The sequence below is a fragment of the Dipodomys merriami genome, unplaced genomic scaffold (assembly GCF_024711535.1).
Source record: "Dipodomys merriami isolate MVZ:Mamm:240054 unplaced genomic scaffold, mDipMer1.0.p SCAF_448, whole genome shotgun sequence".
NCBI lineage: Eukaryota > Metazoa > Chordata > Mammalia > Rodentia > Heteromyidae > Dipodomys > Dipodomys merriami.
Window position 1 is genome coordinate 589,828 of NW_027206011.1, and position 144,179 is coordinate 734,006.

The 144,179-nt window shown below is 39.9% G+C and overlaps 2 long non-coding RNA genes across 2 annotated transcripts; one reads left to right on the forward strand and one right to left on the reverse strand.

The window, feature by feature from the left end:
• The first annotated feature begins 4,481 nt into the window (after positions 1-4,481).
• LOC138808231 (uncharacterized) lies at positions 4,482-17,823 on the forward strand. The gene is made up of 4 exons (XR_011366447.1): positions 4,482-4,577; positions 16,442-16,568; positions 16,908-16,974; positions 17,181-17,823. It is a non-coding gene; the product is annotated as an uncharacterized lncRNA (long non-coding RNA).
• Positions 16,417-99,180, reverse strand: LOC138808232 (uncharacterized). Its single transcript, XR_011366448.1, has 3 exons — positions 99,085-99,180; positions 17,423-17,464; positions 16,417-16,552 (listed from the first exon to the last, which is right to left on the reverse strand). It is a non-coding gene; the product is annotated as an uncharacterized lncRNA (long non-coding RNA).
• Positions 99,181-144,179: the final 44,999 nt, after the last annotated feature.

Sequence of the window (144,179 nt, forward strand, 5' to 3'; positions counted from 1 at the left end):
AAATAATCAGTCTCTTTGTGACCTGTGTTGATATTATTTACAATGTGAGCAAAATCTTTAAAAAGTAGTATATAGTTTAGCTTAATTTCTCTGAAGAGACAATAAATGATATAATCAAAGGCTGAAAATGATAAGATTTAATTTTCAGAATTCAGGAAATGTTTTGACCACACTGGTTATTGGAGCCTTTGCAACAACCTCATGAGATAATTTATATTGATGAAGCAAAAATCCCAGTGGTTAGACATTTATGAATACAAAAATTCTGTCATTCTGAATATGTGGAGCTACATATCAAACATAGAATTTTTAACTTTTAAATACTTGAATATGCTAATACATTTAATTGCAGGGTAAATACTTGTTTTGAAAGGAGATAAAATTGCATTTACATTGAAAAGTAAACCTAAGTATTCATTTGAATGAAAGACAATGTTTAAACATCACACATTAAAGAAACAAGATATACAGTTAGTTGTTTGTCATGCCAATATGTTCTCTAAAATAACTAGATTAGTAAACCTAAATTATTGCTTCATAGAAAAATAGAAATTTAGTTTCCTAAAATTCATGACTATAACTTTTTCTCAATTACTAAAAAACTGTTTTATGATTTTTTCATGGAATCTTATTTGATATATTTTTCTTACTAAGTTAATAATTGACCAATAACAATATAAAATATGCATGAACAAAGTTTATCTAACACAAGTATTTTATTCACAAGACATATCATGGCTCTCTTAAAAAATACTAGACAACAGTGTGTTCTTTATTAATTTTTAGTTATTTTGTTAATGGTTATTAATGTCAGAAGTGGCAATTCCATAATATGTTTAAAGCATTTGATTATACTCCCACCTTCTATTTTCTTTTCATTACTTCTTCTTCCAAAGATCTTCTGTATTTCACATAAAGTTACATCTTTATATATGCACATATAATCTAATTTGGAAAAATAATTAAGGTAAACTGCAATTTAATTCAACTTGTATAGTGGATTAACAAGATGAATAAAAACTTGAATATTTTTATTAACTTCTGAATTTAGCTATCATTATTATTATGGTTAGATTTAGGATCCCAGACAAAATTAGAATTAAGGTTAGTGAAATAGGTTCAATACAGGATGACTCATTGCAACAATGACACTCAGAAGACCCTATGTTGTAAAGGGACTTTACACCAAGAGGAGGGAGGATTAAGGGAGGGGGGCTAGTAGGAGAACAACAAAGAAGGGTGTAACAATGCTCAACAAGAAATATACCCATTACCTTACTCGTATAACTAATCTGTCTTTAAAGCATCTTTACAATAAAATAAAATTTAAAAATATAATAAAGATGGGTGTCAGTGGCTAACACTTTTAATCCTAGGTACTCAGGATGCTGATGTCTGAGGATCAGAGTTCCAAGCAGCCCAGGCAGGAAAGTCTGTGAGTCTCATATCTCCAATAAACTACTAGAAAACCATAAGTGGCGCTTTGGCTTAAGTGGTAGAGCACTCGCCTTGATCTGAAGAGTGGAGGGACAGTGCCCAATGCCAAAATTTAGGCCCCATGACCGACAAAAAAAAAAAAAAAGAAAAAGAAAACCTGACAGGAAATAGAAAAACACTTAAAAAATGTAGGCTCAAAATGCAAGTAAAATTTAGACCTACATCCTGAGCAAGAGAATTAAAGTGCAATAGAGGCTTGCTATTAACATTATGATTCGGTTATATGTAGGTTTAGGATTAGGCAAGGTGTTCCAATTAGAGCTGGGGTTAGCATGAGAAAAAGATGTAAGATTTAAAAAGGTGCAAAATTGCAACATATTTTAAGAAGAATGAATGGCATCAAGGTTAGAATTAATGAAAACCAGTGTCTGTGTAACTTTAAACATTTAGACATAATTTGGCTTAAAGGTGAATTACATTTTGTTCTCCTTAGGTTTAGGGAAGGATAAGCTTTAGTGTAAAATTTAGTTTTCCAATAAGAAGTAGAAACAAAAAAATGTGTGATTGAATAATCTAGACAATTTTCCTTACAGTAACTATTTGGTGTTAAATCAGATTTTGATTAGGATTAGGTTTCTGGTTAAGGGGGATTGAGAATAGGATAAATAAATTGGTTAAACTAGTTTCTCGTGCCTATTATCTTAGCTAGTCAGGAAGCTGATTTCTGAGGATCGCAGTTCAAAGCCTGCCAGGGCAGAAAGTCCATGAGACATTTATCTCCAATTAACCACCAGAAAACCCAAAAGTGGTGCTGTGGCTCAAGTGGTAAAGTTTCACACCTACAGCTAATGAACTGAGGGATCATGACCTAGAGTTCAGGGATCATGCCCAGGCCCAGAGTTCAAGCCCCACGTTGGACAAAAAGAAAAAGAAAAGAAATGTGTTAAATGTTAAGTAAATCTGAACTTATTTTAGGTTCTAGGAATTCAGGAAAAGCTTGGATATTGGAAGTATAATGTATTTCATAATATCAGGATTTGAGATCAATGGATATAATGATTCCTGTTAAGGAACAAGATAGATTCAGAGTTAAAAGTGAGAAAATCCATAGGGTTTAGGAAAACCTGCAATTTATTTCAAGAATTACAGGTGAAATTTCAATAATGATGACACAAAACAGGCATTTTTCATAAATTTTAGAAGTGAGATACTGTTAGTGTCAAGGATATGGTTACGATTCTAGCCATGATTGGATTTAGAGTGAAGGAGAAAAAAATGAGAGTCAAATTGAAGGTAAATTTTAGAATAAGCCTGGCAGGAATTAGAATGAATGTGAACTAGAGTATTGCTATTAGTATTAGAATCAACTTGCAATTAGGGTTATGGTTATTCTTAATGTTCCAGTTAAGATTAAGTTTAGGGTTAGAAAATGACTAAGATATTGGAAAAAAATTGAAACATATTTTTGGAAAGCTTATTTGAATCAAGTTAGGATGAGTGAAAACAAGTTTACTTGTGTTAGTGTTAGTATTGACATATAATTTGGATTATCATTAGGGTCAGTATTTTGTTCTGAGTATGAATAGTGTTATGAATAGTAAAGTTTTTAGTATAATATTAAGTTTTCACTAACAAGTGGAAGCAAAAATATGAGATTAAACAGTAACTAGACCATTATCATTATATTTATTTCTCAGTGATCATTCTTGTAATGATTAATGAGAGTTTTCCAGCCAGGTTTAGGTTGAGAGTTAGAGTTAATTAATGGACTAGATGGTAAGGAAATCTGATATTGTTTTAGGGCACAGGGGTTCAGGAAAAGGTAGTATCATTGGAAACTACAGTATTTTTCCTGATTAGAGAATGTGAGGACAACTAAAATAATGGTTCATGTTAGGGAACAAGATAACTTCAGAGGAAGAGTCAGAAAATTTGTGGGAATTAGGGCAAACAAACTCATTTCCAGAGTGCAAACTGGAGTATTCATTAGAATGAATAAAAACTAGAGTATTTTTCTTAAACATTAGAATTGGACTATCATTAGTGTGAAAGTTAGGTTTTAGTTCCAGCTGGAGTTAGTGTTAGCATTAGGGAAATGGAAAGTTTAGGGTCCAACTCAAAGTAAATCTTCGAATAACAAGTCTAGTTAGAATTAGGATGAATGTGAAATAAGAAACTGCTAATAATATTAAGATTAGGGTATGGTTATTGTGAGGGTTAGCTTCAATATTCCAGTTAGGGTTATGGTTACAAAAATGGCAAGATAATGAGTAAAACTACAAAGTATTTTTAGAAGGATGAGTTAAATCAAAGTTAGGATGAATAAAAACTAATGTATTTTTATGACCTTTAGAATCCAAAGGCTATTAGTTCTAGGGCTTGGGTTGCTTTTCTAGTTCAGGTTAGACTTAGGCTTAGGGAAGGGTAAGCTTTCAGGTAAAACTGAGTTTTCTGCTAACACTTTCAAGTAAAATAAGTGTGAAATTTAAAGAAAACTACAGAGTTTTCTTAAGTTTATTATTAAGGGTTCAATAGGGTTAAATTTAGAGTTAGGTTTCTAGTAATGTTTAGATATATAGTTAGGGTTAAGAACTAGAGTAGATTTTAAGTAAACCTGAAACTTCTTTTTGGAGATAGAGGAGTTCATTAAAAGTTAAGATTAGTGGAAACTACAGAAGTTTTCATGATATGAAGATTTGAGGTTAATGATTAATAATAGGGAACGATTTCAGAGTCCAAGTCAGGGAATCTGTAGTATTTGGAGCAAAGTCCAAATCATTTCAAAGACAATGAGTATCTGTTAGGATATATTTTCCATTAATTTTAAGATTGGGTTACTATTATCATCAAGGTTACTCTTAGGGTTCTGTCCAAGATTTGAGTTAGGATTAGGGAAATGGAAGATTGAGAACTTGAGTGACTTACTTCCCCTGTGTTTGTATATGCACTATTCTAAGGCGTGAACTTTAGGATTGGGTTCTGCCTCTGAGCTTTTTGCTGTAGGCCAGCATTCTACCACTTGAACCATGAGTCCACTTCCAGCTTTCTTTGGCAGTGTGTTGGAGATGAGAAACTCACAGACGTTCCTATCTAAGCTGACATTCAACTGAGATCCCCAGATCTCTGCCTTTTGATTAAAGGTAAGATTAAAGGCATGAGTTACCAGTGCCCAGGAAAGTGCCTGAATTTTACTGATTGTTTGTACTTTTGTTCGAGATTGAGACTTGAAGTCATTATCTGACAGCTTTGCTCACTAAGTAGCATTTTGCCACTTGAGCCATATCTCCAAAATGATTACTATAAATAACTGAAAATCATTAAATTTTCTTCAGGTGATATGTATCATTAGTGTTGTTCTAAAACTTATCCTAACAAAAAAAACTTATAGACCCTGGAGTTGATCAGAGCAAATTTTCATTCTTTGCTTCTAATTGCATAACAGTTTAGGGACATGATTTTTTAATTATTATTTTAAGTAGAAAGAAATTTTAAGCAGTAAGAAATTATCATTAAACAAAGCATTTTATGCGTACAATATACCTTGATTAGTGCCAACCCTTTCAATGTTCTCATCCATCCTTCCTCTATGCACTTCTTCCTTCACTCTTCTTAATATTGTAGGATGTTTATTGGATTCCTTTCTGCATTTTCCCCCTTTTCTCCTGGTCATTCATCTACCTTTTAACCCTTCACCCCTCATTTGACTACCCACTTCCATATGATCCAGCAACTCTACTCCAGGCATTTACCTGAAAGATTACAAACCAGGATATAGTAAAGGTTTCATCCAGACCATTCTTATTGAATATGCCCAGATAACCTTCAACAGAAAAAAAATCAAGAAAATGTAATACACACACACACACACACACACACACACACACACACACACACACACAGAGGAAATTCTACTTACCCATAAGAAAGAATATTTTAACATTTGTATCTCTCATTTCTAATTTCATCTGCCTAGTATCCCACTGTTGTCCTACTGTCCCTGTACTGCAGTAACTGAAACATGCAAACTGGTGTAAAAGATTTTCAGGGTTATGGGCTAGCCATAATTTCCTGAATATGAGTTCTTTGCTCATTCTCTTTGTCTATTCATGCATTTGAATAGTGATTATACAGATTCATTTGTACCATTTGCTACACAGAATAGAGATGAACCACTTGTATGTATGTATGTATATATACATACATATAAATACATATACATATATGTATGTATATATACATATATATACATACATACTTGGATATACATATATACATGGACATATACACACATATGGATATATATTAAATACTTGAGTACATTTCATGTTTTCAAGAATTACAGAGCTAACAAAAATCACATGTATTTTCCTTTTCAATTTTTTCAAAATCTAAATAACTTTGTCTCTTTTGAATACCTAATTTTAAAGAGAATGTCATCATCTCTGATCTGTCAGGCTCCTTGAAATTAGATGTTCAAATAGGCTAAAATTATTTAGGCTTTTTGGTGGAAGGGTTCTATTCAGGGGTTCCCTGTTTGCTAGATAGGACTCTGGTTGAATAGCATCAAGAAGCTCAACTACTTTTACCATACTTCTAGTCCATTTAATTACTTGAGGTCTTGAACTTTTTGCCCGGGTCTGATCTTAGATTGACTGAGACTTTGCTACCTATGCCTCCCACATAATTAGCTAGGAATACAGATGTGAACCACTATGGAAAGCTCATTCGTTAGGATGGCCGTCTTGGCAGTTTTTTCTCTGGCCTGGCCTCAGACCATGATCCTTGTCATCTCTGCTTCCCAATCAGCGGGAATTACATATATGGGCTGCTATACTTGGTGTACATGACACCTTCTGTTTTATAAAAGAGGTTTTTACTGTAAAAATATGGTATAGAGGGGTTATAGTTACATGAGCAAGGTAATGAGTACATTTTCTATGAGGTATTGTACCTCCTCCTTTGTTTTTCCCCTACCCTTTCTTCCTCCCACCTCCACAACTACACACCCCCCTCTCCTCCCTTCCCTGCTTCCCCACCCATATTGTAAAGATTCTTTTTCAACATAGTGTCTTGTGCATCTCATTGTTACAACGGGTCAGCCTGCCCTATTTAAACATTTTGTTTTTTCCCTTGCCCTACCCAAGTTAGAGAAATGGTGTATACAAGATGCAGGGCACATACATTAAATACAGTGAAAAAAGGAGTTATACCTTGGTGGGGGAAAATACGAAAACAAAAACAAAAAGAAATCACATGGTAAATTATAAAGCCTATCTTGGGATTCACTTCGCTTAACATCATCTTATCTGTTGGTATGTACATAGCTTTTGAACTCTTATGCGTGTCCCAGATATACACTAGTTATTCCAAATAAGGGAAACCATGGGACCTATGTTTCTTTTGTCTGACTTACTTTACTTAATATAATTTTTTCCAAGACTCCACTTAGAGCTCCCCTATACCCCAGCAATCCCACTTTTGGGCATTTACCAAATGATAACACACAAGTCCATACTAAGCTACCGGCACAACTATGTTTATTGCAGCATTATTTACCATAGCTAAGATATGGAACCAACCCAGATGCCTCTCAGTAGATGAATGGATCAAGAAAATGTGATACACACACAAACACTGGAATTCTATGCCTCCATCAGAGAGAATGAAATCGCCCCATTTGCTAGGAAATGGAAAGATGGGGAAACAATTTTATTAAGTGAAATAAGCGAGGCTCCAATAACCATAGGTCCCATGGTTAACCTCACTTTCAGAAAGTAGTACATGGTACCATATAACCTTATAAGAGAATGTTATGTGAAATAAGATAGGGACACAAATGATTGTTTTTATTCCATGAGATTCTTATCTCTATGTTATCCCCCAAATAAAATTCGAAGGAGAGCTGTGGTTGAAATACAGAGCACCACCCTTGAGGGAAAAAGCTTAAGTGAGAAGGTAAGGTCCTGAGTTTAAACCATAATATCAGCACTAAAAAAAGTGATTTCTTTTCCTGGAGGTTTTTATTAAATTGCTCAGAATATAATCAACGTTGTATTTATGTTTAGCATTATTATTAAAATCATGTTACAATTATTGATGTTATTTTCTTAAATTTAACTTACACATTAATATCCAATACTGATAAGAGATGATTACTGTTTCACAAGTTTTTATGTCAGCTGAATATATGGATGAGAGGTGTATACAAGGAATTTGGGCTGAAAATAGATGTTTGAAAGCTCTTCACATAAGTAAATGATTGCTGAAGAAGATGTGGACAATTATGAAATAAACCAAAGAAATTAGCAAGGAAAGATAAGGTATGATTCTGGAAAGCACACAATTTTGGAAGAAAAAAACACAAGGAAAATAAGTAACTTTTGGTAATAACGTTGTAACCCACCTACTCATTTGATTCCTTATTTCTAGTGGAAGGCATTTCAGTTAACTTCATTTTACAAAATTAAACATGATTGACATTTAATATTAACTGGCCTCTGTCTCAGGTAAGCAAAAAGCCAGGTGCCAGGGGCTCAGGCCTATAAACCTAGCTACTCAGAGGGCTGAGATCTCTAGATCCTAGTTCAAAGCCAGGTTGGAGAGGAAAGTTGGTGAGACTTTTCTGTGCAACTAATCACGAGAAAACTGGAAGTGGCACTGTGGCTCAAACTGGCAACCCAATCTTGAGTAGTAAATCTCAGAGACAGAACCCAGGCCCTGAGTTCAAGCTCTCTGAAATTATTCTTAAAATACTTGTTATCAGGATTTCTTTAACTTGTTTAGAAGAATGTTTTAAACTTAGGGATTTTTAATTTCATGTTGTCAGCATTGATTTTTAAGATGTGCAGGGAAAAAATTATTTATAGTCAGAAAGGGTTTGTATTGTTTTGTATTACACATTGCCTCTACATCGAGAGATCAGCTGGAAAGCAGATGGCCAAATCCTGGCTGTTGGCAATGAAGATGGATACGTATTTCTTTTAGCAAAGAAAAAAACTTATGAATTGGTAGCCTTTATATATAACACCTTAATAGTAACAATAAAATTAATATTATTACTATTACTATTTTTTGTCAGTTGTGGAGCTTGAACTCTAGGCCTGGGCATCATATCTCAACTCTTCAGCTCAAGACTAGCACTCTACCACTTAAGCAACAGTGCCACTTCACATTTTCTGAACCTTTAGTTGGATATAAAGGTCTCACAGACTTTGCTGCCCTGGCTGGATTCGAACAGTTCTCAGTCTCCTTAGTAGCTAGGCCTGGCAGTAAAATTATTTTGAAAAAGAACAAACCCACGATTGTATACTTAAAAAAATCACAGTTTGGCAAGTGTATCTATAACATTGTTGTATCAATTAACTATAGGCACCAATCATTTTTACATCTCACTATGTTCTTTCCAATGCCAGATAATATTTCATTAATTTATTTTAATTTTTCCTAACAAAGTTCATTATGAATTCCCAACAGCACTATTTTCTAGTGAGTATAAAAATTCTTCAACATATTTATTTCAACAAACAGCATTTTGCACTTGTTTTTTTTTTAAATTTTGCCAGAGCTGGGGCTTGAAATCAGGGCCTGTGCACTCTTCCTAAATTTCTTTTGCTCAAGGCTAGCACACTACCAATTGAGCCACAGCACCACTTCCAGTTTTTCTGCTTACGACATACTGAGGAATCAAATCAAGTGCTTCTTGCATGTAAGGCCAGCACTCTACCACTAAAAATACTCCCAGTCACTGGGTCTTTTGTTGTTGTTGTTTTAAGATAGCATTTTACTATATGTCCTTCTGATTGCCTAAAACTTAGGCTGGCCTCAAGCTAACTTCTAAATCAGCCTCCCAAGTTCGGAGATTACAAACATTGACCACTATATTCAGCTCATGATTCTTTGTGAGAGAATACTCTTTTCAGATATAGAAAGTTATTCGGTCTTCCTTTGGATGGTTTTTGCATTCAGCAATTTTAATCACATTTCTTGTCCTGGTATGTTTCCTCTTCTAGATGAATAGAAATATTTCAGGTTCTTAACTTGAAGCTGATCCCTACTATCCAACAACATCACATTCTGGTGAATAGCACCAGCTAGCCTCATGAGCATAGCAGCCAGCTGGAGCTCAGCTATCTGATGGCTTTGGGCTCCAATAATGTAATTATTTCTGTGCACAGACTGAAAACTGTCATAGGTAATTTTGATTTATTCCATTCTGTTCTCAGCTACTTGCCATTCTCAGCTTTGTATGTTTTAAATTCTGTTAAACGTTAATGACTATTTCCAGTCACTCTCAAATGTAACATATATGTATTACTTTAAAATTCATTCAAACAGGCAAAAATATTAACGTAGTTGATTTCCACCAGTGGCTCATATTTTAAAACCTATCTACTTTAGAGGTCAAAAACTGAGGATTCAGGTTTAAAGCAGCCCATGCAGAAAATCTGAGATATTTCTCCAATTAAGAAAACAAAATCCAGAAGTGGAGATGTGGATCAAGTGGTAGAGTGTCATCTTTGAGCAAAAAGACCAAGCAAGAATAATACATTTAATTCTAACTCCAATATTACTCATGGAAAACACACAGACACAGAAAGACAGACAGACAGACAGACAGACAGACAGACAGACACACACACACACACACACACACACACACACACACACACACACACACACATATACAATCTACATTTTCCTAGATTCCCCTTCCTGAGCAGTATACAATGCCATTAACTTAATGTATGTTTTCTCCAAATTATTTTGGTAGGGATTAGACTACATTTGTATTTATGATAATATTTGTTTTGTACTTTTTGTTTTACAATTTTGTGTACTTATGTGAGAGAACAGTGTTTTGTGAAGACTAAACAGAAATCAATGTGTCAGTAAATAAGTAGGTGACAGGTAGACTGAAAGATGCAGATAAAAGCACTTGAAATTTTATTTCTACAAGTTTAAATATATATGCATATGTATGTATTTAAAATTTCTGCCAAGATTTTATTTTTATTAATAATGATCTATTCGTTACATTATATAAATTTAACATATTGTATGTTTCATAGTAGATTAATATTTATAGAATTTCTTTCCTTTGGAGACCAGGTTTTGCAGCATAGACCAGGCTTTCCTCACCTGCTTATTCTCCTGTGTCAGGTTCCTGAGTATTGGCTGGTATTACCATGTGGTAGGATAGTACCATATCCAGTTATATTATTTACATTTTGTACAGTAGAATATTACTGTGAACAGCTTTAAGCCAAATATCTTCATGAGTATGAATGAATTTCTTGCTAATATGTTATAAATAGAGTTACTGAGTGAAGGCAATTATAGTACTCCCAGTACCCAGGAGGATTGTAAGTTTAGGAGCAGCCTGTGCTACACAGAAGTCCCTTTTAAAACAGAAAAAATCAGGTGAGCTTGGAAAAGGAAATATATTGTTAAGCAGGGTGATAGGAACACAAACAATTTAGTGTGTGTGTGTGTGCTTGTGCATGTGTGTGTGCTTGTGCTGGTCCTAGGGCTTGAACTCATTCCCTTGGCACTGTTCCTGAGGCTTATGCTCCAGTATAGCACTCTACCACTTGAACCAAACTCCACCTCAATCTTTTTTAGAGATCATTGGAGATGAATCTGATCCAGTTTCCTCCAGACTTAAAACCTTGATCCTCTTTCCTCAGCCTCTTTTGTAAGTAGGATTACAGGCATGTTGTATTACTCTTAAGTAATATAGTAAACATCATGCCAGTTTTTACTCCTTCCAGCAATGTTTGAGTGTTGCACACACACCAAAGATAAAACCGCTCCATGTTTGATGACAACCAGATCTCATAATGCTGTGAGGTACGTATTGTTATGCTCATTTTACCTGTAAAGAATTTGAGATCCAGAGAGTTTCAATAATTTTGAGCCCCCATCTAGTATACAGTGGAGCATGTATTCAATTCCAACTAGTTCTGTTTATTTCAGAAAACGTGGAGTCATCAAGTGGTCTAGTAAACATGTGTTCTAGTGAGTACTGCTCTTTGCAAGTACAGTTCTGTGCCTGACAGATTACCTTTCTCTTTCTTTAACTGCACCCCTTTTCATAAGCAAAGGAAAGCACAAGTGATAAGAAGAACCATTTTTGAAGGAGAAATTGATAAGGGGGTTGACCTTGGTATCACATACATATTAGTCTGACCTCCCATTTGAGTTATGGCTCCAGCACTACATTTCTGTTTTTTCTTTTGTATTGTTATTATAAATGTGAATTACACTGAGGTTACAGGCATATAAGTCAGGTATGGATATATTTCTTTTTGAAAGGTCAGTCCTTCCCTTGCTCTCTCAATTTTTCTCACAGGTTTGGTTTTTTTTAACTTCCTTCTTCTTCTTCTTCATCATCATCTACTTCTATCATTATTATTATTATTATTATTATTATTATTATTATTATTATTATTATTATTATTATTATTATTATTATTGTGCTGTAGAGGTTTTAGTTACAATCGTGTGGTAAGGATTACATTTCTTTTTTCTTGTTTTTGTTTTAGTCAGTAATGAGGCTTGAATCCAGGGCCTGGACACTTTCTCTGAGCTCTTTTGCTGAATAATGGCACTCATATTGCGCCACAGCTCTAATTCCCTGAGTGCATTTTTTTGGACAATTTTACCCTTTCACTTTATCTCTTTTTCTGTTTTCCCATTCTTCCCCCAAAACAAATTTCATAGGTAATTTTCAACATAGTACCAATTGAATACCAGTGTTGCACGTGTTCATTCTTTGTCCCTCCTTTTCTATGACCCCTTTAACTTCTGAAAAAAATGACAAAAAGGAAAGAAAATATATATCATCTTGTTTCTGTTTCCTGGTCACTGGTTATTTTTGAGAATGTGTGTGTGTGTGTGTGTGTGTGTGTGTGTGTGTGTGTGTGTGTGTGTGTGTGTGTGTGTGTGTGTGTGTGTGTGTGTGTGAATACTGGGGCTTGAATTCAGGGAGCTGACATTTAGCTTTTTTAATCAAGGTTGACAGTTTAAGACTTGAACCAAACTTCCATGTCTTGATTTTGAATGTTTAATTAAAGATCAAAGTTTCACTGGATTTCCTAACTAGTCTAACTTCAATTCACTTTCCTCAGATCTCAGGTTTCTAACTAGCTAGAATTACAGGTGTGAGCCACCAGTGGTACTTGGCCTACCTTCTTTTTGTTAAGTAGTTGAAATGTAAAAGACAGTTGCAACCATAGTAAAAAAGAAATCAATTTAACTTTCCCAGCTTCATTAATTTTTAATATTTTGTCACATTTGATACATACAGAAAAACATTTTTTGTAAATGCTCCTGCAATTTGGTTTTCATATCAGATTTTTCGTCATGATGAACTTGATTTTTATAGCTTTTCACTTACTAAATATTGATGAGAATATGTTCAGAGGGCATTGATGACCTTTTGTTGGCTTTCATGCAGAAATGTTGCAAGCTAACACTTGATAAATTTGTGTGCAAGACCCCGATGATATATCCACATTCTTAGCCAGAATACAGTAGTGCCTGTTACAAATCATCTATATCTGACAAACCCTCACTCAGGCCTTGTTACCACCTTCATGAATGTCCTCTTAGTGTGCAATACTGACTCTCCAATGACCATGACAGAGCCCTGCTGCACGTTCTCATGACACAGCCAAGGTCACCAGTCAGGCGTGGCACCTACAGTATGATGGGAGACTGGTGACTGTTCCTATGGTTGAACGACACAGGAAATGTTAGGTCCTTAAGCTGTCATCAGTCCCCAGGGTTCTTCATGAGTATTCGATCCTAAGATTTAAGGAGACATCAAACTCTCCCTTCCTTGTGCAAGTTGTGGACAAGTTTTTCTTCTGGGGCTGTCATCTTCTGTGGAAAGATATGATCTGAGCTCTATAAGCCATTTTGTTTATTCTAGGCCCTTAGGGTAAGTCTGGCATGTATACTTAGACAAAAAGAAATGTAGTGATAAAAAATAGGAGACAACATTTTTCCTAGTCTATTTATTACTCAAATAGGTTTTCAGATTCTACCAATAATTCTTATTAGTAAGAAGCACTATCTCAAAAATAATCAGTGACCAGGAAACAGAAACAAGATGATATTTATTTTCTTTCATTTTTTTCATTTTTTTTACATTTATCTCTCTTTCAGAAGTTTAAGGGGGGCTGGGAAGGTGGCTCAGTGGTAGAGCGCTTACCTTGCATGCTCGAGGCCCTGGGTTCGATTCTTCAGCACCACATAAGAAAAAAGAAAAAAGCCGGAAGTGGCGCTGTGGCTCAAGCAGTAGAGCGATAACCTTGAGCTGAAGAGCTGAGGGACAGCGCCCAGGCCCAGAGTTCAGGCCCCATGATCGGACCCAAAAAAAAAAAGAAGTTAAAGGTGTCATTGAAAAGGAGGGACAAAGAATGAACATGTGCAACATTGAAACTTTGATCTCTAATTAACCATTCAAAATCAAGACATGGAAATTTGGTTCAAGTCGTAGACTGTTACCCTTGATTAAAAAAAGCTAAAGGTCATCTCCCTGAGTTCAAGCCCCAGTATTCACACACACACACACACACACACACACACACACACACACACACACACACAGACACACACAGAGAGAGAGACACACACACACACACACACACACACACACACACACACACACACAAACACACACACACACACTAGTCCTTAGTGCTCAGGATCCTGACATGGAGATCAGCCTTTTCCAGCTCAATTTATCCTAGTTCTGGTAAGGACAGCTATTTAAGCTGAAGTTTGGTGGATAATAGTCATTCCTTCTCATTCTTTTTGCCTGTTGGTGTTGTTGAGTCCACTTCAGGGCAAAATCAGTGCCTGACACCTACTTGCTGCCATGGCAAAGTTGGCTGTGACATCCTAGATGTTATGGCCATTTTATTGTGAAGCCGTGTGAGGACACCCAACCCCACACAATTTTCCCCAAGGTATGTGTCTCCTTTGCCCAGAAGTGCATTCAACAATTCAGCAACCAAAATATCACCCAGTTCCTGATAAACTCAGAGTATGTTTCTATTTCCTTTAAAAAAATTCGACATGCCTTTGATAATTTGTCATTGAATTACTGAAACAGAGTATATAATTTTATGTATTTGTAAGTCTTTGACCATCTTTCTTTAGCTCTTGTCATATTTCTATGTGTTTGCAGCTTGCGAAGGGAAAAAGATTTAATTCAATATAGTCAGACTATCGTTCAGAAAGATATTTTTAGAACCTTGTGGAGGGAATGCCAACTTTCCATCTGGTGTTCTAAAGATGGCCTTCTTGGTACAGGAACTGAGTACACAGTCAAGATAAGAAGCTTGTCCTGATTTCTACTGACTTTCCTCTGTGGTCAGGGAGTTTGATCCCATGGCATATGTTTGTTTGCTACACTGGAGGGCCCATGCCTCCTCTGAAAAATCTAGGGCTTGGGGATAAGAGATACTAAAATTCAAAACCGAGCTTCCTACATCAGTAGGATTACAGGTTTGAGTCTCATGTACTCAACTTTTTTATACATACTAAACTCAGTTTCATTATATTCACTTTCATTATATTCACTTCATAGACAGATATATACAAATATATGTATATAATATTTATTTATACTCAGTGTTATATCTAGAAACACACAAATATATATTCATATAATTATAATCAAATTATATCACTACTTTCTCCAATAACATTTACACTAATGTTTTGTGCAAAAAACACGCAATTCTAAAATTTTAAATGCCTTTTTACTTTGAAAAATCATATTGAATCTTATATATTACATAATATACTATGTAGAACATAAAGAATATAACATGTATTTACATATAACTGATTTAATTGTGGAAATTTTTCCTGATTTTGTGTTTGTTCATCTATGTAAGCCTTCTTTCTTCTATTGATGATGGCTTTTACTTTCCAGTATACATATCTCCTATATATTGTGTCAAATATTTTCAGCCCAAAGTAGACTTTTTATATTATTGGAGCCAAATTTTCCTTCCATATTTGCTCAAGGCAAATGAATGCAATGAAAATGTATACAGATTTGAACTCATTGTTGGAAGAGAGTCCCACTTAACGCTATAAGTATTGTGGTATTTGTCCCAATTGACAGAATAGCTTTCTAGGACATCTGATCTGCTATGTCCTAGACCTTTTGTAGCCACCTTATCACCCCATACAGGCATGGCCTGGCTTCCTTCTCACTCTTGTTGCATTTAACAGCTCCCATTATATCCAGTAGGCTCTCTTCTACAGCCCCCTGTCACTCTGCTTCCCCGCCTCCAGAACAGGTATGCACGATTCTTCAGTTTGTAGGTTTAAAAAGAAATATATTTAGGATTCATGAATTCTAGAATATGTCAAAAATATTTACATATTAATAAAGTTAGAAAAATAAATAGAATGAACCTTTTACAAAAATCAGAAAAAAAAGAAAAATAAGGATTTTCTTAGGAAGGGGAGAAGGAATCTCAAAATCTAGATTGGCCTCTAAGTTGCCTTCAGACAGAAATTCTGCCTCAGAGTCTTCAAAGGGATCTACTTCCTCAATAAAGACAGGATTTTCTTCCTGAGTCCAGGGAGGGCCAGATTCTAATTTATCAACTGGAAATTGGATCCCTTGCAAGAAGAGAGATTGGTCTGGGTATTCTGTGAGGAAAGATTCCCTTTCCTCAACTGAATCTAGATTTTGGACCTCACTTATTGGTTTTCCTAAACATAGACTGGAGTCATTTTCCATTAGCACATATTTAACCATCACACCAAGAAGTGTTTTTTTGTTGACTGATTTAGAGCTGATCTAGCTGGATTGTGAACATCAATGGAAGACATTCTGTATCGTCTTCTTCCTTGGTGGTATGTGTAGATACACCTGCATCACATGTGGGGTTCAGAATCAGTGGGATGTCCACAGGACTCAAAACCTACTTTGGCCTTTCTACAAATTGAAAAACACACTCTACCTTCACAGGATTTCTGGAGATCAGCGATGGCTTCCAATCTCCATCAGTCACCATAGACGACATCACTGATGGGTTCTTTACCTGGAGTTCTGCAGAAGCTTTTCTACGGTGATGCAAACCTGAGAATGAAAATAGGTACAGGAGTCTTTGAGTAGACCCTCGTAGTTAAGGTGTCACTAAACTTCCAAGATGATCTAATAGGAGAAGCAGTAGGATTTGAGTTGGGACTGAACACTGATGAGGAGGTAGGCTTTTTCTAATGAGTGGCTACTTCCAAGTTCTTTCAAAAGGAGAACAGACATTACCTGGCAAAGAATATCCATAAAAGGAAATTTTGCCAAGCTGGGGAGTACTAAGGGCTCTTGGCCAATCAGAAACATCCCTAGAGACTCAGGTTCCATCCCTACTCACAAGCTCTGGGGCATCTAAACAAGGACTTCTTCCTCTTTTTCTTGGTCTCATGGGTTCCTCCAGCTGGTCCAGAAAAATATGTAAGCGGAAGAGCAGGTCTGAAGAGGCCATGATGAGGTTGACATTCTGTGTAAGTTCTTTCAGGGTGTCATTGTTCTTGGGCTCATAGAAATCATCAGGGTAGAAGTCCATCCACATGGGGAGGATCAAACAAACAACGCTGTGGGCAGATTGATTGTTGGGAAGTGGAAAGAGACTCCTGCAAGCAGGATGCTCCTCACAACCCACTTCTAGTAATTTCTCAAATATAATCCTCTAAAATTCTCCCTGTAATAGGAAGAGAAATTTTTTCCCAACTGGATCTGACTTGCTACACACAGCCCTCCCTGTCATCCATGAGAGTCCAAAAGCACAACCACAACCACAACTGTGTAATCTGCTATCCACTGATGTGCCAAGCCTCAACCCCCTGTTGAAAATCACAACTGGTGTTCAAAGAAGAAAGTTGAGTTTGATTCAGAAACCTCAAAGATACCAAGTTTTCAAGGATAGAATTCTTTGTTCCAGCGTCCACTTACTTCTTCACTTGTTCATCTTCTTCTCAGTTATGGTAGAAGTATCTGTACCAATGGGAGGAGAGAAGGAAGTTAACTCTATGCTTCTCCTTTTCTGAACTAACAGGACACACATAGGACTCGCTAAGTCCCACATGGTAATGTAAACATGACACACAAAATTGCAGATATGTATATACAACTTCATGGTAATTCTGTGAAGATGCTTATGTGCATCTGTCCAAATAAATGCACAATGGCTCATGCCTCTAATCCTACTAATCCGTAGGGTGAGATCTGAGAATCACAGTTTGAAGCCAGTCTAGTTTGTAAAAATCTAAATATACTTATCTTCAATTAACCAGTCAAAGGCCAGAATTGGACCTGGGGCTCAATTGGTAGTGTGTTAGAAATGGGACAGCACTCAAGCCCCCAATTAAAGTAAAAGTTGCCTCCTTTCTTCTGTTTATATTCCTTCAAAGGCCTCAAAGATAGTGATTTCCTAGGTGAGCGTTGACGTTGGGTGCCACTTGCTCCTTCCTTAAATCCTAGTCTCTCAGCAAGCAAATTACTAAGGCTCCACTAGCTTATGAAGCACATGAAATATTCTGGCAGCCCAGTCCTAAGGAATTAGCCAAAGACTGCACTTCTTTGTCTCAAGCCAAGCTCCTTTGACTAGACCCCAGTGAAACTGTCTCAGAGATGTACCTAGTATTCCAATATTCTGCCAGGGGGTATCATCAGCCCTGGGTTTGAAGGAGGAACACTAACTTCTTTTGTTTGTCATGGGGCTTGAACTCTGGGCTTGGGTGCTATCCCTCAGCCTTTCAGCTCAAGGGGAGCACTCTACCACTTGAGCCACAGCACCACTTCTGGTTTTCTAGTGTCTTATTGGAGAGGAGTATCATGGACTTTCCTGCCAGGGCTGGCTTTGAACCGTGAACCTCAGATCTCTGTCTCCTGAGTATCTAGGATTACAGGTGTGAGTTACTGGTGCCTGGCTTAGGAACACTAACTTTTTTGTTTGTCAGGGCTTGAACTCTGGGCCTGGGCCCTGTCCCTCAGCTCTTCAGCTCAATGCCAGCACTCTACCACTTGAGCCACAGCACCACTTCTGGCTTGTTTTCTGCTTATGTCGTGGTCAGGATTCGAACCCAGGGCCTCATGCATACAAGGCAAGCTCTCTACCACTAAGCCACCTTCCCAGCCCAGGAACACTCACTTTCAGAATATCCAGCAACTGCTCCATTGTCCTACACTCTGTGAAGTGGTGGAGGAAGTTTCCCACATAGAAGGGATCAGCTTTCTGGTAGGCAGGGACAAGGTCCATTACCAGAATTTCCAGAAAGCCTGAGTCCAGGCTCCATACATAATAAGGCACATTCAGGGTTTGGATGGACTCATTGTCACACTGAGGTGGTAAAAAAGAATGGATCTATGAAACATGGAAATGAGAGTACACTTCAAACTGAGTAATTGTAGTAGAGTGGATTGAAAAGTGCACAGCAAATATTTTCTGTCTACACATATAAAAGCACATAAGAAGAAGTTTCTAGTGTGGGCTAGGATGAGATTAAATAGGTTTACTGTCATAGTTATACCTGGCCTGAATTTCCTTGTGATTTCCTTGGTTTCTTCTTATAAAAAGTCCTGAGACATTGGATTCGTGGTTGGGCACTGATCGAATGTCTGCAGCATCGAGTGAGGCACTCACACCTCTCATGCTTGAGACCTGAGTCTCTTGACTTTGAAAACAGTACAGGAACATCTTTCTTGTTCCTGAGCCACAGGCCAAGTGAGCTGGCTTGAGCTAACTGTAGGTTACAGTTGCGTGGCTCTCAGAGATCTATATTCTATTCCATTGTGAGTGAGGTAGTGTCATCTCTCAGAGCCCAATGATCTAAGCTGCTTGCTCACATAAGACCATCCCCAAGACAAACTGGAGGCTGAAATCTCCCCTCCCACATCAATTTATACACATGTGGACATTGTCAAATCCCAATAGCCTCAGCTAGGCCTAGATACAGGCATGTCTCAACCTCAAATAGCCCTTCCTAGGTCAGATCCAGGCCTTATTTGTCACTATTCCTCTCATCCTGCACAAATCATTTTGCCTCTCAGGGCCCCCTCGGCCTGCCATGTGCTTCTTGCATCAATTTTTGACATCTACTTCCTAAGACATTATTAGGTTTTTGTTTCCTAATCTTACTTGCCTTTGAAACCCCAGTGTGCTTTCATCTGGAAAAAAGGCAAGTTCTTAGCGGTGGGAAAATCAAACAAGTATTGGAAAACACATGTATTGTTACACATATAGACAGACATTTTTACAGGTGTACATTCTTGTAAGATAAAAGAGTATTTTTGAATCTTTTGTCATATTTTATGACAGAGGGGAAGGGGAGAAGGGAAGAGGTGCATTGTTTTCTCATAATTCAATGATTTTTTTTAAATAGTATAGTTGAAGGAATGTAAGATTTAAAGATAAAAACCCTGCTCCTGTTCTTTTTATAAGCTAGTCGTTTATAAAGTATTCCTCACTAAAGTCTTGTCGTCTGTGTCCCATGAACTATCCTCCTCCATCAAAATAATCAAGGAAAATCCTTCACAAGTAAGTAGACAGTTGTCTGATCTCTGGATAAGTATTTAAGGTACAACTTTGCCTGGTAATTTGTGCGTGTACAAGTGTGTGGGAGTATGTGTGTATGAATGTGTGTCTGTGCATATTTGTGTCTTAGGGCTTGAACTCGGGGGCTATATGACAATCCCACGCTTCTTTCCCTTGACCTTATTGCTCTACCAATTATACTACAGTTCAGCTGCAAGCTTTTTTTTAGTGAACTAGAGAGGAGAGACTCATAATATTTCCTGCTCAGGCTGTCTGAACTAAATATCAGTTATCAACCTCCTGATTAGCTAGAGTTATAATTATCAGCCTCCAGTACCTGGTGATAAAGCATTGTTAATGGAGGCAGTGGAGTTGCAAGTTTCAGTCCGGCTTCAAGACACTATATCATAAAACAGCAACAGCAAAATCCTATATCAAAATACAATAATAAGATGTAATTACAATACAATATAGTGACATAGTCTGCTAGCATACCTTTCAGGAAACCTTGGTTTTAATGATTTAGCAACACAAAACCAAACAAAATGTGCTAATTTTAGGAGACTCTACGATTTTTTAAATTCCATCTTAATAATTTCAAAACATAAGAAACAAGAAAAAATTCATACTTATGAGAATGTAAAAAGATTAAAAGATGGCAGATAATGAAATGGAAAATTCTACACTGCAGGAAAATTATTGTCATGGTGAATATATGGTGGTATTTTTATGGTGAATATATGATAATGTTCTTCAAAGCAGCAATAGATAAATATATATTTACTACACATAGTCTAACTTGTCTATATCTATCAACATTTAATCTTCTAGTGCACATTATTAATGTATTCATGTTTATGGTATATTTGAAAAAGTGACTAGCAGAGTGAGGATGTTACCAAAATATATTAGCTGCAATGTTTTAGGAGATCAACTTGCTAATTATATTGACTATTCTATATATTAAACATGTAATGTGTTACCATTTTATCTCTAAGTATGTACAAACACTACTTCAAAGTGAAACGGAATACAACAAGGTTTTGAAGGCATATGCCTGTAAAGCTAGCCTTTTGGGACATCATTTCAAGACCAGTGAAATTTTACCTGCAATGATCCCCACCCCTGGCTGTGCATGATGGAATACTTCTATCACCCTGGTCCATGGGGAGGTGAAAGCAGGAGGATTTCAATTACATGCCATACAAGGCAAGAACTACCACATGGCTCCCTCTCAACCAAAGAAGGCTAAACACTGGCTAGAACCTATATCCCCCACCTAGGTAAAAATAAAAATAAGAGCATTGTAGTATAAGAAACAAACGATATTAAATAATGCCAATGCAAAGCATCATGAACAACGCACACTAGGTGTTTGTTTCTCATACCTTTATTCTTAACTATAGCTTGGATTATATATGTGAGCCAGAGACACTAAGCAGTTCATCATTATAAAATGACTATTTGAGTGTCTGCTTTGACTCCAAGGTCTTTGATCCATTTGGAGTTGATTGTGGTGCAGGGTAATATATAAGGATCTAGCTTTATTTTTCTACAAGTAGTAACCCAATTTTGCCAGCACCATTTACTGATGAGGCTGTCTTTCTTCCATTCTTTTTAAAGCTACCTTATCGAAGTTTAAATGGCTATATGTCTGTAGGTTCATTTCGGGGATTTCAGTTCTATTCCATTGGTCCTGAGGTCTGTTCTTTTGCCACTACCAAGCTGTTTGGATTACTGTGGCTTTGTAGTAGAGTTTGAAATTTGGTATTGATATTCCTCCAGCACTGTTCTTTCTGTTAAGGATAATTTTTGCTATTTGAGGTCTTTTATGATCCATATGAATTTTTGGATTACTTCATCTATTTCCTTGAAGAATGACGTTGGAATATTGATTGGTACCACATTGAAGTTATAGTGTTGGGAAGTATTGCCATTTTCATGATGTTGATCCTTCCAATTCAGGAGAATGGGAGGTTTTCCATTTTTACATTGTTTTGATTTCCATTAACAGGTTTTTAAAGTTTTCACCATAGAGGTCCTTTACTTCTTTGGTTAAGTTAGTTCCCAGGTATTTTTTGTGGTGCGATGACGAACGGAGTTGCTATCCTAATTTCAGCCACGCTTTTCTCATTGTTGGAATACAGAAAAGCCATTGACTTTTGAGGGTTAATTTTATACCTTGCTGCTTTGCCAAAGGTTTGAATCACCGTGAGTAGTTTAGGAGTGGAGTCCGTGAATAAGAGACTACCTAGGTCTCCTTGGCACACGCCGAAACTTTCTTAAGACACCCAGAAACACAACGAATCAAAGAAAGGTTAGAGAAATAGGACTGCATGAAATTGCAGAGCTTCTGCATGGCAAAGGACATAGCTAGCAAGATCAATAGATCAACCACATATTAGGAGAAGATCTTCACTAACCACACAACGGACAAGGGCCTCATATCTAAAATATGCCTGGAACTCAAAAAATTAAATCCCCCAACAACAAACCCTCAAGGAAACAACTGCCCAATAAATAAGTGGGCTAAAGACTTAAAGACATACTTCTCTGAAGAGGAAAGGAGGATGGCCAATAAACACATGAAGAAATGCTCAACCTCCCTGGCCATGAAAGAAATGCAAATCAAAACAACATTGAGGTACCACCTCACCCCAGATAGAATGGCTATAATCAAGAACTCTAATAACAACAGATAACAACAGGGGATATGGACAGAAGGGAATCCTACTGAATTGTTGGTGGGTCTGTAAACTTGTTCAACCACTTTGGAAAATATTATGGAGGTTCATCAAAAGACACCACATAGAGCTCCCCTATGACCCAGCAATCCCAGTTTTGGGAATTTACCCAAATGATCACAAGACCATACCAAAGCTACCAGAACAACTATGTTTATTACAACATTATTTACCATAGCTAAGATGTGGAACCAACCCAGATGCCCCTTAGTAGATGAATGAATCAAGAAAATGTGGTCTATATACACAATGGAATTCTATGCCTCTATCATAAAGAATGACATTGCACCATTTGTTAGGAAATGGAAAGACTTGGAAAAAATTATATTAAGTGAAGTAATCCAGGCCCAAAAAACATAAGTGAAAGAAACATAAGTCCCTTGTTTTCCCTTATTTGCAATAACTAGTATATTTTTGAGACATGCAGAAAAGGTCAGATAAGTTGATGTTGGATGAGATATACCCCTAGAGAAAGATTCAAATACTTTTTTTCTTTCTTGCGATTATTTCAAAGATATTCATAAGATGATTTCTTTGTTGTTTTGTATGTCCTTTCCCCACAGTATATCCACTGCTTTCACTGTATTTGATGTTGGTATAATTTGTGGAGGGGAAGGAAAAAACACATTTTTAAAAAAGGATACAGGTGGACCCATTGCAGCAATGAAATATACAAGCCAATATTTTGAAAATCGAACTTTACAACTTTGGCCAAGAGGGGTGAGAAGTGGGGGTGGGGTGGGGAGGTGTGTGGTGGAGATAAAAAGATATGGGATGGAGAAACAAAGGACAGGGCAACAATGCTTGATAAGAAATTTATTCAATAACTTGTCCATTTAATTGTATCTTCTCTGTATGTTATTTTCACAATAAAAAAAAGTCTATGTGAAGCCAGGTGCCAGTGGCTCATGCATGTAATCCCGGCTACTCATGAGGCTGAGACCTGAGGATAGCGTTCAAAGCCAGCCCAGGAAGAAAAGTTCCCATAACACACTTATCTACAATTAACAACTCAAAAGCTTGAAGTGGCTCCATGGCTCAATTGACCCAGTGTTAACTAACTTTGGCACAGAGTCTCAGAGTCAGTGCCCAGGCTCGGAATTCAAGCGCCACAACTGACAAAAAAATAAACATATAAATGTCTGAATTTCTTGTGAATTAAAATGACAGCTCTGGTATACAATTCTACAGTCTACTACAGATTTCATTATATTTACGTTTAGAAAAATTAGCAACACTTGAATAAAGGACACTTTTTCATAAACTAGGGAAGATTGGTCTCTAATTAGAGGAAATTGCTGGGCTCATACATAATACTTTTGGTTGGTTTTTGTTTTGTTTTTAGGACAGGATGAGAAATCTTATTTCTACCAATGGCTATTTGGATATGTATGACATCATTCACAGGCCATGCAGAATTAATAGTAAAGACAGGACACAGTAAACTTGCAGTAAACTTATTTGTCTTTATGTGATATTCCGAATGATTTGTTTAGCTTATATTTCCCTATGGCCTATAGTTTCCTATTCGTGCCTTCCTCAAATACAAGCATTTTCCACCAATTCAGATTTGAGTCAGGCAATATGTAGTATTAGTGCCAAGAGGTGAGGAAAATTGTAACACAACCAGGAAAGCATGAAACCAACTCTATATTAGCTGGACACTGGGGACTCAGGCCTAATCCTAGCTACTCAGGAGGCTGATGATCACTGTTCAAATCCAACTGGAGTGAGAAAATCTGTGAGACTCTTCTCTCCAATTAACAACCAACAACCATAAATGGAGCTGGGGCTCCAGAGGCAGAGTAGCCTTGCTTACAAAAAGTCAGAGGCGAGGGCTGGGAAGATGGCTCAGTGGTAGAGTGCTTGCCATGCATGCATGATGCCCTGGGTTCGAGTCCTCAGCATGTCATAAGCAAAAAGAAAAAAAAAAACATAAGTGGTGCTGTGGCTCAAGTGTTAGAGCACTAGCTTTGAGCTGAAGAGAGAGGGACAGTGCCCAGGCCCAGAGTTCAGGCCCCATTAACGGACCCCCCCAAAAAAAATCAGAGGCAGCACCCAATCTTGAGTTCAAGCAGAAGGTCAGGCACAAAAACAAAAACATTCAACACACACAAAAAAACAGAAACTGGAGAAAGCTCAGGAAAGGATGGCCTTGTCTACAAGACAAATGTACACATTACATGAATTGTGAAATCGTAACCTCACTGTACAATTAGTAACAATTACATTTTTAAAAAATCTGAGAAATCCTGTAGCCATTAGCCCTTATGATGTGCATCTACTTTCTAGGATTTCAAAGTACCATCATCTGAGCTGGCAACACACAGGTTGTAGCCCGGGGTGATTAGAAAATATGAAACCAGAGATCCTTTCATATTGTCACGACAACTCTTATTATTTTAAGCAAAAAAAAAAAAACAGAGGAAAGTAAACAAAATAGATGTTATGGTGAATTAAGCTGTTATTAAGGATTCCTGGCAGAATTATAATCTTAAATGATGAGTTAATGCATGTGTTTTCTAGATACTGAACTCACATGTGTCACTAAAATATCCATGGATTCATAACTAGAAATTCTGAAGTGTAAAGCATACTAATTAGTTGAATTTCATTAGGTAACCAATGCCGAGAACACAACATGGTATTAAGCCAGGTAAAGTTGTTTATTTACTGAACTGCTGCCCATGCCATACATGGTGGAAAGGGATGTACAAAAAATAGGGCGACCCAACCTCGGGCCTGGATGTATCTAGGCAAAGGATCGGATGAGGTGTGGCAAGGTAGGGGGAAAGACTAGCAATACTGCATCTGGATGTGACTTCAGGGCCTGGGATTCACCTCCAGTCAGATGGAAAGTGTGATCAGAGGCTGACCAGGTCGTGACTTAGTGGGAGGAGGAGGTGGCTGCCTCCAGGTGTGCCAGATACCTAGATAACACATAAAGGGTGGAAACTTAGCGAAGAAGTGAAAAGGCATCTGCGTAGGGTCTGCATGGCCTGGGGCAGACCTAATATTAAATACACGTAGTACTGCCATGTGACTCCAGACTCTAAAAAATTCATTCTCAAACATTTTCTTTCTCTCTTTCTTTTTCTTTCTTTTTTCTTTTTTCTTCCTTCCTTCCTTCCTTCCCTCCTTCCTTCTCTCTCTCTCTCTCTCTCTCTCTCTCTCTCTCTCTCTCTCTCTCTCTCTCTCTCTCTCTCTCTCTCTCTCTCTCTCTCCTTTCTTTCACTCACCCTCTCTCTCTCTCCTACTTCAGTATTCTCAACTCTCAAATATTGAACACTTGCTGAGTTGAACTCACAGGCTGAGAAGAGCAGCTCAATTAGTGAATGTGAACTTTAATTTAATGTTCCTTTATACCTCTACCACAGATCACTGGAATCAAATCATGAACACTCAGCAGCATGGAATATTAAGGCATTTAGGGGAGTAAGTAAAGCAATCAAGCTTACTGCATTCTGTGAAGTCCAACCTAGGAAAGTGTGGCATACTCCTCCCTCCTCTTGAGCAATCTCAGCCCAGTTTCTGCATCAGGAGAGTTGACTGGCTCCATGTGAGCCAGTTACCTAAGTGGCACAGGTACTTGACAGAGACTTAGTCTCTGGTTGTGCTGAAATTAATGGCATGCTTCAAAATGATCCACTAATTTGTTGAGATTGGGACTTCCTAATTTTTTGGTTAGCCTATGATCAAATGGTGATCTATTTATTTCTTATTTCTAACCACGATCAGACCACTCAAAGTCTTTATCACACATGGAAGACATGAAGTTGATTTTCCCAAATGACATACAAGTTGACAGACAGCAAAAGTAAGTCCTTAATTTTGGTCGAGATGTGTTTTTAATGTGAAACAAAATTACTTAGCAAAATATCTGACTACTGTGATTATACTTGCAAACTCACCCTACATTTTTATATCAAATCACCTATATTAATCAATGATTAACTCAAATTACCTGTAATCATTTATTTCTGTCATATCTTTTAGAAGTAGGCAGAACTCACACCATAAAATAAAGTGGTAGAATTTGAGAGGATCACAGTTCTGAATCAGTCAAGGAAGGAAAAGAAACACTCATATCAACATACTAGGTAGGGATATTGGAATGCAATCATAATCCCTGCTTTCTGGGATGGGTGCAAAAATTGCTACTATAGGAGTAAAGTAACTTAAATGAGAAAGGATTGATGGAGTGGCTCCAGTGGTGGAGTACCTGTCTGGCAAACAGAACATCAAAACTCAAATCAACTTCCTAAAGATAAAATAAGAAAAGGAAAGAAAAAACAACAATACTGACCATGTGTTCAATGTAAAGATTTACACTAAATTATCATAGTAATAAATGCCATCATTTATTTCTAGGGCTAAACATATTTTCTGTTAAGCCTAAATGAAAAAATAGCACACTATATATAAATCTTTGGTAAAACACAGGTCTAGCTTACAATGATGAACACTTAAGTTTGCATGTCCAGTGGTGTTGCAGGGTTGTTAAGGTTTATGGAAGTCCATCCTTTTGATGAACTTGACATGATGAAATTACCTAACCATACATAACCAGACAGTTTACTGGACAGATACTGCTGATACACACACACACACACACACACACACACACACACACACACACACACACACACACACACACACACACTTGTATGTATTTATATATTAACATGTAAATAAAAATAAAAAATTTGTAATGAATAAATTAATTGAACAGATACCTTTCTTAAAGAATTATTTTATCTGAACCAATTCATGTCTTCAAGTCTCTAATGCTATATCACATTTACATAGTTGCTGATCGCTTTCAGCTTTTTTAGGATATTGTTTTTTCTTTGTTTTTCAGATGAAAAAAGCCTGCCAATAAACATACTTGTATGACATTCCGTTCTTTAGAAAATGAAAAGCACGTTGTGTTATGTGGCTCTATATGAATCATCAAAATATATTTTTTATAATTTCAAGTACATATTGTCTTAGACTTAAATCTCATTCATTCTCTTCCAATAGTATCTATGGGAAGGAGAAAATGAAGGATCATACTGTTACTTTGGGAGCTTTGGTTATTAATCACTGAAATAAATATTATGAAAATGAAAAAATTATTAAAAGAGATGACTTGAAAGTTATCTTTCTACACACTCATGCTACTCCCTCAACTATATCATAGAACTTAAAATAAGTACCATTTTAGCTGTGTGCCATTGGCTCATTCTTGTAATCCTAGCTACTCAGGAGCTGCGGTTTGAGGATGGTAGTTCAAAGCTATCCCTGGCAGGAAATCTGTGACACTCTTACTTCCAATTAACCACCAGAAAACTGGAAGTGGCACTGAGCCCAGGGACAATGCCCAGACCCAGACTTCAAGCCCTATGACCAAGAAAAATAAAAAAAAGGAAAAAAGAAGGAAAAAGTAACATTTTTACAATTAATGTGCACATATAACATATACACAAAAATTTTCTAGAAATAAAACTATAACAGTCTCTGGACTGGCAAAGAAAAAGAGATTAAAGTGAAATTGCCTTTAATCATTCATTTAGACAATCTATACTGAGGGCAGGCTACTGGAACTCACATCACTAATTGAAGAGCTATAACTTGAGAGCATCACAGTTCAGAACCAGTGTGCAAGGAAAGTAATAAGAGTCACATATCATCCCAAATCCTGGCATGTTGGAATGGATTTGTAATCCCAGCTACTTGACAGACAGAAATGAGGAACTTAGCCTCTGTTTGGCCCTAGCAAAATTGATAACCTATGAGCAAAGTAACTAAATCAAAAAAGAATGTTCTAATGGTAGAATACTTGTTCAGCAAACAAAATATCAAAATTCATACTCATTTCCTAAAAGAGGAAAGAAAAATGAAGAAAGAAAGAAAGGAATAAATAAAAGAAAGAAGGAGGAAGAAAGAAAGGGAAAAAGAAGTATAAACAAAAACCTCAACATGCGTTAGATGTTAATAATGACTTTAAGTAATTTTAGCTATAAATGTCATCATTTAATCCTGGGCAGAGACATTTTGAATCAAGCCTGAATAAGCCATAGCATGCCCCATACAAAGCTTTGGTAAAATACTGGTCTGGCTTACACTGTTGGACCAATAGGAATGTAAGTCTAGTGGGTGGGTTCTTCATAATAAATGTGTTATGATCTCAAAATGCGTCTTTATTTCTGGCATTTTACCTGAGTAATCTCACTTAAGTCTTTTCCAAAGGGCACTTTAGTGGAAGGAGGAAAATCATTGATTCTGGTAGACAATTTCTGTTACTAAAAACTCCAGTATATAGTAAGGGAAGCAACTTCAAAATTATTCATTAGAGAGATGAGTTGAAAGTCATCTTTATACACACTAACTGTTTCCTCAACAAAGCCAGAGGATTTAAAATAACTAATATTTTTTAAGTTAATGGGCACAAATGTGCATGATTTTTCCAGAAATAAAATGATCACTCATGAAACCTTACTAATACTTCAACGGATGTTTTCCAATTAGAGGAATCATCTTGATACATTTTCACACAATGTGTATCTGCTTGGTAACAGAACCTACAACTAGTCTAAGGCATCTAATAAAATTTATGAGGTGGTGTGTGGTTTCTGTCTGGTTCAAAGGAAGAGTTGGTATTGGTACAGTCCCTGCGGTGGAGCAGGACGGGGTTTTGAGGATGAAGGCCAGTCTGTGTAGGACTTTGAGAGAGTAGGGAGGGACAGGAAGGACTAGACTTGTGGAATAGGTGGGACTTTAGGATGGAGGCTGGCAGGTAGATGGGTTTTCAGTGTAAGAAGACTGGGTCACTGGGGAAGAGGCTGTTTGGGGAAGAGCTTTGAGAAGGAAGAACAAGGCTACAAAGGGGGAGGTTACTTAGAGGAGGGGTTCTGGTGGAGCACTGTGAGCTCTAGTAGGATATGTAGGGTGGGGTTTCCCATAAGGCAAGGAATGGAATGGAGGCAAGAGGCTGACAGAAGGTGGGGTTTCTGGTGCAGGAATATGGATCTATGAGGGAGAGGCGTTTCAGTGTCTGGCTTTAAGAGGACAGGGCAGTGCTAGGAAGAAGTGGGCTAGTAAGAGGCATGGTTTCTGGTGGAGAATGGCAGGTCTTTGGGAAGTGTGTTAGGGAGGAGGTGGGGTTTCTGGCGGAGCAGAATGTATTCACAATGTATAGAGAAGCTTTTCAGGACCAGGGCTTTGTTAAAGCAGGGATAGGATCCAATGGACTAGATTAGTTAAGACGGTTTTCTGGTGTAGCCAGACACCACTTCGAAAAGAGGAGTAAGGTTGGGTGGGGATTTCAGTGTTACAAGGCAGGACAAGGACTTTGGACAGGGTTTCCAGTAGTGCAAGGCAACTTTCAAAAAGAGACTACGGAGGGACAGGGATTTACAGTTGAGCATGGTGAGGCTTCCAGAAGGGGGCCAACTGGTGCAGTGGTTTCCAGTTAAGCAATGTGGGGGTCGAGAGATGGGATAGTGTGGTGGGAGATATTTAATGGGGGTTTTGTAGAGCAGGTCAGGGCTTACAGCCATGGGGCTAATTGGAGGAGGGGCTTTGAGAAGGAGTGGAAAGTCTACAAAGGTGTAGGATAATTATGGGCAGGGTATCTGTTGGAGTAGGGTGTGGATCTGAGGGAGCATCCAATAGGGTTGGATTTATCTGGGGAGCAATCCAAGGCATTGAGAGAGTAGGAATGGGAGGTGGAGAGACTTGTTGTGAAGCAGAGCTGGCTTTCCAAGCAGGAGATGGGCTATGTGAGAAGCTTCTGGCCAACCAAGGCTGGGCTTCAAGGGCAGTTATACGGAGGTGGAGGGTTTTTGTGTAGCATGATTGGCATTGTGGAAAGAGGTAGGGTTGGGGCTGTGTTTGACAAGTTAGGCCACTTAGAAGCAGACAGAGAGGGGCAGAGTTTCTGATGAAACCAGAAGGGACTGGAGGGAGAAGTCTGGTTGTGGGGTGGGGTATGAAAGAGAAGGGAGGAGCTTGGAGGTACTATGATATGGGATCAATGGGTTGATGAGGAAATAGTGTAGTTAGGGGCTGGGAATCTGGTGGATGAAGTGAGGATTCAAGGGAGAAGCCCGATGTAGGCTGGGTTCTTGTTGGAGCAAGGAGAGATTCCCCATTTGTTAGGAAATGGAAAGGCTTGGAAAAATTTATATTAAGTGAAGTAAGCCAGGCCCAAAGAAACATAGCTCCCATGGTTTCCCTTATTTGCAATATCTAGTATAGGTGTCAGTCAAGCCGAAAAGGTCAGATAATGTGATGTTAGGAAAACAAACCCTTAAATATGTATTTTAATGTTTTTGTTTCTTTCATGCATGTGTTTCTAAAGCATTTATAAGATTATTTCTTTGCTGCTTTGTATGTCCCTCCCCCACAGTGTAACCCCCGCTTTCACTATATTTGATGTCAGTATAACATGTGGAGGAGATGGGGACAAACAAGTCGTTTAAGGATTCAGGTGGACCTGTTGCAACATTGAGAAGTACAAAATGTCATGTCAAAACCAGCTTTACAATGTCGTTGTGTGGGGGGAGGGGGGTATGATTGGTTGGGGGGGAGGGAGGAGGCTGGGAAGGGAGGTGAAGGGCAAACAAAGGAGGAGGCTGCAATGCTTGGTAAGAAATGTATGCATTATCCTGCCCATGTAATTGTAACCCCTCTGTACAGTATGTTCTCAAATAAAATAAAATAAAATAACAAAAAAAAAGTTGTTGAAGTAAAAAAAAATTTTTTTAAATGTCTCACAGTAATAATGGACACTCTATTGTCTTAAAATTGTGAATGAATGAAACTTTTACTCTGACCATTTTAGAAATACTAAAACTATGTAAGTAGTAATAATGTTTTAACTTTTTATAATATTGGAAGGTATACAAAAATTAATTAGGAAAATATAAACTGTACACAGATTGTTCATTCTGCAGCATCAACTTTAATCTAAAAGAATTTGAAACAATAAAATTGCCATATAGTGAGATTGTAGCATGGTTTTTTTTCCAGTCATCAAAATGGTGACTTAAACGATGTGTATTTATCTTTGGATGCATCGCTATTAAAACATATCTAAGAAGGAAAACACTTCTATAGAGACCCTGAAGAGACTCAGAAGGATCTGTGAAATGATGTTGGAATAAAATTAATGACTAATTACAGTAGGAATTGATTTTCTGTAGGCCCAAAAATAATTTCCAGAAGAAAAGGCTGCATTGAAAAATAAACAAAACAACGAAAAGGAAGCAGGCAGGCAGACCTTGAAGTAAACATTATCCAATAAGCAATACCTATTGAGGCATGATTGCAATCTTCTTTTATTTAAGTTACAATTACTGACCTATGTTCTTCCCTAATGCCAAATAATAAAGCCATGAAAACGCAATAATCCTTTTGAAGGCCTTATACTTTACAAAAAATTCGATGAATGTATTGCTAGAAAGTATAGATAAATGTCTGAGATGAAGAGTGAAGAACATATCCCCAATTTCTGGCTTCTCAAGATGAGAGGGGTACAAGCCAAAGCACAAGGGGAATGGACAGAAGTACATTAGTGCATACCTGTAGTTCCCAAGATGAAATAATTAATATAACAGGGGAGAAAATCAACATGATCATCACAGGATTTAACACTGGAGAGTAGAGAGAAGAACAGTGAAAAGGAATGGAAAATTACAAAGGATGCCCTTGCATATTTGGCAGAAGAGTGCGTGGCATTGAGGTCTAAACTATGTGGAGGTGTTATAGGAAACTACCTGTGCTCATATGGTGCCACAAGCAGTGAAGAACTTACGATTTACAAGACATTGAATAATCATAAAAGTCTTGCTTCAGTAGTACAGAGTTAAACCTTGATAAATTCTGTTTGGAAACACCTAACAGACTATAAAACCAAGACCAGAAGATTCAAATTGTATATAAGTAACTTGACTGTTCACAAAAATAGAGTTCAAAAAATCAAATCATATAGTGTGGATGCAAAAGCATAACATTATTAAGGTAACCGTTAAACCACACACATTTTATGGGAGTAGTCCTTATTATAAAAGATTTATTTTCCTTACACATTTTGGATGTACAAAACCAACAAAAAACAAAAGCAAAACAAAGAAAAGAAAATTGGCAATAGAGCTGGATGCCAGTGCTTCCTTCCTATTCCTAGATAGTCACGAGCCTGAGATTGGAATATCATGGTTCACAGATGTCTGGGGTAGCAATCCATGAGACATTTCTGTTCAATTATTCAATCAACGACAGAGTTAAACCTTGGTTCAATACTACAGACTCAGTCAATCATGAGTGAAAAAAAACAAGCAAGTGTTTGAGGCTCTGAGTCAAGTTTCATTAGTGTACATGTGTGTGCGTGTGTGTGTGTGTGCACACACACAAATGGAATGAGAGAGGAAGAGGGAGAGAAAACAGGGAATATTAAGAGTTTAAGGACTATCCTAACCATATATTAATAAAAATGAGGGAAACCATGGAACCTTTGTTTCTTTGAGTCTGGCTTCCTTCACATAATATGATTGGCTTCTAAGTCTTTCCATTTTATTATGAAAGGGTCTGTGTCATTATTTCTGATAGATGCATAAAATTACATTGTTTCTATATACCACATTTTCCTGATCCATTCATCTCTTGAGGGGCATCTTGATTGGTTCCAATAATGCTCCCAAAAACATGGTTGTAGATTTAATGGGTTTTAGCTTGAGATCATTTCGACAAATGCCCAGGAGTTGGATTACTGGCTCCAGAGCTAAGTATATTTGACCTTACAAAATGAAGCTAATTAAAATGAACTCCAAAACATGGTAAAAACTGTCTTTTTTCAGATGTCAACCTTGATGTCGGTAGAGTATCTAGATCTTATTTTATTTCATTTGTCTTTTACCATTGGTTTATCCCTGGCAATCTCTGTCTTGATTCTGGTTCCTTCCATCTTGTATATACATTTATCTGATTTGGAGAAGGGAAGGGAAAAAATATAATGATGAAAGAAGTAAAAAGAGTAACTCATTACAACAATGATATTCACAAGATACTATATAATGGAAATGCACTTTACAACTTTGGAGTGGGTGGGAGGTATAGGTGGTGGGAAGTGATAGGAGAACAACAATGGAGTGGGTAACAATATTCAATAAGGAATGCAACTTGCTCATGTAACTGTAACTACCCTGTATAGTATTTTTGAAATAAAATAAAATTTTAATATTGAGCCTATCCTAGACAAAATATCGTTTTCAAAATAGTACATCTGTCACAGACCTTGTGAGTGATTCTAAAGTCAAGCTATTAGACTTGGAAAAGGATAGATTGGGAAGCCATCTCAAACAGCAATCGAAAGGCTGAGAGCTGTGCTCTGTAAAGGCCAAGCAGTCAAGGGAAGACAGGGGTATGATTTATTACCTCAAGAGTATTTAAGTTCGAGCTGTTGGACACTAAAAGATTAAGACTTCGGAGACACAATGGATGTCTGTGTTATGGTTAGAATGACTATTGTTCCCTTCTGCTCCCTAACAATGAGGGATTCAATTGTCACTATGTCTACAAACAATACTTCATGTTAATAGTTGTAACCACAAGCTATATTGATGTCTTTGCGGACATACCTGCAGCCACTGACCACCACCCCCGGTAGTAGAATGAATATAAAGTATGTCAAGCAGGATTTAAGGATCCAGAAGTTGGCAATGACGCTTTGGGTCCTCTAGTGTCTTCTTTCCTATCACTTCCTGTGATTTCTTAGTTCTTTGTTCAGGTATCCCATCATCTTGGTTGTCCCATAGTTGCAGTTAGTGACAGTACTGATATTCTGAACACCTCAAAACAAACTATGACAAACACTTCCTCAAAGAACATTGACAAATGTATAGGAGCACATGGAAAGATACCAAACATCAGCAGTCACCCTATGATCCTCTAGCAAGAAAGTACAATTCAGGAGTATCTTTACTTCTGATAATATGAGATAGATAATTGTCCCTAGGTATTTGGTATTGCATACATTTTCAGAAACACATATACATTGTGAAATAATGTCATTCATTTCATAGATCACAGACCATGTGACTGGAGTGATTACCCTAACATCTTATCTCAGTTTCCTGATTCAGAATTAGATGAGTGTGAATTGCCTAATTATGAGCATTTCTCCAAGAAACTCAAGAACACAAAATGAAGTGTCAGGGTCAGGCAGTTACATACCTGTAAGGATTTTACATATATTAGAGTAATATACGCCTACACTGATCAGCATTCATGGCACATTGGTGTGTTAAAATGGTATTCAGATCAGAAATATGCTAAAGCTTAAAGTAGGATGATGGGCTATACATTTTCAACGCAAGAGTGATGATCACCCTCTGCAATTATTCTCAGTGGAGAATCCTTCCTGTACATTTTACTGACTTAGCATCTATTCTGGGCTTTACCATTATCAGGCAGGGTCACACTGTACTGAGCTACAATACTGCAGCAACCTTAGCTGCCTTTGAATTTTATCTCCAATATTGATACCAAGGTCAACTCTGCAACTCTAATCACATAGTTAGTGAACACCTGGACTTTTCATGTGTGGCTAAATATTCAGCTATCACTGCTCATTGCCAGTGTTAAAGATCTCACTCCTTTAGATTTATTGTGTATCTTCTTGTATTTCCAACACTGCTTTAGATGTTGGAGTTTGAAATAGAGCTTTTAGTTTGCATTTGATTTATGGAGGTGCTAGTGGTGCCAGTTGAACTGCATATATTATAATGTAAGTAATTTGATGTTTTGACATATAAATTTAATTTTGGCAATTGAGGAGGGGAATATACATGACTCACGCAAGTTTTTTATGTGTATTCGTATTGCTATATTGTGAACTTCCTAAAAGCCATCCATGGGAGCACATGTCCCTAATCCCATCACTTCTCTCACTGAGATAAGGCTTGAAAGGTCCAGACCACTTGGCGCTTCATAGTGAGAACCTTTCTACAAAGAAGAGGGAGAGAACAGCGAAAAGAGAAAATGAATCTTCCAACTGTTTCCTTACATTTTCTTTACACTTACCCATTGAGACCACCATAATAGTATTGTTTATGACTTCTTTCCTACACTTTTACTGTTCTTTGCTTTTTTATTTATGGATCTCTAAAAATCATATAAGAAACACATAAAAATGTATATAAATCATATAAGAAATCATAAAAAATAGTTTGTTAGGGATATATAATCCAAAAAGAATAATTTTAGGAAAGTAGTAAGCACATAAAATGTAATGCATTGTCATTGTTGAAAACTTCAGCAGTTGTATTTTTTACTCTCATAACAAAGTTTATAAACTAAGTTACAATAGTATTCCAAATGGAAAACAGAACTAGAAACATGAAGGGTAGCACTAAAGAATGCTACTGCTACCACTAATAGAGTAAGAATGAAATTTAGGCAAATTTCCTTCAGAGTAAAAGCCACAGGACAGCCCCAACATTACTTTCATTGTTCATATGAAGAAAAGAACTTTTTTGGTAGAAAAGACAAATTTTCACAGATATTAATATCAATTGGGTATATATTTCTTAAGGCCTTCAGGAAGGATGCTGTGACCATGTTGGTGGAAACTGACTTCTTTGAGACCTACTTCACAATGTGCAGACACCATTCCAAGCACTGCACTTGCATTAGGGTAATTTTAGTGCTCATGTCTGTTGTTCAAGTTAGGAAATGAATTAAGTATTTTATTAAAAACAGAAGTAGGCAAGAAGGCCAAACAAATTTCCCAAGTACCTAAGACTGATCAGTTGTCGACCTATAATTCAAATCCAGGTTTCCACCAGGCATATCTGAGGCTATTTTCTGTAACATTCATTACCTTTAAAGAGTTATGGAGTGGATGAACTCACATTATCTTCCTAATTATGGTTATAAGGGCAATAACAATGCTACAGAACATAAGCATTTTTAAATAAAAAGGGTGTGGATAATGAGAGTGTAAGTGATCTTAATACCAAATAAAGATCGGTTTAATTTCTACAAAAATACCTGAATAAACATCACTCACCGTTCACTGTTTATTATTCCTGGAGTAATTCCTTAAGGAGAACAAATCCCCTTTTTCTGATGAACACAGGCTTTTATCATTAAGTACCTTGAATACACAGGGAATAGTTTTTATGGATATATAATACAAAAGAAATAATTTTTGACTAGTTACTTTCTTGTTGTACTAAAGAATATCTATTCCCTATTCTAAAACTTATATCAATTTAATGGATATTAGTTTTATCAGTATAAATTAGGTGTGCATAATATATGTAATGTATTCTATTACATAACATACAAATGATATATTTATAATACATGTATCATTATTGATATTCTATAAATAATATTCTATAAACATTATAAATAATATATGTATAAAACTGGTTTTAGTATTATACTGTGAAGGATACAAGGAATGACAACTTTATTTAACTAAATATATTTGTATGTTTTAGTCACATAATTTATTTTTGTGCCAGTACTGATACTTGAAATATGGTCTGGGTCTTGTCCCTGAGCCATTTCACTTAGACTGGCTTCATATAGCTATCTTCAGATCTCAGCCCCTAAGTAGCTGGGATTACAGATATGAATCATGTTATATATATTTTTTATTGTTAAAATACTGTACAGAGGGGTTACAATTGCATGGGCAAGATAGTGAGTAGATTTGTTATCAAGCATTGTAGCCTCCTCCTTTGTTTACCCTTCCCATCCCTTCCCATCCTCCCTCCCCTCACACCCAATCCTCCCCCCCCCAAGTTGTAAAGTTCGTTTTTGACATGACAACTTGTACTTCTCATTGTTGCAACAGGTCCTCATGTTATATTTTTTGAATTCCATCCTTGGCATGTTCCTACATAATTATTTCTGAATGTTCAATTATGTTATGATATTCCATTTCTAAACCAATTCTGAATAAATAACTATTTATTGGGTAAAACGCTATGTTGCAATCGAACTTGTAAGGACCATACTTTACTATCAATTTTCAAAGACATTTCTAATTTAATTCCTGGACAGATGAGCAGAGAAATTAAATTATGTATGCATAATATACATAAACTACTATATTACATAAAATATAAATGATATATTTATAATATATGCATAATTAGGGATATTCTATAATTACTATAAATATTATATTATAAAACTGGTTTTAATATTATACTGTTAAGGATACAAGGAATGTCAACAACCCTATCTTAACTGTCTCATTTTCAACAGTATATAAACTATGCTATGAACATATAACTCAAGAAAGCACACACCTCTGTAATCACGTATTCACCTTCAAATATTCTCCTCAACATTATGAGGACAAGAAGTGGCACTGTGGTTCAAGTGGTAGAAGGCTCCCCTTGAACTGAAGAACTCAGTGATATGTTAACACCCAGGTCCTGAAATTAAACCCCAGGACCGACAAAAATACAATTTGAAGAATTAAAGCATTAGGGCTGGGTAGGAGACTCAGTGGTAGAGTGCTTGTCTTGCATTCATGAAATCCTGGGTTCAATTCCTCAGCACCACATAAGAAGAAAAAGTGGAAATGGCTTTGTGGCTCAAGCGGTAGAGCACTAGCCTTGAGATGAAAAGCTCATCAAGGACAGTGCCCAGACCCAGAGTTCAGGCCCTCCTACCACCACCACCACCAACTACAAATTAAAGCATCAAACAACCTGAAGTTGTTATCCAGAATAATGAGGGCAGCATTATCCGTTTACATGACTTAGTGACTTTAAGCCTAGTTTACCAGGGGAGGTAGTGGACAATTGTGTGTTTACCAAAACCTGCAAAATTCTTTTGTACTTTCCCAAGGAGGGAGAAAGGAGGGAATGTGAGGAGGAGGGGAGGTGTTTGGTGACCTTGCCTTTTGGTGCAGTGATTGTTTTCTAGAATAAATTCAGAGAAATTCTGCTTGCAATCCTAGTTGCATGGGGAATGAAGAAGCCATGCCCTGGAAGTGTTTTTATCCTGTCCTTGGCCTGGTTCCAGCCACCACTGTATAATCCAAGTACCACTTCAGGACCAAGAAGCTGTGAAGACTACTGATCCACTGGACAGGTAGACCTAACCACAGCCAGAAAAGGCAAAAAATGCAATGCCCAGGGCAGCACTGGAAATCTACACCAGGGAAAGTTTTTTTTATATTTTTTATTGTAAAAATGCTATACAGAGGGTTTACAGTTACATGAGTAAGGTAATGATTACATTTCCTATTGAGCATTGTTACCTCCTCCTTTGTTTTTCCCCTACTACTTCCCTCCCCACCTCTCCAACTCCTTCCTCCTTGACTCCTGCCCGACATTATAAATTTATTTTCGACACAGTGTCCTGTATAACTCATCGTCACAATGCATCCCCATTTCAGCATTCTGCTATAACCTTTCCACTCCCCAAATTACAAAAATGTATATAAAAGATGCAGAACACTAAATCAAATACAGTGAAAACAGGAATTATACCATGGGGGTATGAACCTACAAAAGAATCCCATAGTGCATTATAAGTATATTAAAAACAAAAGGCAAGAAAAATAAAACCACTTGTGTCTCTGACTTGGGGTATATTTCGCTTAACATCATCTTATATGGTCATATGTACATAGCCTTTGATCTTTTGTGCTTGTTCTAGACATGTACTAGTCCTTGCAAACAAGGGAAAACATGGGACCTATGTTTTTTGGGCCTAGCCTTACTTCACTTAATATAATACTTACCAAGTCTTTCCATTTCCTAAAAAATGGGGCAATTTCATTCTTTCTAATGGAGGCATAGAATTCTAGTGTGTGTGTGTGTGTGTGTGTGTGTGTGTGTGTGTGTGTGTGTGTGTGTGTGTGTGTGTGTGTATCACATTTTTTGGATCAACTCATGTACTGAGGAGCATCAAGGTTGGGTCCATATCATAGTTTTGGTGAATAATGCTGCAATAAACATGGTGGCGCTTGCAACTTTGGTATGATCTTGTTTGTGATCATTTGGGTAAATGCCTAAATGCCCAAAGGTGGGATTGCTGAGTCATTGGGGAGCTTTACCTGGAGTCTTTTCAAGAACTTCCATACTGGTTTACAAAGTGTTTAAACAAGTTTACACTCCCACCAACAATGCAAGAAGAGTCTTTTAGACACATCCCCTCCAACATCTGTTGCTATTATATTTCTTGATTATAGCCATTCTAACTAGAGTAAGGTGCAATCTCAATGTTGTCTTGATTTGCATTCTTTTGTAGCTAGAATAGTTGAGCATTTCTTCATGTGCCTAATGGTCATTTTTATTTCCTCTCCAGAGAATTCTCTAAGTCTTTAGCCCACTTAGTTATCGAGCGGTTGTTTCTTTGAGGATTTTCTGTTGGAGAATTTAAGTTTTTGAGTCCTAAGTATATTTTAGATGTGAGACCTTGTCCATTTTATGTCTCATGAAATCTTCTACCAGAATGTGGGCTTTCTATTGATCTTGCTAACTATGACCTTTGCTTTGCAGAAGCTCTGATGTTTCATGTAATCCCATTTGTCCAAATTTTCTTTGATTTCTGTTTTTTGACTATTATAATATGTTTATTGTATACAGACTCCATTAGCACTTGGAATTTATAATTCCATCGCATCTTGTAATAGCAAATTACTAGTTTCATAAAGAGATTAATTAAAAAATTAATTTCTTAACTTATCTTTCTTTACTCTTTGTTTCTGGCTCTCGATAAAGAAATTTTCTGCCTGTACTAAAAAGCTCTCGAGTTTATCCTATTCCTTCATGCAATGTTTTCATGGTGTCTTCTTTTATTTTGAGGTCTTTGATCCATTTGGAGTTGATTCTCATGCAGGGTGATATATACGGATCTAGCTTTAGTTTTCTACAGGTGTTTAACCAATTGTGCCAACATCATTTACTCAAAATGCTGTCTTTCTTCCATTCTATTTTTTTGCTCCCTTGTCAAACATTCGGTGGCTATAGGTCAGGGGACTCATTTCTGACTCTTCAGTCCTATTCCATTGGTCCTCAGGTCTGTTCTTGTGCCAGACCAAGCTGTTCTTATTACTATGGCTTTTTCGTAGAGTTTGAAATTTGGAACTGATATTGCTCCAGTGCTGTTCTTTCTGCTAAGGACTGACAAACCTAAAGCCATCATTATACTTAATGGTGAAAAGTTAAGGACATTTCTTATAAATTCAGGAATGAGATAAGGATGTCTGCTCTCTCCACTACTCTTCAACTTAGTATTAGAATGCTAGATGGGGCAACAAGACAAGATGGGATCCAAATAGAGAAAGATGAAGTAAAACTATCCATCTTTGCAGATGAGCTGGTCTTGTATTCAAAGAACACCATGTACTCCACTCCCAAGTTACTTGAGCTGATCAGAAACTTTGGCAAACTAGCCGAGTATAAAATTCACCCTCAGAAATAAATGGCTTTCCTGTATTCCAATAACGATATGACTGTGGCTGAAATTGGGAAAGCAACCCCGTTTTAATATCCACACAAAAAATAAAATACCTAGGAATTAACTTAAGAGGTGAAGGATCTCTATGATGGAAATTTAAAAACCTGAAAAAGAAAATGAAAGCATAACTCAGGAAGTGGGCAACCTCCCACGCTCATGGATTGGGAGGATTAACATCATGAAAATGGCAATACTGCCAAAGGCTATATCCAAATTCAATGTGATACTTATCAATATCCCAATCTCACTCTTCAATGAAATAGAAGAAGCAATCCAAAAAGTCAGATGGAACAATAAAAGACACCGAATAGCAAAGAGGTCTTTGTGATAACCCTGCCTGTAGCTCACAAAACACTTAATTCTTAGGTCTGGACGATTGTTCCTAGATAGTGAATTACTTAAGTGTAATTTGAACGCATAAAACATGCATATAAAAATAGCATAGTTTCATCTCATGCGAAAACAACCTTTTTTCCATCTCAAATTTATTTCCTGAAAGGCATTTTTAGAGTGAATCTATTTTCATTTTTAGATGAAAGGCTTGTAGGAAACTATGTTCATAATCTGGCTCCTCCTCCCGCACCTCAACACCTAAAACACAAATTGCACAACGTATTTACAAGAAACAATAAAAAAAACCCTGGGAATGCTCAGATGCTGAACGTTTTTACAAAACCCAGAATAAAACTCTGCTGACTGAGGGAGGGGCTCTCTGAATAAATTAACAAACAAACTCAAAAAAGCAGCCAGGAGTACAAGATGTGAGTGTCCCTGGTTGCTACTCCATGGACAAGGAGCATGGAAGGGCTTCCTGAGCCTACTGGAGAGAGCATGGAAGAAGTTTCCTTGCCAGCCTGAGTACAAAAGTTGGCATCACCCCTCCTGGGCCTGCCTTTCTTGTCTTCTCCCCACAGCAGAACAGAATAGTTCTGTGCTCCATGAAGGATAAATATTGTACAAGCTGATCCACAGACTGGCTTCTGTTTAATCTGTACTCTTTCCTAGGTGGGCAGCCCCTGCCCTGTAGTGTATGTGTGGTCCCAGGGGCTGATCCTCAGGGCCCAGGCCCACGGAGCAGGCATGTGCTAGATGTGAGTCAGTGACATTGTGTCATTCACGCAGCAGCTGCCGGGTTGCTGCCCTAGCCCAACAGCAGGTGCACCCTGATCTTCTCCCACAGTCCCAGGAGAGGTGCCCACAAGGGTCCGATATGGTCATGCTGCCACTAGGATCCTACTTCACCAGACAGATCAGCATGCCAGGTGAAGTGGCTGCCGCCTGAATTACTAATTATTTTATAGAGCAGTATTAAACAAAGTGATACACATTACTGTATGATTTGTAATGCTCTATCCTTGAGTCTCTAGTCAAAAATCATTGAACTTTATACTAGCAAGAATGGATTTTATTGTTTGTATTCATAAAGCCGTAATGTAAAACTGAAATAAAAGTACAACAAATCTCTTAACCGTAAACACGTGATTAAATATCAGAATTTGAAAAATAATTGTATGGAAGTAGTACAAATAAAGTTATACTAGAATAGTAAAATACACACAAAATATATTACATTAGTTGTATTCAAGTGTAAAATAAGTAATTACAGACAGAATTCCTACTGGATAAAAATATTACAATGGTTTAACAAGTTGAAGTGATATAGTTTATATATTTTGTTTTTATAAAACTTATTTATATCTCTCAGTTCTGTTTATCTCAATGAAGGGAACTGTTAGAAGTAGATATTATATCTGGCACATCTTGCTTCCAGTACCATGAAGGGGAGTGGCACTTCCTTTTGGGAGTCCTGGGATGAAACCCACACCGGGCCCATGTAGACCGATCAGTGGTCCATGTGGTGACTCTAAGGGGTCCCAGGACACTGCATTGCTGCTGCAGCAAGTATAGCACTTGTTGCGGTGGGCTGTAGCCAACAAGGCTCCATTAGTGACCAAACCAAGCAACCCAGATTCAGATGTCAAAGCCAGGGGGAAGGCAGGGCAGACGCCAAGTCCTGCCTTCCATCAGTGCAGCCTACACTGCGAAAACTAGGCCCATTCCCCTGCTTTGGAGAACAACGATGGTAGGGGGTGAGCCCTTTGCCTCCAAATGGAGTATCCCTGGAATGGTACCCAGAGCTGGGCCCATATGGGCCAGAAGGGTGATGGAGGAGACTACACAGCAAAGCAAAAGGGGCTTCAGTCCCTCGGTGCTGCAGCTGGTGTGCTGCAAGTCCAGGCTCCTCTGGCACGGTTGGGCATATGTAGGGTTGGCCCTGTACCTGACTCCACAGGGTCCAGAAAATGGAGGTCCACAGAGATGCTGAAGGGGCTCCAGGTTGCTGAGCTGCTGCAACTGTCACAAGCCAGCTGGCAGAGGGGCCAGCACATGGCTCCAGTCCCCCGCCCCCCTTAAAGCCTGATGATGTGAACCAAGGCTAGGCTACCTAGCCCTAAGGAGGCAGACTGCATTCTCAACCTTCCTTTACCCATGGACTGTGCAGTGTACAAACATGGTGTCCCCCACCCCTCACTCAGGGGACAGGCAGTGACCCCAGAACAGAGTCTCTCTAGGATGGGCCACACACTCAGGAGCACAGAAGACAAGTACCAGCACAGCTGGAGGAGGAGAGGGCAGCAGTTGCCTCAACTCCAGCCCCATGGCTGCCAGCTGCTGGGTGAAATGGAGCAACTGAGACTGGGAAGTTAGGTGGGATGCGTGGGCGGGGTTCATCTAGCAATTCTGGGGAGCATGCACACACATCCATTCACTGCACATCCACCATAAGGGAGTTGGCCCCACATCTCAACGGGTGACCTAAGAAGGCATCCACACCCATAGGGACTACAGAAATGGAGTTTCACATAATGACTTGGAAAGGGCTCCAGGGCACAGCCTTGGAGCAATGAACAATTGGCAAAAAAAAAAAAAAAAAAAAAAAAAAAAAAAAAGAAAAGAAAAGAAAAAAGAAAGAAAAACGAAAAATGTCCGGGAAAACCATTCATCAATGATAACCTATTACACTTTAAAAACAGTTTTGCTTTCCTCTTGTCCTATATTTTTGCATGGGGACTTCTGAATTAGTGTCCTGTTTCCCTCTTCCTTCTCTCCTACCTCTACTTTCTCCCTGTGCTCTCCTCTTCTCTCTCGTGCTATGACCTTTCTCCTCTCTTACCCCTTCCTCCTCCTGTCCTTTCCTCTTTCTCCTACACTTTCACTTTCTTCTACATCTTTATCGTCCTGGGGGTTGGACACGCACTAAGCAAATGCTCTGCTGCTCGCTACAGGCCTCCAGTCTGGACTTCATTTCAATGACACTCTATTTCTTTGCTAAAAACCCAACAAAGTCTTTTGATTCAGGATTTAATTCATTGTACATATTCTACATCATGAATATGTGCTACTTCATACAGTGTGGCTAATAGGCTTGGATTATGCTTTGGGCTTCAGTTAAACTCATCAGAAACAATGTCTTTGAAGGCAAACTAACGTGATACTGTTAATCCCACATTAATGAAATGGTTACTTTGTATCTTGCACAAGTACTTCCATATTGATCCCAGTTTAATGAACTGTCACTTTGTGGTAGCACCCACAGTAATACTAACCCAAGGATTGCTGGGGATCAGAAGATTAAGTCCAGACAGGAAAATCCATGAGATATGCATCTCAAATTAACTATTGAAAAACCAGAAGAAAACTTGTGACTACGCGGTATAGTGCCATACTTCCACAGAATAAGCTGACGACAGGACGAGGCCTGAGTTGAAGACCTGTGGTGGGTGCACACACACACACACACACACACACACACACACACGCACGCACGCACACACAATTTCCCAGCTAGAGCAATACAATATCTGTTTTCCCAATGACATATCTGAGTTCCAATCCTATGTGTTGGATGTTTTTGAAAGCTGTGTCATAAACTTACCTAATTTTAATAAATGACACCCTGATCACTATTATTTAATCCTGGTTGGAAAATATTTTAAGACACATTTTCATGTAGAAAATTGAGTTTTTTCTCCAAATTGTGACTGTCTTGGTTTATAAGAAAGAAAGAAATGTGCCTTTAATTCATTAGTTCATACATTAAAAAAGTAACCCTAACCCTAGAACAAGTTGCCTCTGCATTCAAAAAGCCACACAATATATATTAAATTTATACATCCTATCTTTGATTCAACTCATCTTTCTTAAAATTATTTCTAGTTTTACTCAATATCTTGTCATTTTTCTAACACGAACCCTAACTGGAACATTCAGGCTAATCCTCACACTAATCATATCCCAATCCTAATATTATTAGCAGTTTCCTATTTCATATTCATCCTAATTCTATATTGACTTGTTATTCGAAGCTTAACTTTCAGTTTGACCCTAAATTTTCCATTTCCCTAATGCTAACACTAAACCCAGCTGGAACTGAAACCTAACTTTCAACCTAATCATAGTCCAAAATTAATATTAAAAAATACTCTAGTTTTTATTCATTGGAATGAATATTCCAGTTTGCACTCTGGAGATGAGTTTCAATTTGCCCTAATTCCAACAAATTTCCTGACTCTACCTCTGAAGTTATCTTGTTCCCTAACATGAACCATTATTTGTCATCAGATTCTCTTATCAGGAAACACTGTAGTTTCCATTGATCCTACCTTTTCCTGAACCACAGTATTCTAAAGCAATTTCATATTTATTTATCATCTACTTATCAATGTTAACTCTCAACCTAAACCTGGCTGGAAAACGCTCATTAATCATTACAAGAATGATCACTGAGAAATATATGTATATATATATATATCATGGTAATGCTCTAGTTACTATTCATTCCCACATTTTTGCTTCTACTTGTTAGTGAAAGCTCAATTTTATACCAAAACTTTCCTATTCATAACACTAATCATAATCAGAACAAAATACTGACACTGATTTTAATCCAAATTATACGTCAATACTAACACTTACTAGTTAGTGTTACAATAGTTTTCATTCATCCTAATTTGATTCAAATATGCCTTCCAAACATAGGTTTCTATTTTTTTCCAATATCTTAGTCATTTTCTAACCCTAAACTTAATCTTAACTGGAATATTGAGAATAAATATAAGCCTAATTGCAAGTAGATTCTAATATTAATAGCAGTACACTAGTTCACATTCATTCTAATTCTTACCAGACTTATTCCAAAATTCACCATCAATTTGAGCCTCATTTTTTTTCTCCTTCACTCTAACCCTAAACGTGGCTGAATCCTAACCATAACCTTAACAGTAATGGTATCACAATTCTAAAATTTATGAAAAATGCTGGTTTTGTGCAATCCTAACTGAAATTCCACTTGTAATTCTTGAAATAATTTGCAAGTTTTCCTCAACCCTACAGATTTTCTCATTCTTATCTCTGAACCTATCCTGTTCCATAAAAGTAATCATTAAACCAATTGATCTCAAATCCTGATATTATGAAACACATTTTACTTCCATTATCCCAGCTTTTCCTGAATTCCTAGAACCTAAAATAAGTTCAAATTTAATTAACCTTTATCCTATTCCTTTTTTTTCTTTTGGTTGATTGTGGGATTTCATCTCTGGGCCTGGGCATAATCCCTGAGTTCTAGGCATAGGCATGATCCCTGAGTTCTTTAGCTCAAGGTGTGCACTTTACCACTTGAGCCACAGCACCACTTTCTGATTTTCTGATGGTTAATTGGAGATAAAATTCTCACAGACTTTCCTGCCTGGGATGGCTTTGAACTGCGATCCTCAGAAATTAGCTTCCTGAATAGGTAGGATAATAGGCGCGAGCCACCAGTTTAATATATTTCTTTACTCAATTCTCAACCCCCTTTAACCAGAAACCTAATCCTAATCACAACCTGAATTAACAACAAATGGTTAATGTAAGGGAAATTGTCTGGATTCTATTCAATCACATATTTTTTTGCTTCTACTTCTTAGTGGAAAACTTAATTTTACCCTAAAATTTATCCTTCCCTAATCCTAACAAGAACTAAAACAGTAACACTTTAAACCAAATTATATATGAATGTTTAAGATAACATGCATACTTGTTTTCATTCATTCTAACTTTGATGTCATTCATTCTTCTTAAAATATGTGGCAATTTTACACAATATCTTACATCTTTTTCTCATTCTAACCCCAGCTCTAACTGGAACACCTTGCCTAATCCTAAACCTACATATAACCGAATCATAATGTTAATATCAAGCCTCTATTTCACAATTATCCTATCTCTTGCTCAGCGTGTAGTTCTAAATTTTACATGCATTTTGAACCTAAATTTTTAAAAATGTTTTTTTATTTCCTGTTGTTTTATTTTTCATTTTTAAATTTTATTTTATTGTAATGAGGCTTACATAGGGATTACAGTTACATGTGTAAGGTAATGAGTACATATCTTGTTGAGCATTGTTACCCCCTTCTTTGTTGTTGTCCCACTATCCCTTCCCTCTCCCACCTCCATCACTCTTCTCTCCCCATGTTGTAAAATTCATTTTCAGTACAGTTTTATTTTTGTTTTTGTTTTTGGTTTATCCTGATAATCCACTGTACATCTTGAATTAAGTTGCAGTTTAGCTTAAATCTTCCAAATTACTTTATATGTGCATATATGAAAATATAATTTTATGTGAAAAACAGAAGATCTTTGGAGAAAGGAGTAACAAAAAGGAAATAGAGGGAGCAAAATCAAATATTTTTAATAGATTATGGAAAGAGCATAATTAAACTGCCACTTCTGAAAATTAATAACCATTAACAAAATAACTAAAGATAAATAAATAAATAGCACACTGCCTTCCAGTGTTCTTGAAGAGAACCATGATATGTCTTGTGAAAGAAATAATTGTGTTAGATAAACTTTGTTCATGCATAATTTATATTGTTATTGGCCACTTATTTAACTTAATAAATAAAAATTTATCAAATAAGATTTCATGACAAAAATATAAATCAGTTACTTAATAAATGTTTGAGAAAAAGTTATAATCATGAGTTTTAAGAAGCTAAATTTCTATTTCCCTACAAAGCAATGATTAAGGTTTACTAACCTAGTATTTCTAGTAAGTTTAGAGAACATAATTGGCATGTAAAACAATGAACTGTACATCTTGTGTTTTGGATTTTAAACGTTGTCTTTTATTCAAATGAATACTTAGGTTTAATTTTCAAAATAAATGCAATTTTATCTCCTTTCAGAACAAGTAATTACCCTGCAATTAAATGTACTAGGATATTCAGGTATTTAAAAGCTAAATTTTCTGTTATGTAGCTCTACATATTCAAAATGACATGATTTTTCTATTTGTAAATGTCTAACCTGTGAGATTTTTTCTTCATTAATATACATTATCACATGAGGTTGTTGTGAAGGCTCCAGTAACCAGTGAGGTCAAAAACATTTCCTGAATTCTAAATTTTAAATCTAATCATTTTTAACCTTTGATTATATCATTTATTGTCTCTTCAGAGCAATGAAACTAAAATAAATACTACTTTTTAAACATTTCACTCACATTGTAAATAATATTAACATAGGTTAAACAGAGACTAGTCATTTTAAACTCACCATATTTGATGATCTTAGCGTGAAGAATGTAGAGAGTATAAGAACCCTATACTCAATATTTTTGGCTAGATTAAATTAAATGATATATCTGGATTTCTAAATTGGAGTAAATCACATGGAAATAGGAAAACAAGAAGAAAAATGATTACTTTGGGATCACTTTCTTCTTAAAAAATTTTTTATTGTGAAAATATCGTACAGAGGGGTTACAAATATATGGGCAACGTAATCAGTTCATTTGTTATCAAGCATTGTTGCCTCCTCCTTTGTTTCCCCTTACCATCCTTTCCCATCTCTACCCCTTCACCAGCCAAAGTGGTAAAGTTCGTCTTTCGACATAACGTCTTGTACATCTCATTGTTGTAATGGGTCCAACGGAATCCCTAAAATTATGAAACAAAAACTTCTCCAAGAAATATATTTTTCAATAAAATGTTTCAATTCTTAGGTAAAGTGCTTTATCCTTCAAATATTGAGGGATAAAATTTTTCTCAAAATAGAAATTCTGCAAGTAATCTAATGTATGTTTTCATGCACAAAATTCTATGACTTCTAGTCTTGTTATGTGATTTTCATTATATTTTTATTGAGAAATGATTCCTAATTATATTTATTACAAACTTCTGTATTTAAACAAATCATGCCTGTACATGCTAATTTACATAATTTAATACACAAACAAAATTATATTTTTTCCTGTCTCCCACAGGTAAGGATGAGGTGCTGAAGTATATTAAATGAAAGCACTCTAAAAGAGAGTCTATGTGTCTTTCCCCTTCTCCTCCACAAATTATACCGACATCAAATACAGTGAAAGCAGGGGTTATACTGTGGAAGAGGGACATACAAAGCAACAAAGAAATAATCTTATAAATGCATTAGAAACAATCGCATGAATGAAAAAAAAACATTTGAATACATATCTTAGGGTTCATTTCCCTAACATCACCTTATCTGACCTTTTCTGCTTGATTCAGACATATACTAGATATTGCAAATAAGGGAAACCATGGAACCTATGTTTCTTTGGGCTTAGCTTACTTCACTTAATGTAATTTTTTCCAAGCCTTTCCATTTCCTAACAAATGGGGCAATGGCATTCTTTCTGATGGAGGCAACAATGAGAACTACAAGTCGTTATGTCGAAAACGAACTTTACAACTTGGGGGGGCGGGGAGGATTGGGTGGGGGGGTGGAGGGAAGATGGGAAGGGATGGGAAGGGGAAACAAAGGAGGAGGCTGCAATGCTTGATGAGAAATGTACTCATTATCTTGCTCATGTAATTGTAAGCCCTCTGTACAGTATTTTCACAATAAAAAATAAATAAAAATTAAAAAAAATAAAAGAGAGTCTATGTGGACTGGAAATTTGCAACATGAGGATGGGACTCATGAGCACTTTCTACTTGGCTGAACAGGAGTTCTTGTCTCTACAGTACTTTCTTGCCATTTAAGCACACAGGGAAAGCCACAAAATTTGAAGTTCATATGAAAGAATTACACTCCTAAAAGTTGTGGCAACCCTGCTCAAAAGCTCAATTTTATCACTAGTTCTTTGTGCTTGCTGGCTGATCAATTTCCCTATCATATTTACATATTATTAAGCATATTAGTCATTCAACTGGCAGTACATGGCAGAAGACTCCTGAAATCACATCTATGGCTGTGTAATATTTAGAAGATAAGGAAAAGATTATATTGATCTTTAATTCCTCCCTTTTGCCTTCAATATAGTAATTAATTGTCAAAACAATCGTATAAGATGTTAGTCTATTTTCCAAATTTAATTAGAGTTTTTTTTTTTTTTTTTTTTTTTTTGTCGGTCGTGGGGTTTGAACTCTGGGCCTGGGCGCTGTCCCTCAGCTCTTCAGCTCAAGGCGAGCGCTCTACCACTTGAGCTACAGCGCCACTTCCGGTTTTCTGGTGGTTTATTGGAGATAGGAGTCTCACGGTCTCTCCTGCCCGGGCTGGCTTTGAACCACGATCCTCATATCTCAGCCTCCTGAGTAGCTAGGATTACAGGCGTGAGCCACCAGCACCCAGCTAATTAGAGTTTAAGCAAGTGTTTTTTGCACTAAAGTGATGACAGTAGTATCACAGCTCTGATAGGAGCACATCCTCCCTAACAGGTAATGCTCTATGGACTGTAAATATGGACGCCACACTAAATTCTCTCTCTCTGTCTCTCTTTTTCTCTCTCTTCTCACACACACACACACACACACACACACACACACACACACACACACACACACACACACACACACACACACAGTGCTGCCACCCAGACACATCGGAGATCAGTTTCATTCCTTTGTAATTATAGTTGATTGATGTTTGTTCCCTTGCTTTTCTTTGATTCAGGATCTTGCTTGGACCTGTATGTTTCCCCGAGATCAAGTCCTTTCTTAGTATACCGTGTATCTTTGTATGTTTCATGCCAATTAACAGTAACTTGAATACAATATCTTCAAACTTGACATTCAAGTCAAACTCCATGAATTCATGCTACTATTCCAAAATATTAAAATGTATTGGATCTAGGGACAGAATGCCCACCTTGTTATTTTAGAAAGAATTGACATCATGAAAAATAAGAATATTAATCAGGTACTGAGGTAAGAGAATGGAAGTATGTGGGAAAATGTAGAATACTGTATGTGTGTTAGAAATAGAGAATAATAGGCTCATTTATTGAAAACTTGTCATCCTATATTGAAAGCTCAATTTATGTATACAGTTTTCCAGGTACTTTTCTTACCTATCACTTCTGATCACAAATCTTCTTATGAATGTTTATAGTATCTTTGAATAAATCACACAATTTGCACGTACTTATCATCTTAAGGAAACACAGTCTGCTTCTACGTTTTTCATTATATGTGACAAACCCTTATTTTTTGTTTCCCTGTTTGCTGAATAAATGTATTACTGGAAACAGAATATTGACAGCAAATCTGAGTGTAATTTTCATTTTGTAAATTTCAAATATAATATAAACTTTGTATTGACGAGTTATTTTTTTAAATGAGTGATATTCATGAACACAATATTTTGGTGCCTTTAAGTCAATTGAGAATTGCTGTGGTAGTTCTTGTGTCTTTTGACTTACCCATTATGTTATTCATGTATAAACATTGCATTGCACTTTTTAATTTTTATATATAAAATAATCCCCAAGGGTTTACTTTAAAGTGATAATGGAGGGAGGTTGTCTTCTTGTTCCAAACTTTATATTTACGTCAGTGAAAGTACTAGAAACACATGATGTTTACTGGAGCAATATAAAAGATGAGAACGTATTTCTAAAGAGAATGGATTTATTGATTAAAACATAGAATAGAGTAAAATAGTCAGGTTTCTTGTTTGAGAGTGCATAAATTTCATATGAATGTAGCTCAAGATAACATTCAAAGATAAATTCATATTTATATTACTGAGATTTACATCACAATATAAGAAATATAGGTATTTTAAGAAATTGGTCATTCAAAGCCCTAGATACCTAATGGATGAAAAATGGACTTGATAAAAAGCAGAGGAAAACAATTAAACATGCATCTATTATGATTTTATAATACTAAATGAAAGCAATGGAGCTTTTCCCTTTCTGAAGAAGAACGTTTAGGCACTAATTTTAATGTAAGTTATAAATTGTAATGAGTCTAAAGTCTTTTCTTCCAAGATATCCAAGAGTACTATACTCATCCTTTCAAGAGTAAATTAGTAATTATTTTCATTAGCTTTGCTTAATATGAATTTATTTGTAGTAAATAGGTTAAAATATCTTCTTTCTCCCAAATTTAATAACAAACATTCTGTCTCTTTCTGTTTCTTCATACAAGCCTGAAATCACTACTTCAATGTAATATAAGCAGAAAAACAAAAATAACCTGATACAACAATCGCAAATCCTAAATTATGTAAAAACATCCATAATATAAAAATAAATCTGAGGAAGAGGAAAAACAATAACAGAATAACAACAGAAAATTACCCTAGTAATCTCTAATGAAACAGAGGTTTATAGTCCTAGCAGATACTCCATTTCTAGAGGGTCACATTAAATCAGCTATAATTATAGATATGCTATAAATATGTCTATAGATATGTCTATAAATATAGAGATAATTATAAACATATCATTCATAAGAAGATTTTATACTGTCTTCACAAGAAAATAGAATTCTATGAAAAGGTTCCAGCCAGGTAGTTGACTGCTATGACTGTGTTGACCAACACATTCAAATGCACATCTGCAGTGTGAAAATAAATGGGCAACATGGAAAAAAGCAGGAACAGAAGCGTACATCAGAGAAAGCCACATCCATACACATAGACAATTCACCATACTACTGGACAGTCCGAACTGTCACTGTAACCACAAATATTAACATCACAACATCTCACCACAACTGTTTTCTATTCCTACACTTAATGGACCTGACGAAAATGCAAATCCAGAAAAGCAAATCATAACAGGAGACCAAACAAAGACCTGGCAAATCAACCAAGAACATAGAGAGTCACCTATTAAGATCATAGATTCCCCCAAAAGAACACCTCCAAATGGACAAAAGAAATCAGAAAAATACAAGAAAATAGATGTCAAGGTAGTATAACTCACACAGTAAATAACCAGGCATTTGAACAGACAATCAAGGACCTAGAAGAGAGTTATCGAAACTTATTACATATACTGCTGAAAAATGTAATTAATGGAAAGATAGAAAACCTCTACAAGGAAATTTGTGAACAAATGAGACCAACCAAAGATTAGCAAAATAATTCATGGAGACTACAAACAAAAAAATCAATAAAGTCTGAGAAGTCAAGGGAGTTCAAGAAAAACTGGATGCCTAGTTAAAAGATATGAGAGAAGACACAGCTAAGAAAACAACCCTTGCAAATCCCCCACCCAAAGAAAAAATGTACAGAGGGATGGGAAGGTGGCTCAGTGGTAGAGCACTTGTCTTGCCTGCCTGAGGACCTGGGTTCGATTCATCAGCACCACATAAGCAAAAAAAAAAAAAAAGAAAGAAAGAAAGAAAGAAAGAAAGAAAGAAAGAAAGAAAGAAAAATCCTGGAAGTGGCACTGTGGCTCAAGTGGTAGAGCGCTAGCCTTGAGCTGAAGAGCTCAGGGACAGTGCCCAGGCCCAGAGTTCAGGCCCCATGACCGGACCCCAAAAAATGTACAGAAAGTCCATAAAAGACCTAAAACAAAGCTTTAATAGAAAGATAGAACTCCTAAAAAATTACCAACTAGAAGACAGGGAAATAAAAAACAAAGTAGAATGCCTCCACAGCAAATAGATGACATAGAAGATAATCTCAGGGCCAAATACAGAATAGATCTAATAGGAAAGAGGAAAAAATCACTTAGAACAAATCCAAGAAATAAGAAATGATCTTGCCAGAACGTCAAGACTCAGTTAGAAGATCAAATTTCGGAGAGATTGGTATCAAGGAGAAGAGCAGGAAACTAAATGGATGGGAAACATATTACAGAATTCTATCAGAGAACATGCCAAACATCCAAACAGATAGGCTCATTCAGAGAAGAGAAGCCTTTAGAACAAACACAGAATTCTAGAACTGAACAATCCACCATGACATCCTAATCCATTAGAGGATCATTAACGATCAAGGAAAGGATTCTTAAAGCTGCCATACAGAAAAGATTGATTATTTATAAAGGATATACAGTCAGAAGAAAAACAGATTTCTTAGCTGATATGGTGAAAAGGAGAGCCTGGAATGATATATGACAAACACTAAATGTAAACAACTACCAACCGTGAATAAGGTCCCACGCCAAACTTTCCTTTACATTTAAAGAATAAATAAACATATTTCATGACAAAGACAACTTGAAACAACGTATCTCCACCAAATCAGCATGATAGAATTTAATCAAATATATCGTACATAGAGAAGATCAAGAAGAACAGGAACTGCTTATATAAATGTTCCTTACCAGAGTTCAAGGTAAATTTATTAAGAGTAGATCAGGCACAGCTCCTAACAACTGGTGTATAACATATCAGGACTTATCAGATATTTCTGTCAACTCTCAATATCAATGGACTTAAATTTCCAAATAGAGGACATAGATTAGGTTGCATTTAAAAACAAGATGCATCCTTCTAGTATCTATGAGAGACACATTATCAAACACATTCTATGAAGCTAGAATTAGACTCTTCCCCAAATCACATAGGGACTCACCAAAGAAAGAGAACTATGAATTCAACTCTTTGATAAGCATTAAAGAAGAACTTCTTAATAAAATTCTCACTAACCAATTTCAGCAACTACCAAAGAAAAATCATATGGTATGATCAAACAGGATTCATCTTAGATACAAGTGGATTTAATATTCTTGTGAATAAACGTAAAACAAACTATCAGCAGAAGCAGGGACAAGAAACACATGATCTTCTATAGGGATGTAGAAATAGCTTTGAACAAGCTCCAGTACCGCTTTATGTTTAAAAGGTCTGAGAATCAATATAATACTGAGTATGTATATGACACAGATAATTAGCATTTACCTCACGGTGGAAGCCTAAAGACATTAACATCAGGAATGAGACAAGGATGTGCACTCTCTCTACTACTCTTCAATATGGTAGTGGAATTTCTTGCAAGAACATTAGACAAGAGAAAAACATAAAGCAGATCCAAATATGGAAGAAGTAAAACTATCCCCTTTTACAGATGAAATGACCCTTTATTTAAAGGACCCTGTGGCTTCCTCCCTCAAGTTAGTTCAGGTGATGCTACCCTTCAGCAATGTACCAGGGGGAAAAACCACAAGAATCATTAGTTTTTCTGTTACCAACAATGGGAAGATCCATGGGGAAATCCAAAATACAACCTCATATGTATTAGCCTCAAAAACAAATCAAATCTAAACAAAACAAAACAACAACTACAAAACTAGGAATTAATTAATTTAACTAAAATTGTGAAGGACCTATATGTGAAAACTTTAAAAATATAAAAAGGGAAATTGAAGGAGATTCAAGGAAATAGAAAGTCTTTCAATGTTCCTGGTTGGAAGAATTAACATTTTAAAAATTGCAATACTGGGCTGGGATGCAGCTCAGTGGCAAAGCGCTTGCCTAGCAAGTGCAATGTCCTGGGTTCGATCCCCAGTGCCAAAAAAGAAAAGACACACATAAAAATTGCAATACTTCCCCCAAACAATTGGCAATGCAATACTCATCAAAATCCCAACAATATTCTTCAGTGCAGTAGAGAAAGCAATCCAACTTTAATATGGAATTACAAAATTACAGAAGATACAAAATGCTTAGAAATGAATTTATGGGCCTATAGTCATCTTACACACATACACACACACAGAGAGACACACAAATACACACACACACACACACACACACACACACACACACACACACACACACACACACACACAAACAAACAATGGGATTACATTCAACCATCAGAAAGATGACTTTTCACCAGTGGTAAGGAAAATGAAAGGTTTGGGAAAATTACATTAAATGAGAAAGGAATGCAGACACAGAGCAATATAGGTTTCATGGATTCATTCACTTATTGAAACTAGAAGGTGCATACAAATCTATAAGTAATCAAGACAGATTCTACTTCGTCCCAGTTAATATGGCCATTACTAAGAAAACTAACAGTAGCAAATGCTGGCCAATTGGGAACTCTATTACACTGTTGGTGGGAAATTAAACTGGTTCAACTATTGTGGAATGCAGGACGGAGTTTCCTGAAAAGACTAAACCTATATCTCCCTTAAGCCCCAGTAATTTTCCTCCTGGGCAGTAATCCAATCAATAACAAACAGCCTCACATGAAAGCTCCCAGTATATCCATGTTCAGGGCCCAGGCCCAGAGTTGAAGGACTGGAAAAAATTTACCACTGCTGGTATTTGTTTCCGCAAATATGAACCGTTTGATATAAGATAACAAATGAATCTATTTCCAATAGCTAGTTTAGGACTTAAAGGTAGTGGGTGATAAAATGGCTCCTTTGTTGAGTGTTAAAAGAAGATGTAGGCAATCCATGAAATGGGGATATGTTGTTGTTGTTCGAGGTGCTTGAAGTCTGGGCTTGGGCACTGTTCTTCAACTCAAGGTGAGTGCTCTACCTCTTGAGCAACAGTGCCTCTTCTGGTTTTCTGGGGGTTAAATGGAAATAAGAGTCTCAGGGACTTTCTTGCCCAGGCTGTCTTTGAATTGAAGTCCTCAGATCTCAGCTTCTTGAGTAGCTAGGATTACAGCTGTGAACCACTGGCACCAGGTAAAAATGGGGGATTTTTAGAAAAGAAAATCGCCCTCTTCACCTGTATCTAAATCTCAGATATTACTATTAGAACACTTCACCTTTTACTCATTTCATCAGATATTTGTAAATTTTCTCTTTTCCTTCATGTGGGAATACTGCAGTCAGTATCAATTCAGCTGGGAGACTGGATCAATTGTATGGTAATTACTAGCACCTAATTTAAGAACTTTTACATCAAAAGAAATAAAACCCTCATTTGGAATAAATGTGTTTTCTTTTTATTACAAATCTGTGCTGGATTACTTCCTAATGTGATATTGGACCTTCTAAGAGAATGATGCCATTTTCTTTCTCTTCAGTCTTCTCCCACATATGGTCAAATATTTAAGAATTCAAAGATTTGAATTGATAATTGATTAAGCTGACTTCTAAGAAAATGTGAATTTCTGGAATTTGGTCTGCTGTCTTTTTTTTACATGCACAGGATTTCTATGATTTATTTGTTCTACAAGGAATTCTACTTTCTAATCTTTGTGTGACCAATATTAGTCTCTCTGATCAGACTTTCTGACCCTCTCTCTGGAGTCTCATTTGAGTTTGCCTCATAAAAATATTTTAGCTATCGGCTAAATGACTCTCAGCTTCAGTTTTTTGCCTGACTTCATGTAGGCTGTAATAGCAACCCTGCTTGGCTGTGCTTACTGGAGTGCTTTTTGTGTGTTTGTGTGTGTGTGTGTGTGTGTGTGTGTGTGTGTGTGTGTGTGTGTGTGTGTGTGTTTTGTTTTAGAGGTCTAGGATTACTATTCAAGTTAGTAGTTTCTCTTGGCCCCTGTGATCCCCTGGCCTAGAGTCAATGTTTTTTTTTTCTAAAACTACAAAGAACAGCTTACTAAATTCCTGTTTTAATTGTCCCACAATGAGGCAATCAGGCATCATTGCAAAGCCATCAATAGTGCTTTGTAACCACTTACAGAAGTTGTCTATCAAGATGGCTTTCCAAGGTTGACTGTGAAAATTGTTCATTTCCAACTAGGCACCATAAAGTACATCACATTCCTGGGATCAAACTTTTGGAAGGAAGGTTCCTCTTCTTTCCTTCTCTTATGATAAATTAAACCGTAATATTATTCAGTTTTGGAGCCTGGAGCACATTTTCTCAAGAATATTCTGTAGTGTAAAAAAGGACCAACTTTCAAAATAAAGGTGAAAATACTTGTCTACTACAGACTGATTTATCTTGTTTATATCTGTTGATATTTTCATTACCTCAAACACATGGATAATTTATATTGGTATTAGACAAGTGGCAAAGGATTAATGGAATAAGCATTCAGTTTACTTTTGTATATCCAATATAATACATTAGCCCATTATGGAAAATTAACTATAACTGTAGAAAAATGTCAGGAATATAAAATAAGCCTCAAGATAGGGTGTGGAAGATGGCGGGGGAGAAGCTGGAGGCTAAACAAACTTTAGCATAAAAAGCAGTTTTAGTGTTCCAGTGAACAGTACTAGGACAGAGAATTACACCAAGTGTGCCATCACAATACAGAGAGTTTGGCTAGAGAGGGAAAATCAAGGCAAAGAGACAGATCTGAGCACTTGCCAGGAGCTGTGGCAGCGGCAGCAGCTGTCACACCTGCCACATGGTCTGGGACAAATGCACCAGATGCAGCGGGCAAGCTGATTCTACACAACACCAGCAAGAACTGACAAGGAGCAGATATCTTCACACTGCAGATAGCAGATCAGAGATAACCCAGGAACCAAGACTCTGGCATCATGAGTAGAAGCCTGACATACTCACTCCTTCTCATGGATCAGAGGAGGGAAGGCATTCATCCCCCACCCCACTACTGGAGAGCTCCATCTTTGATACTGACAAAGGCTCTGCTGAGCTGCCAGTTCCAATTCAGCCTTGGGAGATAACAAGACAGCTATTTGGCAGGTCACAGGAACCTGCCCAGACCTGCCAGGCTCAACTCCACCCAGGAAAAAGTTACCCACCCCAGGCAGGGGAAATCTGCCACCTGGGAGTGGCTTTCTTCACTGGGTAAACAGAGCCAGAGGCTGCCCCTCCCTACAGCAGCCTAGTCAGTTGAAATTCAGTAAACATAAACTCTGAGAAAGGCTCCAGGCTGTGCTCTGTGAGTGTCTCAGAAGCTAGCCCCTCAGGGAAAAGCTACTGTTTGCTGAAAGGCCTCAACTCAACCCAGAACCTAGCCTCATCAAAGCATCACCAAACAAGAGAAAACAGATATCTCCCTCTTTTGCAATACTCAAAAGAGATCCCTCTCCCACTGAACTAGCCTGAGAGGAGGATCACAAAATCCTCGCTAAAGCAGAGCATTATCTGCTTGCCCAAACAAACTGCCTTAACTAACCAATCAAGCCACAGGAAAACCAAACACCACAAGCAGACCAGGGACTCCACCAAGAGGCTCGTTACTGACACAAGGGAAATACAGAATCTTCCCATCCCTCAGCCCACAAAAAAAAAATCAAAGTACTTTCTTATTGTTTTTGTACCTTATTTTTATTTATTTTTATTTTTTTGTTTTTTAAAATTTTTGTTTTTATTGTTTATTGTTTTCTTCCTCATATAATTTTTATTTTAGGTGAATATATGTGTGTGCTTATTTTTTAATCTCTACTGAACTTTTGATCCTTTTCTTTCTTCCTTTCTTTCTTTCTTTCTTTCTATCTTTTCTCATTCTTTTCACTTCTTCTCTTTCATTCTTTTCTGCATGACTTAATTGCTGTTCTGCTCAACCTCAAATATACCTGTCGTCGATTATTAGATCTTATACTCCATTGTGTACACACTTAATCCAGAAATTTATTACTCAATTCAAAACCTCATAGACTTAAATTCTTTAATAGCAGTATTACCTCTTTATACCCATATAATATTTTAAAACATTTTTATTTTTCTAGTTTTTCATATTTCCTTTCTATGCCTCCCCTCCTCTCATCCCATCACCATTCTTCTCTGAATACTGCTTCTTCAAACTTGCAGTTTTTAAGGGTTTCAATTTTTAATATTAAATTTTTGTTTTTCCATTTTTTCTTGTGATTTTTTTCCTTTTTCTTCTCTTTTCTTACTCTTTTTTCTCTCGCTGCTATCATTCTGTCCAATCAATTTCCCTCTTTGAGATGAGGACATGGTTAAATCCACTCTTCCTCACCTTCCCACATCCCTCCAATCCTATTGTTCCCCAAATTTTACCTAAACCTAATAATTTCTGGTTGCCAAATTCTCCTTTGCTGTTCTTAGTCCATTAAGACATAGTTGTTTGATGTTCAATAGATTGCATCTCTTAAACCAGATTGTATCTGCAGACTTTTGACTGTGCAACTAGGGACTTTGGTTGATGCTTACCTTAAAATAGTGTTCTAGCACAAAACATGTTATTCTCATCCCAAATGGGCAGAACAAGCCTGAAAAACACAAGAAAAATGGCAAGCCTGGGGTTCTCAACTCCCATTCATGACAATCAGGGGAGAGAATAGATAAATAATAATCCAGAGGAGAGTTCCCAAAAAGCTCTACAAACAATACAGGTAAACAGGGTAAATGAAAAGAGTTAAAACCTGCAAAACTCTCAGTGTGAGCATGATAGCGAGAGAGAGAAGGCAAACCAAAGATCAATACAGGAGACTCATGAGCTTGAGGAAGCTACTCAAAGATTGATACAGGAATTTCGTGAGCAGATTGAGAACACTCAAAGAGAAATAAAGGAATGGTGTGAGCAGGTTGAGATCAGACAAAGAGATAGACAGGAATTGTGAGTGTAGGTTGAGATCAGTCAAACAGATAGACAGCAATTATGTGAGCTGGCTGAGAACAGACAAAGAGAAAGTCAGGAATGGCGTGAACAGGCTGAGAACACTCAAAGAGAAATACAGGAAATGTGTAAACATGGGGATCTTAATCAAATAGAAATACAGGAACTGAGAGATCGGGATGAGAAAGGACAAAGATGAATGGATGCATTCATGGAATACAGAAACAGAGAGCTGAAAGAAATCAGGTAGACAGTAAAGGGAATGCTCATTGGAGAACAACAGAAGGAATGGGAGTCCTAGGAAACCATAACAAATCAACTAAGTGATTTGAGAATAAATACTGAACACCAAATTAAGGAAATAAAGAACTTCTTACAAGATCTAGAACAAAGGTCCAACAAAGAATTTGAAGTCATCAAAGTCGACCAATTAGAAGGAGAAGAAATAAAAAATGAAGTAGAAAGTTTGACAGTAGGTTAGACCATGTAGAAGATTGAATCTCAGGGATTCAATACAGCCTAGATACTATAGAGAAAGAACATAAGCCCATCTAAGACAAATCCAAGAAATATGATTTATCTATTCAATTCTATTTGGAAAACACCAACAGAAAGCCTAATCTGAGGATAATGGGTGTAAAGGAACACCTAGAGTCAGAAGTTAATGGTCTAGGACATTTGTTTAACAGGATCCTAGCAGAGAACTTCAAACATGCAAAAAGATAGGGCTATTCAAATACAAGAAGCTTTTAGAACTCCAAATAGACCAGACCAGAACAGGACATCCTACTGTCAAATTATTATCCGCACAGGATCAATTCAGACTAAGAAAAAAATCCTTGAAGCTGTCAATGAGAAAAGATCAATAACCTATAAAGGGAAACCAATTAGAATCACCTAAGATTTCTCAGCAGAGACAATTAAAGCAAGAAAAGCCTAGAATGATGTATGCCATAACCTAAAGACAAGCAACTATCAACCAACAATACTGTATCCAGCTAAACTCTCCTTCATAACTGAAAGTCAAATAAAAATCTTACGTAGCAATGAAAAATTGAAACAATATATCTCCACCAAACCAGCTCTACAAAGATACCTAAAGATGTCCTACACATAGAAAACCTACAAGACCACAATAAACACCAAGAAACCACACCCAAACTGAGAATCCAAGAACCATAGGAAGAACCCTGTTGTGGCAGCCACAAAGAAGGTGAATAAAAGGGCAAGAACTCCCAAATACCTCTAAGTCCTACCTCTTAACATTAATGGGCTTAACGCTTCAAGTAAGCGACATATACTGTCTAGTTGGATTAAAAAGGAAGATCCTTCTACCTATTGCCTTCAGGAATCCCAACTTGTCCATTAAAAACTACACATTTTGAATGTGAAAGGCTGAAACAAAATCTATCCAGCAAATGGGTCCAATAAACAGGCAGAAGTTGCAATACTAATATCAAATAAAATAGACTTCAAATTAAAATTAGTTAGAAGAGATAAAGAAGGTCTCTTAATACTAATTAAGGGATCTCTACTTCAGGAGAGATTACAATTCTAAATCTCTATTCCCCAAACAATGGAGCATCCGAATTTATCCAAGAAACACTACTTTCTCTCAAATCTCATATAGATCCAAATGAATTAATTGTTAGGGGCTTTAATACACCACTATCCCCACTAGATAGATCAACTTGGCAAAAACTCATCAGAGAAACCACAGATATAAAAAACCGCATAGATCAACTAGATTTAAAAGACACCTACCAAATATTTCACCCAGCAGCATCAGAATACATGTTCTTCTCAGCAGCACATGGAACATTTTCCAAAATAGACTACATTTTAGGTCACAAAGCAAACATTTCCAAATTCAGGAACACTGAAGTAAAATCGTGCATTCTTTCAGATGACAAAGGAAAAAAATTAGAACTCAACACCAAAAGCAACAAAAGAAAGTCCTGTAACATATGGATGCTGAGCAACACACTGTTGAACCCCCAGTAGGTCATGGAAGCGATTAGAAACGAAATTCATGTGTTCATGGTATTCAACAAAAATGAGCACACAAACTACTAGCTCCTCTGGGACACAGCAAAGGTGGTACTCAGAGGCAAGTTTATATCTTTGAGTTCTTACATCAACTAATTCGATAGATCTGAAACTAACAATTTAATGAGACAGATGAGCCTCCTTGAAAAAGAGCAAGATAAACCCCAAACAAGTAGATGGAAAGAAATAATTAAAATTAAATCAGAATTAAATGAATTAGAATAAAAAATAGAAAGAATCAACAAAACAAAGAGTTGGTTCTTTGAAAAAAATCAACAAAATAGACAGACCCCCAGCAAATCTTATCAGAAAAAGAAGAGAACACACCCAAATAAACAAACTCAGAGATGAGAATGGAAATATCACCACAGAAACAAACAAGATTCAGAAAATTATAAGGGCATGATTCTCAAACCTTTATGCTAATATGTTTGAGAACATGGCAGAAATGGACCTTTTCCTAGCAAATATCAACATGCCAAAACTAAATCAAGATGAGTTAAACCATCTTAACAAGCCCATATCAAGCATTGAAATAGAAATAGCAATAAGAGACCTCCCAGCTAAGAAAAGCCCAGGACCAGATGGTTTTACAGCAGAGTTCTACAAGGCCTTCAAAGCAGAATTCACACCAATGCTCCTTCAAATTTTTAATGGAATTGAAAGAGAAAGTTTACTACCAAATTCATCCTATGAATCTATAATAACCCTCATCCCAAAACCAGGCAGGGACTCATCAAAGAAAGAGAACTATAGACCCATATCTTTGATGAACATTGATGCAAAACTTTTCAACAAAAGTTTGGCGAATCGACTTCAACAATTTATCCAAAAAATCATACACCACGATCAAACAGGATTCATTTCAGGGATGCAAAGCTGGTTCAATATACGCAAACAAGATAACGTAATTCACATCAACAAGAGCAAGAATAAGAACCACATGGTTATCTCAATAGATGCAGAGAAAACATTTGACAAGATCCAACACCACTTTATGATGAAGTTTCTGCAAAGACTAGGAATCCATGCAACCTTCCTCAGTACAATAAAAGCTGTATATTAAAACCTCAAGCCCGTATTATGCTCAATGTTGAAAAATTAACTCCATGTCCTCGAAACTCAGGAACGAGACAAGGATGCCCACTCACTCCCTTGTTCTTCAATCTAGTATTAAATTGCCTAACTACAGCAATAATACAAGATGTAAACATCAAGGGGTTCCAAATAGGAAAAGAAGAAATACAACTCTCCCTTTTTGCAGATGACATAATCTTGCATTTAAAGAATCCCATGGACTCTGCTCCCAAATTCTTCAATATGATTCAAAACTTTGGCAAAGTAGCAGGGTATAAAATTAGCCTTCATAAATCAATGGCTTTTGTATATGCCAACAATGAGAAAAGTGTGACTGAAATCAGGAAAGCAACTCCATTTGTAATAGCCCCACAAATAATAAAATACCTAGGAATTAACCAAACAAGTGAAGGACATCTATGGTGAAAACTTTGAAAACCTGAAAAACGAAATCAAACCAGAACTTAGAATTTGGCAAAAACTCCCATGCTCCTGGATTGGAAAAATCAACATTGTGAAAATGGCCATACTTCCCAAGGCTATCTACAAATTCAATGTGATACCTATCAATATTCCAATCTTATTCTTCAAGGAAATAGAAGACACAATCCAAAAATTTATATAGAAAAACAAAAGACCCTGAATAACAAAAACAATCTTTAACAGAAAGAACAGTGCTGCAGAAATATCAATGCCAAATTTCAAACTCTACTACAAAGCCATAGTAATCAAAATAGCTTGGTACTGGCACAAGAAAAGACCCCAGGACCAATTGAACAGACTTGAAAACCCACAAATGAACCTAAAGACCTGTAGCCATCTAATCTTCGATAATGGAGCTAAAAAAAACAGAATGGAAGAAAGACAGCCTCTTCAGTATATGGTGCTGGTAAAATTGGTTAACTACTTATGGAAAACTAAAGCTAGAACCTTATATATCACCTTGCACCAGAATCAACTCCACATGGATCAATGACCTCAGAGTCAAACCAGACACTCTGAAAACATTACAGAATGGAGTAGAAGAAACCCTAGGTCTCCTTGGCATAGGCCTAAATTTTCTTAATAGAGCCCCAGAAACACAACAAATGAAAGAAAGGTTGGACAAATGGTATTGCATGAAATTGCAGAGCTTCTGCATGGCAAAGGACATAGCTTGGAAGATCAATAGAAAGCCCACGCATTGGGAGAAGATTTTCACTAGCCATACAACAGACAAGGGTCTCATATCTAAAATATACCTGGAACTTAAAAAATTAAATCCCTCCAAAACAAATCTTCAAACAAACAATTGCCCAATAAATGACTGTGCTAAAGACTTAACGAGAAACTTCTCTGAAGAGGAAAGAATGATGGCCAATAGACACATGAAAAAATGCTCAAGTTCTAGCCATTAAAGAAATGCAAATCAAAACAATGATATACCACCACATCCCAGTTAGAATGGTTATAATAAAAAATTCTAATAACAACAGCTGCTGGAGGGCATACTGACAGAAGGGAACTTTACTGCATTGTTGGTGGGAGTGTAAACTTGTTCAACCACTTTGGAAAGCAGCATGGAGTTTCCTCAAAAGACTCCACATAGAGTTCCTTTATGAGCTGGCAATCCCACTTTTGGGCATTTACCCAAATGATCACAAACAAGACAAAACTAAAGCTACCAGCAAGACAATTTTTATTGCAGCATTATTTACCATAGCTAAGTTATGGAAACAACCCAGATGCCCCTCAGTAGATGAATGGATCAAGACAATGTGGTATATATACACAATGCAATTCTATGCCTCCATCAGAAAGAATGACATTGCCCCATTTGTTAGGAAATGGAAAGGCTTGGAAAAAATTACATTAAGTGAAGTAAGCCAGGCCCAAAGAAACATAGGTCCCATGGTTTCCCTTATTTGTAATAACTAAGTTCAGATAAGTTGATGTTAATGGAATGAACCCCAAGATAAGTATTCAAATGTTTTTTTTGTTTTTTTCATTTTACGCAATTGTTTTTATCATATTTATAAGATGATGTTTGTCTTGAGCCTCCCTCTCTTTTTCGTTTTCTTTGTTTTGTTGAATGTTGCAGATCTGACGGGAGTATTCTTCTGCTGGTGTTCTCGTAGTAGTTCTTGTCCTCAGCTCTCTCATGGAATCTTGTTGTTTCAGACATCTGAGAGCTGTGATGGGAAAGATGGGCTGGCCACATTCCCAGGCTCTGGGAAATCCGCTATTCTCCCACTCAGTGACTAAGAGGTCAATATCCTAACCTACTCCAAAGTTTCCTCGATCTCTTGCTCACCACTCAGCCACCTCTACTTTCCTCAATGGCTGGTAGTGGTGTCAACCAACAGAGGTAATTCTGGTGCTGCAGGGCAGCATGGAATGTGGGCATGGCCAGCATTCTTGAATCCCATTGGTCAGAAAGAACCAGGAAAGAATGGGTTTGTGGTCGGAATCCTGTGATGCAGGCAGCATGGGTGGAGTAAAAATGACAGCGGCTTCGCCAGACCCTTTCACAGGGAACTCTGTCCAATTCAGTTGGGTACAAAAGGGTGACCTGCTTTACTTGGATGGCTGCACAAATTGTTGTGTATGGCTGTTTGTTGCCAGTCTCAGACCTTGAACTCAGGATCTGGGCACAGTCTAAGAGCTGCATTGGATCAAGGCTAGCGTGAGCCACATGTCTCTTCTTGTGGCTTTGTTGCCACTTAAGTTGGACAGTGGTCTCAAGGACTTTCCTGCCTAGGGTGACTTTGAACATGACCCTCCTTTCACAGCCTTGTAAGTATCAAGGAGGAGTGCTGAGAGCCACTGTTGCCTGCCTAATCATTGGTCTTGCTGATGTTCTTGGACAGACCGGTGAGTTCCCTATCCTCAGGTTTAAGTGGTGGTAGCTGGAACCCACAGTTTGAATCCTGGTCCTGCCACTTTCAAATGGCAGGAGATACTTAGAAACTCATTTTATCCATATGAATACCAATGGAATGTGATGTGAGTCATGATTGAATGGGCAGTTCTTTGAATGATTCCAGTATAAAATTATATACAATGATATTATAGGACACTGATCGATTTTAGTTAATACTTTATTAAGCATTTCAACAATCACATTCATTAAATGGAGGCGGAATGAAATACCTAAGAATTGGGTGTCATATAGCATAGAGATGTCATTTTTCTTGCCAGGACTGGGATTTGAACTCATGGTCTGGGTAACTGTGTTGCACCGTGTGGGAAGGGGAAGCTTGCCTCCTTGAAGTCAAGAAATACAAGTCTGTTCCTTAGGCCTGAAATCGATCATCTGCACTAAATAAAATCCTATTCATGTACATTTCAAATATATGATTTATATTTACAGATATATGTATGTACATATTGAGTTCAGTATATTTATTCATTTTATTTTTTGTTTTGTTCACGTATTGACTTTATTTTATTGTCTATTATGGCACATAGAACATTGATTACATTGATTACATATGTTATAGGTGTACATATGTATTCTGCTTCATATCTGACACCCAGGATTTTCACAGAAAAGGAAAACATGTGTCACCATCAGCTTTTTATTCCATGATTCGTTGTTTGGGAGTTCTGACATCTGATCTCATGGCCTACAGGGACAAATTCATGAATGGGTCACTGTCAGCATGGCATCCTGGGGCAAATTGAACTGACAGGAAGTTCCCAGGGCCTGAGATTGAGCCCCAGCAGTTGACAAAATAAGAACAGATTGACACTCAGATGGTAGTACGCTAATAAATATATATCTTTATAGAGTGCCAGAGATGTCTATCCATTATTCAGTTATATAGACTACATTACTACCATTCTTGGGTATTATTATGCCTCCATGTAATTAATGTTCTTGTTTTTATCCTCACTGAGATGTACAAGTCGTTATGTTGAAAACTAATTTTACAACTTTGGCGTGGGGGTGGGGTGAGGAAGGGGGGTTGGGGAGGATTGGATTTGGAGGCGGGGGAAGGATGTTAATGGATGGGAAAGGGAAACAAAAGAGGAAGCTACAATGCTTGATAAGAAATGTACTCATTATCTTGCCCATGTAATTGTAACCCCTCTGTACATTACTTTCACAATAAAAAAATAAATAAATAAACTCTTAAGTAAAATTGGCGTCCTGAAATCATTGCATCCCTGTAAGAAAGAGTATTCTTTTAATGTTTCATATTATATAAAATGAACCAGCCGACTAAAACCATGATGTCTAATTTTATACGAGTATCATTCATGAGCAACTCATTCAACAGTGACATTTATAACATTCCACCATTATTCTTATAGATTGAAATGAGTCTCTTAGGATCTCCCATCATGCAGAAGTGACATGACTGGGATTCGACTCTAGTCCTATATTGCCCTGCAGGACTATGGCCCAATAGCCCAATAGCCCACCAGCCTTAAGCAATGCAAGGTGAAGTACCCTTTGGAGCTTTGTCATTCAGACCCAGATGGTCATGGTGCAAAATCTAAAAAGGTCATCCCACCACTTATTTTCTCTGCATCCCCCCCTAGCATGGCCTGGAGGTCTAGGATCCCAGGATCATCTGTGGTTCCAGTGGCTGCACTACAGCCTAGGGTGATGGAAGCTGAGGCAGAGTTGCCATGACCTGACCTGAGTTCAAGAAATTGCTTGGCAAAAAAAAATTTCCCTGGCTTGCAATTGTTGCCATTTTATCTGCCAGGCTTTGGATTTGAACTTAGGGTCTGGGTAACTCTGTAGCACTGTGGATGAATGGGAAGCTCACCATGCTTGAGGACAAGAAAGTCAGGCCTGCTCCCTAGGCCTGAATTCATTTACAATTACATTGTAAAGATAGGATTTGTACCTACCTATTGATGTTCAGTCCATATACTGTTTGTTGTGGTTATCTATTGTATTTCTGTTTTATTCATTTATTTATCACTTATTTTATTGACTGTGATAACACACATTCCATTTATTATATTGATGACATCCTATCACATATATCTAGATTTGTAGACATGTTCTCTTTTATGTCTTACACCCAGGACACTCAGAGAAAAGGAAAACAGGTGTTACACTCCACTTTTTACTCCACGATCCAAATGTTGGCAGTGCTGGGACCTGAGCTCAGGGCCTAGCAGATCCAATTCATGAATGGGTGTGTCAACATGGCAAACTCTAGCCCAGGAAGCTGCCAGGCAGTTCCCAGACACTGAGATTGAGGCACAGTGGTGGACAAAATAGCCATACATGGATAGGCAGGTGGTAGTTTACCAATAAATATATGTTTGTATAGAGTGTCAGAGACATCTGCCTAGGATTCAAGTATATCAACTAGGTTCCTACCAACTCTTAGGTAGTTATTATGCCACCATTGAAGAATCTTTTCATGCTTAATAGACTATTCATGAAGATCAATCAGCATCCTAGGATCATGGCATCTAATTTTAGACTAGACTGATTGATGCACTCAGAAACTTCTCATTCAATCATGAGTTTGCTCACATTCCATCGGTATTTCGATGCATAAGAGCGAGTGTATTGGGAATTCCACATATTGGTATGTGTCAGGACCAGGACTCGAAATCAGGGCCTACATTGCTGCATGGGCCTATGGCTTCCCTTATAGCCAACTATCCTTCACCATTGCAAGGTGAAGTGATCTTTGTCAGCATGTCATTAAGACCCAGGATGGTCACCTTGGAAAGGAACAAAATGTAAAAATCCATCCCGCGGCTTTCCTCTCTCTATCCCTTTCTCCCTCTCCCTCTCTCTCTCCCTCTCTCCCTCTCCCTCTCCCTCTCTCTCCCTCTCTCTCTCTCTCTCTTTCTCTCTCTCTCTTACTCTCTCTCTTTCTCTCTATCTGTGTGTGTGTATGTGTGTGTGTGTGTGTGTGTGTGTGTGGCCCATGGCATCCCACCACCCTGAGGTGATTGAAGCTGAGGCAGAGTTACAACAAATTGAGTTTAAATCCTTTCCCTAGAGAGTCCAGGAAGATGACGGAGTTGAAGCTGGAGTCTAAGTAAGCTCTCACATACAAAGCAGATTTAGAGTTCCAGTGAACAGTCCTAAGTCAGAGAATTACACCAAGTGTGCCATCACAGGACAGAGATTTAGGCCAGAGAAGGAAATCCAGGCAAGGAGACACTTCTGAGCCCTTGCCAGCAGCTGCGGCGGCGGAGGCAGCTGTAGAGGTGGCAGCCGAGTGCAGCCGCTACACCTGAGCAACACAGAGTCCAGGACGAAGGAGCCAGATGCAGCAGGTGAGTGGATTCTACTCAACACCAGCAAGAACCGACAAGGAGCAGACATCTTCATCCTGCAGTTCGCAGACCAGAGACGACCCAGGAACTAAGACTCGGCGTGAGTAGAAGCCTGATGTCCTCACTCCTTCTCAGGGAGCAGAGGAGGGAAGGCCACCCCTCCCCACAGCACTGGTGATCTCCATCTTGGATACCGACAAAGCTCGGAGGAGCTGCTAGCTCCAGCTCAGGCCTTGGAATAAAACGAGTCATTTAGCAGGTCACAAGAACATAACGGCGGCGTAACCTGCCAGACTCAGCTCCACCCAGGGAAAAGTCACCTAGCTAGGGAGCCAGCCGGAGGAGTGGGTTTCTTCACTGGGTAATCAGAGCCAGAGGCTGCCCCTCCCGCTAGCAGCCTCGTCAAGCAATTGAAAATCAGTAAACAGAAACCCTGAGAATGGCTCCAGGCTGGGTTCTGTGAGCTTTTCACAAACCAGCCCGGGAAAAGCTAACAGAAACTAGCCTCATCACTGCATCCCCCTCTTTTGTGATACTCAAAGCAGATCTGTCTCCCAATGAACTAGCCTGGGAGGAGGATCGCGAAATCCTGGGTAAAGCAGAGCATTTTACTGCCTGTTCAAACAAACTGACCAAAGAAACCAACCAAGCCACAGGACCACAAGCAGACCAGAGACTCAAACAAGAGGCTGGTTACTGACACAAGGGAGATACAGGATTTTTCCCAATCCTCCCAAAAAAAAAAAATCAAAGAAGGTTTTTGGGTTTTTTTGTTTTTTGTTTTTTGTTTGTTTTTCTTTTTTTTCTCTTCTTCATCTACTTTTTTTAATTTTTAATTTTTGATACCTTATATAAAATTTTTTTTCTTTTCTAAAACTTTTTTCAATCTTTAATCTTTGCCTTTTTTGATAAAAAAAATGTTTTCCAGAAACTTTCTTTTCCTCTTATAATTTTATTTTGGGGATATGGGAGTGGGCGTTTTTGCTTTCTTTTTTGGTTTTCTTTCTCATTTTTTTTTCTCTTTTTAAATTATCTTTTTGTTTTTTGTTTACCTCTACTGAACTTCTCATCTTTTTCTTCTTCCTTTCTTATCATTTTCACCTGCTCCTCTCTTTCGTTCTTCTTTATGTGACTTAATTCTTGGCCTGCACACCCTCAGATAAACCCGTAGTTGACTATTAGACCCTATCCCCCATTGTGTACACACTTAATCCACAAATTTATTACTCAAGTCAAAACCTCTAAGACTTAAATTCCTTAATAGCAGTACTACCTCTTTATACCTATATAATATTTCAAGCATTTTTATTTTTAAGTTTTTCACATCTCCTTTATATCCCTCCCCTTCTCTCAATAAATTCACGTTCTTATCTAAATAGATTGTTATGGATTCTACATAATTTTATTAATTTTTACCTTTCTATTTTTTCTGGTCTCTTTTCTTTTCCCGTTCCCTTTTTTTTCCTCTCTCTCTAATTTCATCCTACCCAACCTATTTCCTGCTTTGAGATTAAGACTTAGTTAACTCCCCCTGAGCCTCCCCACATCAATCTATTCCTATTTTTTTACCCACATCTCTCCGTAACCCTAATAATTTCTGGTCTTCCAAATTCTTCTTTGAGGTTTGTAGCCCATTAACGTATAGTTGTTTGATGTTGAATAGATGTATCTGTTGAACTAGATTGTATCTGTAGAATATTGACTGTGCAAATTCAGACTTGGGTTCATGCTTGCCTTAAGATAGTGTTCTAAGCACAAAACTGGGGCTATTTTCATCTCAAATGGGCAGAGTAACCGGGAAAAACACAAGAAAAATGGCAAATCCGGGTATCTCAATTCCCAATCCTGATAATCAGGGGACAGAACAGACAATGAATAATCCAGAGGAGAATTCCCAAATAGCTCTACAAACACTGATGGCAAACATGATAAGTCAAAAGATTGAAAGCATACAAAGGTCTCTGTATGAGCATGATAGGGAGAGAGAGGAGTCATTCCAAAAGTTTATACAGGAATATCATAAGCTTGAGGAAGCTATTCAAAAGCTGATACAGGATTTGCATGAGCAGCTTGAGAATACTCAATGAGAAAAGCAGGAATGGAGTGAACAGGCTGAGAACACTCAAAGAGAACTACAGGAATCCCATGAAGGGGAGGATGATTATCAAAGAATAATATAGGAATTGAGAGAGCAGGAAGAGAATACACAAAGATCACTAATGGCATTCATGGAATCCATTAAAAAAGAGCTGAAGAAAGTCAGGGAGACCACAAAGGGAATGCTGAATGGAACCCAACAGAAGGAATGGGAGTCCAAGGTAACCATAACCAATCAACTAAGTGATCTGAGAATAAACACTGAACATCAAATTAAGGAAGTAATGAAGTTCATACAAGATCTAAAACAAAGCTTCAACAAAGAAGTTGAAGCCATCAAAGCTGACCAATTAGAAGGAAAAGAGATAAAAAATAAAGTAGAAAGTGTTGACAGCAGGTTAGACCATGCAGAAGATAAAATCTCAGGGATTGAAGACAGCCGAGATATTATAGAGAAAGAACTTACAAACATCCAAGACAAGTCCAAGAAATATCATAGATCTATCCAAGACTTGGAAGACAACATCATAAGGCCTAATCTAAGGATAATGGGTGTAGAGAAGCACCTAGAAAGAGAAGTTAATGGCCTAGGAAATTTTTTTAACAGGATCCTAGCAGAGAACTTCCCAAACATGCAAAAAGATAGGCCTATTCAGATACACGAAGCTTTTAGAACTCCAAAAAGACCAGAACAGAATAGGACATCCCACTGTCACATTATAATCCACACAGGATCAACTCAGACCAAGGAAAAGATCCTTACAGCTGTCAAGGAGAAAAGATTAAACACTTATAAAGGAAAACCAATTAGAATCACCTCAGATTTCTCAGCAGAGACAATCAAAGCAAGAAGAGCCTGGAATGACGTATGCCATGCCCTAAAAACAAACAACTATCAACCAAGAATACTGTACCCAGCTAAACTCTCCTTCATAACTGAAGGCCAAATAAAAACCTTCCACAGCAAAGAAAAATTGAAACAATACATCTCCACCAAACCAACCCTACAAAAGATTCTTAAAGATGTCCTACACATAGAAAACCAACAAGACCACAATAAATGTCAAGAAACTGTACCCAAACTGAGAATCCAAGAACCATAGAAAGAACCCAGTTTTCCCAACCCCCAAGAAGGTGGATAACATGGCAGGAACTCCCAAATACCTCTCAGTACTTTCTCTTAACGTTAATGGACTGAACTCTCCAATTAAGCGACATAGGCTGTCTAGCTGGATTAAAAAACAAGACCCTTCTATCTGCTGCCTTCAGGAGTCACATCTTGCCCATAAAAACAAACACATTTTCAATGGTAAAGGTTGGAACAAAATCTACCAAGCAAACGGCCCCCATAAACAGGTGGGAGTTGCAATCCTAATATCACATAAAATAGACTTCAAATTAAAATTCGTGAGAAGAGATAAAGAACTCCGCTACATACTAATTAAGGGATCTTTCTTTCAGGAGGATATTAAAATTCTAATTATCTACTCGCCAAACAGTGGAGCACCCAAATTTATCCAAGAAACACTACTTTCCCTCAAATCCCATATAGATCCAAAGACATTAATTGTTGGGGATTTTAACACACGACTTTCCCCACTAGATAGATCAACTCTGCAAAAACTCAACAGAGAAACTGCAGATCTAAAGAGCTGCATAGATCAACTAGATTTAAAAGATATCTACCAAACATTTCACCCAGCAGCATCTGAATACACGTTTTTCTCAGCAGCACATGGAACATTTTCTAAAATAGACCACATTTTAGGCCACAAAGCAAACTTATCCAAATTCAGAAACATAGAAGTTATACCTTGCATTCTCTCTGACCAAAAGGGAATAAAATTAGAACTCAACACCAAAAGCCACCAAAGAAAGTTTGGTATCACATGGAGGCTGAACAACTCACTGCTGATTCACGAGTGAGTCATGAAAGAGATTAGAAAGGAAATTCAAATGTTCATGCTATTCAACAAAAATGAACAAACAAATTACCAGCTCTTCTGGGACACAGCAAAAGAAGTACTCAGAGGCAAGTTTACAGTTCTGAGCTCCTACATCAACAAATTGGAGAGATCTGAAACCAAAAATTAATGACACATCTAAATCTCCTTGAAAAAGAGCAGCAAGATAAACCCCAATCCAGTAGATGGAAAGAAATAATTAAAATTAAATCAGAATTAAATGAATTAGAATCCAAAAAAACTATAGAAAGAATCAACAAAACAAAGAGTTGGTTCTTCGAAAAAATTAACAAAATTGACAGACCCTTAGTAAATCTTATCAGAAAAAGAAGAGAACACTCCCAAATAAATAAACTCAGAGACGAGAATGGAAACATCACCAAGGAAAAAACCAAGATTCAAAACATTATAAGGGAATACTTCTCAAAACTTTATGCTAATAAGTTTGAGAACTTGACAGATATGGACATTTTACTAGCAAATATTGACATGCCAAAACCAGCTTAACAGGCCCATATCAAGCATTGAAATAGAAACAGAAATAACAGACCTTCCAGCTAAGAAAAGTCCAGGACCAGATGGTTTTACAGCAGAATTTTAAAAGGCCTTCAAAACCTAGTTCACACCAATTCTCCTCCAACTCTTCAATGAAATTGAAAGAGAAAATTCACTACCGAACACATTCTATGAAGCCATCATAACCCTCATCCCAAAACCAGGCAGGGACTCATCAAAGAATGAGAACTATAGACCCATTTCTTTGATGAACATTGATGCAAAACCACTCAACAAAATGTTGGCCAAACGACTTCAACAATTCACTCAAAAATCATACACCATGATCAAACAGGATTCACTTCAGGGATGCAATGCTGGTTCAATATACGCAAATCAATTAATATTATTCATCACATCAACAGGAGCAAGAATAAGAACCACATGGTTATCTCAATAGATGCAGAAAAACATTCGACAAGATCCAACACCCCTTTATGATGAAGGTTTTGGAAAAATTAGGAATCCATGGAACATTCCTCAATAAAATAAACAGTGTATATGACAAACCTACAGCCAGCATTATACTTAATGGTGAAAAACTAAAGCCATTTCTTCTTAACTCAGGAACAAGACAAGTATTAGAATTAGTATTAGAATGCCTAGCTACAGCAATAAGACAAGATGCAGACATAAAGGGGATCCAAATAGGGAAAGAAGAAATAAAACTCTCCCTCTTTGCAGACGACATGATCTTGTATTTAAAGAATCCCATAGACTCCACTCCCAAATTACTCAAACTGATTCAAAACGTTGGCAAAGTAGCAGGGTATAAAATTAAACCCCAAAAGTCAATGGCCTTTCTGTATGCCAACAATGAGAAAAGTGTGGCTGAAATTAGGAAAGCAACTCCATTTGTAATAGCCCCACAAATATTAAAACACCTAGGAATTAACTTAACCAAAGAAGTGAATGAACTCTATGATGAAAACTTTAAAATCTTGGAAAAGGAAATCAACACAGAACTTAAAAAATGGCAAAACCTCCCATGCTCCTGGATACAAAACATTAACATCATGAAAATGGCAATTCTTCCCAAGGCTATCTACAAATTCAACGCGATACCTATCAAAATTCCAATCTCATTCTTCAAGGAAATAGAAGAGGCAAGCCAAAAATTCATATGGAACAATAAAAGACCCCGAATAGCAAAAACGCTCCTCAACGGAAAGAACACTGCTGGAGAAATATCGATACCAAATTTCAAACTCTACTATAAAGCCATAGTAATCAAAAGAGCTTGGTATTGGCATAACGGACCTCAGGACCAATGGAATAGAATTGAAAACCCAGAAATGAACCTACAGACCTATAGCCATCTAATCTTCGATAAGGGAACTAAAACAATAGAATGGAACAAAAATAGCCTTTTCAGTAAATGGTGATGGCAACATTGGTTAACTACTTGTAGAAAACTAAAGCTAGATCCTTATATATCACCCTGCACCAGAATCAACTCCAAATTGATCAAAGACCTTGAACTCAAAGCAGACACTCTGAAAACATTACAGGATGGAATAGGAGAAACCCTAGGTCTCCTTGGCTCAGGCCGAAATTTTCTGAATAGAGACCCGGAAACAAAAGAAATCAAAGTTTGGACAAATGCGATTGCATGAAGTTGCAGAGCTTCTGCATGGCAAAGGACATAGCTAGCAAAATCAATAAAAAGCCCCGGATTGGGAGAAGATCTTTAGTAGCCATACAACGGACAAGGGTCTCATATCTAAAATATACTTGGAACGCAAAAAATTAAATCCTCCAACAACATATCCTCAAATAAACAACTGCCCAATAAACAAGTGGGCTAAAGACTTAAAGAGAAACTTCTCTGAAGAAGAAAGATGTCCAATAGACACATGAAGAAATACTCAACATCCCTAGCCATAAAAGAAATGCAAATCAAAACAACATTGAGATATGCCCTCACTCCAGTTAGAATGGCAAAAATCAAGAACTCTAACAACAACAAATGGTCGAGGGGATGTGGACAGAAGGGAACCTTACGTCATAGTTGGTGGGAATGTAAACTTGTTCAACCACTTTGGAAAGCAGTATGGAGGTTCCTCAAAAGACTCCACATAGAACTCCCCTATGACCAAGCAATCCCACTTTTGGGCATTTACCAAAATGTTTACAAACAAGACCACACTAAAGGTACCAGCACAACTATGTTTATTGCAGCATTATTAACCATAGCTAAGATCTGGAACCAACCCAGATGCCCCTCAGTAGATGAATGGATCAAGAAAATGTGGCATATATATACAATGGAATTCTATGCCTCCATCAGAAAGAATGCCATTGCCCCATTTGTTAGGAAATGGAAAGACTTGGAAAAAATTATATTAAGCGAAGTACGCCTGGCCCAAAGAAACATAGGTCCCATGGTTTCCCTTATTTCAATATCTAGTATTTGTATGAGTCAAGCGGAAAAGGTCAGATAATGTGATGTTAGGAAAATGGGAAAATGATCCCTTAGATACCTATTTTAATGTTTCTTTCTTTCACGCATGTATTTCTAAACCATTTATAAGATTATTTCTTTGTTTCTTTGTATGTCCCTCCCGCACAGTATAACCCCTGCTTTCACTATATTTGATGTCAATATAACTTGTGGAGGAGATGGGGAAAAACAAGTCGTTTAAGGATACAGGTGGTCCTGTTGCAACAATGAGAAGTACAAGTTTTCATGTCCAAAATGAGCTTTACAAAGTAGGTGCCGGGGGTGGGGGGAGGGAGAAAGTTTGGGACTGGGAAGGGAGGGGGGAAGGTGGGAAGGGATTTGAAGGGTAAACAAAGGAGAAGGCTGCAATGCTTGGTAAGAAATATATGCATTATCCTGCCCATGTAATTGTAACCCCTCTGTACATTATGTTCAAAAATAAAATAAAATATTAAAAAAAATCCTTTCCTTGGAAATAATAATAATAATAATAATAATAATAATAATAATAATAATAATAATAATAATAATAATACTATCTGGCTCAGAACTCGCACCATTTTTCTCCCACAGCTGGGATTCCAACTCAGGTTTGGGTAAATCTATAACACTGTGGGGGAAAGGGAAGCTCACCATCCTTGAAAATTATAATATCAGGCCAGGTCACAGGTCCTAAATTGAAGCCCCAGCACTGGAAATAATAATGTACCACCTATTTTACACATAGGATCTCTATTTACATATATGTATAGAATGCATCATGAGTTCAGTTTAGTTACTCTTTTTATTGTGTGTCTTAGTCATGGATGCATTTGTGTTTTATTGAGTATGATGACAGACATAACTGTACCGACACAGATAACAACTTATTCCTATGGTTATAGAGTTGCCTATATAGAATTCTCCATCCTCCCTGAGACCCAGAACTTTCACATGACAGGAAAACAAGTGGATCGATGGGCTTCTCACATTAGGATTAATCTTTTGGCAGTATTGGGATTTGAACTCAGAGCTTAGCAGGCCCAATTGGCGAAAGGGTCTAGGTGAGGATACCAACCTGTGAGCAACTAAGTAGCTAGGGGTTTCCCGGACCTGAGTTTGAAGCTCGGGGTGGAATCCCATCTACCATGTTGTCGGGTCTTCGTTCATCCCACAAAAGATGGACAGGGTCTGTGGAAAGGTAAGTGCGACCACTCGCCCGTTTCCAAGCCTCCCTCATCGCAGGAGACAATCAGACGCAGCAGGGAGTCAACTCAAGCAGGAAAACTCATTTATTAACACAGATCAAGCCGTTTTTAAAGCAAAAAAGAGTGGATGGCATGAGAGGGGAAGAGGAACCAATCACTGTTAAGGTCACATACTATCATGCACCTAAGCTTCCATGGTCTGGTTACATACACATACTATCATGCACCTAAGCTTCCATGGTCTGGTTACATACTGTAAAGCAATTCGGGCTCTGCCCACTCAACTCCCTATCAGCGCCATCTTTACTGTCCATGTGCTCTATAGATTCCCTCTTTTTTGTTTAAATGGCAGACCCACCTCCAAGTTAGTTATCTTTTTCCCTCCTCTGTAAAGGTTCTTTTAAAAGGATTCCATTGGTATGGATAGCATTGGCCATCAGTCCCACCACAGTTAGAAATGTCCAAAGCAGTTCAATTAATTCCTGGGCATATATAAAAGTCAGTATCTCGTAAGGCCATCCTCTTCAAAACCTGGGAGCAGCCTGGGTTTTGGGAGTTCCACACATGTGGCATGGTGCATCCTCGTGGGCCCCCATACTCAGGCCATTCTACTATAGTCCAGAAAAACAAGGAAAATTTAAAACAAACTGCAGACATAGCAGAACAATCCTGGGTACCTGGTGTCTTTTAAGTAAGCCAGTTCCTTGTACGTGCCTTTAAGTGAGCACAGTGTTCAAGATGACTTTGAGCTTTACTTTAAGCTCCAAATGGCTCCCAATATCTTCCCCTGTCTTTGTTTAAGGAAGTGAACCCACCTATTTTAGTTTGGGTGGATCGCCTTGTCTGCCTGACCCATCATCGAGAACTTCTTCAGAGCAAGGGACAGACTGACACCCCCTCTTACCCATTTCTGGCTGCGATTCCTCCCTGGGAGAAATTTATTCACTTGGAGCTTGATCTTATGTAATTGGCTGGCTAAACTCATAAGAGTTTTGCAGTGCACATATAATGCAAGTAAGGCATAGAAAAACAATCAGCAAAAGCATTCCCAGGCCAAGTAATGTCATTAGCAGTCTTTTAGCATTAGTCAGGGATGGGATAGCAGTCTTTGCCACTTCAGAGTCCAGAGGTGGGGGTTGTTTTGGAGCAGATTTTAGACATGTTTACAGGAAAGCATAACAAAAGGTGGTTGTACAAGCAAGTAGTAAAAGAACAATTAGAGCCAGTAACATTAAAATAAGTGCTCCTACACAAATATTAAATGGTCCATACATAATGACATAAGGTGGTGATCAAAATGAAGGTCAGGCCTCCAGGTCAAAGGAACAGCTTCTCTTGAAGTCTATTGATGATTTCTGCATTGTCAGTGCAGATCACTGTCCAGGTCACCTGTTGGGGTTAATCATCGGAGAGAGGGACTTGAAAGAGAGACACTTTAAGAAGGACTGCTTACAACAATCCCCCCGCCAAATGGCTGGGAGGGGGAAATTGCCCCCTACACCCTGCAAGTCCCTCTCCACGATGATCTTGGGGTTCCTCGGCCCTGGGCTGCCAGCGCCTGGGTAATAGCCTCAGTCATGGCAGATGTCTGAGCCTGTAAAGCTAAAGCTAGTGATTGGGACTGGTGCTGTTGCATTCCCACATCCTGTGAGGCCACCACCCATCTGCTCAGTGAACTCTCTCAATCCCGCACAGGCCGTGCAGTGGTATGAATTCATCCCTTCCCAGACCAGTAGCTTTACAAACTGATCCCGGAGGTTCCCTGCTGGAAGCTTGTAATGAATGCTCTGTTGGACTCAGTCTACAAACTCAGCTAGAGGCTCACCAGGTTTTTGCCTCACTCCTGCTATAGGGGACTCAGTAGGCCTATCATCCAGTTTGTACCAAGTGACAAGTCCTGCTTGCCTCACCTAGTCATGGTATGGACCAGGTATTGCCTCCTGTTGGATGCCAGTGGAGTACCCTTCCCCGTCCCTGTTAACAAGGCATAAGTAATAGGTATCATGGGTTGAGCCTGCCGGTTATTTTCTACTTGCCCTCTACATTCCTCCTTAAAGAAAGCACACATTTAATAAACTGAGAACTAGTGAGGACAGCTTTAGCCACATCCAGCCAGGCTTTAGCAACACCTGGGTGATAAGCAATGTCCTGTAATAAGCTCTGGGCCAAAGGAGAGTTTGGGACATCCTCCGCCACCACGTTGCAGAGCTCTTTAAGATCCTTAGCTTCCCATGGATACCATTCCAAGGGCCTGTTTGCTCTTGGTGCCAGATTGAACGTTTACACTTGGGGTAGCAAATCCTGTGGCCTAGGGTCCATGCTCTCAGGTGGCCCTTCCTTTCCAGGGTAGGCCTCCTAGTAGGTTACTTCCCCCGCCCTCCACCCCTCCGTGGATGGTTTGTAGGGGTCCGATTCTTGCAGGTATCTCTCACAGATCGTGTAGGGTTCCGTACCTCCCCTCCAATCGGGGGAATAAGGAGAGGGGCTATGACCATCAGGGGCATCTGAATCAGAGGGACTAACTTTCATCCTCGTTTTGACTTCCATGGTGCATGTTTCAGTGTGTTCTAGGTCATATTTGACCCATTCCTTTTCCTTCTCACTTCCCAAGTCCTCCTTTTCTCCTCCTAGGCCTAATATTGCCTCCTCCTCCTTCTTCTGTAAGATAGCATTACCCATAGTAAGGGTTTCACTTACGCTGACACACTGCTTAGCCTCTGCTGGTATTTTTTCCTTTCGTGCCCCTTGTTGGGAGCCAGATGTTGGGTCTTCATCCATCCCACAAAAGACGGACAGGGTCCGAGGAAAGGTAAGTGTGGCCGCTGGCCTGTTCCCCAATCTCCCTCAGCCAGGGAGACAATCAGATGCAGCGGGGAGTCAACTCAAGCAGGAAAACTAATTTATTAACATAGAGCAAGCCATTTTTAAAGCAAAAAAGAATGGGTAGCATGGGAGGGGAGGAAGAGGAACCAATCACTGTCAAGGTCACATCCTATCATGCACCTAAGCTTCCACGGTCTGTTTAAGCACTGAACATAAAGCAAATCGGGCTCTGTCCACTCAACTCCCTATCAGCGCCATCTTTGCTGCCCATGTGCTCTACACCATGTGAGTACTGATTCTTGGATCTTTCCCCTTTCCTCCAATTTCTAAATGTGATCCTTATTGTCACACTTCATGAACTCTTAATTAAAAATTATTGTTGTGCCATACGTCTTGCCTATCATTTCCTATGAGAATCATGCATGAACTAAACTCTTCCCTAGGCCTGAATTCAAGAACCTCATAACATTTATAGACATGTTAAATATACGAGTTATATTTACATCTATATATTAAGTCTATATTGTGTTTGTTGGAGTGAATCATTATGTTTTATTATTGATTTATTGATTAAGCATTTATTTTACGAACTGTGAGTGCACCCATAATATTTACTACATTTATTCTAATCTATTCCATAGCATGTAACTTTACAGACATATTATGAACTTGCACAGAAAAGGAAAACAGGTGTCACACTTGAAAACTTACACCAGGAAGAAATTTTTGGCAATGATGCGACCTGATCTGAAAGCCTGAGAGGTCCAATTCTTGAATGGGTGAGTGTCAGCACCACAGCCTCTAGCCCATTCAGCTGCCAAGTCGATCCCAAGACCTGGGATCAAGCCCCTGTTTGGCCAAAATCGCAGTAACTTTCTATGATGATGATGGTACATAAATAAATATAAATATCTAAATTTGGCCAAAATCACAGTAACTTTCTATGACGATGGTGGTACATAAATAAAAATAAATTTAGATATTTAGGTACTGCCAGAGGTGTGTATCTAGTATTCAATGACATATACTACGTTCCAACCGATTCTCATGTATTTAGTGGGGATGCCATTTAATCAATAATATTGTTTTAATGCATAATAAACTATGAATTAAAATCAATCTGTGTCCTGTGATTATTGGGTCTAAATTTATTCTAGATACATTTTGAGGGACTACTCATCCATCCATGACATTTATCACATTTCCATGGTATTCCTATGGACAGGCAATAGTTTCTTAGACTCTCCAGCCCCTTTTAAATGGCATGATCAGGATTCGAACTCAGGGCCTAGCATCCAGGTTGGCCTATGGCTTCACTGACAGCCCGCCAGCCTTCAGCAATGCCAGGTGAACTACAGGTTGCAGCCATGTCATTCAGACCCAGGATGGTCCCCGTGCAATGAAGAAAAATAGAAACTGCTGACCTTCTGTGGTTCGTGGCTTTTTTTTTTGATGGTGTTTTCATTTTGTTTTCCTGTTAGTCCCTGAGGCCTAGGACCCAGGATGGGCTGTGGGTACAGTGACTGCACCATCCCAGCCTAGGGTCATGGAAACTGAGGAAGAATTGCCATGACCTGAGTTAAAGCCCCGTGCATGGCAAAAAATAAATTAATTAATTAATAATATTACTGAAGCTCCCTGTCTTGGATTTTGTGCCATTTTGTTGTTTGTCAGGCATGGATGCATCTTGGGATCTGGGTAATTTTAATGCACTGAGCGGGTAGAGGAAAAGAAAGCTCTCCTCCCTTGAAGACAAGCAATTCAGGCCTGTTCCCTAGAACTGAATTCAAGCCCCAGCCCTGGAAAACATAACATTTATAGACATGTTTATTATATGATTTATACTTACATCCATATATTCAATTTATATCGTGTTTGTTGGAATGATTCATTATATTTTATTATTTATTTATCTACTTACCATTTATTTATAGACTGACTGTGAGTGCACCTATAACATTTATTACATTCATTCAAATCTATTCCACAGCATGGAGCTTTGCAGACATATTTTTACATCATACCTGACACCCAGCACTCGCACAGAAAAGGAAAACAGGTATCACATTTGGAATCTTTCTCGAGGAAGACATTTTTAGCAATGCTGGGGCCTGAACTGAAGCCCTAGGAGGCCCAATTCATGAATGGGTGAGTGTCAGCATGGCAGCCTCTAGCACATTCAGATGCCAGGTGGATACCAGGACCTGGGATCGAGACTCAGGTTTGGCCAAAATAGCAATACTTTTCTATTCAGACAGTGGTATAAAAATAAATATATATTTAGAAATTTAGATACTTCCAGTGATGTGTATCTAGTAGTATTCAATGACATATACTACCTTCCTAGTGATTCACAGGTATGTAGTGAGAATTCTATTTAATCAATAGTATTCTTTTAGGGGCTGGGAAAGTGGTCACTGGGAGAGTGCTTGTCTTGCATGCACGAGCCCTGGGTTCAATTCCTCAGCACCACATGATCAGAAAAAGCCGGGAATGGTGCTGTGTCTCAAATGGTACACACTATCCCTGAGCTTAAAAGCTGACGGAGAGTTCCCAGGACCAGTGTTCAGGCCCCACTACCGACAAAACACACACACACACACACACACACACACACACACACACACACACACACACACACACGTATTCTTTTAATGCATAATAAACTATGAATTAAAATCAATCCACAGCTTGTGAATACTGGGTTTAATTTTATGTTAGGCTGATTGACAAACTACTCATCCAACCATGACATTGATCACATTCCTCTGGGGTTCCTATGAACAGACAATAGTTTCTTAGGCTCTCCAGCCCTTTCTAAGTGCCATGACCAGAATTCAAATGCCTAGGTGTCCAGATTGGCCTATGGGTTCGCTGCCAGCCTGCCAGCCTTCAGCAATGCCAGGTAACCTACAGGTTATAGCTGTGTCATTTGGACCCGGCATGGTCACCATGCAAGGAAGGAAAACCGAGAAACCGCCGACTGTCTGCAATTCGCGGCTATTTTTCAGTGCCATTTTCAATTTGTTTTCCTGTCATCCCCTGAAACCTCGGATCCCAGGATGGGCTGTGGGCCCAGAAGCTGCACCATTCCAGCTTAGGGTGATGGAGGCTGAGGCAGAGTTGCTACGACCTAAGTTCAAGCCCCGTGCCTGGCAAAATAAATGAATAAATAACTAAAATAAAATAAATTTTAATAAAGTATATAAAAAGTAAAATAAAAAATTTTAAAAATTTAAAAATATTAAAAATACTAATGGAGCTCCCTGGCTTGGAATTCGTGTCTGCTTTTTTCTGCTAGGCCTGGGATTTGAACTCAGAGTCTGGGAATCTCTAATGCACTGTGGAGAATGGGGAAACTCACCCTCTTTGAATACAAGCAATTCAGGCCTGTTCCCTAGGCCTGAATTCAATCCTCAGCCCTGTTAAAGTAATATTCATCCACACTTGAAAAAATTTTTAATATCTACATAATTATGTTTACTGTATATTGCTTTCAGGGTATTTATTTTGTGTATTATTCATTCATTATATTTATTGACTATTACTATACTTATTACACATATTAAATTTATTACATATTATGAGAACTATACAGATTTGCATATATATTATATATCTTACTTCAGACCCAGGACATTCATTGAATTTCTATATTAGATGATCCCATGCTTAGAAAAACAGAAAGAATACACCAACCAAAGTCTAATTTATCCCTAGGCACCCCAGTTGCCCACATCTGTAATCCTAGCTACTCAGGAGGCTGAGAACTGCACGATGAAATTTCAAAGGTAATGAAGGCAGAAAAGCCTGAGAGAACTCATCTCCAATTAACTGGCAAAAAGCCCGGCTACAGGTATGGCTGAAGTGGTAGAAAATCAGCTATGAACAACAAAGGCAAGAAAGACCAAGCTGAGTTCAAGTTCATGGAGGGAGAGAGGGAGATAAAAGGGAGAGAAATCCTCCAAAAACAGAGAACAAAACAACAGTAGAAAAATCCCACATAATTTATGGTACCAAACAAACTGGAAAAAAAATAATGAAGTTGTGCAGTTGTATAACTTTACATGAGCATATATGCTCTTAGGTACACTTCAAAGCTACATTTTTAATAATATATGCATATATATTCATAATGAATATATAATATATCTTTAAATAAACTAAGAAACCAGCCAATGAATAAATACTTCTGAATTAGTGCCTTAAACATAGCATTATAAATTATTTATACTAAAAGTATATTCCAGGTTTATTTTCTCAGAATCAATCTTTAAGAAGTTTGTTCACGTGCCTGGCACAGGTGGCTCATGCCTATAATCCTAGCTAATCAGGAGGCTGAGATTTGAGGATGGCGGTTCAAACCCAGCCTGGACAGGAAAGTCGGTGAGACTCTTAATTCCAATAAACCACTAGAAAACCGGAAGTAGCATTGTGACTCAAGAAGTAGATTGCTTACATTGAGCTGAAGAATGAAGGGATAACCCCTGAGTTCAGGCCCACGACCAAAAAAAAAAGTTTGTTCATACAGATCATAAAATTCTAATACTTTGAGCTTTAGGAAACTCAGAGTCTTATGCCAGAGTCTTATGCTCTTTAGGCGAATACTCCACTACTGACTACATCCCACTCCCAATGTTATTGTTTTTCATTTTACAATCTAGTTTATTCCCAAAATGCTTACAAGTACCTGCTGTCCTCACAAAAGTGAGTTTTTATTCAGAAACACAACTTTTTGTGCTATGACTCCCCTAGTGTATTTCGTTGTAGGCACGGAGGAAAACTAACATGACACAAATGTAGAGTTTATAAATATAGAAATAACTCTAAATATAAATAAAATCAACTGTCCCAACCTTCTAGGGAGAAATGGTGTCCTTATTTTCATGTTCACTCTTCATAGAAGATGGTCAAAATAGAAACACCAATGTGCTATGATGAAATGTAAAAGTTTAAAGTCTTTTTTTGAAAAACTTTAGTGTTATAAAATCAAAATGTATCAAATAAAGGTGAAGTGAACTGAAAAAATATTAAAAATGCTAATGAAGCTCCCTTGCTTGGAATGTGTGGCATTTTTTTGTCTGCAAGGCCTGGAATTTGAACAAGAGGTCTGGGTAACTCTGTTCCACTGTGCAGGAATGGGAAGCTCAGCATGCTTGAAGAACAGAAAGTCAGGCCTGTTCCCTAGGCCTGAATTCAAGGCTTATCCCTGGAAAGCATATTCCTTATATACATTTCAAAGATAGGATTGAACTTCCATACAGATGTTCAGACTATATTATGTTTGGGGTGGTTATTCATTTAATTTTTTGTTTTATTCATTTATTTACCATTTATTTTATTGACTGTGATGACACCTAATAATGGATTATACTGTTTGCATCCTTTCACATAGCACTTAGATTTGTAGATGTCTTCTCAATCATGCCTGACACCCAGGACTCTCCCAGAAAAGGAAAACAGATTGGCTTCTTAATCCAAGATTAAATTTTTGGCAGTGCTAGGATCTGAACTCAGGGACATGCAGTCCCAATTCATGAATGGGTGAGTTTGAGCACGGCAGCCTCTAGCCAATGAAGCTGTCAGGTGGTTCGCAGCTGCTGAGATCTTGCCCCAGGATTGTACAAAACAGCATTACGTGGATAGGCAGACAGTGGTATACAAATAAATATATATTGGTAAAAAGAGCCATAGCCGCCTATCTATGATTGAATGACATATATTACGTTCCTACCAATTCTTAGGTATTTATTATAATACAATTAAAGGAATAGTATTCTTTTCATGCTTAATAAACTATTAATTGGGATCGATCCGTGTCCTAGGATTATTGCATCCAATTTTAGACTAGACCGATGCACAAACTTCTCTTTCAATCAGTATTCCTATGCATAGGAATGAGTCTCTTGTCATCCCCTGTCATTGGTAGGTGTCAGGACCGGGATTTGAAGCCAGGGCCTATGTTGACAGGTTGTCCTATGGTTTTCTTGATAGTGTGCCAGCCTTCAGATATGGCAGGTTAGATCAACTTTGCAGCTATCTGATTCAGACCCAGGATGGTCACTGTGCAAACTAAAAAACATAAAACCCCAGACTTCTGCAGCTCCCCACTTTTTGTTCTATCCCACTTTTATCCTCATGCAAGCCCTCTGGGCCTAGGATTCCAGGATTGGGTATGGGTCCTGAGCAGCAGCTAGCCTAGGGTGATCGAGCTGAGGCAGAGTTGCCACGACCTCAGTTCAAGCCCCATGGTTGGCCCCCCAAATAAAAAGAAAAGAAAAGAAAAATTAATTAATTAATTAATGAACTAAATTTTAAAAAAAAAGCTCCCTAATTTGGAATTTCTGTCAGTTTTCTTTCCTAGCCTGGGATTTGACCTCAGGGTCTTTGTAAATCTGTAGCAATGTGAGGGAAAGTGCAGATTTGCCACTACTGGGGTTCATACCCCATGCCAAGCCAAAACTAAAAATAAGTCACTCAGATTGGCAGGAGGAGTAGTTTTGGAGATGGGAGGGAAGGGATGGTAGGAGGAAAACAAAGGAGGAGGCAACAATGCTCAATAGGAAATATACTCATGACCTTGCTCAAGTAACTGTGACCCCTCCGTACAACATTTTTACAATAAACAAAGTACAAGAAAGAAACAATGTAGTGTTCAGAGAAGCACTTTGTGAGTAAGGGACGGACGTCTGAATAGCTGTACAAAATTCTACACTGCTTTTTTTAATGTTCATTATGTAACTGAATAAAAATAACTCCTTTCATTAAAAAATTAAGTCACTATCTTGGAACTGGCCAATATTTTTACCATTGGTTGGATTTGATCTCACCATCCAAGTAACTCTTTTGTACCATGGGTGAAGGCGAAGCTTACTGTCCTTGACAAAATGAAATTCAGGCTAGAGTTCCCCTGGCCTGAATGGAGGCCCTGCAATGGAAAAGATATTTCTACACATATGTAATATAGGATATATACTTAGATAATTATGTTTGTTACATATTATGATTTTTATTATTGATTTTGTATTTATTTTTTATTTGATTCATTTATTTATTGAGTATTTTATTTAGTGTTATCATACACATATTTATTACATTTTGCACATCTATTATAAAATTATACACAATAATTTAGGACATTGACTCATTTTTCATTAAAACTTTTTGTGTTGAAACATGATACATAATTAAATGGCATTTGTAATAATCTTCACACGTTTAGGGTCTCTCTCAAGTATGAACTTTGTCTTATTTATCTTTGAACACGTTCCTATAGGGATTTCTTTAATGATTTATACTCAGAAGCGTTTTTTTTGGACAGACAAGTTGTGGGATAAGATTGTAAGGGTGAGCCTAGAAATGTGCCTTACAGGTAAAGAGCTGGCTCAACATGCATGATGACGAGGGCTTGAATATTCAGTGCCACATACTCAGAAAAAGCCAGAAGCAGTGGAGTGGCTCAAATGGCAGAGTGCTAGCCTTGATAAAAATAAGCCCCAGGACTGTCATAAACAATTGGCCAGATGCGGGTGGCTCACACCTGGAACCCCAGCTTCTCAGGATGCTGAGATTTGAAGACCACAGTTCAAAGACAGCCTAGGCAAGGAAAGCCTGTTAGACTCTTATGTCCAATGTACCACCAAAAAAAAACCCTAGTGGCGCTGTGGCTCAAGTGGTAGAGTGTTAGCCTTGAGCTGAATTGCCCAGGGACAGGGCCCAAGCTTGATACAAGACACACAACTGGAAAAAAGTAAGGGTTAATCAAAGTACTTTTCCTATCTGCTAATTAGGAGAACGTTCCCTGGAAAATAAAAGCTGATGTAAACCAGAATTGGAGTCAGAGCTTAAGGTTGAAGTGTAACAGATCCACTTGCCCAGGCTCTCAGACTCTAGCATTATAACCTTGTGTGCTAAAGGGATCTGAATGGTCCAATGTTGAAAGGCTTAATATGCTCCCCAAGCCCTTTGTGATAAGCACTTGACTTGTATTGTCAGTGTCATTACAGTCCTAAACCTAGCAGAGCACCAGTAGCTTAAACTCATCAACCTAGCTAAGGAGGCTGAGGTCTCAGGATTACAGGGTGAAGCCAACCAGGGCAGGAAAGTCTATGACACTCTGACTTCCACTTCTGAAAGGTCAGGTGTTCAATAGTTTCTTATGTTTCCTTTGGTGATGAGAAATTACTTGAACTCTAAATGTTATTAGAATTCTTGTGCTATAGAAGAAGGAAAGAAACATCATTGACCCATCCAAGGTTCAAATGAAATTCTCAGGATTCAAGCCCTAGCCCTGTTAGCAGGGAGAACTCCAGTGTAACACTGTATTTAAAGGACAGAATACAGTATCAAAAGCCAGGCTAGGTGGAGAGACCTAGGCTTGTAGGATTAGGAGGCAGAAGATACACACTCAACAGGGAAGTGAGCTGCAAACCACTTCATTATATTCATTCCAGACACATCCAGCAATGAGGGGAAACCTGAAATATTTGTTACAGTTACACCACGGTCAGGCTTTCTCAGCCTCTTCAAACGATGCATAACCTTCCTCCTTTAGGTGAAGGGAGCCTCAGGCTATCTTTAGGTTACCAATTGAGAGTCAGTTTAGTGAGAGAGAGGGCAGGAACAGAGTAGAAAAACCATGCTCTCTGTTCTTAGGGAGTGGATTTTTTACTCTACATCTGTCAGATTTGAAGGCCCTTCTTCTACCTCTGCCAGTCCATTCTCCTTCCTTCATTCTCCACATCATTAATGCAAATCCCCAGTCGAACGTCAGGCAGGGCCGTTTCTCTTCTATTTCCAAGCACCTGAGTTAGAACTTGGCTTTGCCTTCTTGGTTCTGGGGCCTTCATTCTGCCTGAGAAGTGAAAAAGAGACAGTCTTCCTGCTCTGTGGTTGTGTGAAGGCGATGCTGGTGTCCTGGCACACTGCAGAAGGACTCATGACTGGGAATTGTTCCCTTCTTTCCTCCTGACATCCAAGACCAGATTCATGTATCATTTTTCTATCTATCTATCTATCTATCTATCTATCTATCTATCTATCTATCTATCTATCTATCTATCTATCTATCTATCTATCTATCTATCTATCTATCATCTATCTATCTGCCTGCCTGCCTGCCTACCTACCTACCTACCTATATATCTCTTTGACATTTCTTAGATTGAACTCAAGGACTGGGCATTGTCTCTAGCACTCTACTACTTGAGCCACAGCACCAATTCTGGCTTTTTCTCTGTATATACTACTGAAGAATAGAACCCAGGGCTTCTTGCATGCTAGGCAAGCATTCTCTCACTAATCCACATTCCCTGCCCCCTCATCTTTTTTTCTTAATGGTAGTTTTTACATAAGTATGCTACAGTTTGTGTCCTCAAGTGTAATTTTCTGAATACCGGTTATTTCTATAAACCCTGATCTTCTCTTCCCTTGCCTTATTTGTGACTGTTCCTGGATTGGCCTCATAATAAAATGTAACTATAGGCTGCTGAGAGCTGCAATGTGCATTGTATAAGGAGAGAGGCCTGGAACCCTGGAAGAGCAAAGCGATGGGGCTGAAATAAAAAGAATGATGCAGTATGCGTAACAAGCATATCTGAAAAATCAATCAGTATATGAAAGCAAAAGCTTTGCATACAGTCTGTTTGCACTCAAAGAATTAACATACACAAGTAAGAAAGTAGGGCACTGATACATAAACTTGGCCTTCTCTTTTTGAATTTTATTTTTTGGACATCTCAGTGCTTAAACTCAGGGTGCAATGTGTTCCTCAGCTGTTTTGCTCAAGGCTGAGCTTCTAATACTGCCATAGCTCTACTTCCAGCCAACTGGTCGTTAATTGGACTTAAGCAACTCCCAGACTTTCCTGCCTGGTCTGGCTTGTGTTTCCTGCTAGGCTTTCTCTCCCAAAACTGGAGCTCTATCTTCTAGGCCACTACTCCACTTCTGGTTTTCTGGTGGTTTATTGGCAATAAGAGTTTCACAGACTTCCTGCTTGGGCTGGCTTTGTAAGGCGATCTCCTGAAGAGGATTCAAGCAGCTTTCCTCAGGGATTTACCAAGGAGCCACTCCACAAAAACCTTTAATCTAAATCTCAGGAGGTACTAGATAAAAATAGAAACGTGCAGATACTTGTAGTGTGTCCTAGATAGTTAAGGTTGGAGACACACAGCACTCATAATTATCAGATCATTTTATAGGCAAAAGGAGCAATGCAGACAGTATGACGATCGTTCCAGCTTTTGGTCCTCTCATCCTGAGACAGTAAATTCATTGCAGCTCAATGCTAAGTGACAGAACTGGCATGTCCTGTGGACATTTGCTCCTCAATCCTGTGACACTCATTTCTCACTTTTGTCTTCCAACCTGTGACCAGAGTGGAAGATGAGGAGAGAAAATCCTTCTCTGAGAAAGCAGCTATAAAGAACATTGGGTAGTCTCTTATAAGTTCAAACCATTGGAATGACCCACTAAGAAGTCAGATTGTCCAGATTAAAAAAAAAATTAAGAAAAGAAAGATGGTACCAGTGGCTGCTGACTGTAATCCCAGTTCCTCAGGAGGCTGAGATGATGTAAAGAATCTGAATTTGAATCCGGCCAGTGTAAAAGGAGCTCAGGGACAGCGCACAGGCTCATAGTTCAACCCCAGGACCTGCCCCCTCAAAAAGAGCCTGTATCTCCACGTCTTGGTCTATGTATGGATGTATTCCTACAGGTGAATCTCCAGAGTAAGAGTAGCTATGATGAGTGGCACCAAGCGAGGAAATTTGTATTCAAAACTATGAGTTCATAACACAGAGGATGCTTTTATGACATTGCATGTTCAAGGGCTCCACTCACTGCTCCCAGTATAGCCTGAAGGTTGCTCTGCATCCAAGTCCTGCTGGAAGAAGTCTTTCTCATTGTCTGGACAGGCAGACAAAAGTCCTTAATCCTGTACAGCTGTGTAACAAGCAACTCTATCTGGGCCACTTAGTGAGGAGGAGTGTGGGCAGGCTCTGAAAGTCAAACGATCTCTCTCCCAAGTGCTCTATTTTGACAGGAAACCTTCATTTATGCCACCTCCCATGGAAGGCCAAGTTCTGTGCACTTATACTGCCTTTGTGAGACTATATTCTGATGTTCAGATACAGGGCTCAATATAATTCAGGAGTCCTTCTGGCAAACAACTAGGGCACTTAACCTAATTAAATGTTTCATAACCTGCGATGATGGGCCTATGATGCCTCTCCTAGCTTTCCGGAAGCTTTGGAAATCCAAGAACATCTCAGATATCACAAAATTTCCTGTCATCTAGGGCTGGTGAAGCGCATCAAGTTTTGAAACCTTTGACCTCTCCTAGTTGGGCCCTGAGAGGCTAAGTTTTGTGGTTAAACCCAGGGCGTGGGTGCTGACCATGATCTCAGAGCAGAAGTCTACTGCCTTCCCATTTTGTGTCACAGCTTCACTTCTACTTTCTGTGTGTGTTTGTGTGTCAGTAAGCGAACGCACGTGGGAGTGTGTATGTGCATACACTAGTCCTGGAGCTTGAACACAGGACATGAGCACTGTATCTAGTTTCTCTTGTACAAGGATTGCCCTCTCTTACTTGAAACACAGAGCCATTTCAGGCTTTTTCCTAGTGATTTGGTCCAGAGTATTCAAGCCTAGGGTTTCATGTATGAAAAGCACTCTACCCCTAAGGTACATTCTCAGCCCTCTACTTCAGGTTTGTTAATTGGCTTATGTCTTTTTTGTTGTTGTCAGTTGTATGAGTTGAAGTCTGGTTCTGGGTGCTGTCCCTGAGCAATTCAGCTCTAATCTTGTGCTCTACCACTTGAGCCACCGGTTTTCTGGTGGTTCATTGGAGCTAAGTGTCTCACGGACTTTCCTGCCCAGGCTAGCTTTGAACCATGATCCTCAGATCTCATCCTACTGAGTAGCTAGGATGATCAGCATGAGCCACAAGCACCCAGCTTCCACTTCACGTTTCTTAGTGATGAATTGGAGATAATAGTCTCATGGGACCTTTTGTGTCTGGGATAGTTTGGAACCCAGATACTCTGGTCTCAGCTTCCTGAGAAGCCAGGAAGACAGACCTTGGCGATACAACCCTAGGCTGTGGCACTCTGCTGCAAGAGGTTCCTTGGCTACACGTGGTGGAGTGCTGGCCATGAGTCCAAGAGGTAAGGATCATCGCCTAGACCCTGAGTTCAAGGTTCATGACTGAGAAAAAAACAAAACAAAACAATTGTCCGCAGTAGACAACTCACTAGTCTTCATTAATACATAATTTTGTCCCTGCCATGGGGACATATGTGAGCCTCAATATTCTTGTCTGCCTAATCATCCAAGTTGTGGAGCTATTACAAGGGCAAGATGAAAGAATGCACCCTTTGAAGGACAAAACACATTACACTCTTTACAGTATTCAGCACACAACATCCAGTGAGACTCATCACCCAGCACCCAATGCAGGACTCAGAACACTGCACCCTGTGAAGGACTCAGCACATAGCATCCTGAGCAGGACTCAGCACACAGCACCACACGAAGGACCCAGCACCTCAGGAAGAACTCATCACATAGCTGTATCCCACAAGATGTCATTAGTATTGGGTGTTTTCATCAGTATCACCATTTTTTCAGAAACACATCACAAACTGCACAAAGTTCACATCTAATCATTGAGATTGGTGGGGTTTTTTTTTGGGGGGAGGGAGTCAGCCATAGGGATTGCACTAAAATGTTGAGGGTACTGTCCTATGAACTTTTGCTTGAGCCACAGCACAGAATTTCACAGACATCCTGCCAGGGCTGGGTTTTAAACCCATCAGTGTGAGATCTCAGCCCCCGAATATCTTGATGACAGGGGTGAGCGAGGCAGCAGCATGTGGTTCTGTGGAGCTGGCTTGCAGTGGCATACCTCTGGCTAAGTCAGGTTAGATGGCAGCTGTCAGCACCAGACTCATGGCTTGCTCTGTGATGAGGTATTTGAAGTCCTATACTTATAGAGTTGCATTCACAACATTCAATCATATTTTGGTGCCAGTCCTGGGTCTTGAGTAAGAGTCTAGACACAGTCCCTATGGTTTTGCACTCAAAGCCAGTGCTCAAGTGCTTGAGTGACAGCACAACTTCCGAATTTTTATATGCATGTGGTAGTGGAGAATCGAATCCAGGGCTTTGTATGTACAAGCCATCACTATACAACTGAGCCCCAGGAATGACAAGTGTATAAACAAATAAATGTATAGATTGACATATATACGTATATATATATATATATATATATATGTATACATATGTATAAAATAAGAGAAAGTTGTCTGTATATTATGAAATTACATATATTACTAATAATTATTGACAAATAAATTATTCCTTCAAGTTTTAAGTATCATGGTTGAATATATAACAAGGTATTAATTGAAAATTAGTCAAAGTAGTATAATTATTGTGTATAATTTTATAGTATACTCATACACTACTAATTTAATGGTTACTTTTATAACATTCCATTTGTATGGATGTATATTGGCATGCATTTCTTAGAATCTCCCAACAATCATTAGTGGAAGTCCCAGGATTCGACCTCCAGGCCTAAGTTGAAGTTTCGGTTATGGCTTCCCTCATAGCCAGCCAAACGCAAGATCATGTACACTTTCTGGGCCTTTTAATTTAAGCCCAGGATTGTCAGAATGCAAAGGGGAAAAAAATGTAAGACCATGTTATTGAACTTCTCTGTTTTATCCTTCTCCTTTTTATTTTTTGCCAACCCCGAGATTTGAACTTGGGTCCCAGGAACCAAGGGTCAACTGTGACAGAGATGCCAAGACCTGAGTTCAAGCCCTGTGCTTAGCCAAAGGAAAAAAAGCCCTGGTTTTAAATTTGCACCACTTTTCTGGCAGGCCTGGGATTTGAACTCAGGGTCTGGGTAACTCTGTGGCACTGTGGTTCAAGGGGAAGCTCACCGTTCTTGAGGACAAGAAATTTTAGACCAGTTCCCAGGGCCTGAATAGAAGCCTCAAAATGAAATAATAATATTCATATATGAGATTTATTTACATGCATGGGTTTAGTGAGTATGACGTTTATTACACTTATTTCTTTAGTATTATAATACACATAACATTTCATTTATTACATCCTATCACACAGGATATATTTGCATATAGATTATATATCATACTGAAACCCAGGATATTTTTCAGGAAAAAAAATGTGTCAAAAGTGGCTTCTTACTCCATGAATAAATTTTTGGCCATGCTGAGATTTCAACTCATGGCCTAGAATGCCCAATCCATAAATGGGGTCACAGTCTTGGCTCACCATCCTCTGGAAAACTGAGCTGCCAGGAAATTCTGAGGACCTGTGATCAAGCCACAATAGTGCCCAATATATAGAGGATATCATTAAATTATATATATATATATATATATATATATATATATATATACATAGTTACCAATTATTAGTTTAAGTTATTTCTCCATTTAATGAAATATAATGGCTGAATACTTATGAAAGCATTAATTAAAAATTCGTCAATATCCTTCCATTAGAGGAATCATACCATGGTGTTAGAATGGAAGATTTAAGTTCAATAATTTTTCTGTGGCATTCTAAAATAGAATCATGAATTAACTGCAAATTTAATTATTACTTTGATTACTTTGATAATATTCCATTAGCATTCACATAAATAGGAATGAGTTTGTCAGGATCTCCCTCCATTTGTGAGTGGCAGTCCTGGCATTCTAACTCCAGGCCTAGATAATTTATTTCAAATGTAAACAATTGGAATAACACTGTGAAGATTTCAGATTGTCATGATTTTAAAAAGAACAAGAAGAAAAGAAAGCCAGGTGTCAGTGGCTCCTGTATTTAATGCTAGCTCCTCAGGAGGCTGAGGTGTAGAGAATGCCAATTTGAATTCAGCCAGGGCAGGAAAGTCCTAGACACTCTTAATTCTAAGAGATCACAGGAAAATATGCCCATGGGTTGGGCCTGTACCTCAAGGGCAGAGCTCTACCCTTGAGCAAAAGGAGATCAGGGATAGGGCTTAGTCTCCTATTTCAACCTCGGACCTGCCAAAGAAATAAAAGAATTCAGTAACTCCATGTCTCTGTGTGTAGATGTATGGACGATGGGCTTTCAGCAGGCTGCCCATGCCCAGACCCCTAACCTGGGCAAGCTGGGAAAAGCCCTCAGAGAGTACTAAGTATGAGCCAGTAGCTTGAACAAAGCATCCTTCTCTGGTATTTAATAAGTGAAACCCCGAAGGCTTGCCTGGGCTGGTGTATGCAACAGATGCATTACATTCTGGCTGAGGTATTTCATTGGGACATCTAGCAGCCAGCCACTACCTCCAGGGAGACCACAGTTGCTAGGCTGTATGAGTTGTGGAAGGTTCTGGCTCCATATTTCCTATCCCTCTGTAGGATGTGAGCCTAGATCTCTGAGGCCTGGTGGCTATCACTCATTCACCATTCCTCATTGCCGAGTCTCAGGCTGGTCCCAAATCCTGGCAAAGATATAAAATGGCCAGCGATTTCTGTGCTGAAATCCCACCCTCCTAGATCCTGTTAGGTGAGCCTTGGGCTGTGAATGTGGCTTAGTGGTAAAGTGCTTACCTAGAGAGCATGAAGCTCGAGGTTCAATTCCTCAGTACTACATAAACAGAAAAAGCCAAAAGTGGCACTGTGGCTTAATCCCAGACCCTTAGTTCAAGCCCAAGATTAGCAAAAACATGTGAGCTTGGTGAGACATACTCTTCTGGGACTCAGAGGAGGGCCGAGGTTATAGGTAAGAGGGAGATGGCAGGTGCTGATGGCTCACCCCTATACTCTTAGCTACTCTGGAGGCTGAAATCTGAGGATTATAATTGCAAGACAGTGCAGGCAGGAAAGTCTATATGAGAATCTTTTCTCCAATTAAACACCCCAAAAGCCAGAAGTAGAGCTGTGTTCCACGTAGTAGAGTGCTAGCCTTGAGCATAAAAACTCAGGAATAGCATCCAGGCCATGAATTTCAACCCCAGGAATGGCACACACACACACACACACACACACACACACACACACACACACACACACACACACACACACACACACCAATATAGAGCATTTGCCAGTCAGTCTACCAAGTTCCATCTCTAGGAACTCAATATTTTTTAAAAAGAGAGAGAATGGAAGGAAGGGCTTGCTCCAGGAGGTGATATAACTAGTGCCAAAATTCCACAGGAGTTCTAAGATGTGGAACAGGACAGAGAGCCTCAGGCAGAAGGTACACAGCATGGGCAAAGGTCCTGAGGTTTGGTGTAGAGCAGGTGGTGTGGGAGGAATGAAGGCTCTGTGTCTTCAGGCAAGTATGGCTGAACACTCAAGGCTGGGTCAAGGTTTGTACTTGAGTCACAGGTAGGGCAGAGGGTAGGGTCCAGAATGGGGCCCAGGGGAAGATTAGCTTGATTTTTCACCATGGACCCCAGCCATTTCCTGTGGCTGAAAGCCTATTTTTCACAGCCATTGACCCTAAGGCCTCCTTTGCATGGAGGAATCAGGGCAAACGCAGGGAAGAACACTTGCTTAAGAAAAGCTGCTACCCAGTGCCACCAGTAACTCAACCCTTGTAAATCCTAGCTGCTCAAGAGATTGAAATCAGAGATCGTGGTTCAAAGCCAGCTCAGGGGAAGAAAGTTAGTGAGACTCTTCTTGCCAATGAACCACCAAAAGCCAGAAATGGAGCTGTGGCTCAATTGGTAGAGTACCAGCCTTGAGGGAAAATATTAAGAGACCAGAGCTTAGACCCTGAATTCAAGCCCCAGTATAGGCACAGAAAAAATAAAGAAGATTTCAGAAGCTCAAAATCCAATGTTGAGAAAGGCCATTATCAGCTGGGCGAAGGTGGATCAAGCCTGTCATCCTAGCTACTCAAGACTGAGACCTGAGGATCAATCAAGATTCAAAGCTATCCTGGGCAGTATCTTACCTCCAATGAATCACCAAAAAGCTGGGAAGTTGAGCTACTGTAGTTCAAGTGGTACCGCACGAACCTAGTGTAAACAAGCTAAAGGATAACATCTAGGCTCTGAGTTCTTGTCCCGGTAAACACACACACACACACACACACACACACACACACACACACACACACACACACACACACACACACAGACTAACATCATTAGCAGGTGCCAGCAATTCTAGCTACTGAGCTCTTAGGATGGCAGCTTGAAGCCATCCCAGGCAGGAAAGTCCATGAGACACTTATGTCCACCAAACTACTAAAAAAGATGAAAGTTCAGCTGTGTTTCAAGTGGCAGAATGCTACCTTTGAGCAAAGGAAGCTCAGGGACAGTGCCTAGGCCCAGAGTTACAGCTCAAAGATTTTTTTAAGACACACTTTGCCAGCCCCGCAGGCCATAAATCCAGATTTTGGTCATCCTAGATCTCACCTCCACTTCTGCCACTTCCACAGTACTGCCACATGTGGCCAGTGTGTGGCCAACACTGGGTTAAGAAGTGAACATACACAAGGGGGGAGGGGCATAGCCAGGTAAAGACTAATACGCCAGAACATTGATTCTCTCATCTCCCAGCTCCCTGGCCCTGGAATCTAAAGTCTGTGCCTCTGTATTCTGGGCATCCGAAATTGTCTAGAAGGCCAAGCTGGGGCCAGAAGATAGACTTTCCTGTGATAAAGTACATTTACATTACCTAGACACCGACCAATATTTCCAAGCCACCTTGGTCTCACCTCCCATGTAGCCCTGGATCCTCCTTGCTCGGGTGGCCTTCAGTCAGCTGTCAAGCTTGAGTTGGCCAGACCCACCAGCAAACCCCCATTCCCCACTCCACTGCCAGCCTGTTGAGAGGGATGTCAGAAGCCCAGCTGAGGAAAAGGACAGGACATCATATGACTGAGGCCCTCCATCTGAGGCATGAGAGACCTATGCCAGCTGGCACTGCTGTACCAGAATCTGCTGGAGGCGGCCAAATATTTGGACAGCCAGACTTGTGCCCCAGAGAAAATATGGAACACAGGCCACTGGCAATTTTCGACTCATTGTAGATGCTGATAGGGAGCTAAAGGCAAGGTTGGTGTGGAGGAAGGGCACCATCTGAAGTCAGAAAGAGGAGGACAGGAACCTAAGAAGGGGGCAGAGAAGGATGAGGGAAAATTACACACACACACACACAAACACACAGACACGTAAACAGACACACACACACACACACACACACACACACACACACACACACATACACACACACGGACATTCCAAGGCCTCAGCTGTTCCTGAGAACAGAACCACGAACTCCCTCCATTCGGATCATATCTGACCAGTGAGAAGATGGCACTATCGTACTCAGTCCAACTGTAGACACAAGACTGAGCCTCTAACATATCTGGAATGTCTCATAACCCAGCATGGAATTTCCTACCATACACACTGCTATGTTGAAAACTCAGCCACCTCTTTGTTTATTGCTGGTCATGGGGTTTGAACTCTGGGCTAGGGCACTGACTTTCAGCTCTTCAGCTGAAGATGATCACTCTACCACTTGAGCCACAAAGCCAGTTCCTGTTTTCTGGTGGTTCATTGGATATGAAGTATCACCAAGCTGGCCTTGAACTGTGGTCTTTACATCTCAGCTTTATGAGTAGCTAGGATGACAGTTGTGAGCCACCAGCAGCACCCTGCTTTAGCCACGTTCATATTCCCAGAGGAAACTCAATTTGTCAGGACACGAACTTCTTGCAGCCCTTGACTTCAAACTTTGACACTCAGCATCCAAACCCATCCTTCAATGGAGAGAATACAGGCACAACACTCCGATCTCTTCACCCATTTACCCACTCACTGCCTGCCAAAGGCCTCGTCCTCTTGAGTTCTTGGTAAGGCACCGCCCATCCTACTGTGGCTTCAAACTGGGGAAAACTTGGGGAGTTCTTAGAAATGTCTGTAAAGTGAGGCCAGCACCTGGTCTCCACAGCACCCACACACACACACACCTCCACATTTTTGCAGGCAAAGATGTTTTACTTTCTTTCTTTTTTTTGGATGTGTGGCTTGAACTCTGGGCCTGGGTGCTGTCCCTGAGCTCTTCAGCTCAAGGCTTGATCAACAGCACCCCTTCTGGTTTTGTGATGGTTTGTTGGAGATAAGAGTCTCAGAGTCTTTCCTACCCAGGCTGGCTTTGAACTGGGATCCTCAGATCTTACCTCCTGAGTACCGAGGATGACAGTCATGAGCTACTGGCACTTGGCCAAAGATAATTTTCCATGATTGTCATCTTATCCCCTTAGGAAACTAAGATCTGAGGACTGCAGTTGGATGCCACCCTTTGCAACAAGTCCATGAGAACTCTTTATTTTCCAATTAAACCCAAAAGAGCTAGAAGTAAAGCTCTGGTTCAAAGGTTATCTTTGAGCATAAAAGACAAAACACCCCCTAATTTTAAGCATTTCCTAGCAAAATCCACCCAAGAAAGGGAAGCAGGTGGGCACACGGGTGCTCAAAACTCACACATAATAATCAAGACTCTCAGAACTCTCCCACCCTGCTATGATTCTCTAGATAATTTGTCCTACACCATGGCAGTCTTAGATGGGCCTGACCATGCACCAAATTAGGACGTTCAAGTACGATCTCATACTGAGGATCCCCTGAAATTATCAAAGACTCAAGATCTCTCAGAGTTCTGCCTCAACACTGGACAGTAAAGTGAGATCTAGTTATTCAAACACATGATATGGGAACCAAAGTGTTTCTTGGTCAAGGGACTGAGACTGGGGAGCTCTAGGTCCCTCTCTCTTGGGAAGGTGAAAATGGCTAATCTATCCCAGGAATGTTCCTGTGTTTGAGTATTAACAAAAAAAGCAACCCTGCTCAGAGCCCAGTGCCTCTGGTTTTCCCACCAGTCTCTACCTAGCCCTGCCTCACCTTCAGCCTGCCCTCTCTGAATCCCAAATCTGCCATCTAGATTAAAGACTGAGCCACGAAAGAGACCCCCTTCTGCCACTGAGAATGGAAGTCACAGGGCCCTAACACCTTCTAGATGAAGTCTCAGAGCAAAATGGGTCCCAACTCCCGCCCTCATTCCCAGGCTGCCCTGTGCCAGTGGCATGCTTACCTCTGTCTCTCATGGAGGAATAAACGCCAGGGGTGTCATCTTCAGATTGAGCCCAATTGAGCACTCGAAAGTCCCAGCCCCCAAGGATGAACTGCACAGGCATCCTGCAGTGAATGACAGCCAGGTCGTCAACGGTGATACCAAGGTGCCAGGACTTTTAATAGTATTGTGGCTGGATCAAAGGCTCGATCACTGGTAGTCTAGGTTGTCAGGTGAAATCATAGCTAAAATATCCTGACACCCCTGACCTGGAATCATCCTCCCTCTTCATCATCCTAATTATCACTTGCCCCCCAGCTTCTCAGGATGCTGAGATTTGAAGACCACAGTTCAAAGACAGCCTAGGCAAGGAAAGCCTGTTAGACTCTTATGTCCAATGTACCACCAAAAAAAACCCCTAGTGGTGCTGTGGCTCAAGTGGTAGAGTGTTAGCCTTGAGCTGAATTGCCCAGGGACAGGGCCCAAGCTTGATACAAGACACACAACTGGAAAAAAGTAAGGGTTAATCAAAGTACTTTTCCTATCTGCTAATTAGGAGAACGTTCCCTGGAAAATAAAAGCTGATGTAAACCAGAATTGGAGTCAGAGCTTAAGGTTGAAGTGTAACAGATCCACTTGCCCAGGCTCTCAGACTCTAGCATTATAACCTTGTGTGCTAAAGGGATCTGAATGGTCCAATGTTGAAAGGCTTAATATGCTCCCCAAGCCCTTTGTGATAAGCACTTGACTTGTATTGTCAGTGTCATTACAGTCCTAAACCTAGCAGAGCACCAGTAGCTTAAACTCATCAACCTAGCTAAGGAGGCTGAGGTCTCAGGATTACAGGGTGAAGCCAACCAGGGCAGGAAAGTCTATGACACTCTGACTTCCACTTCTGAAAGGTCAGGTGTTCAATAGTTTCTTATGTTTCCTTTGGTGATGAGAAATTACTTGAACTCTAAATGTTATTAGAATTCTTGTGCTATAGAAGAAGGAAAGAAACATCATTGACCCATCCAAGGTTCAAATGAAATTCTCAGGATTCAAGCCCTAGCCCTGTTAGCAGGGAGAACTCCAGTGTAACACTGTATTTAAAGGACAGAAAACAGTATCAAAAGCCAGGCTAGGTGGAGAGACCTAGGCTTGTAGGATTAGGAGGCAGAAGATACACACTCAACAGGGAAGTGAGCTGCAAACCACTTCATTATATTCATTCCAGACACATCCAGCAATGAGGGGAAACCTGAAATATTTGTTACAGTTACACCACGGTCAGGCTTTCTCAGCCTCTTCAAACGATGCATAACCTTCCTCCTTTAGGTGAAGGGAGCCTCAGGCTATCTTTAGGTTACCAATTGAGAGTCAGTTTAGTGAGAGAGAGGGCAGGAACAGAGTAGAAAAACCATGCTCTCTGTTCTTAGGGAGTGGATTTTTTACTCTACATCTGTCAGATTTGAAGGCCCTTCTTCTACCTCTGCCAGTCCATTCTCCTTCCTTCATTCTCCACATCATTAATGCAAATCCCCAGTCGAACGTCAGGCAGGGCCGTTTCTCTTCTATTTCCAAGCACCTGAGTTAGAACTTGGCTTTGCCTTCTTGGTTCTGGGGCCTTCATTCTGCCTGAGAAGTGAAAAAGAGACAGTCTTCCTGCTCTGTGGTTGTGTGAAGGCGATGCTGGTGTCCTGGCACACTGCAGAAGGACTCATGACTGGGAATTGTTCCCTTCTTTCCTCCTGACATCCAAGACCAGATTCATGTATCATTTTTCTATCTATCTATCTATCTATCTATCTATCTATCTATCTATCTATCTATCTATCTATCTATCTATCTATCTATCTATCTATCTATCTATCTATCTATCTATCATCTATCTATCTGCCTGCCTGCCTGCCTACCTACCTACCTACCTATATATCTCTTTGACATTTCTTAGATTGAACTCAAGGACTGGGCATTGTCTCTAGCACTCTACTACTTGAGCCACAGCACCAATTCTGGCTTTTTCTCTGTATATACTACTGAAGAATAGAACCCAGGGCTTCTTGCATGCTAGGCAAGCATTCTCTCACTAATCCACATTCCCTGCCCCCTCATCTTTTTTTCTTAATGGTAGTTTTTACATAAGTATGCTACAGTTTGTGTCCTCAAGTGTAATTTTCTGAATACCGGTTATTTCTATAAACCCTGATCTTCTCTTCCCTTGCCTTATTTGTGACTGTTCCTGGATTGGCCTCATAATAAAATGTAACTATAGGCTGCTGAGAGCTGCAATGTGCATTGTATAAGGAGAGAGGCCTGGAACCCTGGAAGAGCAAAGCGATGGGGCTGAAATAAAAAGAATGATGCAGTATGCGTAACAAGCATATCTGAAAAATCAATCAGTATATGAAAGCAAAAGCTTTGCATACAGTCTGTTTGCACTCAAAGAATTAACATACACAAGTAAGAAAGTAGGGCACTGATACATAAACTTGGCCTTCTCTTTTTGAATTTTATTTTTTGGACATCTCAGTGCTTAAACTCAGGGTGCAATGTGTTCCTCAGCTGTTTTGCTCAAGGCTGAGCTTCTAATACTGCCATAGCTCTACTTCCAGCCAACTGGTCGTTAATTGGACTTAAGCAACTCCCAGACTTTCCTGCCTGGTCTGGCTTGTGTTTCCTGCTAGGCTTTCTCTCCCAAAACTGGAGCTCTATCTTCTAGGCCACTACTCCACTTCTGGTTTTCTGGTGGTTTATTGGCAATAAGAGTTTCACAGACTTCCTGCTTGGGCTGGCTTTGTAAGGCGATCTCCTGAAGAGGATTCAAGCAGCTTTCCTCAGGGATTTACCAAGGAGCCACTCCACAAAAACCTTTAATCTAAATCTCAGGAGGTACTAGATAAAAATAGAAACGTGCAGATACTTGTAGTGTGTCCTAGATAGTTAAGGTTGGAGACACACAGCACTCATAATTATCAGATCATTTTATAGGCAAAAGGAGCAATGCAGACAGTATGACGATCGTTCCAGCTTTTGGTCCTCTCATCCTGAGACAGTAAATTCATTGCAGCTCAATGCTAAGTGACAGAACTGGCATGTCCTGTGGACATTTGCTCCTCAATCCTGTGACACTCATTTCTCACTTTTGTCTTCCAACCTGTGACCAGAGTGGAAGATGAGGAGAGAAAATCCTTCTCTGAGAAAGCAGCTATAAAGAACATTGGGTAGTCTCTTATAAGTTCAAACCATTGGAATGACCCACTAAGAAGTCAGATTGTCCAGATTAAAAAAAAAATTAAGAAAAGAAAGATGGTACCAGTGGCTGCTGACTGTAATCCCAGTTCCTCAGGAGGCTGAGATGATGTAAAGAATCTGAATTTGAATCCGGCCAGTGTAAAAGGAGCTCAGGGACAGCGCACAGGCTCATAGTTCAACCCCAGGACCTGCCCCCTCAAAAAGAGCCTGTATCTCCACGTCTTGGTCTATGTATGGATGTATTCCTACAGGTGAATCTCCAGAGTAAGAGTAGCTATGATGAGTGGCACCAAGCGAGGAAATTTGTATTCAAAACTATGAGTTCATAACACAGAGGATGCTTTTATGACATTGCATGTTCAAGGGCTCCACTCACTGCTCCCAGTATAGCCTGAAGGTTGCTCTGCATCCAAGTCCTGCTGGAAGAAGTCTTTCTCATTGTCTGGACAGGCAGACAAAAGTCCTTAATCCTGTACAGCTGTGTAACAAGCAACTCTATCTGGGCCACTTAGTGAGGAGGAGTGTGGGCAGGCTCTGAAAGTCAAACGATCTCTCTCCCAAGTGCTCTATTTTGACAGGAAACCTTCATTTATGCCACCTCCCATGGAAGGCCAAGTTCTGTGCACTTATACTGCCTTTGTGAGACTATATTCTGATGTTCAGATACAGGGCTCAATATAATTCAGGAGTCCTTCTGGCAAACAACTAGGGCACTTAACCTAATTAAATGTTTCATAACCTGCGATGATGGGCCTATGATGCCTCTCCTAGCTTTCCGGAAGCTTTGGAAATCCAAGAACATCTCAGATATCACAAAATTTCCTGTCATCTAGGGCTGGTGAAGCGCATCAAGTTTTGAAACCTTTGACCTCTCCTAGTTGGGCCCTGAGAGGCTAAGTTTTGTGGTTAAACCCAGGGCGTGGGTGCTGACCATGATCTCAGAGCAGAAGTCTACTGCCTTCCCATTTTGTGTCACAGCTTCACTTCTACTTTCTGTGTGTGTTTGTGTGTCAGTAAGCGAACGCACGTGGGAGTGTGTATGTGCATACACTAGTCCTGGAGCTTGAACACAGGACATGAGCACTGTATCTAGTTTCTCTTGTACAAGGATTGCCCTCTCTTACTTGAAACACAGAGCCATTTCAGGCTTTTTCCTAGTGATTTGGTCCAGAGTATTCAAGCCTAGGGTTTCATGTATGAAAAGCACTCTACCCCTAAGGTACATTCTCAGCCCTCTACTTCAGGTTTGTTAATTGGCTTATGTCTTTTTTGTTGTTGTCAGTTGTATGAGTTGAAGTCTGGTTCTGGGTGCTGTCCCTGAGCAATTCAGCTCTAATCTTGTGCTCTACCACTTGAGCCACCGGTTTTCTGGTGGTTCATTGGAGCTAAGTGTCTCACGGACTTTCCTGCCCAGGCTAGCTTTGAACCATGATCCTCAGATCTCATCCTACTGAGTAGCTAGGATGATCAGCATGAGCCACAAGCACCCAGCTTCCACTTCACGTTTCTTAGTGATGAATTGGAGATAATAGTCTCATGGGACCTTTTGTGTCTGGGATAGTTTGGAACCCAGATACTCTGGTCTCAGCTTCCTGAGAAGCCAGGAAGACAGACCTTGGCGATACAACCCTAGGCTGTGGCACTCTGCTGCAAGAGGTTCCTTGGCTACACGTGGTGGAGTGCTGGCCATGAGTCCAAGAGGTAAGGATCATCGCCTAGACCCTGAGTTCAAGGTTCATGACTGAGAAAAAAACAAAACAAAACAATTGTCCGCAGTAGACAACTCACTAGTCTTCATTAATACATAATTTTGTCCCTGCCATGGGGACATATGTGAGCCTCAATATTCTTGTCTGCCTAATCATCCAAGTTGTGGAGCTATTACAAGGGCAAGATGAAAGAATGCACCCTTTGAAGGACAAAACACATTACACTCTTTACAGTATTCAGCACACAACATCCAGTGAGACTCATCACCCAGCACCCAATGCAGGACTCAGAACACTGCACCCTGTGAAGGACTCAGCACATAGCATCCTGAGCAGGACTCAGCACACAGCACCACACGAAGGACCCAGCACCTCAGGAAGAACTCATCACATAGCTGTATCCCACAAGATGTCATTAGTATTGGGTGTTTTCATCAGTATCACCATTTTTTCAGAAACACATCACAAACTGCACAAAGTTCACATCTAATCATTGAGATTGGTGGGGTTTTTTTTTGGGGGGAGGGAGTCAGCCATAGGGATTGCACTAAAATGTTGAGGGTACTGTCCTATGAACTTTTGCTTGAGCCACAGCACAGAATTTCACAGACATCCTGCCAGGGCTGGGTTTTAAACCCATCAGTGTGAGATCTCAGCCCCCGAATATCTTGATGACAGGGGTGAGCGAGGCAGCAGCATGTGGTTCTGTGGAGCTGGCTTGCAGTGGCATACCTCTGGCTAAGTCAGGTTAGATGGCAGCTGTCAGCACCAGACTCATGGCTTGCTCTGTGATGAGGTATTTGAAGTCCTATACTTATAGAGTTGCATTCACAACATTCAATCATATTTTGGTGCCAGTCCTGGGTCTTGAGTAAGAGTCTAGACACAGTCCCTATGGTTTTGCACTCAAAGCCAGTGCTCAAGTGCTTGAGTGACAGCACAACTTCCGAATTTTTATATGCATGTGGTAGTGGAGAATCGAATCCAGGGCTTTGTATGTACAAGCCATCACTATACAACTGAGCCCCAGGAATGACAAGTGTATAAACAAATAAATATATAGATTGACATATATACGTATATATATATATATGTATACATATGTATAAAATAAGAGAAAGTTGTCTGTATATTATGAAATTACATATATTACTAGTAATTATTGACAAATAAATTATTCCTTCAAGTTTTAAGTATCATGGTTGAATATATAACAAGGTATTAATTGAAAATTAGTCAAAGTAGTATAATTATTGTGTATAATTTTATAGTATACTCATACACTACTAATTTAATGGTTACTTTTATAACATTCCATTTGTATGGATGTATATTGGCATGCATTTCTTAGAATCTCCCAACAATCATTAGTGGAAGTCCCAGGATTCGACCTCCAGGCCTAAGTTGAAGTTTCGGTTATGGCTTCCCTCATAGCCAGCCAAACGCAAGATCATGTACACTTTCTGGGCCTTTTAATTTAAGCCCAGGATTGTCAGAATGCAAAGGGGAAAAAATGTAAGACCATGTTATTGAACTTCTCTGTTTTATCCTTCTCCTTTTTATTTTTTGCCAACCCCGAGATTTGAACTTGGGTCCCAGGAACCAAGGGTCAACTGTGACAGAGATGCCAAGACCTGAGTTCAAGCCCTGTGCTTAGCCAAAGGAAAAAAAGCCCTGGTTTTAAATTTGCACCACTTTTCTGGCAGGCCTGGGATTTGAACTCAGGGTCTGGGTAACTCTGTGGCACTGTGGTTCAAGGGGAAGCTCACCGTTCTTGAGGACAAGAAATTTTAGACCAGTTCCCAGGGCCTGAATAGAAGCCTCAAAATGAAATAATAATATTCATATATGAGATTTATTTACATGCATGGGTTTAGTGAGTATGACGTTTATTACACTTATTTCTTTAGTATTATAATACACATAACATTTCATTTATTACATCCTATCACACAGGATATATTTGCATATAGATTATATATCATACTGAAACCCAGGATATTTTTCAGGAAAAAAAATGTGTCAAAAGTGGCTTCTTACTCCATGAATAAATTTTTGGCCATGCTGAGATTTCAACTCATGGCCTAGAATGCCCAATCCATAAATGGGGTCACAGTCTTGGCTCACCATCCTCTGGAAAACTGAGCTGCCAGGAAATTCTGAGGACCTGTGATCAAGCCACAATAGTGCCCAATATATAGAGGATATCATTAAATTATATATATATATATATATATATATATATATATATATATATATATATATACATAGTTACCAATTATTAGTTTAAGTTATTTCTCCATTTAATGAAATATAATGGCTGAATACTTATGAAAGCATTAATTAAAAATTCGTCAATATCCTTCCATTAGAGGAATCATACCATGGTGTTAGAATGGAAGATTTAAGTTCAATAATTTTTCTGTGGCATTCTAAAATAGAATCATGAATTAACTGCAAATTTAATTATTACTTTGATTACTTTGATAATATTCCATTAGCATTCACATAAATAGGAATGAGTTTGTCAGGATCTCCCTCCATTTGTGAGTGGCAGTCCTGGCATTCTAACTCCAGGCCTAGATAATTTATTTCAAATGTAAACAATTGGAATAACACTGTGAAGATTTCAGATTGTCATGATTTTAAAAAGAACAAGAAGAAAAGAAAGCCAGGTGTCAGTGGCTCCTGTATTTAATGCTAGCTCCTCAGGAGGCTGAGGTGTAGAGAATGCCAATTTGAATTCAGCCAGGGCAGGAAAGTCCTAGACACTCTTAATTCTAAGAGATCACAGGAAAATATGCCCATGGGTTGGGCCTGTACCTCAAGGGCAGAGCTCTACCCTTGAGCAAAAGGAGATCAGGGATAGGGCTTAGTCTCCTATTTCAACCTCGGACCTGCCAAAGAAATAAAAGAATTCAGTAACTCCATGTCTCTGTGTGTAGATGTATGGACGATGGGCTTTCAGCAGGCTGCCCATGCCCAGACCCCTAACCTGGGCAAGCTGGGAAAAGCCCTCAGAGAGTACTAAGTATGAGCCAGTAGCTTGAACAAAGCATCCTTCTCTGGTATTTAATAAGTGAAACCCCGAAGGCTTGCCTGGGCTGGTGTATGCAACAGATGCATTACATTCTGGCTGAGGTATTTCATTGGGACATCTAGCAGCCAGCCACTACCTCCAGGGAGACCACAGTTGCTAGGCTGTATGAGTTGTGGAAGGTTCTGGCTCCATATTTCCTATCCCTCTGTAGGATGTGAGCCTAGATCTCTGAGGCCTGGTGGCTATCACTCATTCACCATTCCTCATTGCCGAGTCTCAGGCTGGTCCCAAATCCTGGCAAAGATATAAAATGGCCAGCGATTTCTGTGCTGAAATCCCACCCTCCTAGATCCTGTTAGGTGAGCCTTGGGCTGTGAATGTGGCTTAGTGGTAAAGTGCTTACCTAGAGAGCATGAAGCTCGAGGTTCAATTCCTCAGTACTACATAAACAGAAAAAGCCAAAAGTGGCACTGTGGCTTAATCCCAGACCCTTAGTTCAAGCCCAAGATTAGCAAAAACATGTGAGCTTGGTGAGACATACTCTTCTGGGACTCAGAGGAGGGCCGAGGTTATAGGTAAGAGGAAGATGGCAGGTGCTGATGGCTCACCGCTATACTCTTAGCTACTCTGGAGGCTGAAATCTGAGGATTATAATTGCAAGACAGTGCAGGCAGGAAAGTCTATATGAGAATCTTTTCTCCAATTAAACACCCCAAAAGCCAGAAGTAGAGCTGTGTTCCACGTAGTAGAGTGCTAGCCTTGAGCATAAAAACTCAGGAATAGCATCCAGGCCATGAATTTCAACCCCAGGAATGGCACACACACACACACACACACACACACACACACACACACACACACACACACACACACACACACACACAAACACACACACACACACACACACACACCAATATAGAGCATTTGCCAGTCAGTCTACCAAGTTCCATCTCTAGGAACTCAATATTTTTTAAAAAGAGAGAGAATGGAAGGAAGGGCTTGCTCCAGGAGGTGATATAACTAGTGCCAAAATTCCACAGGAGTTCTAAGATGTGGAACAGGACAGAGAGCCTCAGGCAGAAGGTACACAGCATGGGCAAAGGTCCTGAGGTTTGGTGTAGAGCAGGTGGTGTGGGAGGAATGAAGGCTCTGTGTCTTCAGGCAAGTATGGCTGAACACTCAAGGCTGGGTCAAGGTTTGTACTTGAGTCACAGGTAGGGCAGAGGGTAGGGTCCAGAATGGGGCCCAGGGGAAGATTAGCTTGATTTTTCACCATGGACCCCAGCCATTTCCTGTGGCTGAAAGCCTATTTTTCACAGCCATTGACCCTAAGGCCTCCTTTGCATGGAGGAATCAGGGCAAACGCAGGGAAGAACACTTGCTTAAGAAAAGCTTCTACCCAGTGCCACCAGTAACTCAACCCTTGTAAATCCTAGCTGCTCAAGAGATTGAAATCAGAGATCGTGGTTCAAAGCCAGCTCAGGGGAAGAAAGTTAGTGAGACTCTTCTTGCCAATGAACCACCAAAAGCCAGAAATGGAGCTGTGGCTCAATTGGTAGAGTACCAGCCTTGAGGGAAAATATTAAGAGACCAGAGCTTAGACCCTGAATTCAAGCCCCAGTATAGGCACAGAAAAAATAAAGAAGATTTCAGAAGCTCAAAATCCAATGTTGAGAAAGGCCATTATCAGCTGGGCGAAGGTGGATCAAGCCTGTCATCCTAGCTACTCAAGACTGAGACCTGAGGATCAATCAAGATTCAAAGCTATCCTGGGCAGTATCTTACCTCCAATGAATCACCAAAAAGCTGGGAAGTTGAGCTACTGTAGTTCAAGTGGTACCGCACGAACCTAGTGTAAACAAGCTAAAGGATAACATCTAGGCTCTGAGTTCTTGTCCCGGTAAACACACACACACACACACACACACACACACACACACACACACACACACACACACACACACACACACAGACTAACATCATTAGCAGGTGCCAGCAATTCTAGCTACTGAGCTCTTAGGATGGCAGCTTGAAGCCATCCCAGGCAGGAAAGTCCATGAGACACTTATGTCCACCAAACTACTAAAAAAGATGAAAGTTCAGCTGTGTTTCAAGTGGCAGAATGCTACCTTTGAGCAAAGGAAGCTCAGGGACAGTGCCTAGGCCCAGAGTTACAGCTCAAAGATTTTTTTAAGACACACTTTGCCAGCCCCGCAGGCCATAAATCCAGATTTTGGTCATCCTAGATCTCACCTCCACTTCTGCCACTTCCACAGTACTGCCACATGTGGCCAGTGTGTGGCCAACACTGGGTTAAGAAGTGAACATACACAAGGGGGGAGGGGCATAGCCAGGTAAAGACTAATACGCCAGAACATTGATTCTCTCATCTCCCAGCTCCCTGGCCCTGGAATCTAAAGTCTGTGCCTCTGTATTCTGGGCATCCGAAATTGTCTAGAAGGCCAAGCTGGGGCCAGAAGATAGACTTTCCTGTGATAAAGTACATTTACATTACCTAGACACCGACCAATATTTCCAAGCCACCTTGGTCTCACCTCCCATGTAGCCCTGGATCCTCCTTGCTCGGGTGGCCTTCAGTCAGCTGTCAAGCTTGAGTTGGCCAGACCCACCAGCAAACCCCCATTCCCCACTCCACTGCCAGCCTGTTGAGAGGGATGTCAGAAGCCCAGCTGAGGAAAAGGACAGGACATCATATGACTGAGGCCCTCCATCTGAGGCATGAGAGACCTATGCCAGCTGGCACTGCTGTACCAGAATCTGCTGGAGGCGGCCAAATATTTGGACAGCCAGACTTGTGCCCCAGAGAAAATATGGAACACAGGCCACTGGCAATTTTCGACTCATTGTAGATGCTGATAGGGAGCTAAAGGCAAGGTTGGTGTGGAGGAAGGGCACCATCTGAAGTCAGAAAGAGGAGGACAGGAACCTAAGAAGGGGGCAGAGAAGGATGAGGGAAAATTACACACACACACACAAACACACAGACACGTAAACAGACACACACACACACACACACACACACACACACACACACATACACACACACGGACATTCCAAGGCCTCAGCTGTTCCTGAGAACAGAACCACGAACTCCCTCCATTCGGATCATATCTGACCAGTGAGAAGATGGCACTATCGTACTCAGTCCAACTGTAGACACAAGACTGAGCCTCTAACATATCTGGAATGTCTCATAACCCAGCATGGAATTTCCTACCATACACACTGCTATGTTGAAAACTCAGCCACCTCTTTGTTTATTGCTGGTCATGGGGTTTGAACTCTGGGCCAGGGCACTGACTTTCAGCTCTTCAGCTGAAGATGATCACTCTACCACTTGAGCCACAAAGCCAGTTCCTGTTTTCTGGTGGTTCATTGGATATGAAGTATCACCAAGCTGGCCTTGAACTGTGGTCTTTACATCTCAGCTTTATGAGTAGCTAGGATGACAGTTGTGAGCCACCAGCAGCACCCTGCTTTAGCCACGTTCATATTCCCAGAGGAAACTCAATTTGTCAGGACACGAACTTCTTGCAGCCCTTGACTTCAAACTTTGACACTCAGCATCCAAACCCATCCTTCAATGGAGAGAATACAGGCACAACACTCCGATCTCTTCACCCATTTACCCACTCACTGCCTGCCAAAGGCCTCGTCCTCTTGAGTTCTTGGTAAGGCACCGCCCATCCTACTGTGGCTTCAAACTGGGGAAAACTTGGGGAGTTCTTAGAAATGTCTGTAAAGTGAGGCCAGCACCTGGTCTCCACAGCACCCACCCACACACACACCTCCACATTTTTGCAGGCAAAGATGTTTTACTTTCTTTCTTTTTTTTGGTTGTGTGGCTTGAACTCTGGGCCTGGGTGCTGTCCCTGAGCTCTTCAGCTCAAGGCTTGATCAACAGCACCCCTTCTGGTTTTGTGATGGTTTGTTGGAGATAAGAGTCTCAGAGTCTTTCCTACCCAGGCTGGCTTTGAACTGGGATCCTCAGATCTCACCTCCTGAGTACCGAGGATGACAGTCATGAGCTACTGGCACTTGGCCAAAGATAATTTTCCATGATTGTCATCTTATCCCCTTAGGAAACTAAGATCTGAGGACTGCAGTTGGATGCCACCCTTTGCAACAAGTCCATGAGAACTCTTTATTTTCCAATTAAACCCAAAAGAGCTAGAAGTAAAGCTCTGGTTCAAAGGTTATCTTTGAGCATAAAAGACAAAACACCCCCTAATTTTAAGCATTTCCTAGCAAAATCCACCCAAGAAAGGGAAGCAGGTGGGCACACGGGTGCTCAAAACTCACACATAATAATCAAGACTCTCAGAACTCTCCCACCCTGCTATGATTCTCTAGATAATTTGTCCTACACCATGGCAGTCTTAGATGGGCCTGACCATGCACCAAATTAGGACGTTCAAGTACGATCTCATACTGAGGATCCCCTGAAATTATCAAAGACTCAAGATCTCTCAGAGTTCTGCCTCAACACTGGACAGTAAAGTGAGATCTAGTTATTCAAACACATGATATGGGAACCAAAGGGTTTCTTGGTCAAGGGACTGAGACTGGGGAGCTCTAGGTCCCTCTCTCTTGGGAAGGTGAAAATGGCTAATCTATCCCAGGAATGTTCCTGTGTTTGAGTATTAACAAAAAAAGCAACCCTGCTCAGAGCCCAGTGCCTCTGGTTTTCCCACCAGTCTCTACCTAGCCCTGCCTCACCTTCAGCCTGCCCTCTCTGAATCCCAAATCTGCCATCTAGATTAAAGACTGAGCCACGAAAGAGACCCCCTTCTGCCACTGAGAATGGAAGTCACAGGGCCCTAACACCTTCTAGATGAAGTCTCAGAGCAACATGGGTCCCAACTCCCGCCCTCATTCCCAGGCTGCCCTGTGCCAGTGGCATGCTTACCTCTGTCTCTCATGGAGGAATAAACGCCAGGGGTGTCATCTTCAGATTGAGCCCAATTGAGCACTCGAAAGTCCCAGCCCCCAAGGATGAACTGCACAGGCATCCTGCAGTGAATGACAGCCAGGTCGTCAACGGTGATACCAAGGTGCCAGGACTTTTAATAGTATTGTGGCTGGATCAAAGGCTCGATCACTGGTAGTCTAGGTTGTCAGGTGAAATCATAGCTAAAATATCCTGACACCCCTGACCTGGAATCATCCTCCCTCTTCATCATCCTAATTATCACTTGCCCCGCAGCTTCTCAGGATGCTGAGATTTGAAGACCACAGTTCAAAGACAGCCTAGGCAAGGAAAGCCTGTTAGACTCTTATGTCCAATGTACCACCAAAAAAAAACCCTAGTGGCGCTGTGGCTCAAGTGGTAGAGTGTTAGCCTTGAGCTGAATTGCCCAGGGACAGGGCCCAAGCTTGATACAAGACACACAACTGGAAAAAAGTAAGGGTTAATCAAAGTACTTTTCCTATCTGCTAATTAGGAGAACGTTCCCTGGAAAATAAAAGCTGATGTAAACCAGAATTGGAGTCAGAGCTTAAGGTTGAAGTGTAACAGATCCACTTGCCCAGGCTCTCAGACTCTAGCATTATAACCTTGTGTGCTAAAGGGATCTGAATGGTCCAATGTTGAAAGGCTTAATATGCTCCCCAAGCCCTTTGTGATAAGCACTTGACTTGTATTGTCAGTGTCATTACAGTCCTAAACCTAGCAGAGCACCAGTAGCTTAAACTCATCAACCTAGCTAAGGAGGCTGAGGTCTCAGGATTACAGGGTGAAGCCAACCAGGGCAGGAAAGTCTATGACACTCTGACTTCCACTTCTGAAAGGTCAGGTGTTCAATAGTTTCTTATGTTTCCTTTGGTGATGAGAAATTACTTGAACTCTAAATGTTATTAGAATTCTTGTGCTATAGAAGAAGGAAAGAAACATCATTGACCCATCCAAGGTTCAAATGAAATTCTCAGGATTCAAGCCCTAGCCCTGTTAGCAGGGAGAACTCCAGTGTAACACTGTATTTAAAGGACAGAATACAGTATCAAAAGCCAGGCTAGGTGGAGAGACCTAGGCTTGTAGGATTAGGAGGCAGAAGATACACACTCAACAGGGAAGTGAGCTGCAAACCACTTCATTATATTCATTCCAGACACATCCAGCAATGAGGGGAAACCTGAAATATTTGTTACAGTTACACCACGGTCAGGCTTTCTCAGCCTCTTCAAACGATGCATAACCTTCCTCCTTTAGGTGAAGGGAGCCTCAGGCTATCTTTAGGTTACCAATTGAGAGTCAGTTTAGTGAGAGAGAGGGCAGGAACAGAGTAGAAAAACCATGCTCTCTGTTCTTAGGGAGTGGATTTTTTACTCTACATCTGTCAGATTTGAAGGCCCTTCTTCTACCTCTGCCAGTCCATTCTCCTTCCTTCATTCTCCACATCATTAATGCAAATCCCCAGTCGAACGTCAGGCAGGGCCGTTTCTCTTCTATTTCCAAGCACCTGAGTTAGAACTTGGCTTTGCCTTCTTGGTTCTGGGGCCTTCATTCTGCCTGAGAAGTGAAAAAGAGACAGTCTTCCTGCTCTGTGGTTGTGTGAAGGCGATGCTGGTGTCCTGGCACACTGCAGAAGGACTCATGACTGGGAATTGTTCCCTTCTTTCCTCCTGACATCCAAGACCAGATTCATGTATCATTTTTCTATCTATCTATCTATCTATCTATCTATCTATCTATCTATCTATCTATCTATCTATCTATCTATCTATCATCTATCTATCTGCCTGCCTGCCTGCCTACCTACCTACCTACCTATATATCTCTTTGACATTTCTTAGATTGAACTCAAGGACTGGGCATTGTCTCTAGCACTCTACTACTTGAGCCACAGCACCAATTCTGGCTTTTTCTCTGTATATACTACTGAAGAATAGAACCCAGGGCTTCTTGCATGCTAGGCAAGCATTCTCTCACTAATCCACATTCCCTGCCCCCTCATCTTTTTTTCTTAATGGTAGTTTTTACATAAGTATGCTACAGTTTGTGTCCTCAAGTGTAATTTTCTGAATACCGGTTATTTCTATAAACCCTGATCTTCTCTTCCCTTGCCTTATTTGTGACTGTTCCTGGATTGGCCTCATAATAAAATGTAACTATAGGCTGCTGAGAGCTGCAATGTGCATTGTATAAGGAGAGAGGCCTGGAACCCTGGAAGAGCAAAGCGATGGGGCTGAAATAAAAAGAATGATGCAGTATGCGTAACAAGCATATCTGAAAAATCAATCAGTATATGAAAGCAAAAGCTTTGCATACAGTCTGTTTGCACTCAAAGAATTAACATACACAAGTAAGAAAGTAGGGCACTGATACATAAACTTGGCCTTCTCTTTTTGAATTTTATTTTTTGGACATCTCAGTGCTTAAACTCAGGGTGCAATGTGTTCCTCAGCTGTTTTGCTCAAGGCTGAGCTTCTAATACTGCCATAGCTCTACTTCCAGCCAACTGGTCGTTAATTGGACTTAAGCAACTCCCAGACTTTCCTGCCTGGTCTGGCTTGTGTTTCCTGCTAGGCTTTCTCTCCCAAAACTGGAGCTCTATCTTCTAGGCCACTACTCCACTTCTGGTTTTCTGGTGGTTTATTGGCAATAAGAGTTTCACAGACTTCCTGCTTGGGCTGGCTTTGTAAGGCGATCTCCTGAAGAGGATTCAAGCAGCTTTCCTCAGGGATTTACCAAGGAGCCACTCCACAAAAACCTTTAATCTAAATCTCAGGAGGTACTAGATAAAAATAGAAACGTGCAGATACTTGTAGTGTGTCCTAGATAGTTAAGGTTGGAGACACACAGCACTCATAATTATCAGATCATTTTATAGGCAAAAGGAGCAATGCAGACAGTATGACGATCGTTCCAGCTTTTGGTCCTCTCATCCTGAGACAGTAAATTCATTGCAGCTCAATGCTAAGTGACAGAACTGGCATGTCCTGTGGACATTTGCTCCTCAATCCTGTGACACTCATTTCTCACTTTTGTCTTCCAACCTGTGACCAGAGTGGAAGATGAGGAGAGAAAATCCTTCTCTGAGAAAGCAGCTATAAAGAACATTGGGTAGTCTCTTATAAGTTCAAACCATTGGAATGACCCACTAAGAAGTCAGATTGTCCAGATTAAAAAAAAAATTAAGAAAAGAAAGATGGTACCAGTGGCTGCTGACTGTAATCCCAGTTCCTCAGGAGGCTGAGATGATGTAAAGAATCTGAATTTGAATCCGGCCAGTGTAAAAGGAGCTCAGGGACAGCGCACAGGCTCATAGTTCAACCCCAGGACCTGCCCCCTCAAAAAGAGCCTGTATCTCCACGTCTTGGTCTATGTATGGATGTATTCCTACAGGTGAATCTCCAGAGTAAGAGTAGCTATGATGAGTGGCACCAAGCGAGGAAATTTGTATTCAAAACTATGAGTTCATAACACAGAGGATGCTTTTATGACATTGCATGTTCAAGGGCTCCACTCACTGCTCCCAGTATAGCCTGAAGGTTGCTCTGCATCCAAGTCCTGCTGGAAGAAGTCTTTCTCATTGTCTGGACAGGCAGACAAAAGTCCTTAATCCTGTACAGCTGTGTAACAAGCAACTCTATCTGGGCCACTTAGTGAGGAGGAGTGTGGGCAGGCTCTGAAAGTCAAACGATCTCTCTCCCAAGTGCTCTATTTTGACAGGAAACCTTCATTTATGCCACCTCCCATGGAAGGCCAAGTTCTGTGCACTTATACTGCCTTTGTGAGACTATATTCTGATGTTCAGATACAGGGCTCAATATAATTCAGGAGTCCTTCTGGCAAACAACTAGGGCACTTAACCTAATTAAATGTTTCATAACCTGCGATGATGGGCCTATGATGCCTCTCCTAGCTTTCCGGAAGCTTTGGAAATCCAAGAACATCTCAGATATCACAAAATTTCCTGTCATCTAGGGCTGGTGAAGCGCATCAAGTTTTGAAACCTTTGACCTCTCCTAGTTGGGCCCTGAGAGGCTAAGTTTTGTGGTTAAACCCAGGGCGTGGGTGCTGACCATGATCTCAGAGCAGAAGTCTACTGCCTTCCCATTTTGTGTCACAGCTTCACTTCTACTTTCTGTGTGTGTTTGTGTGTCAGTAAGCGAACGCACGTGGGAGTGTGTATGTGCATACACTAGTCCTGGAGCTTGAACACAGGACATGAGCACTGTATCTAGTTTCTCTTGTACAAGGATTGCCCTCTCTTACTTGAAACACAGAGCCATTTCAGGCTTTTTCCTAGTGATTTGGTCCAGAGTATTCAAGCCTAGGGTTTCATGTATGAAAAGCACTCTACCCCTAAGGTACGTTCTCAGCCCTCTACTTCAGGTTTGTTAATTGGCTTATGTCTTTTTTGTTGTTGTCAGTTGTATGAGTTGAAGTCTGGTTCTGGGTGCTGTCCCTGAGCAATTCAGCTCTAATCTTGTGCTCTACCACTTGAGCCACCGGTTTTCTGGTGGTTCATTGGAGCTAAGTGTCTCACGGACTTTCCTGCCCAGGCTAGCTTTGAACCATGATCCTCAGATCTCATCCTACTGAGTAGCTAGGATGATCAGCATGAGCCACAAGCACCCAGCTTCCACTTCACGTTTCTTAGTGATGAATTGGAGATAATAGTCTCATGGGACCTTTTGTGTCTGGGATAGTTTGGAACCCAGATACTCTGGTCTCAGCTTCCTGAGAAGCCAGGAAGACAGACCTTGGCGATACAACCCTAGGCTGTGGCACTCTGCTGCAAGAGGTTCCTTGGCTACACGTGGTGGAGTGCTGGCCATGAGTCCAAGAGGTAAGGATCATCGCCTAGACCCTGAGTTCAAGGTTCATGACTGAGAAAAAAACAAAACAAAACAATTGTCCGCAGTAGACAACTCACTAGTCTTCATTAATACATAATTTTGTCCCTGCCATGGGGACATATGTGAGCCTCAATATTCTTGTCTGCCTAATCATCCAAGTTGTGGAGCTATTACAAGGGCAAGATGAAAGAATGCACCCTTTGAAGGACAAAACACATTACACTCTTTACAGTATTCAGCACACAACATCCAGTGAGACTCATCACCCAGCACCCAATGCAGGACTCAGAACACTGCACCCTGTGAAGGACTCAGCACATAGCATCCTGAGCAGGACTCAGCACACAGCACCACACGAAGGACCCAGCACCTCAGGAAGAACTCATCACATAGCTGTATCCCACAAGATGTCATTAGTATTGGGTGCTTTCATCAGTATCACCATTTTTTCAGAAACACATCACAAACTGCACAAAGTTCACATCTAATCATTGAGATTGGTGGGGGTTTTTTTTGGGGGGAGGGAGTCAGCCATAGGGATTGCACTAAAATGTTGAGGGTACTGTCCTATGAACTTTTGCTTGAGCCACAGCACAGAATTTCACAGACATCCTGCCAGGGCTGGGTTTTAAACCCATCAGTGTGAGATCTCAGCCCCCGAATATCTTGATGACAGGGGTGAGCGAGGCAGCAGCATGTGGTTCTGTGGAGCTGGCTTGCAGTGGCATACCTCTGGCTAAGTCAGGTTAGATGGCAGCTGTCAGCACCAGACTCATGGCTTGCTCTGTGATGAGGTATTTGAAGTCCTATACTTATAGAGTTGCATTCACAACATTCAATCATATTTTGGTGCCAGTCCTGGGTCTTGAGTAAGAGTCTAGACACAGTCCCTATGGTTTTGCACTCAAAGCCAGTGCTCAAGTGCTTGAGTGACAGCACAACTTCCGAATTTTTATATGCATGTGGTAGTGGAGAATCGAATCCAGGGCTTTGTATGTACAAGCCATCACTATACAACTGAGCCCCAGGAATGACAAGTGTATAAACAAATAAATATATAGATTGACATATATACGTATATATATATATATGTATACATATGTATAAAATAAGAGAAAGTTGTCTGTATATTATGAAATTACATATATTACTAGTAATTATTGACAAATAAATTATTCCTTCAAGTTTTAAGTATCATGGTTGAATATATAACAAGGTATTAATTGAAAATTAGTCAAAGTAGTATAATTATTGTGTATAATTTTATAGTATACTCATACACTACTAATTTAATGGTTACTTTTATAACATTCCATTTGTATGGATGTATATTGGCATGCATTTCTTAGAATCTCCCAACAATCATTAGTGGAAGTCCCAGGATTCGACCTCCAGGCCTAAGTTGAAGTTTCGGTTATGGCTTCCCTCATAGCCAGCCAAACGCAAGATCATGTACACTTTCTGGGCCTTTTAATTTAAGCCCAGGATTGTCAGAATGCAAAGGGGAAAAAATGTAAGACCATGTTATTGAACTTCTCTGTTTTATCCTTCTCCTTTTTATTTTTTGCCAACCCCGAGATTTGAACTTGGGTCCCAGGAACCAAGGGTCAACTGTGACAGAGATGCCAAGACCTGAGTTCAAGCCCTGTGCTTAGCCAAAGGAAAAAAAGCCCTGGTTTTAAATTTGCACCACTTTTCTGGCAGGCCTGGGATTTGAACTCAGGGTCTGGGTAACTCTGTGGCACTGTGGTTCAAGGGGAAGCTCACCGTTCTTGAGGACAAGAAATTTTAGACCAGTTCCCAGGGCCTGAATAGAAGCCTCAAAATGAAATAATAATATTCATATATGAGATTTATTTACATGCATGGGTTTAGTGAGTATGACGTTTATTACACTTATTTCTTTAGTATTATAATACACATAACATTTCATTTATTACATCCTATCACACAGGATATATTTGCATATAGATTATATATCATACTGAAACCCAGGATATTTTTCAGGAAAAAAAATGTGTCAAAAGTGGCTTCTTACTCCATGAATAAATTTTTGGCCATGCTGAGATTTCAACTCATGGCCTAGAATGCCCAATCCATAAATGGGGTCACAGTCTTGGCTCACCATCCTCTGGAAAACTGAGCTGCCAGGAAATTCTGAGGACCTGTGATCAAGCCACAATAGTGCCCAATATATAGAGGATATCATTAAATTATATATATATATATATATATATATATATATATATATATATATATAGTTACCAATTATTAGTTTAAGTTATTTCTCCATTTAATGAAATATAATGGCTGAATACTTATGAAAGCATTAATTAAAAATTCGTCAATATCCTTCCATTAGAGGAATCATACCATGGTGTTAGAATAAAAGATTTAAGTTCAATAATTTTTCTGTGGCATTCTAAAATAGAATCATGAATTAACTGCAAATTTAATTATTACTTTGATTACTTTGATAATATTCCATTAGCATTCACATAAATAGGAATGAGTTTGTCAGGATCTCCCTCCATTTGTGAGTGGCAGTCCTGGCATTCTAACTCCAGGCCTAGATAATTTATTTCAAATGTAAACAATTGGAATAACACTGTGAAGATTTCAGATTGTCATGATTTTAAAAAGAACAAGAAGAAAAGAAAGCCAGGTGTCAGTGGCTCCTGTATTTAATGCTAGCTCCTCAGGAGGCTGAGGTGTAGAGAATGCCAATTTGAATTCAGCCAGGGCAGGAAAGTCCTAGACACTCTTAATTCTAAGAGATCACAGGAAAATATGCCCATGGGTTGGGCCTGTACCTCAAGGGCAGAGCTCTACCCTTGAGCAAAAGGAGATCAGGGATAGGGCTTAGTCTCCTATTTCAACCTCGGACCTGCCAAAGAAATAAAAGAATTCAGTAACTCCATGTCTCTGTGTGTAGATGTATGGACGATGGGCTTTCAGCAGGCTGCCCATGCCCAGACCCCTAACCTGGGCAAGCTGGGAAAAGCCCTCAGAGAGTACTAAGTATGAGCCAGTAGCTTGAACAAAGCATCCTTCTCTGGTATTTAATAAGTGAAACCCCGAAGGCTTGCCTGGGCTGGTGTATGCAACAGATGCATTACATTCTGGCTGAGGTATTTCATTGGGACATCTAGCAGCCAGCCACTACCTCCAGGGAGACCACAGTTGCTAGGCTGTATGAGTTGTGGAAGGTTCTGGCTCCATATTTCCTATCCCTCTGTAGGATGTGAGCCTAGATCTCTGAGGCCTGGTGGCTATCACTCATTCACCATTCCTCATTGCCGAGTCTCAGGCTGGTCCCAAATCCTGGCAAAGATATAAAATGGCCAGCGATTTCTGTGCTGAAATCCCACCCTCCTAGATCCTGTTAGGTGAGCCTTGGGCTGTGAATGTGGCTTAGTGGTAAAGTGCTTACCTAGAGAGCATGAAGCTCGAGGTTCAATTCCTCAGTACTACATAAACAGAAAAAGCCAAAAGTGGCACTGTGGCTTAATCCCAGACCCTTAGTTCAAGCCCAAGATTAGCAAAAACATGTGAGCTTGGTGAGACATACTCTTCTGGGACTCAGAGGAGGGCCGAGGTTATAGGTAAGAGGGAGATGGCAGGTGCTGATGGCTCACCCCTATACTCTTAGCTACTCTGGAGGCTGAAATCTGAGGATTATAATTGCAAGACAGTGCAGGCAGGAAAGTCTATATGAGAATCTTTTCTCCAATTAAACACCCCAAAAGCCAGAAGTAGAGCTGTGTTCCACGTAGTAGAGTGCTAGCCTTGAGCATAAAAACTCAGGAATAGCATCCAGGCCATGAATTTCAACCCCAGGAATGGCACACACACACACACACACACACACACACACACACACACACACACACACACACACACACACCAATATAGAGCATTTGCCAGTCAGTCTACCAAGTTCCATCTCTAGGAACTCAATATTTTTTAAAAAGAGAGAGAATGGAAGGAAGGGCTTGCTCCAGGAGGTGATATAACTAGTGCCAAAATTCCACAGGAGTTCTAAGATGTGGAACAGGACAGAGAGCCTCAGGCAGAAGGTACACAGCATGGGCAAAGGTCCTGAGGTTTGGTGTAGAGCAGGTGGTGTGGGAGGAATGAAGGCTCTGTGTCTTCAGGCAAGTATGGCTGAACACTCAAGGCTGGGTCAAGGTTTGTACTTGAGTCACAGGTAGGGCAGAGGGTAGGGTCCAGAATGGGGCCCAGGGGAAGATTAGCTTGATTTTTCACCATGGACCCCAGCCATTTCCTGTGGCTGAAAGCCTATTTTTCACAGCCATTGACCCTAAGGCCTCCTTTGCATGGAGGAATCAGGGCAAACGCAGGGAAGAACACTTGCTTAAGAAAAGCTGCTACCCAGTGCCACCAGTAACTCAACCCTTGTAAATCCTAGCTGCTCAAGAGATTGAAATCAGAGATCGTGGTTCAAAGCCAGCTCAGGGGAAGAAAGTTAGTGAGACTCTTCTTGCCAATGAACCACCAAAAGCCAGAAATGGAGCTGTGGCTCAATTGGTAGAGTACCAGCCTTGAGGGAAAATATTAAGAGACCAGAGCTTAGACCCTGAATTCAAGCCCCAGTATAGGCACAGAAAAAATAAAGAAGATTTCAGAAGCTCAAAATCCAATGTTGAGAAAGGCCATTATCAGCTGGGCGAAGGTGGATCAAGCCTGTCATCCTAGCTACTCAAGACTGAGACCTGAGGATCAATCAAGATTCAAAGCTATCCTGGGCAGTATCTTACCTCCAATGAATCACCAAAAAGCTGGGAAGTTGAGCTACTGTAGTTCAAGTGGTACCGCACGAACCTAGTGTAAACAAGCTAAAGGATAACATCTAGGCTCTGAGTTCTTGTCCCGGTAAACACACACACACACACACACACACACACACACACACACACACACACACACACACAGACTAACATCATTAGCAGGTGCCAGCAATTCTAGCTACTGAGCTCTTAGGATGGCAGCTTGAAGCCATCCCAGGCAGGAAAGTCCATGAGACACTTATGTCCACCAAACTACTAAAAAAGATGAAAGTTCAGCTGTGTTTCAAGTGGTAGAATGCTACCTTTGAGCAAAGGAAGCTCAGGGACAGTGCCTAGGCCCAGAGTTACAGCTCAAAGATTTTTTTAAGACACACTTTGCCAGCCCCGCAGGCCATAAATCCAGATTTTGGTCATCCTAGATCTCACCTCCACTTCTGCCACTTCCACAGTACTGCCACATGTGGCCAGTGTGTGGCCAACACTGGGTTAAGAAGTGAACATACACAAGGGGGGAGGGGCATAGCCAGGTAAAGACTAATACGCCAGAACATTGATTCTCTCATCTCCCAGCTCCCTGGCCCTGGAATCTAAAGTCTGTGCCTCTGTATTCTGGGCATCCGAAATTGTCTAGAAGGCCAAGCTGGGGCCAGAAGATAGACTTTCCTGTGATAAAGTACATTTACATTACCTAGACACCGACCAATATTTCCAAGCCACCTTGGTCTCACCTCCCATGTAGCCCTGGATCCTCCTTGCTCGGGTGGCCTTCAGTCAGCTGTCAAGCTTGAGTTGGCCAGACCCACCAGCAAACCCCCATTCCCCACTCCACTGCCAGCCTGTTGAGAGGGATGTCAGAAGCCCAGCTGAGGAAAAGGACAGGACATCATATGACTGAGGCCCTCCATCTGAGGCATGAGAGACCTATGCCAGCTGGCACTGCTGTACCAGAATCTGCTGGAGGCGGCCAAATATTTGGACAGCCAGACTTGTGCCCCAGAGAAAATATGGAACACAGGCCACTGGCAATTTTCGACTCATTGTAGATGCTGATAGGGAGCTAAAGGCAAGGTTGGTGTGGAGGAAGGGCACCATCTGAAGTCAGAAAGAGGAGGACAGGAACCTAAGAAGGGGGCAGAGAAGGATGAGGGAAAATTACACACACACACACAAACACACAGACACGTAAACAGACACACACACACACACACACACACACACACACACACATACACACACACGGACATTCCAAGGCCTCAGCTGTTCCTGAGAACAGAACCACGAACTCCCTCCATTCGGATCATATCTGACCAGTGAGAAGATGGCACTATCGTACTCAGTCCAACTGTAGACACAAGACTGAGCCTCTAACATATCTGGAATGTCTCATAACCCAGCATGGAATTTCCTACCATACACACTGCTATGTTGAAAACTCAGCCACCTCTTTGTTTATTGCTGGTCATGGGGTTTGAACTCTGGGCCAGGGCACTGACTTTCAGCTCTTCAGCTGAAGATGATCACTCTACCACTTGAGCCACAAAGCCAGTTCCTGTTTTCTGGTGGTTCATTGGATATGAAGTATCACCAAGCTGGCCTTGAACTGTGGTCTTTACATCTCAGCTTTATGAGTAGCTAGGATGACAGTTGTGAGCCACCAGCAGCACCCTGCTTTAGCCACGTTCATATTCCCAGAGGAAACTCAATTTGTCAGGACACGAACTTCTTGCAGCCCTTGACTTCAAACTTTGACACTCAGCATCCAAACCCATCCTTCAATGGAGAGAATACAGGCACAACACTCCGATCTCTTCACCCATTTACCCACTCACTGCCTGCCAAAGGCCTCGTCCTCTTGAGTTCTTGGTAAGGCACCGCCCATCCTACTGTGGCTTCAAACTGGGGAAAACTTGGGGAGTTCTTAGAAATGTCTGTAAAGTGAGGCCAGCACCTGGTCTCCACAGCACCCACACACACACACACCTCCACATTTTTGCAGGCAAAGATGTTTTAATTTCTTTCTTTTTTTTGGTTGTGTGGCTTGAACTCTGGGCCTGGGTGCTGTCCCTGAGCTCTTCAGCTCAAGGCTTGATCAACAGCACCCCTTCTGGTTTTGTGATGGTTTGTTGGAGATAAGAGTCTCAGAGTCTTTCCTACCCAGGCTGGCTTTGAACTGGGATCCTCAGATCTTACCTCCTGAGTACCGAGGATGACAGTCATGAGCTACTGGCACTTGGCCAAAGATAATTTTCCATGATTGTCATCTTATCCCCTTAGGAAACTAAGATCTGAGGACTGCAGTTGGATGCCACCCTTTGCAACAAGTCCATGAGAACTCTTTATTTTCCAATTAAACCCAAAAGAGCTAGAAGTAAAGCTCTGGTTCAAAGGTTATCTTTGAGCATAAAAGACAAAACACCCCCTAATTTTAAGCATTTCCTAGCAAAATCCACCCAAGAAAGGGAAGCAGGTGGGCACACGGGTGCTCAAAACTCACACATAATAATCAAGACTCTCAGAACTCTCCCACCCTGCTATGATTCTCTAGATAATTTGTCCTACACCATGGCAGTCTTAGATGGGCCTGACCATGCACCAAATTAGGACGTTCAAGTACGATCTCATACTGAGGATCCCCTGAAATTATCAAAGACTCAAGATCTCTCAGAGTTCTGCCTCAACACTGGACAGTAAAGTGAGATCTAGTTATTCAAACACATGATATGGGAACCAAAGGGTTTCTTGGTCAAGGGACTGAGACTGGGGAGCTCTAGGTCCCTCTCTCTTGGGAAGGTGAAAATGGCTAATCTATCCCAGGAATGTTCCTGTGTTTGAGTATTAACAAAAAAAGCAACCCTGCTCAGAGCCCAGTGCCTCTGGTTTTCCCACCAGTCTCTACCTAGCCCTGCCTCACCTTCAGCCTGCCCTCTCTGAATCCCAAATCTGCCATCTAGATTAAAGACTGAGCCACGAAAGAGACCCCCTTCTGCCACTGAGAATGGAAGTCACAGGGCCCTAACACCTTCTAGATGAAGTCTCAGAGCAACATGGGTCCCAACTCCCGCCCTCATTCCCAGGCTGCCCTGTGCCAGTGGCATGCTTACCTCTGTCTCTCATGGAGGAATAAACGCCAGGGGTGTCATCTTCAGATTGAGCCCAATTGAGCACTCGAAAGTCCCAGCCCCCAAGGATGAACTGCACAGGCATCCTGCAGTGAATGACAGCCAGGTCGTCAACGGTGATACCAAGGTGCCAGGACTTTTAATAGTATTGTGGCTGGATCAAAGGCTCGATCACTGGTAGTCTAGGTTGTCAGGTGAAATCATAGCTAAAATATCCTGACACCCCTGACCTGGAATCATCCTCCCTCTTCATCATCCTAATTATCACTTGCCCCCACCCTTCACACTCCCTCTCCCCAATACCTCCCTAGCCCTTGGACATTTTCTTCTTATCTGACCAGAAAATATACTCGTTGGGGCCAGGGATGATTAAACCTGGTAACCCACCCTGATCCCTAGGGTCTACTGAGGCTGCTTTCCTCTGCACTCGGTTGAGTACACAGCTCTTGGATGTCATGAACTTGCTCAGGGGTCAGTGGCTTGATCCAACATACTGGCTTTAATCTCTGAAACTGTCCCCACAGAGATTGTGTGAATGGTTGGCTCCCTTGATCCAGGGACTCCAAAACAAGTCTTGCATGTTCTCCCTTCTTCCTTCCTTTCCTCTTTTTCTCCTTCTGTCCTTCCCTCCTCTCTCTCTTTCTCTCTCTCTCTCTGTCTGTCTCTGTCTATGTCTCTCTCTCTCTCTGTTTCTCTCTCTCTCTCTGTGTCTTTCCTTTCTTTTTGTCAGTCATGGGCCTTGAACTCGGAGCTTAAGTGCTATCCCTGAGACTTTTACTCAAGGCTAGCAGTCTATTGCTTGAGCCATACAACTTCTGTTGTTTTGTTTTTGGTAGTTAATTGAAGACAAGAGTCTTACAGGCTTTCCTGCCCGGGCCAAAAGCCTCCATCCTTGGATCTCAGCTTCCTAAGTAACTAGGATGACAGGCTAGAAGCACCAGCATCCAGCTCAAACCAAGTTTTCTTCATGTTCTGTGGAAACAGTCCTGGAACCTTTCATTGTCTAAAACCTCCCAGAGCATGGTGCACACTGTATAGGTTTGTTGGATAAATAAATGAGCATCTGTCTATGACAATACTACAGAAAAGTCCCATCTGATTCAGGTATGTATCCCCTGTAATTATTCCTCTGATGAAGCCTGATGAAGCTCTCCCACAGTTCTCTCTTCCCTCTTCATGCCCTCCTGGTGGCACCACACTTAACTGTTTTGACTCCTAGGATGTGAGCTATGATGTACTCACTGGATTCCAGGGCCTCTATGATGCCTATCTTCTCAAAGATCTCTGTCCAGCGGCTGACCAGCTCTGTGGCAATCAATTCGCCACTCAGTTATGAACGAGTTTGCCATGAGCTGAATGACTGGCTCAAGAGGCCTCCTCTCCTCCCCCTGATACCAGCCAGGATGGTCTACCAAATCCCACCCCCAAGTTTCATGGTGCAGACAAAGGATCTTTGAGGCAGCCTGGGATCTCAGAGTCTCCCATAATCCAGTGCAGTTACTGGGAATCGTCTCTGCTCACAGCTGCAGGCTGAGGATGTCAAGGTCACAATCTCTGCTCCCCAGGACGTCCCCGACTGAGGTGGTCACCCTAGAGAGAACTGGAGGAGATTCAGCAGCTGCCAGAGAAAGGCTTAGTCAAGGCACAAGGTTCAAAGCAAGAAATAATCTGGCCTGGGAACTCTGCCTGTGACGCTTTGAACGTCATTGTTTGGCAGCTGAAAACGTCCATCCAAGGCATTAGTGGAAATTGCCAGCTTAAATAAAAAAAACCTGGAAAATGTAGCATTTAAATTGTCCCAATCAAACTTAAAGTGTTCCAAAATCAGTGGTCCCCTTTTGCTTCCAGACAGCCTACAGCAGGTTATGGAAACTGGGATTTATCGATCCCTATCTAATTGCCATATCCTGATAACAAGCGGGCTCCAGCAGGGGGAATGGACTTGCCTACCACTGTCCAGCTTGAAACATCCCAGATAGGACACAGATTGGAGTCTGCAGGACTCCAGGGAGGATTGACCACTGGTGCACTGCCCCGGGAGAGAAACCAGGCCACCAGTGGGGCCCCGGAGCCCTGGGCCTGGATGTCCACAGAGGCCATAAACGCCCTAGGTAAGGATCCCCTCTCATCCTTGGTCATGGTGAAACATCTTCCATGTCACACTGTACGCCAGCCCCCAAAACCTCATAGCTTCACAGCCCCTGCCCTATCCTTTCTCCCATCTCCTTCCCTAATTATGTTTGGCAGACACATTCCCAACCCTTGAATTAGCTCCAACTATACACTGAGAGCAGCGTGTCTGTCTGGAAGAGTGTGGCTGTGGACACTCTTGCCTCAACAAACTTCTGGCCTGGGATAGAAGGACAGGTGTCCACTCGAGTTCACACAGGTCTCCTAGTGGAGGGCCACGCAGGCCCAGCAGCTATTGTGGGTTACAGGAAAAGGGGAAAAGTGAGGTGGAAAGGGGAGGAAAGGAATGTCTACTGAAATCTTCATAAAGGATCCATGAAACTGTGAAGGAGAAAACAAAAATTGTGGCTGGGCTCATACTTGGTACTGATGAAAAAAGAACAACAACAAATACATACACACAGAGGCTTTTGCTGTTTTTAGACATGGTGACACACACACACACACACACAAATCCAGAACAGTGACAGAAGTGTCTTCCATGCAGTACCTGCAATTTGTCAAATGATCACTCACCTGAGCACAATCAGGCTGTGCAAGGAGAAAGATGATCGATCTCTCTCTCTCTCTCTCTCTCTCTCTCTCTCTCTCTCTCTCTCTCTCTCTCTCTCTCTCTCTCTCTCTCTCTCTCTCTCTCTCTCTCTCTCTCTCTCTCTCTCTCTCATACACACACACACACACACACACACACACACACACACACATACACACACACAGACTCAGAGTATTGCCTCTCTTAAGTTTGTTGGTTACTCATCTGGGACAATGTACAGCTGGAGCATGCAGGTTCCCATTCCCCATTCCCTTTTCAGAAGCAAGGGTTCCCACCCAAGGGGAGCACCAGTGTAATGACACAGCACCACCCTGCCTCTTGCCTTCTCCAGGGCCAAACTCCTCCCCTTGGGAACAACCAGCATTAAATCCCCAGACAGGTGGCTCCTCATAGCAAGAACTGAAAACAAGCAGGGGGTCATGGGTCCCCAAATGGGTGTCTAAGCTGGGGTGGGCATGGTGTTGAGGAAATGGATGGGGTTCTAAAGACTACAAACATGGACACATTCCCTACTTCCAGCCTAGATGCTTCTGGGCAACTGGGTGGATTCTTGGAGGGACAAGGAGAACAGATGGACCAGGAGCACCAGCAGATGCTGGAAGAGCTGGGAAATGTGACCAACCTGTGAGTACTGTTGACAGCTGGCATAGGGCAAGGGGGGGACAGGCCAGGTGTATGGGTGTCAGAGAGAGTGTGTTCCTCCAGATATTCACCTTTCATCTGACACCCAGTGCTCTCACCTCCCTAGTCGGATTTTCTGATACCCTCCTCAGGTGAGAGGATGACTGAGAACAGAGGACAAGAACTCACACAGCAAAGGGTCTCTATCTTCTGCATCCAACACCGCCCCCACCCCCAGAAAAAAGGAAAAGACCCGAGAAGGCAGGTGTGGAGTTGCTGCTCCCCACCTCTTTATAAAGCCACAAAATTCCCACCTAGGAGAGGAAGGGTGAACATGTGGGGTTGTGTGGTTCCCACTGCTCCAGGCCAGGGGCTTGGTGATGCCACCTTCTCACCCAACCCTGCATCTCCCCATTTCCTTGGACACTGACACTAGTGATAGGGGTGGGATCCTTGGGTCGACACCAACTCCCCCACCCCCCACTCCTGGGGAGCATTTGTGGCAGAGCCAGGGCTGGCCCCTGGCACTGGTGAGGCAAGGTTAGGATGTGAGAAGAGAAGTGGGAGTCGCGAGTCTGGGTTGGGGTGGGGAAGAGGGGATTTGGAGAGGTCACAAGGTGCGGGCCCCTGGGACGGCCACTCATGTGTGCTGCTAGGAGATGCTATAGGCTGCCATTCTGGGTGTAGTGGGCAGCAATGGCAGCATCATGGCAGATGCTCAGGCCCAGAGCAGAGGATGGGGGTCAGTACATGGTCAGGGCCACAAGCTGGCCTGGGGCACATCACTGGATGACTCTGAGAGGTGCTGCAGGTCCGAGCCAGCAGCCCATGTTTGAAACGTAATGCCACGGGTAGAGCAGGAAAGGGGGCCAGGACAGGGGTAGGAAGGTGGCAGGACTGAGCCCGCCTTAGGCTCAGCTGAGCTCCTGGCACTGGAATCTCAGACTCAATGCCTACTTGGCCTCTGAGCCTCCAATGGCCTGTGGGAGGGATGTGCCTGCTGTGCTGGCTTTGTGTGCTCTGTGCTCCTAGCCCAGACCCGTGATCCTACAGGAGCAGAAGCCGCCTCCCCTGGTGCTTGTGCCTGCTCTTCTGTCTGCTGTCTCTCTCTGACCCCCACTTCTCTCCCGGGCCGCCCCACCCATGCTGCACAATTGAGCCAGCCCCCATGTGCCCCTGGCTGCAGCAGATATGTGCCCCCTCGGCCACGTCCTGTCCTCTCCTCAGTCACGCCCCCTCCCCACTCGACCACACCCCCCATCCCTGACCTTGTGGTGCCCTGACTCCCTAAGGCTAACAGGCCATGGAAGAAGCAGCCTCACCACAGCTCAGGGCTTCTTCCGAACCCCAGCAGCTGCCCATGGCAACGAACCCCTCCCTCAGTCCAACAGCTGGGAGAGACTATTCTCTATCCACCTCACACACTAAGCAGGTGCACGGTTACCCTCTGTTAGTGTGTGTGTGTGTGTGTGTGTGTGTGTGTGTGTGTGTGTGTGTGTGTGTGTGTGTAATTTTCAGGGATACCTACCTCACAAGGACTCAGAACATAGCACCTTTTTGGATGACAGCAAACAGCATAGTTTAAAAAAATAGCACAAAGAAACCTGTGTAATGGACTCATCACAATGCGCCTTTTGAAGGACTCAGCACATAACAACCTTTGGGATCCTCATGGTAATCTAATGACCAATAAAATTAGACATGTCATTTTGACATCACCAAGCTTAAATATCATAGAATTATGACAGCATGTCATAGTGAAATTATAGACATATTGTGAATGCCTATTTTGTGATTTCATTCTAGTTCAAGCAAGCAATATTGGTGGATATCAGAAATCCATTGTGACATGAAAATCCTTTTGTGATATCACTGTGCCATTGTGATATCATTAATCTGTTGTGACATCACAAAGCTGTCCTGTCCATTGTGACCTCCTCACCAATGTGACATCACAAAGCCATTGTGATATCACATTGCTGTTGTGACATTACAATCACCCTGAGACCTCCCAAACCCATTATGACATCTTTAGCACTTTTGTAAAAACACATGGCCTTTGTGACACCACAATCCCTTTGTGTATCTATATCTTCATTGTGAAGTGTCAATTGAGATCAGATATGCCATTGTGAGATCACAAAACATTTACAATATAATCACAGGTGTGACATCACATTGTCATTATGACATCAGGTCATTATGATATCCCAAATCTATAATGATATCATACCATTATGACATCACATTTTCATTGTGACATCATATTTACATTATGAATGCCTATTATGTGATGTCATTATATTTCAAATGTGGCATGTGGGTTCATATAAAAAACACATTTTGACTTCATAACCATTGTGACATCACAATCCCTTTGTGACAAAACTTTGCCATTGTGATATCTCTAAACAAATGTGACAACTCAAACATGTCCTGCCCTCGTAAGTTTTGACATGTTGCCAGTGTGTTATGTTAGGCCCATTGAGAGCTCATTCTATTTTTGACCTCATATTATTTCAGGTATGACATAAAATATTAATAATGTACTGTGACATCTTGAGTATTGTGACATCACACTGCTAGATGTAATGACCATTGTGTCCCATTGTCACATCACAAATCTATTCAACTTCATCACATTTGTGCCAACAAATGCCTTTGGAATCCTCACAATCCCATTCTAAACTCATATACTCATTGTGAGCTATTGACAATTGAGGTGTCAAATGCCATTGTCACATCACCAATCTATACTGCGACATCATAAAACGATTTTGAACTCATCACTATTATGGCATCACCAACTAATTGTGATTATAACAACATTCTTATGACATTATAATTTGACATCATATTGCAATTGTGATATTACTGTACCATCATGCTTTCACAAACCTATTATGACCTCATAACATCTTAAAAAATGCACGATCTTTGGGACATCAAGCTCCTTCTCTGAACTTGTATCATTTTGAACTTGTAGCAATTGAAATTTGAAATAAAGTGTGATATTACAAACTAGTTTGACATCACTTACGCATTTTTATATCATTAACACTTTGACAAATGAAACCTGTTAGGATCCTTAGCACTTTTGACAAAAAAAATGGCCTTTGTGTCATCACAGTTCATTTGTGTATGTCATTGTGACTTCATTCTCATATACTCATTATAAACTAATGGCAGTTAAGATCTGACATGCCATTATGACCTCACAAACCCTTTGTGACATCATGAAACTGTCGTTATGATATCATCAGCTCATTGTGACATCACCAAGCTACAGTGACATCATAGCATTATGACATCGCATTGCCATTTTACTGTCATAGACACATTGTGAATGTATATCCTGTTATTTCACTCTATTTCAAATGTGGCATATCAGTTGATATCAGAAACATATTGTGACCTCATAACCATTGTAACATTATAAACCCTGTGTGATGTCATAATCATTGTGACACCATATTGTTGTGATCACATTTTGGCTTATGGTGACAACACAAAATGAGAATGACATTATAGCATTTGCCATTATGTCATTGTGACATCATATTCACATTATGAATGCCAAATCTGTGATTTCATTGTATTTGAAATGTGGCATGTGGGTTGATATCAGAAACTCATTGTGATATCATAACCATTGTCACATCAGAATCCCTTTGTGACATCATTTTGGCACTGTGACATCACAATAGCAATATGATGCTACTAAAGCACCGTGATATCACAATGGTCATGAACTCACAATGGGTTTCTGATATCAACCGACATGCCACATTAGAAATACAATCAGATAACATAATAGGCAAACACAACATGTCTATGATATCAGAATGACATTGAGATGTTACAATGCTATGATGTCATTGCAGTTTTACATGTCAAAATGAGCTGATGGTGTCATAATGGCAACATGATATCATAATTATGATAATGTCAGAAAGGATTTTTTTATGTTTAAATGGTATGTCTGATGTCAGTTGTCAGTTCCCCATGAGGATATGGATACAAAAATGTTCTGTGATGCCACAGAGGCCATGTGTGTTTTCAAAGGTGGTAAGAGGTCATAATAGGTTTCAAAGGGCACAATGTGATCCATAATGTCACAATGAAAATGAGATGTCCCATTGGGTTTTTGATGTTACAATGGTGATGAGGTCAAAATGGTTTAGTGATGTCACAGTTTGTAATATCAGAATGATACATCCAATTTCAATTACTCATAATTCAATATGAGGATACCGGGTGATAGAAGGAGCTTCATAATATGTGGTCATACTATGTGGAAACCCAATGGAACAGTGATTTCACAATGACAATGTGATGTCTCAACATCATGTTATAATAATTTTTTGATGTCACAATTGGTGATGTCATACTGATGAGGGGGTCACAATAGATTTGAGATGTACCAAGGGGTTGGTGATGTCACAATGGCATGTGGGATCTCAATTATCACTAACTCACCATGAGTATATGAGGAGTTTGGGAAGGGATTCTGATGTCACCAAAATATTTGCAGTCAAGATAGTGAAGAACTAACAGGTCTGAGATGTCACAAAGTGACACAATGGTTATGATGTCCAGGGGTGTGTTATGATGTTAAATTGGATTTTAGATATCTCATGTCATATTTGAAATATGAAGTCGAACACAGATTTTCAACTCACAAAGGGCCTAAGAAATCACAATGGCATTTCACAAAAGTTATGAGGACAGGAGAGGTATTTGATGTCACAGTGGATTAATGATATAACAAATGCAAAGTGTTGTGACAAAGAGATTTTGATGTCACAAAGGTTATGAGTTCACAATGGTTTCCTGATATCAACCCACATAGCACATTTGAAATAGAATGAAATCAAAGTATAGGCATTCACAATGGGTCTATGACATTAAAGTGACAAGGGGATATCAAGGCAGCAATGTTTGATAGGATATGTACTCATTACCTTACTCATGTAACTGTAATCCCTCTGTACAGTACACATACAATAAAAAACGTACGGAAGAAAAAAAGAGAAAAATGGTATTGTGTCATTGCGGTTTTGTGAGTCACAATGAGATGATGGTGTCATGATGACAATGTGATTTCACAGTCATAATTATTGTACAAAGTATTTGTGACGCTACAATGCTATGTGTGATCACAATTTTCATTAGTTCACTATGAAGATATGGGTACTCAAAGGGTCTGTGATGACACAGAGGTCATGTGTATTTTAAAGGTGCTAAGAGTTCATTATTGCTTAGTGATGTCACAATGTGATTGTGAAGGCACAACAATAGTGTGATGACACAATGAGTTTGTGATGTCACAGTGATGATGAGGTCACAATGCGTTTGTGATGTCACTAAGAGTTAGTATTATTACAATGACATGTCCAATTTCAATTTCTACTAGTTCAAAATGAGGATACAATTTCAAAGAATCTTAAGCTCCAAGGACCATGAACTGTTAGTCATAACGTGTGATATGCTGCCATTAGGATATTTTAGGGCTTTAGTAAGCTTATATTCTGTTTTGACTCTGACAATATGAACATTGTGACATCACATTGATAGACATCAAGACCATGGTGTCACATTGTGAACTCACAAATGTGTTAAGACTTCATCACATTTGCCTCAACACATGACTTTGGAGACAACACAGTCCTTTTGTGAACTCATATCTTCATTGTGAATTAAAGTTATTTGAGAATCGGCATGCCATTGTGACATTTCCAACCAATTGTGACAGCACAAACCTATTATAGTAGAAACACATTGTGATCTAATAGCCATTGTGGTAGCACAATCCTTTTGTGACCCCATAGGTCCATGGTGATATCACTAACCCACTGTGAAATTCCAATCCTCTCATATCCAATCCAGGTATGAAATGTGATACCCGAATGCAGTGTGACATCTAGATCATGGTGACATCACACTGATAGATGTTCTGAGCATTTTGTCATATTCTGACAACACACACCTGTTAGGACTTCATCATTTTTGAGACAACGCATGACTTTGGAGACATCACAGTCCCTTTGTGAGCCCATATCCTCATTTTGAGTTGACAATTGAGATCACATGTGTCATTTTGATATCACCAACCCATTGTGATATCACACACCTCTTGTAAACTATCACCAGTATGGCATCACCAATTGTGGCAACAAAACTTTATTAAATCATCATATTGCAACATCCCATTGCCATAGCGATATCACTGTTCCAATGTTTTTTCAAAAACCTAGTATGTCTTCATAGCATTTTAGAAAATTCATGGCCTTTTATATTTCAGTCTTCTTCTGTGAACTCATATCCTCATTGTGAAATAGTAGCAACTGAAATTGGACATGTGAGTATGAGATGTGACTTCACAAAACGTTGATTTCATCACCAATGTGACATCACAAACCCATTGTGAGCTTTCATTGCCACTTGATATCACTATCACATTGTGACATCCCAAACCTGTTTGGACCTCTTAGCACCTTTGAAAAAACACATGGCCTTTGTGACATTACAGTCCCTTTGTGTAACTATACCATGATTATGAACTGACAATTGATATAAGACATGCCATTGTAACATCATGAACTCTTCGTGACATCACCAGTGTGACATAACATTCTCATTATGACAGGACCAACTACTTTTGACATCACAAAACTATGACAAGATAGCATTATGAGATCACATTGTCATTGTGATGTTATAGAGAGATTGTGAATGCCTGTTTTTCATTTTTTTTTCGGTCATCGAGCTTGATCTCTGGGCTTGGGTTCTGTCCCTGCTCTACAGCTCAAGGCAAGCAATCTATCACTTCAGTCACAGCACCACTTCTGGTTTTCTAATGGTTTTTATTGGAGATAGTCTCATACACTTTCCTGCCTAAAGTGGCTTTGAAGTGCAATCCTTAGATCTCAGCCTCCTGAGTAGCTTGGATTACAGTCATGAGCCACTGGCTCCAGGCTTTTTCATTCTTTTTTCAAATTTGACATGTGTGTTGACATCAGAAACATAATTTGAACTCATAACCACTGTAACATCATAAATAAGCAGTGACATCAAATTGTCATTATGACACCTTCAGCTCGTTGTGACATCACCAAACAACAATGGCATCATAGCATGATAAATCACAATGACATTGTTACATCATAGTCATAACAGTGTGAAGGCTTATTCTGTGAATTTATTCTATTTCAGAAACCCATTTTGACCATATAACCATTGTGATATCACAATCTTTTGTGACATCATTAATCTGCTGTGCCATCACAAACCAGTCCTTATAAGTTTTGTGACATGCTGCCATTGTCATATGTTAAGCCCTTTGTGAGCTCATAATCTGTTTTAAATCTCATATTTCTGGTATGACATGTGATATCAGAAATCCCCTGTGACATCATACTGCCAGCTATCATGAGTATTGTGTCACATTGTGACATCACAAACCTGTTAGAACGGCATCACATTTGTGACAACAAATGCCTTTGGAGACATTACAGTCCCTTTTTGAAATCATATATTCATTGCCAATTAATGACAATTGAGATCTGCCATGCCACTCTGACATCATGAACCCTTTGTGACATCACAAACTTATTGTGACCTCATCACAAGAATGGCATCGACAACTAATTGTGGTATGAAAGCATTATTTTGACATGATATTGTGGTATTGCCATTGTGATATCACTGTCCCATTGTGTTTTTTACAAAACTATATGGTCACATCACATCTTAGAAAATTCATGGCCTTTGAGACTTCAAGCTCTTTCTGTGAACTCGTGTGCTTATAACTTCTAAGGCAAAGAGACAAACCATCAAGTCACATTTAGTATAATAATCCAATTTACACTAGAAAGCGGACTGTGATTACCTTATCCTGGACTGGATACCCAGGTGCAAGAGCAGCCTTGACCACCAAACCTCAGAACTTCAATGGGCAGCCCCACCCTTTCTTAATTGGTCTGCAAACCACCAGTCAAAAAATTATGATCTCCAAAACTCCAAACCTCAATGAGCAAGGTTTTTTACTTTTCCATTCCTCCCTCCTTCGCTACAGACTTGTCCTTCCTTCCTGGTCTTTCCCTATTTCCCTTCCACCACTTCCTTCAGGCCTCTCCAGTCTCCACAGGCCTGCCCTCCTCTGCCCCAGTGACCTCTTGCCAACCTTCTGCTCTCCCTCAACTTCCTCTTTTCTCTTTTCCCTTCCTGCTGTCTCACCACTTTCTTCCATCTGGGTAGCTCTCATTTTTATGTCCCCTTCTAATGCTCTGAAAATGCAAATTATATATAGGTTGTACCCCTCCTCACACCAATTTGTCGTCTGCCTAACAGTTTTCAATCGTCACTTCCCAAACTGCCCAATGTTCAATTACTTCTTGACAGCTCACCATGTGAGGCTTGACACCACCACCTTTAGCGGTATTCCCCTCACTCTCCGGTGGGCCAGGCCAAGAATTTACAATGATTATGGGCTCCCACAGATAATTCTGGCCTCACTGGTTATGATAGTTTCCTCATAGTGAATTAGAAGAAATTGAAATTTTATATGTCATTGTTATATTACTTGATGAGACATCACTAAACCGTTGTGACCTCATCACCATGGTGACATCACAAACTCATTGTGATGGGCTGGGAAGGTGGCTCAGTGGTAGAGCGCTTGCCTTGCATGCCTGAGGCCCTGGGTTCGATTCCTCAGCACCACATAAGCAAAAAGAAAAAAACCGGAAGTGGCGCTGTGCCTCAAGTGGTAGAGTGCTAGCCTTGAGCTGAAGGGCTCAGGGACAGCGCCCAGGCCCAGAGTTCAGGCCCCACGACCGGACCCAAAAAAAAAAAAACAAACAAACTCATTGTGATATCACATTGCCATTGTGTCACCATGCTCACATTGTGACATCCCAATCTTAATATGACTTCAGAAGCTTTGAAAGAAAGCATGGCCTTTGTGTCATCACAGGACCTTTGTGTACCCAAATCCTCATTTTGAGCTAATGACAATTGAGATCAGACATGCCATTTTAACATCTCAAAACCTTTGTGACATCATCACCACTGTAACATCACATTGTCATTATGACAACATCATCCCATTGTGACATCATAAAACAACAATGACATCATAGAATTATGACATCACATGGTCATTGTGATGTCACAGATACAATGGAATGTCTATTCTGTGATTTCATTCTATTTCAAATGTGACAGGTGTGTTGATATCAGAAATAGATTGTGAACACATAACCACTATGGCATCACAATACCTCGATGACACTACATTGCCATTATGATATCACTAACCCACTGTCTCTCCTACCTCATAAATGTTTTGACATGCTGCCAGTGTGATCTCTGGCCTCTCTAAGCTCATAAATTGTTTAACTCATAATACTTCAGGTATGACATGTGATATCAGAAATCCACTGTGACATCATGACCAATGTGACACCGCACTGCCAGATGTCATGACCACTGACTCACACTGTGACATCACAAACTTGTTAATACTCATTGCACTTGTGCCAACATATGCCTTTGGATACATTATGCCTTGTGAACTTATATATTTATTGTTAATTGGAGACCTGGCATGAAATTTTGACATCAACATCCCATTGTGAAATCACAAATCTATGTGACCTCATCAGCTGTATGGCATTACCAATTATTTGTGACATCAAAACAATACTGTCCCATGTAATGGTAACATCACATTGCCAGTGGGATATCTATGTCCCATTGCATTTTCACCAATCTCTTATTTCTGCATAATATTTTACAAAATCCATGGCCTTTCTGACTTCTAGCTCCTTATGTAAACACGTATCTTCATTGTGATCTAGTAGAATGAAATTAGATATGTAATGGTGATATTACAAATTCATTGTGACATCTCTATCCATGTGTGCCTTTATCAGCACTGTGACAGCACAAACCAATTGTGACATCACATTTCCACAGTGATATCACGATCACCTTGTGATATCCCAAATCTGTTGTGACCTCTTAGCACCTTTGAAAATGGACAAATGACATCAAACATGCCATTGTACCATTACAAACGCTTTATGACATCATCTCCAGAGTGAGATCACATTGTTGTTAGCATACAATCAGCCCATTGTGATATCCCTAAATGACAATGACATCATAGCATTATGACATCACATATTCATTGTGATGTCCTAGAGACAATGTGATTGCCTATTCTGTGATTTCATTCTATCTCAAATGTGGCATATAGTTTGATTTCAGAAACCCATTGTGACCACATCACCATTGTGACATTACAAACCCTTTGTGACCTCATATTGACATTATGATATGATTAATGCAATGTTGCATCACAAATCTGTCTTGTCCTCCTAAATTTTATAACAAGCGACTAACTTGACCTTGGCTGGATGCCCAGAGCTACATGCAGCCTCAACCATGAACCCTCAGAACTCCACAGAGCAGCCCAGCCATTGGTTAACTGGTCTTCAAACAACCAACCCCAAAACTAATGATCTCCAAAGCTCCAAATTTCAAAGGACAAGGCTTTTTCTTATCTCCTCATCCTTCTTCACTACAGACCTGTCCGACATTTCAGGTCTTATTTTTTTCCTTCCACCAATCCCTTCTTCTCTTCAAGCTGTTCTACACTTTACAGGCCTGCCCTGCCCTATCCAAGTGGCCAGGTGCCATCCTTCAGCTCCTGAACTCCCTCAATTTCCTTTCCTGCCAGCTCTTTATCCTCCTGCAGTCTCATCACTTCTTTCCTTCTAGGCCTTTCCGCTTTTTCTGTCTCCTTCTGTTGCTCTGAACCTGCAGCCTATATTTAGGCCGTACCCTACCCCTACTGCAATATGTTTCCTACATAACAGTTTTCAATCATCACTTCCCAAATGTCCATGCCCAATCACTTCTTGGCAGCTCACCATGTGGGACTTGACATCCTATCACCTTCAACAGCATGTCCTGCCCCTTTCAGCGGCATACACCCCTCTCTATGGTGGTCCATACCAAGAGGTCATGATGACTATCTGTTCCTGTGGATTATACGAGCACTGATGGTTATTACAGTGTCCTCATGGTGAAGTAGGAGCAATTGAAATTGGACAAATAATTGTGATATTAAAAACTCATGACATAACTAACCCATTGTGACCTCACCAACACTGTGACATCACAAACCCATTGCGACATCACATTGATATTTTAACACCAGGATCACATTGTTATATCCCAAATCTATTATGACCTCTTATACATTTTGAAAAAATACATAGCTTTGTGACATCACATTTCATTTGTGTACTCAAATCCCCACTGTGAAATATTGACAATTGAGAATCAGACATGACATTTTAATATCAAAAACAGTTTGTGAGTTTATCACAATTGTGACATCACATTGTCATTTTGACACCATCTACTCCTTGTGAAATCACAAAACTAAAATGATATGATAGCTTTATAACTTCACCATGTCATGTGACTTCATAGACACATTATGAATGCCTTTTCTGTTATTTCATTCTATTTAAAATGTGGCCTGTAGGTTGATATCATAAGCAAATCAAGAACTCCTAACCATTGTGACATCAAAATCCCTTTGTACATCACTCTTCCATTGTGATATCTCTAACACACTGTGACATCACAAACCTATCCTGGCATCATAACTTTTGTGACATGCTGCAATTCTAATACCTTTGGCTTTTTTGTCCTCATAATCTGTTGTCGACCTCATTAGATTTCACATATGACACTTGATATCACAAATTCCCAGTGACATCATGACCATGGTGATATCACACTGCCAGATTTCATAACCATTGTGTCAAATTTTAGCATCACAAACCTTTTAGGATTTCAATATATTTGTGACAACACATGCTTTTGGAGAAACCACAGTCCCTTTGTAAAATCCTATACTTATTGTAAGTTAAAGACAATTGGGAACCATCATGTCATTGTGACATGCACAACAAATTGTGACATCACTAATCTTTTGTGACCTCATCACCAATTGTGACAACAACACAATATTTTGACATGATGTAGTGAGTTGACATTGCCATGATGATATCTGTCCCATTGTGTATTCACAAACCTAATATGATCTCATAACTTTAAAAAAATTCATGTCCATTAGGCCTTCAAGATCCTTCTGTGAACTAGTATGCACATTGTGAAATACTAGCAATTGACATTGGACCTGTGTTTGAGATATTACAAAATTATTATGTCATCAAAAACCTTTGGTGACCTCATCACAACAGTTTATCATAAAGCTATCATGACCTTAAGTACCTTTGAAAACACACATGGCATTTGTGACATCACAGTCCCTTTGTATGCCCATATCCTCATTGTGAACACATGACAATGGAATTCATATATGCCATTGTAACATCACCATTTGTGACCCCATCACAAATAAGACAACAAATATTCATTATGACACCATTATGTCCTTGCAATATCACCAATTTATAATGACCTTATAGCATTATGACATTATATTTTCATTGCGATGTTATAGACACATTGACACATTGTAAATGCCTATTCTCTTAGTTCATTCTATTTCAAATGTGGCATGTGGGTTGATATGAAAAAACCATTATGATCTCATAAATATATGGCATCACAATCACTTTGTGACATCACAGTGCTATGGTGATATCATTAACACACTGACATCACAAACCTGCCCTGTCCTCATAAGTCTTCTGACGTGCTGCAATTGTGATGTCTTAGGCCTTTTATGAGCTCGTAATCTGTTTTCAGTCTTATAATATTTGTTATGATATGTGATATCAGAAATCCACTGTGATATCATGACAATTGTGACATCATACTGACAGATATCATGCACATTGTGTCACACTGTGATATCGTATTCCTCCTAGGACTTCATCACACATCTGACAACACATGCCTTTGAAGATACCACAGTCCGTTTCTGCACTCATAGTCTCTGTGATTTCATGACAAATGAGATCCTTTATGCCATTTGGATATCACCAACAAATTGTGGCATCATAGACCTATTGTGACCCCTTACCTGTATGGCATCACCAACTAATTGTGACATCAAAACCTTTTGTGATGTCACATGACAGGATGATCATGACATCTGTCAGCGTGATGTCACATGGTCATAATGTTAGTGGATTTCTGGTATCTCGTCATACATGAAATATGAGCTTGAAACAAATTATGAGGGCAAAAAGGTCTAAGATATCACAATGTTAGCATGTCACAAAAGTTATGAGGACAGGAGAGTTTTGTGATGTCACATTGTGTTAGTGATATCACATTGGCACTGCTATATCACAAAGTGATTATGATGTCAAAATGATTGTGTAGGCACAAACATGCGTTTCTGATATCAACTCTCATGCCACATTTGAAATACAATGAAATCACAGAATAGGCATTCACAATGTGTCTTTGATGTCACAATGAGAATTCTTGTCATAATGCGATTATGTCATTGAGTTTGGTGAAGCTCTCATAATGAAAATGTGATGTCACACTGTTGAGGATGTCACAAACACTTTTTGATGTTATAATGGCATGTCTGATCTCAATTGTCATTGGTTAACAACAAGAATAT